This window comes from Hemiscyllium ocellatum, chromosome 1, assembly GCF_020745735.1.
Source record: "Hemiscyllium ocellatum isolate sHemOce1 chromosome 1, sHemOce1.pat.X.cur, whole genome shotgun sequence".
Taxonomy (NCBI): domain Eukaryota; kingdom Metazoa; phylum Chordata; class Chondrichthyes; order Orectolobiformes; family Hemiscylliidae; genus Hemiscyllium; species Hemiscyllium ocellatum.
Genome location: NC_083401.1, coordinates 63,006,644 through 63,150,822, shown reverse-complemented (window position 1 = coordinate 63,150,822; position 144,179 = coordinate 63,006,644). Strand labels below are relative to the sequence as shown.

Sequence of the window (144,179 nt, the reverse complement as noted above, 5' to 3'; positions counted from 1 at the left end):
CAAGGATCGATGCTGGGTCCACTGCTTTTCATCATTTATGTAAATGATTTTGACGTAAATATAGGAGGAAAGGTTAGTAAGTTTGCAGGTGGCCACAAAATTGGTGTAGTGGACAGTAACAAAGATAATCACAAAGTACAATGGGACCTTTATCAGATGGGCCAATGGGCTGAGGTGTGGCAGATGGAGTTTTATGCAGATAGATGTGAGGTGCTGTATTTTGGAAAGGCAAATTAGGCAGGACTTAAACACATAATGGTAAGGTCCTGAGGAGTGTTGCCGAACAAAGAGATCTAGCAACTGAAACTGGGCATGCATGAGCCATCAACAGCAGAGATTTATATTAATGTTCAATCTGTAATCATAGTGACCTGCAACATACTCCCTAATATCATTAACATTAAGCTATGGGATCAATCCTGGTTCAATGAACAGTAAAGGAGATCTTTCATGGAACAGCATCAGAAATATTCAAAAATTTAGGTGATAGCCTAGTGTAACTACAACATGCCAAGCAGCAGAAGCACCATGATAGATCAGAGTGATCGAAGAACCAACAGTTCAGATCTATGCTCAGCAGTTCTGACATAATTATTCATGAGTGGTTGTGAATAACTAAACAATACGCCAGCACAAAACAAAGCTCTACGAACATCCCCATCCTCAATTATGGAGGATCCCAGCACATCAGCATAATAAAAACAGGCTGAAGCAATTGAAAATATTTTCAGCCAGAAACATCAAATGGATTATGAATCTTGAACCACCAGCATCACAGGTGCCAGTCTTCAATCAATTTAATGCAGTCAGTGCAATCTCATGAAATGATCAAAACCACAAGTTGCTGTAAAGCCTACAGACCCAGAAAACGTTGAAGAAACTTTACCGGAGACTTCTGCTCCAGAACTAGCTACACACCCAGCCAAGCGGTTACATTCCAACACTAGCATCTAACTAATGATGTGGAAAGTTGCACAGGTATGTCATGCCCACAAACATCGGAACAAACCTGACCCTGTCAATTACTGTCCCATCATCCTACACTCTATCATCCGAAAGTAATGAAAGGCATCATTGACAGCGATAAAAAGTGGCAGTAATAACCTGCTCACTGATGCTCAGTTCAGATTCCATCAGGACCATTCAGCTCCTGACCTCACAACAGCATGGATCCAAATATGAACTCCCAGAGATGAAGTGAAAGTAACTGCCCTTAAAGCCAAGGCAGCATTTGACCATTGAAAAGCCTTAGTAAAATCTCCACTGATTGGAGTCATTGTTTACACATAGGAAATGATTGTGACTGTTGAAACCAATCAACTCAGTTCCAAACCATTGTTGGAGAAAGTGAGGACTGCGGATGCTGAAGATCAGAGCTGAAAATGTGTTGCTGGAAAAGCGCAGCAGGTCAGGCAGCATCCAAGGAGCAGGAGAATTGACGTTTCGGGCATGAGCCCTTCTTCAGGAATGAGGAAAGTGTGCCAAACAGGCTAAGATAAAAGGTAGGGAGGAGGGGCTTGGGGGAGGGGTGTTGGAAATGCGATAGGTGGAAGGAGGTTAAGGTGAGGGTGATAGGCCGGAGTGGGGGTGGGGGCGGAGAGGTCAGGAAGAAGATTGCAGGTTAGGAAGGTGGTGCTGAGTTCGAGGGTTGGGACTGAGACAAGGTGGAGGGAGGGGAAATGAGGAAACTGGAGAAATCTGAGTTCATCCCTTGTGGTTGGAGGGTTCCTAAGCGGAAGATGAGGTGCTCTTCCTCCAGTCGTCGTGTTGCTATGGTCTGGCGATGGAAGATACAACATCTCTCTTTCCTTCTCCCTTTTGTTGGTGGTGATATAAAAGAGCATTCTAAGCAGCTAACCACACTGCCCCTTATGAAAGAGAAATAACACCGTCAGAGAGACTGAAAGACAAATCCTCAACAAGTGAAGGAAAGATCATGAATTGTTGTGTCCACAACCTCACATCCTCCTCGAAGAGCTAAAAAGAACCAGAAAGGAACTGAAGAAAAACATCAAAGTATAACCAGACTGACAGACCATCACCTGTAATACTGATTAGATTAGATTAGACTTACAGTGTGGAAACAGGCCCTTCGGCCCAACAAGTCCACACCGACCTGCCGAAGCGCAACCCACCCATACCCCTACATTTATCCCTTACCTAACACTACGGGCAATTTAGCTTGGCCAATTCACCTGACCCGCACATCTTTGTGACTGTGGGAGGAAACCGGAGCACCCGGAGGAAACCCACGCAGACACGGGGAGAACGTGCAAACTCCACACAGTCAGTCGCCTGAGTCAGGAATTGAACCCGGGTCTACAGGCGCTGTGAGGCAGCAGTGCTAACCACTGTGCCACCGTGCCGCCCACCGTGATGTTTTGTCCTGTCTCTTTATGGGACTGTATATGTACAGGAATTGTTTTAAAAAGGATCAAATTTAAATTATAGAAAGTTAAATTGGGAATTCACATTTCTTTTCTGCCAAATGTTAAAGCAATCTGTTTTCAAGAAATAGCTGTTTTCTTGTTAAATGTAGAAACCTGATTTCTTTTAATTTGGATTCATCAACGGGACAAAATGGACTTTGGAACAAACACAGCATGTCTGATACCTCCTCTTGTTGTCTTTCTGCTGACGTTGAAAGAGGGATATGTGAAACATGTGAGGAGATATTCTGAAACACTTTATTAAGACCTTGCCAGCACTCTTAACAATGTTTATTTTATGTTAATTTTTCAAGTCTTCAGAGTTTTGAAAAAGAGTCAGATTGGACTCAAAACATAAATTCTGTTTCTCTCTCCACAGATATTGACAAATCTGTTTGAGTTTCTCCAGCATTTTTATGTTTATTTCAGACTTCCAACATCTATAGTATTATGATTTTATTTTTCAGACTTTAGATAATTTGATCCAATCATTTCACATCTGTGATGACTCCAGGAATGGTAGGACTTGATCTTAGGCGCACACTACTCCAGTGAGTGAACATGGTTTTCTGAAAGGTATTCATGTTTAACTAACTTATTGTACATCTTTTACAAGGTAATATGTTCTGTGGAGAAAGGGGAACCAGTAGATGTACTTTATTGGATTTCTAGAATGTACTATGGAAAATAAGGGCTCATGGTGCGGAGAGTAACATTTTGGCATGGATAACTAACAGGAAGCAGAAAATTGGTATAAATAATCATTTTTTTGTTGACAAAATTTACATGTAGCGTGTCGCAGGGGTCAGTGTGAGACCTCAACTATTTTACAATTTATATAAATGGCTTGCATGACGGGATTGAATGTATGGTTGTCAAATTTACTGGTGACACGAAGATAGATAGGAAAGTAAGATGTGAACAGGATAAAGGTTAGAAAGGAATATAAGTAGGCAAAAAATCTGGCAAATGGAGTATAATGTGGGAATATGTGAAATCCATCTTGGAAGGATTTATAAGAAAAAGATGCAGAGGGATCTAGGTGTCCCTATAATATTAATCACAAGGCACTAGTATGCTGGTACAGTAAATAATTAGGAATGCTCTTAGAATGTTCTCATTTATCACAAGGGGAATTGAGTATAAAAGTAGAGAGGTTAGGCTTCACTGATGTAAGGAATTTGTGAGACCACGTCTATGTGCATTAATGGTCACCTTATGCAAGGGACAATTTAGTACACTGGAAGAAGTTCAGAGAATCTTTGCTAGACAATCACCTGAAATTAATAAGTTGACATTTACGAAAAGGTCAGGCTTGTCTCCACTGGATTTTAGAAGAATATGAGGCAACTTGATCGAAATATGTACATCCTAATGGGTTTCAAATGAAGGATGTGGAAAGGATGTTTTCTCATGTGAAAGATTCTAAAACTAAGGATCAGTGTTCATAAGTAAGGGCTTACACATTAAATTCTGAGATAAGAATATTTTTTTCTCATGAAGGCTTTGTAAATTATGTGAAATAAGGATAAAAATAAAAATCTGCTGTAGAACCATAGAGGTCTGGAAGCATAATGGATAGAGAACACAGTTAATGTCTTGAGTCTAATTTAATTTTTTTGTCAGAGTGTTCATTTTGTGAGCTGTTTTGAGTTTGAGCTTGATTTATTGTTGTCACATGTACCAAAATACAATGAAAAGTGTTGTTTTGCATGCTATACAGGCAGATTGTAACATACAAAGTGCATCAGGGTAGCAGAACAGAGTGTAGAATACAGGGTTACAGCCAGAAAGAGCTGCAGAGACAGATCAGAATTAACATTTGAGAGGTCCATATTGATGGAATTACACTTATCCTGTCAAGTGGGAAACAATCCATCACATTCCAGATATTTTGACTTGTAGATGATATGCAGACGTTGGAGAATCCAGAGCTGAATTACATACTGTAGCATTAGAAGCCTCTGGCCTGTGCTTATAGCCACCGTATTTATGTGGTTACCCCAGTGAAATTTCTAGTCAACGGTAACTGCTGAATGTTTAGAATAGAGGATTTGCCAATAAGAACACAAAAATAGGAATTCTGCCATTCAACGTTATTTGTGCCATTGCAAATGTTGGTGTTTGCAGTAGTTAATGGGTTGTCTTGTTGAACAAAGAACAAGCCATATTAAATCTGTTTTGGATGGAAATAGTAATGAAAACTAAGCTTTCATACAGATTGCCTGGAGAATTTCCAAATGAGTAAGGAAACATCCTTCTTTGTTGTTGTTTAAGTATATATCTTAACAATTTCTCATTTTCTTCGTGCTTTCTTGGTGGTGACTAGGAAATGTTCTATGTTCTACATATGTGTATATTTGGTCAATGTGGGCCTTGTGTTTTATGTGCTGTTATATAGGAAGTGCACACAGTTAGGTCTGATGCAATTCCAGTTCACCAAAGAACCAAAAGCAATGGAACAGACGTTGCTTGTGGCAAATTTAAATGAATTATAAAATGTTTTCTTATAAGTGGCAGGTACAATTTATGCAACCCATATTCCAACACAGGAACCATTTTTAGCAGAAATATGAAAATGCATCAATCATATGTAGTACATGTCCAAATTTTGAAAGTTTATTTTATTAAACAAATTACAAAAACAGTTTACAACAAACAGTTACATTTACAGCTGCATACAAGAGACAGCAATTTTACAGGGAGAGGAGCAGCAAAGCCAGGCCAAAACCCTACCATTCAAACAGTTTACAGGGACATGAAGACAAACCTCAAATCCCAGTTTCATATATAAAAATATTAAGAGACATCAACAATGACATTTGTACATTAGACTGTTACATACAAAAGTGCAGACAATACAGACCCAGCAAGCCATTTTGAAAGTTTATAATGCTTACCAACAATTAAAGGTATTTACTACATTGAAAGAACATTGAATTGGAAAAGGAAAGCAAAAACAATCTACTTGACCTATGCGCCAAGTTCTTTCAAAAGTCCGTAAGTACTTTTTTTCAGCGATTTTACTGCTGTTGAGTACATGCCAACTTCAAATTGCTTTTTTTAAAAAATGTATTTTGCATGTGTTGTAGGCAAATTAGTAAATCTACATTAAAAATCCCGATGAGCAAGAGCTTTTGTCTATCCCTGCAATGGTGTGCTGTAGCCCCATACAGTTCCACATGTATCCATCTACAAAGAGACTCTGTGAGCCCCAAATGCATTCCAACCTCTAAGGAAAAGCTCACCTCATCCTGAGGTTATCCTTTCCAAGGCCTGTTTGGGAAACTAACAATCGTTACGTGATGTTCAATGGCGTTACCATGCTTGATAACCCCACTGTCAACATCCTGGGAATTAACATTGACCATAAACTGAATTAACCATATTAATACTGTGGCTGCAAGAGAATGTTAAAGGCTAAGAATCCAGCAGCGAGTAACTCACTTCCTGACTCCCCAGATGCTGTCCATTATTGATAAGACATGGTAGCACAGTGGTTAGCACTGATGTCTCACAGCGCCAGAGACCCAGGTTCAATTCCCGCCTCAGGCGACTGTCTGTGTGGAGTTTGCACATTCTCCCCGTGTCTGCGTGGGTTTCTCCCGGGTGCTCTGGTTTCCTCCCACAATCCAAAAATGTGCAGGTTAGGTGAATTGCCCATGCTAAATTGCCCTTAGTGTCAGGTTAAGGGGCAAATGTAGGGGGAATTGGTCTGGGTGGGTTGCGGGTTGCTGTGGACTTGTTGGGCTGAAGGGTCTGTTCCCACACTGTATCTAATCTAATAAAAAAGACACAAGTCAGGAATCTGATGGAATACTCCCCAATGTCTGAATGAGAGTATCTTCAATGAATTCTCAAAAAGCTTGACAACATCGAGGACAGTGTAACCCACTTTCTTGGAACCACATCCACAAGCTCTCCCCACCACTGATGCACAATAGCAGCAGTCTGTACCAGCTACAAGGTACACAGCAGAAACCCACCAAGACTCCTTACACAGCACTTTCCAAACACAGGACTTCTACCTTTTTGGAAAACAGGTCAGTAAATACATGTGAACACTGCAATCGCAAGTTTCCCTTCAAGCCATTCACCATCCTGACTTGGTGAAGTGATGGCCTAGTGGCATTATCTCTGGACTATCAATCCTGAGACACAGGTTGCAAATCCTGCCATGGCAGAAGGTAGAATTTGAATTCTATTCTTAAAAATCTGGAATTAAGAGTTGGATGAAGACTATGAATCCATTGCTGATTGTCAGGGAAAAAAACCCATCTGTTTCACTAATGTCCTTTAGTGAAGGAAACTGCCTGGTCTGGACTACATGTGATTTCAGACCCACTACAAATTTTGTTGACTCTTAACTGCCCTCTGGGCAATTAATGATAGGCGATAAATGCTGACCTAACCAGCAACACTTCATCCTGTGAATGAATAAAAGAAAAAAAATTATATCACACTTTCTTCAGTGTCACCGGAGCAATCTGTAACAGCATTGTGACTGTATCTGCATGAAATGTAACTCAGGAGCTCAAGACAGCAGCTTAGCACCACCTTCACCAGGGGAATTAGGATGGCCACCAATACCAGCCCAGCCAATGAAGCCCTCATCAATAAATAAAGAAAAGAGTCTCAGTGAAATTAGATAGCGAAAATGTGTTACATAAAAACAAGAACATAAGATCTAGGAGCAGGAGTAGGCCATCTGGGCCTTTAAGCCTGCTCTGCCATTCAATAAGATCGTGGCTAATCTTTTCATGGCCTCAGCTCTACTTACCCACCCTCTCAACATAACAATTAATTCCATTACTGTTCAAAAAAATGATCTGTCTTACTTCACTGGGCAGGGAATTCCATAGATTCACAATCCTCATGGTGAAGAAGTTCCTTCTCAATTTAGTCCTAAATCTGCTCCCCCTAATTTTGAGGCTATGCCCGCTCGTCCTAGTTTCATCTGGCTGTGGAAATATGCTGTCTACTTCTTATCTCATCTACTCCCTTCATAATTTTATATGTCTCTATAAGATCTCTCCCCATTCACCTAAATTCTAATGAATATAATCCCAGTCTACTCAGTCTCTCCTCATAAAGGCAACCCCCTCAACTCCAGAATCAACCTAGCAACTCTCCTCTGCACCTCTCCGATGTCAGTTCATCCTTTCTCAAGTAAGGAAACCAAAACTCTAGATGTGGCCTCACTAGCACCCTATACAGCTGCAATATAACCTCCCTGCTTTAAACCCAATCCCTTTAGCAATGAAGGACAAAATTCCATTTGCCTTCCTAATTACCTGTTGCACCTATAGACCCACCTTCAGTGATTCATACATGAGGGCATCCAGGTCCCTCTACACAGCAGCATGCTGTCATTTCTTACCATTCAAGTAATAGTTGTTTTTACTGGTATTCATACCAAAATGGATGAGCTCACATTTATTAACATTGTAACCCATTTACCAGATCTTTGCCTGCTCATTTGAACTATCAATGCCCCTTTGCAAAGTTTGCTTGACCACTCATCTTAGTGTCATCTGCAAACTTTGACACACTACATGTGGCCCCCAACTCCAAATCATCTATATAAATTGTGAACAATTGTGATCCCAACACTGATCCCTGAGGCGCACCACTAGTCACTGATTGCCAACCAGAAAAGCACCCATTTATCTCCACTCATTGCTTCCTGTGAATTAACCAATCCTCTATCCATGCTAATACATTGCCTGTTATGCCTTGCATCTTTATCTTTTGTGCGGCACCTTGTTGAATGTTTTTTTTGGAAATCCAGATGCACCACATCTTCAGGGTCCCCCTTGTCCACCGTGCTCATAAGGTCTTCATAGAATTCCAATCGATTACTTTAAGCATGACCTACGCTTCATGAACCCACATGGTGCCGCTCAACAGGACAATTTCTTTCTGACCAGGGAGAGAGGAATGCAGCCAAAACTAGTATCTTAAAACTTAAACAAACCAATTATGAAGGCATTAAAACAGAGGTTGCCAACATGAACTAGGATAGGTCTGGACTTAGGGATAGATCAGTAAAGGTACAGCGAAAGAACAGTGGCAATTGAGATATTTCAAAATGCTCATTTTCCATTGAGAAAGATTCAAAAGAGTTAAAAGATTGAAAAGAACGGAACACATTCCTTGGCCAACTAATCTTACAAACAGATCCCAGGCAAGTTTTCCCAAGTTATTACAATTCCAGATGGGATACTCCAAATTCCCAACCCAGGTGAGGAGGGATGAATTGGCTTCCCATTCACATTCAAGAAGGTGGTTCTAAGCTGTTTTCTTGAACTCCTATCATCCATGTGCTTGAAAAGGGAGCAGCTGATTTTGAGAGGCAACATTTAAGAGGCCTCTGGATGGGTATATGAATAGGAAGGGTTTGGAGGGATATAGGCTGGGTGCTGGCAGGTGACACTAGATTGGGTTGGGATATCTGATCGGCATGGATGAGTTGGACCAAAGGGTCTGTTTCTATGCTGTACATCTCTATGACTCTATGCTTGGTCTAACAGCTCAGCAGAAAGGCCTTTGTCCTGCAGTTCATTTCAACTGCAGTTTCTCCTATTTCTTGGCTTAAAGAAAAGAGAGAAAGTCTGTTATTTTTATCAGGAATGCAAGGTTGCCTGGAGTGTATTTAACCGTGACACTCAAAGAACACACCTTTGCCCACTAGCACATGCTAGCACCAGGTGAAAGCTGTTTTTGTGCATTCTTCACACGGGAGAAATACAAACATGTACCCAATAAACACCGAAAATGCTGGAAAAATTCAGCAGGTATGGCAGCTTCTGTGGAGATGAAAAACTAGATTAATGCTTTCAGTCTGGTCTGACTGTACTTTTTATGTGTTATGAAGAAGAGTCATACTGGACTTGAAATATTAACTGTTTCTCTCTCCACAGCCTGCTGAGTTTCTCCAGCACTTTCTGTGTTTTTTCACATATCCAGTATCTGCATTTTTTTGCTTTTGTATGTCTCTCACCCAGCCTGCTCTATTTTTCTCCCATCATGTTCTCAGTCTAAGATAAATCTCATAAGATTACAGTTCAGCATGCAATGGATTTCTCCCTTTGAAGTCCTTCTTCGGCTGTCATCAGATGTGACATTCTATTGTCTCCCCCAAGGCTGGGATTAATCCACATGGGACTTCCACACAGTCACTGAAGTATGTTGCTAAGATTACAAATCACACAACACCAGTTTATAGTCCGACAGGTTTATTTGGAGGCACTAGCTTTCGAAGCGCTGCTTCTTCATCAGGTGGTCATCACAACCACCTAATGAAGGAGCGTTGCTCCGAAAACTAGTACCTCCAACTAAACCTGTTCGACTATAACCTGGTGTTGTGTGATTTTTAACTTTATACATCCCAATCCAACATTGGCACCTCCAAATCGTTGCAAAGATTCTCAGTCCGTTTTGCTTGTATGTCCACTCTTTAAAGAAAAATCACATGCTGCAACTAGAATTACAATATGTTTGCAGGTGATCCAGGTTAGACTCCATCCCCATGACACAATCTTGTTTGCTTCTATAGAGTAATATACACTTTGATAGATAATTTATATTAGAATTTGCACAATATAGTGCTAAATAAGTTTTAAAAAATTGACTAGACATACTTGTCAATTGCATTAACTGAAAATTGACATTGTAGCTGACAGTGAAATTCAACATTATTCTCTGAAATGAAACCTGTTTTAAAATGAAATCATGTTATAAGAAAGTGCTTGAAAGAGGGACACATGTATTTACTTCTTATTTCTAGCATCTTCACCTTGCACTTGAGTATAGGAAATACCATACACCCTTCATCAGTCCAACCTGTCCATCTTCACAGATCACTTTAGTTTTGTTTCATCTTTCTGTTGCTTGTGTCCCTTTTAAAGTACTGTGCAGAAACAGTCGCAATGTGTGGGTGGGAACTATTTTGAAGAGCCATACAATGATATTGTGAACAACTGAACAATGGAGCTGATTTTCAATCTGGACAGTCATTTGGCAGAGTGGATTAGCCACCCATCATGGATGCCCACTTGAGTTTTTATTTCTAATGTAATTAAATGGGAGGAATGCAAATAGATTCTTCAATCTTCAAAATATGCCAGTTTATTGCCCAGACAGGAAAGTTGAAAATCACCCCCAAATTTGGAGAGGCAACGAAAGCTGAATATTTTGTGTATTTTATTTGACATGGGGTGATGCTCCTTTAAGCAGTGACGCTTCTGTTTTTTATATTAGAGCTCTCTGAACAAATTTCCATATCAGGTTTCTTCATTACTCTTCACCTTTTTCTCCAATCCCAGCTACTCTCTCCCACCAACATCCCCTCCCCAACCTATCCAACAGATAAATAGTTCAGTTAAAGAGCTAAAAGCTGCTGCATTAGTTACATTAATGTACTGATTCACTTTCCATCTGCCAGGGAAGCATTAACTTTATCTCTTGCTGCAGGAAATCTGCCCAGCACGACAGATACTAACAGACCACAGTAATTATTCACAAACGCTATTATCTTACCAGATGGTCTGTCTGACCTCTGTGTCCTTTCAGGATCACAACTCAAAGTGGGTTGACTTTAATTATTTAATACAAATCACCATTTACCAGCATTGGCCAGCACAACGTTTCTGTTTATTGGCCTAAAAAAGACTGTAAAGAGGTGGCTGTGACAACTGCCACTGCATTTCTCAATTATAACTATTCACTAAATGCTTCAAGAACAAATTACTTTTGAAGCAGTTTGTCCAGCTGCGATTTCCCAAATCACTTGCAAAAAGAATAAATGTTACATGAAAAATTTTTTGCATATGTATTGATTTTATTTTATCCAACTTTGTTTCCCCTCTCCTCGGGAGGCAATCAGAAATAATAGGCTGAGTTTTTTTTTGAATAGGAAATGGTATTGAAAGAAATGCTGTTCCAAATTACATTGCCCTTTATGGAATGCAAGTAAACATGCTGCTGAATGCTTCATGCTAGTGTGATGCACTATCTTTCAGAAGATGGAACTGACAGACACTACCGTGCTTGTTAGGAGGATGAAGCAGAAACAAAGAATAAGTGCACCACTGGATTTCAGTCCTGTCAAAGCCTGTGCTGCCATTTCAACTTACCAGAGTTACATAAAACAGGGTTCAATTCTGCAATTTCTAATTTACAGGCATGAATGCTGCATTCCATCATTTTCGTGATAATGGTTAGTTGATAAATATTGATCAAGATGGATGATACAAAGATTGGTGGAGTCTGAGGATGATACAGATTGGTGGAGTAGCGAATAGCAAGGAGGATTGTCAGTGGATGCAACAGGATGTAGTTCAGTTGGAGGCATGGGCAGAAAAATGGCAGATGGAGTTTAATCTGGACATATATGAGGTGATATCTTTTAGAAGGTCAAGCACAGGTGGAAATTACACGGTGAATAGCAGAACCCTTAAAAGTATTGATATGCAGAGGGATATAGGAGTGCAGGGCAATTGATTACTGAAGATGGCAGCTCGGTAGGTCAGGTAGTAAAAAATGCCTGTGACATGCTTGCCATAATTGGAAAGGGCATTGAGTATAAGGACAGGCAAGTTATGCTGCAGATTTATTGAACTTTAGTTAGGCCACACTTGGAATATTACATATAGTTTTAGTCACCATATTACCAGAAGGATGTGAATGCTTTGGAGAGGGTGCAGAAAAGCTTTGCCAGGATGTTGCTTGGTATGGGGGATTTTAGCTATGAAGGGAGGTTGGATAGACTTGGGTTTGCTTTCACTAGAACGCAGGAAGTTGAGGGATGACCTGACAGAAGTTGATAAGATTGTGAAGGGCATGGATAGAGTGGATAGTATGAGGCTTTTCCCCAGGGTGAAGGGATCAATTACTAGGGGACAAAGGTTCAAGGTGCCGGGGGAAATTTAAAAGAGATACGCAAGGCATGTTTTTCACAAGAAGGGTGACGAATGCCTGGAATGTGCTGCCAGAAGAGGTGGGGGATGCAGGCAGAATTGCAGCATTCAAGAAACACCCGGATAAACACATGAATAGGAAGGGAATAGAGGGATATGGAACCTATAAGTAAAGATGTTTTAGTATGGAAGACCAAATGTGTCGGCACAGGCTTGGAGGGCTGAAGGGCCTGTTCCTGTGTTGTATGGTTCTTTGTTAAGACATTACGGGAAACAATAATCCTTTTTTAAACTACTACAGGCAACAACCTTCTGTCCGTTAATGGATGGGTTCTCAACAACAGCGGCTAGAATTCACTCAAGCTATGTAAGGAAGCCATGATGTGGAGGTGCTGGTGTTGGACTGGGGTGGACAATGTTAAAAATCACACAGCACCTGGTTGGACTATAACCTGGTGTTGTGTGATTTTAACTATGTAAGGAAGGTTGGCCTTGAAATGGACGTGGAGCTGGTGTGCTAATTGCACTCCAATAGGCCAGACATGAGAATAATGTTTACATTTTGCAGCGTTCTGAAGACAAAATGGATGATGGCAAAGCAAAATCTCTTTGGAAGAGAATTCAAGAGAATAGGGGCATAATTATTGAAAGCTCAATTGTTTACGCAACCAAAATTTAAGGCTCGGTAGTACCAGTTAATCAGTAAAATCCTGAAGTCTTCTCAGAGACTGTGATTTTCCTCTTTGAAATTAAAATGGTGGTGAGAATGTTTCATGAACCCAGGATGAGTTACAACATGCTGACATGCACCTCTCACCTCTTTATTAATGTAAGTAAGATTTTGAATGCCTTACTTGGTAAATTGCATGGTGACTAAATGGGAGTTCTCACCATGTCAGCATCTCCAGTTTCCAAGGTTTGTCATCATATTTAAAGCTGAGTTGGACTCTTCTTCTTATGCTACAAGCTATGAACTAGTCCACCTCACTGCTTGACTCACAAAGAATGACGCAGAGGAAAATAAGCTGGCTGCCCACTATACAGAGAAAGGCATTGAGGCATTAATGGATAGGGTAATGGAGAAAAGACTCGTGGCAACAAGAGTCTAGATTAGAGTGGTGCTGGAAAAGCACAGCAGGTCAGGCAGCATCTGAGGAGCAGGAAAATCGACATTTTGGGCAAAAGCCCTTCGTCAGGAATGGAGCCCACAAGCCTGATGAAGGGCTTTTGCCTGAAACGTCGATTTTCCTGCTCCTCGGATGCTGCCTGACCTGCTGTGCTTTTCCAGCACCACTCTAATCTAGACTCTGGTTTCCAGCATCTGCAGTACTCACTTTTGCCTCACGGCAACAAGAGACCACCCTACCAGAGTCAGCTAGCACCGTCAGAAATGGCAGCATGGCTGACTGTCTCCATGTGTAAAAGGATGCCCACCAAGTGCTACCCACAGGCTCTGCAAGGGTAAGTGGCACCATTTCTCTCTGCCATCTCACGCTCATATATCTTATTCATTCTAACTCAGCCGCTGCACACAAATCTCACTCAGACAACAGACTACAACTCCCAGCGGTTCATGCATCATGTCCACTCAAGTGCTCACCCTCGACAACATGTAACCCTTCCTGTACTCTATGCTTCCTAATCACTGGAGACACCTCACCACTCACCTCTCCTACTTACTCATTGTTAACTGCACTGGCACCCACTTCCATCATACACAATCCTTCTGTTTCTCTCATTAAAGAAGAGACTGACCCACAACCAGGCTGACAGGGCTAAAACACACAGGAGTTGGCAGACAGAAGGCTCCTTATCCTCTGTGAGGAGGAGAAAATGGAGGTAGCCAGGGAAGACATGTGCTAATGCAGTGACAGCAACAGGCAATCAACCGAGTAAGCTCCATTGCACTATGCTCCTCTCCCATTACCACCAATGCCAACTTGTTTATTCTACACAAGCTTTTATACGTCTTCTCCAACCTTTGTCCTCTCTTCACATACACAGAAAAATGTGGTGCGCTGGGAAGATCAACAAGGAAGACACCCAGTCTGACTACATAACAGCTTCACCTCTGAGGAGGAAGCCAGTGAACACTCAGCGGATACCTTGACAAAATAATTACCTTGGCCTTATGACTTTTGTTTTGGTTGAGTCTGCTGAGATGGTTTACAAATTGCCTTAAAATGCTTGAACATTCTCTGCAGCCTTTAATCTGCGAGAGGCAGTTTTATCCATGTTATGCACCTTCTCTATGTAGCCTGCACTATGTAGGACTTCCTACCTATGTACCCTCCACCTGCATAGAGACAAGCACCTTGGTGGTTCCTCTACTAGGTTAGTCTTAGGCATCCCCAATCTGGTCAGCACATCACATCAGGGGAGGAAGGCACACCTGAGGACTCTAACACTCAGGGGATGACCACAAACCAGGTATTGCTTAGGCCAGGCAGAAGACGTGCCTCTGTACTCCACTGTAAGTCACATGTGCAAGCTGCAGCGATGGACGCAAGAACATCAATTAAGTGATGAGGCATTGAGTAAGACACTGGACCAAAGTGCCAAACTTATCAGAACCATGCTAGCTTTGGTGTGCATGTGCCTGGCTATCTCCATTGACAAACTAGTTGCCACTAGTGGCTACTGGATATGTGTTCGGGCATAGACTCTATCTCTTTGGCCCAATGTGCTCAGTACAATGGTAATGCAATAGAAGTACAAGGTATATTGGCCTCATTTCATATGACCCTTCCTTTCAGTGAGTCAGAGTGGTAACTGCTGACACTCACAAGATGTTGGAGTGAGACCCAAGCACTGCAGATGCTACTTTGCAAGACACTCCAGAGGTGTCCTGTCCCTCCGCCTTTCCCTGCTCCCACCCATTGCCCTCGGTCACAAATCCTGCTTGGGTGTTACATCACTATAAGTGATAAGCCATCACTTTTGCAAAAATTGTTACAATGTGACAAATCCTGTTGTGGTATTACTCTTGTTGTAAATCCTAGTTAAATCACACAAATCTCAGAGATAAAGAACTTCTTCCCATATCCCAAAGACATAAGAATAGACCACATTGTTGAGCATTGTTCAGCTCTCACAAGCAACCTCTTACATGAGGAATCTTTGAACCTTAACTTTAATGTGCAATGCCTAGGCTGCATTCAACAATGTGAAGGTCGCTTAGGCTAAAACCTAGGGATTGTTCTGCACACATGTTCTACAATACTTCAACCTACATTATTGGTGACAGTGTTGAATTAGTAATGATTCTAAATATTGCAGTGCAGTATCATTCTATCTATGATCAATTTAAGGGGGTACAATGACATTCAAGGTTGGGAGATGTTCAATGTCCACTGTTCTTCCTAGTGCAGCCTACATGGAGAAGATGCATAACATGGATAAAATCGCCTCTCGCAGATTAAAGGCTGCAGAGAATGTTCAAGGCAATTTTTAAATTGTCTCCGCACACTCAACCAAAAAAAAGACACAAGGCCAAGGACAAACTTCTTCAATGTGTACAAGTACATTTTCTGGATCAGCAATGAAAAAGAAAATATTGGCATTACCTAATAGGTCAGACAGTATCTGGGGAGATGGAATCAAAAGTTAACATTTCATAGACCTTTGATCAGATCTTTGAAATTTAGAAGCATGAAATAGGTTTTGAGCAAGTTAAATTGAGCAAGGTTGGAAAAGAAAACAAAAGACAAGTCTGTGATCAGATGGAAAGAGACAAAATGTGTCCAAAGAAGGTGTGAATGGTATATCCTGAACAGTTTCCATCCAAACACAGGGAAAAGGAAATAAGAAAGGTGAAAAAAATGAAACAGGGAAGGAAACTTAAAACAAAGTAATGGTATGACTGTTGAACTCAATGTTGAGTCCAGTAGGTTGTAATAAATGGAGTCAAAAATGTGGTGCTATTCTTGATGTTTCTGCATCACTCCCTTTAGGCGAACAGGCTTGACATTGCCAGATTCACATCTCCACTTCTTTGAACATTGGGTTTAATATTTGCATAGGAGAGTTCTACTGGGCTGAATTGGAATTCTACTTGTTAGAGTAGGGAAATTTAAGAGGAAATTTGAGGATGCATTCAGATCCTGGAACACTGTTTGCTCTGGTGAAGAGTTTCAATGCCAAGGAACATACTTTAAGAATAACAAGTAAGGAGTAAGATGGACATTCAGAGCTAACGTTTTTCCAAGAATGTTTTTCTTTTAGGCCAAGAGGAATGGAAGTATCTATAAATTTTTTCAAAGATACCCTAAAGGCCCCTTGGCAGCGGATGAAGAGAAATTGAAAATGTTGCAATGAATGAGATAACTTCAAAGGTGTAACAGGCACTGGCTCCGCTCCAACACCGGTTGGGATGAGTGATATCTACAAAATAGGTCATGTTTTAAACCATTGGCTACAAGATTCAATTTTCTAGCAAACATTTTGACACAATCTGGATGCAGCTTCTTGTTCAAATGATGCTGTTGCAGATATACCAGATTCCCAGCCATCTCAAAGGCCAATTTGGATCAGTCAGCAGGGCCAGACATGGTTGGTGCACCAGACGTGCACAGAGTAGGCAGAAAGATGCCAATTAGTTATTTTTATCCCAACACGCAATGAGTTATTTATAGCAGAAAAGGAGGCCATTTTATCCATCATGTCCAAGCTGATCTCCTTGACTGCAATCCGGTCAGTCTCCCTCCCCATCCATTACCCTGAAAGTTTATTTCCTTCATGTGCCCATTCAATTTCTTTCAAAATCATTGAATGTTTCCACATCTAGCACCCTCCTGAGCAGCGAGTTCCATCGCCAGAACATAACAACACGACGGTTGGAGGAAGATCGCCTCATCTTCTGCCTGGGAACCCTCCAACCACAAGGGATGAACTCAGATTTCTCCAGTTTCCTCAGTTACAGCTCTGATCTCCAGCATCTGCAGACCTCACTTTTTACTCGAAGATTTTAACCTACTGCGAATCCTCTTGCAAGGATGCCTTCCTTGAAGAAGCTCTCTTCCACCCTCTACAAGGATTTCAGTGAGTCTCTCTCTCACTGAACCCCCCAGGTCATCTCCTCTGCACAGAAGCTCTTCAGCCACGTTCTCAAACAGACTCGTTACCACAGCCACATCTCCTTCCTCAGCACCTGCCCACAGAACCGACTGATCCCACACGGACTCCGGCTCAGATTTCTCCAGTTTCCTCATTTCCCCTCCCCCCACCTTGTCTCAGTCGATTCCCTCGAACTCAGCACCGTCCTCCTAACCTGCAATCCTCTTCCTGACCTCTCCACCCCCACCCTACTCCGGCCTATCACCCTCACCTTGACCTCCTTCCACCTATCACATCTCCATCACCCCTCCCCCAAGTTCCTCCTCTCTACCTTTTATCTTAGCCTGCCTGGCACCCTCTCCTCACTCCTGATGAAGGGCTCTGGCCCGAAACGTCGAATTTCCTGTTCCTTGGATGCTGCCTAACCTGCTGTGCTTTAACCAGCAACACATTTTCAGCTGCTAAAAATAGATCTTTGTCACAGTCCCCATGTACCTCCTGCCTAAACTCTTTCATCTGTGTCTCCAAGCTCATGCACTTTCAGTTATTGGGAAGAGTTATTCTTTGTCTACCTTCTCTTGTAATCTTGTACACCTTTATCATATCTTTGCTTAATCTCCTTGGAAGTTGTTCTGTACCCTCGCAAGGATCCTCACATCTTTCCTAAAGTGCGGTGACCAGAATTTAATGCAATATTCCAGTCAGTACCTAACTAGAGCTTTGCATAAGTTTAGCATAACTCCTTTTTTTTGTGCTTAAAGCCCTTTATTTGAGTTCAAGATCCCACAACCACCTTAATAGCCTAGATTAATGATGTATCCAACAGCAGAATCTTTCCCTGCTTCCCAACAAACCTGCATGGCCCATTGAAAGGGATCATCACTCACTCACAAGTTAGATGCTGATTGATTTCAACTGTAGAGTTAACATGGAGAAAGTGAGGACTGCAGATGCTGGAGACCAGAGTTGAAAAATGTGGTGCTGGAAAAACATAGCAGGCCAGGCAGCTGTTATTTTTTTTAGAGGGAGGAGGAGAGCTTCTTCAAGGTAGGCATCATTGCAAGAGGGTTCGCAGTAAGTTAAGATCAACTAGGAGGAAGTGAGGATTGCAGATGCTGGAGACCAGAGTTGAAAAATGTGGTGCTGGAAAAACACAGCCTGGCCTGCTGTGTTTTTCCAGCACCACATTTTTCAACTATGGAGTTAACATGCAAACATACAAACTGAGATTGACTGACCCCTTGAACCTGCTCCCCCATTTAAGAAGATCATGGCTATATTTTAAATTCCACATTCCAATTGCCCTGACTAACAAGAATCCATCTGCCTCTGCCTTAAAGATATTCAGTGAGCCCACCTCCACTGCCTTCTGATACAAAGAGTTCCAAAGTTGCACAAATCTCAGAGAGAAACAAAACATCTCTTTGTCTCTGTCCCAAAAGGGTGACCACAGCTTTTAAAAAAAGTGCCTGTTCATTCTGGACTGACTCGCAGGAGGAAACCTCTTTTTGTTGTCAAACTTTCAATACCATTCAAGATCTTCTACACTTAGAATAAATCATCCATCACTTTTCCAAACTCCAGTGTAAACAAAACCAGCCTGTCCAACCTAGCCTCATAATACGGCCTGCTCATTTCAAGCATCAATCTAGTAAACCTCTAATAGAGCATATTCAATGGATTTACATCCTTTCTTAATTACAGAGAAAAAACTGCACACAGTAGACATAATGCTGTATAAACAATGCCCTACATAACTGAATAATAACATGCTTAAGTTTGATTTGGAGATGCTGGTGTTGGTCTGGGGTTTACAAAGTTAAAAATCAGAAACACCAGGGTGTAGTCCAACAGGTTTAATTGGAAGCACTAGCTTTTGGAGTGCTGCTCCTTCATCAGGTGATTAATGAAGGGGCATCAGGTAGATAAAGGAGCAGTACTCCGAAAGTTAATGCTTCTAATTAAACCGTTTGGACTATAACCTGGTGCTGTGTGATTTTTAACTTTATCTTTAAGTTTATATTCATGTCCTATCATTAACAAAGCTAGCACCATATAAGCCTTTTGATTATACATTGTACCACCTATAAACATTTCATGAGTAATGTACTGGAATACCTCAATCCCTCTTGGTGTTCTGCAGTTCTCCTTTTAAGTAATGCCCTTTTTTTCTCATTCTTCCTGTCAAAATGAACATTGTCACATTTTCCCACATCTGCCAAATGTTTGCATACTGACTTGACCTATCTACCAACTTAGCTACTCTGTCTTCACATCCTTCATCTAAGTCTTTGATATAATTTGTAAAAGGTGGATACAGCACAGAGGGGTCTACTCAACACATCCTCTCCATCTGACAAAGACTGATTTATTCATATTCTTTCTTTAGTGCCAGCTAGCCAATCTTCTATTCATATTAGTAAGTCAACCACCTACATAATATGCTTTTATTTTCCTCAGTAACCTTTGATGTGGCACCTCATTGAATGCCTTCTGAAAATCCAAGTACAGTGTATCTACATGCTCTCCTTTATCCACAGTGCATGTTATTCTTTCAAAGAATTCCAATCAATCAGTTAGACATGATTTCCTTCTGATGAAACCATGATGAGCTTTCTCAATGCCTTTAGTTTTCTAGCAGCATAGTTGCACTCACTTTAATGATTGATTCTAGCACATTCCCACCAATAGATGTCAAGCTAACTAATGATTTGAGGGCTGGGAAAATTCCACATGTCTTTTCTGCTGTATGCCTTGTGCAGCAACTATCTTATGCCATGCCATAAATTCACAGACTATGTCACGCTTGATGTGCCTTTCTTTTAGATCAGATACTCATTCCCAGCTAAAATCCAGTGTCTACCATAGCTAGAATGCACATCTCCTGTAGAATTCATGAACTGGTTTTAGGTTAGATTAAGTGCTCACAAAACAATGTTACTGGTGTGCAGCCACTGAACAGTAGGTTTAGCAATGGGATGCATGATGCTTTCACTTAAATTAGTAGGAAGACAAAGTTTATGCACTTGCCTCCTGTATCAGAAAGAACAAATAATCCTGCATCACAAACTGTGCTCATTTTCCAGGACAATCCAATTGTAAACCTGTTCCTTCAATATCTTAATCAGTTTTACAGATGTAAGATCAGATTAAAATTTCTGTTTATAATTATAGCATCGTGAGAAATTAGTTTCTATAAACTGAAGTATATCTATTAGAATTGCATTATACAAATAACATAGCCTGCAAAGCATGATCCATTGAACTTTAGTTCAAAGTTCTGGATAAGTGATGAAATGTCAGAAACTGATGGCTGATTGTTAATTCAGCCAGCAAATGATCAATGCTAAATCTTGTCTGGAAAATCTCCCTACATATAATAACATGGTTAGGCAAGCTGGACTGCAGACAAAAAAGCAAAAAGATCAAGACAAACTCAGTCAATTATGCTAGTTTTATGAGTGTAAAGCTAACTCAATAAGGTCAGCCATGGAACTATCACATATCATGTGGGCAGACAATGGTGTAACCAAATCTAATTGCATTCATATGGTAAGAAACCAGCACCCTGTGAGGTAGAAAACTAAAACACTTGTGGAAACAGCATACACTGTAAGAATAGTGAAGATAGAAGAAAATCCTCAATTAACAGAAAAAATCAAGAAACACATTGTCAGTCAGCCAAAAACCAGGTGTCCTGAAGTGGGTCAATTCGAAATCGCTGCCTTTATTATTATTCTTTTATACTTGTTTCAATAAACTTGATAAATGTTGTGAAATTTATGATAGCATACTGGGACATGGAATGGTTCCTCTAACTAATCAAGATGAGTAGATCTTTTAGATTGGCTCTCTCAACTCAGTCTTTAAATGGAACTGACTTAGGTATTACAACTGAAGTTATAATTAACCCCAAAACCTTACACAGCTAATGCCATTGCTAAGATAGGAATTCAAGGATGAGATTTATTTAAAAGACAGGAAACACAAAAGCAATACCACTTTAACAGTTTGGGCCAGTTATACTATGGAGGTTTGAGAGTTTGTATGCATATTCTTAGAAGTGATATTGATAACTATGCCCATCAGAAAGTTTGTTATTTGAATATCTTTTAAAATCTCAGTCTCTGAATTATCAGCAGATATCATTTTCAGAAACATGAGGCATTTCAGGAAGCTGCTAATCAGCTCTTTGAATAAAACTAACATGTTAAAACCTGCTATAAATCCCTTGTGACCTTAACAGCTTTATGATTAAACATTAAGTTGAAAAAGTCACTTAATTTAAATACAAAAATAGACACATGATAAAAAAAATCAAGGTATCTATGTTTGAACAACCTTCAAATCAGTTTGCAGATTTGTGTTAAAGGAAGAAATAGAAAAATGCATTGTAATTTGCTACAAAACAAACAAGGAATAGCGGCCAAGGTTAGCCGGTCAGACGGGCAAAAGATGGAAAATGATATGCCACAAAGGCATATGGGGAGGCAATAACCAAGTGGTATTATCACTAGACTATTAGTCCAGAAAGTCAGCTATTGTTCTGGGGAACCAAGTTTAAATGCTGTCATGATAGATGACGGAATTTGAATTAAATAAAGATAAATCTGGAACTGATGATTATGTTGGTTGTCAAAAAAACCTTAGCTCAGTAATGTATTTCAGAGAAAGAAACCTGCCATCCTCACCTGGTCTGGCCGACATACAACTCCACATCCACAGCAGTTAACTCACAGCAGTTGCCCTCTGGGCAGTTAGGACTGGACAATGAATGCTGGCCTAGCAATGCTCATATCGAATGAATAAAAAAAATGCTGGGTGCATTCTCACTCCCAACTGCCTTAAATGAGTTGGGCTTGTGATGAAATCCATTTCCTGTTGTATCTAATTGTATGCAGAACCCAGCAATCTGAACTGTAGCATTCAGAGCACTCTCAGTTCCAAGAGTTTCCAGTTGGCTATATTCAATTCGGTCTAGCAGTAAGGGTGGGGTTAATTGTAAAGCTTTCATTTGGAGGAGTCAAGATAGTTTGTGGGTAACTGAAGGGAAATTCAAAGGATACAGTCAGTGTGAAAGTCAATGAATATGTGAGGAACTGAGAAAGATTCCTTAATGCGACCTGTAGCTGTAAAACTGGGAAGGCAACAAAACTACGCAGTTTGTGTGGGAAAATCAGTGAAAAGTCAAGAACAGTTAAAACTCAGTAGAATGTCCCAGACAAACTTTTAGGAATTATTAGGTAACTATGCTTTGGAGTCAGAGCTGAGGCAAAGACCTAACAGGTATGGGAGTTATAGAATCATTGATTCATAGAGATGTACGGTATGGAAACAGACCTTCGGTCCAACTCGTCCATGCCAACCAGATATCCTAACCTAATCTCGTCCCATTTGCCAGCACTTAGCAAATATCCCTCCAAATCCTTCCTATTCATATACACATCCAGATGCCTTTTACATGTTGTAATTGTACCAGCCTCCACCACTTCCTCGAGCAGCTCATTCCATACACGTAGCAACCTCTGCCTGAAAAAGTTGCCCCATAGGTCCCTTTTATATCTTTCCCTTATAACCCTAAATCAGTGTTTCTAGTTCTGGATTCCCCTACCCCAGGGAAAAGCCTTTGTCTATTTATCCTATCCATGTCCCTCATGGCTTTACAAATCTCTATAAGGTCACCCCTCAGCCTCCGACGCTTCAGGGAAAACAGCCCCAGCCTATTCTCATTGTAGCTGAAATCCTCCAACCCTGCAATATCCTTGTAAATCTTTTCTGAAGCCTTTCAAGTTTCACAACATCCTTCCAATAGGAAGACCAGAATTTCACACAATATTCCTACAGTGGCCTAACCAATGTCCTGTACAGCCGCAACATGACCTCCCAACTCCTGCACTCAATACTCTGACCAATAAAAGAAAGCATGCTTTCTTCACTATCCTATCCACCTGTGACTCCACTTTCAAGGAGCTATGAACCTGCACTCCAAGGTCACTTTGTTCAACAACGCTCCCCAGGACCTCACCATTAAGTGTATAAGTCCTGCTAAGATTTGCTTTCCCAAAACACAGCACCTCGCATTTATCTAAATTAAACACCAGCTGCCACTCCTCAGCCCATTGGCCAATATGATCAAGGTCCCATTGTAATCTGGGGTAACCTTCGCTGTCTACTCGACTCCAATTTTGGTGTCATCTGTAAACTTATTAACAATACCTCTTTTGCTCACATCCAAATCACTTCTAGAAATGATGAAAAATGGTAGACCCACAGCACCGATCCTTGTGGCACTCCACTAGTCACAGGTCTCCTGTCTGAAAAAACCTCCACCACCACCCTCTGTCTTCTACCTTTGAGCCAGCTTTGGATAATTCTCCTTGTATTCCATGAGTTCTAATCTTGCTAACCAGTCTCCCATGGGGAACCTTGTTGAACACCTTACTGAAGACCACATAGATCATGTCTACCGCTCTGCCCTCATCAATCCTCTCTGTTACTTCTTCAGAAAACTCAATTACGTTCATGAGACATGATTTCCCACGCACAAAGCCATGTTGACTATCCCTCATCAGTTCTTGCCCTTCCAAATACGTATAAATCCTATCCCTCAGGATTCCCTCCAACAATTTTCCCACACCGACATCAGGCTAACTGGTGCATAGTTTAATGGAAATTGATTATCCAGTACATCACACTCATTTGGGGGAGGAATTGCTCAGAAACAATTGGGATCTGTCTTGCTACCGGATATGTGTTATTGCGGGATATTTCCCATATTTACCATAAGATAATTTTGGTTGTTAAAATATAAGCGTACATATATTGTAGATTATATCAGAGCACTGATGTTGTACAGTATAGTTATTGTGCAAAACTGTGGAATCTTGTGACTTTAGTCTCTTAAAGAAATCTCCTGAATTTCACAACTTAGTCTGTATTTTAAAAAAATACTGATCCCTAGTCAACTTGTAACATGAACATGATGATCTGGTCTAGGGTTGTAACAGGTTCGAGAATCAGAAGGACAATAAAGAGAAAAATAGTAACACTAAATGGAAGGTTTAGTCATCTCTGGGATGATTGCGACAAATTACAAGACAATAATAAACTATCAGGATGAGTGATTAATTAATAAATGAATTTATATATATGTTCTGAAGAAGGGTCACTGGACCCAAACATCTGCTGTCTCTCCACAGGTGCTGCCCGACATTTTTTCTATACAAATATAAGTGAGTGTTTAATCAGAAGAGTAAGGAGATAACTTAGACCTTGGAAAATATGGGACTAAATTATGTTGACGAGCAAAGGAAGCTCAGATTACAGATGCAAAAAATTACCAAAATAGCAACAAGACTTAATAAAAAGATAAAAAGCAGAAAAAGTACTGGAGTTCAATATGAGTGGGATAAATTGAAAAGCAGGGAAATTATGTAAAACTCACATGGAAACCTGATCACACCATGTCCTGTACCATTCCAGATCCCGCCCCCATAGTTTGAAATGTGCACAGAGATACTGGAGAATGTACAAAAATGACTCACAAAGATGATACTAAAACAGACAGGATTGTGTCTATCATAAAACACTGAAATATTATATGTAGGTTCCTTCAAGCCCAAAGAGGTCCAGGTGGATTAGGGTACAATCGTTACAGTCCTATTAGAAACGTCTTGTTGAGTGAACAATATTAGGCTTTTTGCAATATTGCAACTATTTGCAGGTTACTTGAGTATGACCTATGTTACTAGAAAGAATGTTTGGAGTACATTAGCCCAAGGTCAGTTTCTATGAGTTCCTTCTTTTTCGAACATAGGTCCTGTAACATCATCATTATGGGTGATGCTTACTGTATTTAATCAGGTATTAAGTATTAAGTATTACAGATGATTTCAGAGCCAGATACACAGTCTCTCTATGTCATTTGTCCCTCAAAATGGTTATATCTTATTATATTGTTATGCAGTTGTTTATATGATTACATTTGCCACTACTTTATCTTCCCCAAGTCTTGACTTTACAAAATGAGACTCCATGAGTTTTACTAGAGATACCACTAACCTCCTTGAATACCTTCCTTTTGGAGATAGAAGGGCAGTAGTTTGTTAGGTCAAAGATAATTGACTTGGGTTGCCTTCCTACAGAAGTCTGGGGTCTCCTCTTAAATGGAAGAATATTTAACCTCTTATATTTCTTTTGCAAATGGCTTTATTATTTATCATTGTTGGTGTGGTGCTTGTTACAGCAAGTGACTATTTTTCTTCGCTATATCTTGGGTCCTTACACAATTTATTGGGGTTTTCCATGGAGTGGTACGCACCAATCTTTTGTCTCATTCATTGTCAAGCCTCACTGGTCTGTTGAGCTGGAAATCAAACCTTGCTATTCTCAGAATTGTTACAGTTCAAAGATTTGAAAATGTACACAGAGTTCCCCAAATGTACCTGTCTTTTAGACTCAGGTTGACAGAAAATACAGACCAGGTTTCTATATTTAACAACAATTGCAATTTATTACAAGTCATTACACTTTAGTTACAAGGAAACAATTATGAACTATTGGCATGTAACTACTAATTAAAAATCTAATGCATTTAGAAACACAGCATATACACATACATACACACACAGACATACAACCACTATAGATAGAGGAAGGATTGGGATGGCAGTTCAGTGCTTCCTGAAATGACTCATGATTCTTGTGTTGTCTCTTGGTCATTCCTCTCTTGATGCTTTCTTTATTTTGCAAGAAGTAGAGGGAGATTTGTTTAGCAATTAAAATTTACATCAACTGCTGAATTAAATATGAATTTATTTCTTCAGGTTTAAAGTGGATTTCACTGCATAGAAAAGGGAAAGCTTCTGAGCTGATGGAGAATTAAGGGCTTCTCTGTCTCTTGTTCACAGCCCCAGGCTGTCAGCTACCTGAGAACCAAGCAGAAGGCTTTTGTCAAAAATGTCTGGATAGCACAAATGAATCAGCCAATTTTAACAATCAAACCTTTGACTGTACACAACTCATTAGTTCCAGTTTGGCTGCAACCATGCTTTTACCACTGCTTGAACATGTAACTGTGTAAACTGTGCTTACAATGAGTGTCAGGTTAATTGCTTTAAAAATATGTAGCATCCTTCAGCCATCCTTGGGCTTTAAACCAGTTGGTTTATCATTACATCCACAATTAAAAATACAGAAAAAGTAGAAGAGTTGGTCTTAACAACCACACATAGATTTGTATTGAAGTAGGTAAAATACTTATCCCAATTTCTTTAATATTTTAGATGGTCTCTGTCCCTCTCAGTGATTGAATTCTTATTGAAATCACTTTGCTCACCCTGTTAATCTGAAGATAATTTGAGGTTGTAATCTTTATTGCTGTTTCAGATTACCATTGAAAGTGGTAAGATCAGATATTTTGGTTGAACCTGTCCCAGATTAATAAGGCTGGCACCTGATATTAGACTTGAATTTGTCATTACCACTTGTACACTGGGCTATGATTTGACTCAGATCAGTAGTTGGTTCTCCGTTAGCAGTGTTTTGTCAACCAGGACTCTCTGTATGATCATGTTAAATTACATGCTCCCATGACTGATTTGGAGTTTGTGCGCTGCCTATTGATATAAATGCTTACATGCCAAAATATTTGGTCTGGGACATTGATTTTACCAAGGAAAATTTTGGATTTCTCTTTTACTGGAGATTGTCCTACCTCATTTTTTTTTGCATGATCAATTTTTTTAGTCATTTGCTTATCGGTGGTTGGGTCCTGCTTCAGCATATTTTCTGAAAGTAATCTGATTTCTTACAGTAAAGGTATGCAGTTTTAAAAGTTTGACATTATTTGTACCTTTGAGGTTTCTTTGCTCCACTGAGTTAGCAAAGTTTCTGTCCTGCCTGCTGCATTGGCTTACTTAGTATGTCATTTATGTCTTTGCACAAAAAGAAATGAATAGATTCTGCAGATATCCTATGCCAAGATTTATCTTCTCTTTTAAGATGAATCTTGTTTCCTTCTGGAACTCTGCTTCACTTAACATCTGAATGGTTTTCTCTAAAGTCATGTATTTGTTAATAAATCTGAAAAAGGATCATGAGTAATGCCTACAACAATCTGGATTCTTATGAATCGTGAATTTAGGTTACCATAGTTGAATCTCTCCAGTAGCCTATAAAGATCAGTGATTAAATCATCTAAGGTTTCACTTTGATGCTGTACTTTTCTATTGAATCTTGCCCTTGAAGAATTTCATAGGTTCTAAAGTCTAAAGGCTTTCAAAATTTCATTTACCCTGGTTATATACAGAAGTATATTTGTTTTTCAGTTTCTGTCTAACAAGGCAACTGAGAAACAATTCTATACCTCAAGAATTGTATTCTTCAAGATGTCTAATTTTGTGATCTATTTGGCCAATTTTTGAAATGAAATGCTTCTGGCAATATTATTTCTTGTACCAAAGCTCCCTACTGTAATTAAGTATTTTAACTTACATAAATATTTTTATTCAACAGTAATAGTCATTTTCCCACACTTCGCTGCTGTACTCGAGGATTTTCCCATGATTTGCGGTTATAGTGGAGGTTAAGCAGCCAAAATGGAGGGCTTTCCCATTCTTCAGGGCCTTGCTACATTCTCCTTTCCCAAAAGAATATTGGTGTTAGAATTGCAAACATCTTTAAATTGTACAAACCACTTACCTGCTTTAAATAGCTGGGTCAACAATTTTTCAAACTTTCCACTCCTAGAAAATATAAGCTTTTTACACGACCCTCTTAGTTATATTCTATCAAATTTATTTTGTGATATCGGTGCGCTATCATGGTGGCACCTAATCAGAACTATAACTTTCTCAAAAATTCCAGCCCTTACCCTGAATTAATGCACTGCTTGTGTTTTCTCTTTCTGTACAAGGAATTTCTGGTTTTGACTCATGCACTCCTCGATGCCTGAGCACCCACCAGCTAAATTCTGACTTAAGATTGCATCCATAGACCATTACCTTGAGGTGTAACTTCTTCCTTCGTTTTGGAGCAGCGGATGTTTTATGTTTCCGTGGATCTTCTGACAGATGTGAACTTCATTGTGTTGTCCTCTGAATATTCCTCTGAGTTGAGTGCATGGGGTTAGCTGACATCAGCAATGTCTGTTTCTCCAGAGGTTTTTTTAGGCCAGCACCTTGTGTTGTCCCTGTTTTTTCTTGAAAGCTCAAATTTTAATTTATTTTATTTAGCACCATTTTAAATTAATGTAGGCTACTGCTATTCTGTGTGTGTAATTTGTTTCAAGTGTGAATATGAACCTGACTACCTAATAGGCTTGCTTGAGTCTCTCCCCATGACTACTGGCATATGGGGCAGACAAAACACTCGCACATACATTTTCTATTGCTAGTTTTACCTGGCACAGGTTGCCAGTTGTAAAGCTTGAAGAGTATTGCTGACCGAGAGGTTCACCCACTCTGCCATGGAATTTTATGGGTGGGTAATTGACCAGCTCGGTCATATTATAATTACATCTTCTATGACCATGAGGTTTCTGAAGTGAGATTTGAACCTTCTGGCTCAGAGGCAAGGACACTGCATAGTGTGCCCTAAGGCCTTGCTTAATTGACAAGTTGGGAGGAGTAGCATAGATGCATTTAAAGGGAAGCTAAGCAAACACATATGGAAGAAAGTAATAGAAGAATATACAGTTAACGTAAAATGAAGGAAGAGGCTTGTGTGGCTCATAAAATCCAGCATAAAACAATTGGGCTGAATGGCCTGTTTCAGACTTTATGAAGCTATTTGCTGCCTTTAGATTCAAACAATTTTGAATTTATGATATTGTATGGTTATAAAATGGGTCAGGTATAATGAAAACCAACAAAGAAATAAGCAGCGAGTGTGTAACATGTAAATGCTTTAAACAATATCTACAGAATTTGTCAAAATATAAAGGAAGGAGGATTTTTATTACACAGTCAGAATATTTTTTTTAAAAATTGCATGTTTAATCTTCAAATACTAGCAATACTAGGGAAATCTATATACTCTGGTCTATAAATGGGAGAGTGTAGGGCTGAAGGTAAGCTCTAAATGTGATTTGTTGAGAATCCTTAATACAGAATTAAGCATTTGTCTGCAGGTAAGTGAAAATCTGTAAAGGGTTACCAATCTAGTTGTCAACTGTAAGAAAATAATTCATGAATTTGATTTTGAGAAGTTGTCCACTGGCTAGTAAAGGGTTCAAATGCAATATTTTAAAGCAAATCAATAAAATTAGGATGAACAGATAAGGATGAACAAGTGTAGCAGGGATTTTATGAAAGCAGAAAAGGAGAAACAATGCACTTATTTTAAAAGATGAAGACATTATAAGTTAATGTGAATTTATTGAATAACCTTTTCACATTTCAACTTAACAACTTATGGAATGTACTGCCATCTAGTGCAATAAATATTGACAGTGTCATGGCATTTAAAATACCATTTGATAAATCTGAGATACAGCAATGAGTAGAATGACATAAGATGTTGGAGGAGAGATGTATTTTTTCTATATGCATTTTTTCTATACCACTTGATTTTGAAATGAATGACATGTTGCAATTCTTGATTCTTGCTTGTACAAAGTTGCAAAAACCTCACTGCAAGTTATTCACCTTTAACACAATTATTTGTCATTATTTATTCTCACTGCAACAAGTGTTGTTTCTAATTAAAGTATTAAAAATGTTTCCCCAGTTGGTATTACATTTAATAACGTCTTGTGGTCATGCCAGCATCAAAATATAACAATTTATATTAATTATGAGTTTCTGTTAGTACTAATCAGATGTAACAATACTCAAATACTAAACACAACACAAAGAATTCTGGTGTGTGAATAAGTAAAAATGTGTTAATGAGAATTACTGTAATTTTATTTAATACAATAACTATTAGGAGCAAAGTACAAGGTATGAACTTAATATGATAAACAAGATCTATCAAGGTATTTTGAATTCAATTTTAATAGTGTTAAAACCCTCATTGCAGTCTAAGTAGATAATCAATTATTATCATGATACATTCAAGAATATAAGAATGTTATTCATGAGTTCATCTTCATATGAAACCTTTCCTCCAGGCTAACCTATTAGAGACTCATTTAAACTAATTATTGCAATGTTCATGGGCTTTAAGTTAGTCACTGTACAATTACTTTGTGGAATGCTATTTAGGCAACTTGCATGCATCTGGAAGCATTACATTTTAAATTGCTGAAGAAAATGACTGTTATTTACAGCAAGGCTACTGGAGCTTGTCGGCCGTTGCATACTCAGAATCTTTTCCGAACACTAGAGTAATGCTGCTGGAAACGTAAGGTTTCATTAAAGTGGAAACATTTTAACTAAAATAACCATAAGGTACAGAAAGACTCATTCCTAGCTGTGGTTGCAAAAACAAGGTTTCACAAACCATCAGAGAGTGACACGAAAACAAGATTAGCACAGGGAATATTTATTTACCTTAAAATTTTAAAGTGATATCAGTAAGAAATGTATAATTTTTTTGGCTCAAACAAGACATCCTTAGTAATTTATTCTGCTTTAAACTAGGTCTCAAAATATACTATCTTTTAGATAATTGTGGTGTGTCCTCAAACAGCCCCATGTCCTGGAACCAGCCCCATGTCCTTGGCACATACTGCAGCAGTGACTGGTTTATTTAATGAGGCCTACACAAGGATGAAAAACGAACACATAGAACCGAGAGTTGTGTGAATTTTTTGGCAATTGAGTCCTTGGCTAAATATTTAGAAATGGCCAGCCACATATCATTTCAAAGATAAAATTAACAAATTCTATGATTATTTTTTGGCTTGCTGGGGGTGGGGGAAGAAAAACACTGTATAATTTTTATAAAATTTGACATTATGACTGGAAACATTTCACCATTTTATGAATAGAATAACATTGAAACATTTCAGGAAAATGGGCCAACAAATCTCTCTAATTTTAGACATTAATCTGAAATTGTAGCAAAGTTTAGGAGAAAATTGTGAGAAAGCACATTTCTATAAGAGAATGTACATTCAATAAAAAAAATTGGTTTCCTGGTTGGTTTCTAATGCAAAGAAATACTTGTTTGAAATATTTGCTCTTGTATCTCTACACCTCTTTGAATTTTAATCAGAAAGAACCCAAAAAAGGGTTCAATTCAATTCAATTGGATTAGTGAGGTAGTATAGCAATGTAAAGTCTGCAGTGTTTGTTTACATTTAAGATGTTAATTGGCCATGTGGGTGTAACCCAGGACCATGGACTTTAGTCTAAAAACAGCCTGTGGCTACAGTCACATTCTTGCTTTTGACTGACAGCTCTAAAGTCAAACATCTTGGGTCAAACTTTAAATGACTTTATCTCTATATATAAAATAAGGAGACTAGACATTATTTGTCTAAAGTTTTGGTTATTTTGGAAGCATCTTTCAATAAGAAATCTGTTCATTTGACAATCTCATTTGCAGTAGAAAGCAAATCGGCTACAATCTTCTTAAGAACACTGTTATGAATAATAAAAGCAGAGTCATTTTCATAATATGAGGACTCCATTGTTACAATTCTTTCAAAAACAAAATATTATATTACACGGGCAGCACGTTCCTATCACGAGTACTCATTTTTGGCATGTCATTGATTCATGTCAGATGATCCATAAGGTGTTACATAATAATAAATGATCACATCCCTGTAATTAATCAAAATAATAATCAATAAATAGATTTTGGATTAGTGGTGCTGAAATCAACATTTGGGGCAAAAGCCCTTCATCAGGAATATAGGATTATATTGTTGTACTTCATGGTTTAGTGTGTTTTATGTAACTTCGATTAAGTTGAGATAAGACACAATATACAGTGGTAGAGTGTAAACCTGGAACTATGCATACAATAAGATATAGGAATACAATGAGGCCACTCAGCCCATCGAATATGGTCTGCCATTCAATCATGAGCGACATGTTTCTCATCCACATTCTCCAGTCTTCTTGCCTTTGATCCCATTACTATGAACCTATCTACTTCTGTCTTCGATAGACTCAATGACTTGGCCTCCACAGTCTTTTATGGCAATAGTTTTCACAGAGTCACCACCCTCTGGCTGAAGTAATTCCTCCTCATCGCACTTCTGAAAGGTCATCCCTTCACTCTGAGGAAGTACCCTTGAATCCTAGCCTCTCTAACTAATTAATACATCTTCTCTATCTTCACTCTTATCAAGGTCTCTCAATATTTTGTAAGTTTCAGTCAGATCCCTTCCACTCCTTCAACTCATTGAGTACAGATCCAAGTTCTTACCTCTCCTCATATGACAAGCCCTTTATGCCCAGAACCATTCTTGTAAACCTCCTCTGGACCCCCTCCAAGGCCAACACATCCTTCCTTGAATATGTGGCCCAAAACTGCTCATAATATTCCAAGTATAATACACCAGAGCCTTCTATAGCCTCAGCAGTACATCTTGTATTCTAGTCATCTTGAAGTGAATGTGTTCACTGCATTTACCTTGCTAACCACCAGCTAAACCTGCATATTAACCTTCAGAGAATCCTGAACTAGGACTTCCAAGTCTTTTTGTGCTTCAAATTTCTGAAGCCTTTCTCCATTTTGAAAATAGTCTGTGCCTCTATTCCTCCTTCCAAAGTGTATAACCTCACACTTCCTCACAGTGTATTCCATCTGTTGCTTGTTTGCTCAGTCTCCCAGCTTGTCCAAGTCCTTCTGCAGCCTCCCCACTTCTGTCTCTCCACCCATCTTTGTGCCATCTGTAAGCTGAGCAACAATGTCTTCAGTTCCTTCATCCAGATCATTAATGTAGAATGTGAATCCCTACTGAACTCTACTATTCACTGGCTGCCCATCCTGAAAAAGACTCCTTTATCCCTACTCTCTGCCTTCTGCTTGTCAGCCAGTCCTCCATCCATGTATATAAGATACTGGTTGGACCTCAGCTGGAGTGCAGTGTTGTTCTAGGTGCCACACAATACAAGGACCTAAATATATTGGGGTGAGTAAAGAAGAAGTTTATGAGAATGGTTCCATGGATGAGAAACTTCAATTATGAGCAAAGATTAGAGTGTTTGGGACAGTTTTCTTTGGAGAAGAGAAGGCTAATAGGTGATTTGATAGAAGATTTAAAAATTGTGAGGTATCTGGTCAGAGTGGATAGCGGTAACACTATTGGCACTTGTAACTGAATTGAAAAGCAAAGGGAAAACCAAAGTTTTAAAATCTGTTGCAAAAGATGTCAGGAGTACGGTCACTTTTGGGCCTGACTTTGAATGAGGCAATACTACAGTCAAGAGCTGTTCATGTTTAAATAAAGGGTGGCTTGGTGGCAGGATACCCAGTCTCTGTGGAGTTATTTCAGACAGGGGTGGTCACCTAGATTGACAGGTTGAGCCTGCTAGCCACTCTTTGAAGCATTGCCTGTGTCCTCCTTCATCCTCATGTGAATCCCAAGTGCACAATGCAAATTTAAAATAGCTGCCACCATATTCGGAGTGGGTGGATTAAGTGCTTTATCTTTTGTCTGAGGTTGTGAGTTCTACTTGTAAACATAGGAAGTCTCTTTAAGGGGTAATTGGATTAATCTGGCACTTGCACAGGATAGGTTAAAGACATCCAAGATCATATAATCCCGACAGTGTGGGAGCAGGCCATTCAGCCTATTGATTCCATGTAGACCCTCTGAAGAGCATCCTATTCAGACCAACCCCTTTGCCCTATCTCTGTAATCCTGCATTTCCATGGCTAATCCAGCTAGCCTACACATCCTTGGATGTTACAGGCAATTTAGTATGTCCAAGCCACCTAACCTGCACATCATTGGACTGTATTCTCTGTGAACTGCATCTGTATTATCCATGTGAACTGTGTGCAGTGACCATTTATGTTGAGTACAAATCCTGCCCACAAGTTACCTTGACCATGTCACTAGTCTTTACAAATTGATCGTAGTCATCTTTGTGAAGTAGAAGGGATTACAAGGAACCTTCAAAGTAACTGCTGCAGGTCACAATTCACAAGGATGATCCTCCATGGCTGCGCAAGGACACAGAGCTGCTTTCCTCTCACTATTTGTCAATGTGCTACACTCAAAGGCAATGTGAGGTTTGGGAGTGATGGGGTCAACATTTTAGTAATCCTTCCACATTTACAAATTCCTCCTGTATTTGTGTGTCATGTATTGTACTGCATACATTGTAATAAAATCACTGTGTCAAAGATCCATGACAGTCCTTATCAGAGTGCTCCATGAGGCACTCTTTTGAAGACTATTGTTTATGTTTTGTAAAGGAGAAGTTCGGTAGATATATCTTGACTAACCTTGATCGATTGCAACAGAGTAAGACACTCCAGCAGAACTCCTCTGCTTGCCTGTGCCTTTTCCTTTTACTTTCTTTTTTCCCAGATGATAAAATGTAGCGCTGGAAAAAGCACAGCAGGTCAGGCAGCATCAGAGAAGCAGGAGAGTCAACATTTTGGGCAAGAGACTGCGGTTGTCCTTCCCCAACCCTCACCAACATTTTGTATTATTTCAATTCTGTAACAACATTTAAAGTAGCCGTACTTAGGTACCCTGTACCTAAAATGGCGCCGAAAGGCGACATTACAAACTTCTCACTACACTCGTTTAAGTGCACGTGACTGTAAAGGCTGTTCATATCCATATTCAGTTTACAGTAACCCTTTATATCTCAGGCACATTATGCAGTGAGATTCACAAAACGGACAAGAGTCGGGGAAGATCCGACACAACTTTATTGAACATCTTATCAAGGAAATCAATATTTTCCAGTCTCTACTAGTGCACTTTAAATAAACTCTATGAAACTCTGTCAACACTTCATGGGACTCTTCAGCAAACACTCTGTAATCTTGAAGTAACCAGTCTCAAATCTACACTAGCTATTTATTTCTGACAAGCGCCTCCAAGCATTCTCTACACGTACCTAACATTGTAATTGTATTTTTGTCTAAAAAGACTGGTAATACCTGGTCAATAAGGCCAGCACAGATTGTTCCTCAGCCTTTGAGTGTTGGCTAATGTCTTAGGATCTGCGGTCCTTGATTTAGGTCTGGATCTGGTGTTCAGTTCATCTCATGAAGGTGGTCTTCTGGGTCTGGTCAGTCTGATAATGCTCACCATGAGGTACAAGGTGCTTGAGATGCTGTGCAGTTCGGCCATTATCCAAAGGTATTTTAGATTAGATTACTTAGATTACTTACAGTTTGGAAACAGGCCATTCAGCCCAACAAGTCCAAACCGACCCGCCAGAGCGCAACCCACCCAGACCCATTCCCCTACATTTATCCTTCACCTAACATGATGGGAACACTACGGGAAATTTAGCATGGCCAATCCACCTAGCCTGCACATTTTTGGACTGTGGGAGGAAACCGGAGCACCCGAAGAAAACCCATGCAGACACGGGGAGAATGTGCAAACTCCACAGTCAGTCGCCTGAGGCGGGAATTGAACCCGGGTCTCTGGCGCTGTGAGGCAGCAGTGCTAACCACTGTGCCACCGTGCCACCCAGAAGAGACATTGTCAAAGAAGGTGCAAAAATAGAATGAGTTTGGGCTCCAGGTTGTCCCTTTCACCCTTTGCTCTTGTCCCTTCTCGGAAGATTTCGTGGCCTATGCCTAAACTAGGACCAGTCGTTGGCAAGAAGATCCAAAGTGGTGACTACTTTCCATATTTGGAGGTCACAAACCTTCAACTGTAGAGTGCTATCTGTGGCACACTATGCCTCTGGCCTTCTACTGAGCTGAGTGCCACCAAGTCTGTGTAACATTCCTTTAGCGAGGGGGGTTTGGGGTGGTTTATTTACAGAATAATAAAAAATGGGAGGGAGTCACAGACTGGAATCTAATCGAGGGGTTCAGGGTGGTTAATATTGATCCTGGGAAGTAGCAACAACAGTTCTTTCTGAAACAATGTGGACATTAGCAATTGCAGGCCTGCCTGCTTTTAGCGAGCAAGGTGGGGAGGGTGGGGGGGGAGGGGATGTTGTGGTGGTGGTGGTGGTTGATTCCCTGAGGCCTATCTGCAGGAACACTGTTTGTTCCACTCTGCAGTTTGCAAATGGTAGAGTCCGGCTAAGTTTAAACTACTTCGCTTCCACATTTTGAGTTTTTAATCCATGCTCATTAAAAAAACTGCCAACATTTCTGGAACAACCCTGGAGGTCTTGGGTCACCTGGGTGAATGTCTGTGTTAAAACAATCCAAGACTAAGCTCACTGTCTTGGTTGTTCTCTACAGGATGGTTACTTTTTCAACTTTCAACATTCCCTTAAAAGGACCAATGACATCTATCTCAACTCCTTTCGTTCTGAATGATCTAGTTTGAAGAGAAACATCACATTTTAGGGCTGCGGAGCAGCTTTTGTGGTCACGTTGCAAAACAGCAAAATTAGTGCATTCCTTATAGACATATTTATGATGTGGCCACACAGCAACTCAAGCAATTTTCTTCAGCCCATTATCAGTTGCAGTATTCAGTCTGGATGCACTAACGTTATGAAAGAAAAAACATGAACTGCTATTTCTCCGATATTGAATAATAAACCACATTCATGAATTGATATCTTTTAGTGTGCAGACATGTATTCTATTGATCAGAAGATGGGAAGTGAAAGAAAATGAGAAAAGAGGGTGTAAATATAAGTAGGTCTGCTGCTCATGCAAACAGACAGCAATAACATGGACAGAAATAATATGACTGATTTATTTATATTTTTCATAAGCCCATTTCAAATTGCTCGCATCTGTACAGCTGTTTGCTAACCCACAGAATACCTGAAAGCATTTTACAGCCAATTACATATTTTTAAATTAGAAAAGGCTAGGAATACTCAGCAGATCTATTCTTTCTGTAGAGAACAAAAAATGGTGCCTAACCGTCTATATTTCACAGAGTCATAAAGAATCCAAAATCTCTAAAATTGGTGAACGTGACCCCAATCCAAAACTCCCATTTCTAACAGCTCCAATGTTTGCTGGATGTTTCAGTAAACATATCTGCTTAGAGTCATAAAGTCATAGAGATGGTTAGCATGGAAACAGACCCTTCGGTCCAATTCGTCCATGCTGACCAGATAACCTAAACTAATCTAGTCTCATTTTCCAGCATGTAGCCCATATCCCTCTAAACCCTTGCTATTGATATACTCATCCAGATGCATTTTAAATGGTGTAACTGTACCAGCCTCCACCACTTCCTCTGGCATCTCATTCCATACACGCAACACCCTCTGCATTAAAAATTGGCCCCTTAGGTCCTTTTTGAAGTTTCCCCCTCTCACCCTAAACCTATGCCCTCTAGTTCTGGATTCTCCCATCCCAGGGAAAATAGCTTGCCTATAAGGTCACCCCTCAGTCCTCTTAGGCCTGCTGACCTGGAGGCATTGAATCTGGAATTATCCTCGGACTGCCTGTTCCAAATCTGAGAAGGTCATTGAAGCATTTCCATAACTGCACCTCCTCAGTATTCCCCTTGTACTTGCCCACATTAGCCATTTCCAGCATGCACTCTTAGTAAGTCTTGTAAGTTTTCTGATGTTTCTTGCCCAGAACAGAATGGTTTGTCTCTCTGTCAGTGCTTCTAGCAATGCCTCAAAAAATAGAGGAGTGGGGTGAGGGGTGGATGGTGTTAGTGGTGTGGGGTTGGGTGGAGGGGTGGAGGTTGCTGCTATGGGGTGAGCCTTCTCTTTCACTGCTCTTTGCTCCACATTTTCCTCCATCTCATCAGCAATGACCACTGCTTGCACTTTACATTGGACATGGTGTGTCTAATGGGCATCTCGTTCCCAAGTGCACTACCAATCATTGAACAGTGAATACAACACAAGGCCAATCAGCTGATTTACATGATGCATGTGCAAGCTGACATGGTGTGACATGGACATAAAATAGTGACAACACTGGGGTTCTGACCCCAGAATGGGATTCCCACCTTATATCCCTAAGTACTATCGGCTGATATCTGTGGCTACTTTCTCTGTTCTATTCCTCATGGTCATTGTATCCATTTGAACCCCTCTAATTATAACTTTCTTTTCAAATTAAATGCAAAAGCTAATCAACTATTTTTTTTAAAAAGCAACCGTTAACCTTAATATTCCACACAATATTATGATGAAAGTCATAAATACATGGAATACACTTGATGTGCTGGTTAGTCTTTGTCTGTCTATCACTTCCGAACATTCCTATGCTCAAAATATTCTGACTTGAACTCCAGGTCTATCTCAGAGAAGTGGCTTACGTCAAATTCTATGCAGTTTGATGTTACCTCATTTTTATATCGAATTTTACCTCTAAATCATTCAACAATCATGCATGAATCTTATTAATGTTATAATTTCCACAGAATTGATTGCGTGTTCTGTACATCTCAATTGTTTAGAACAAGAATTAATTACAACATTTTTACTTCAACATAACCACTCACTTCTTTTTACAGACAACTTGTTTTTATTTTAAATGCCATTCTCTAGTCCCACTATTGTAGCTCTTTTATCTACATCCTGCATTTCGTTCGTCTGATGAAATTGTTGACACACTGATGGGAAATTACATGCCAAACCTTATCAATAGCTAGCAGCAAAGTTTAGTCAGATGGTGAACCAAAATAATCTTCATAGACGAAAATGAATACTTCACTTTGGCTGAATTTTCACATTCTTTTTGCATAGTGTTTTCTCAAGTGAGATTCATAGTGCCTGATCTGTGGGAGCTGTAGCCACTTTGCTCATGCAATCTTCCAGTCTGTATATCATTAATTATTGTCACTGGCATCCACAGTGCGCTTGTCATGGAATCTTGTGGCAGCAGTGGTCGAAGTGCTCACCACTGCCAGGGATATTTGCAGTCCACATCACTGACATTATATTTAAACCCAGCTCCACATTTCAGGCACTGCTAGCCAGGAACTGCCTGTCATGGTGTGTGGCCCCACCATAATCATTGAGGACATGGCCCCAAGAGACAAATTAGCTCCTCATTTCACAGAGGTAAGGTTCTCATGCATGGAGTGGTGGAGAATAGGGCACAGCTTTATTGAGTTGATCAGCAAAGGAGGCTATGCCACCAGAGCATCTACCTCATTGCTGCCCTCTGCACAGCCTATTCACTCACTGAGGTACATCACTATCTCTCCTGCTCCTTCATCGTCATTAACCTCTCTACCACCAAATTTCAGCATAGTCAATCCCACCCTTTGTACCATTGCAGGAAAAATTGGTCACCCTGTCCCCCTCCTCCTGGTCTGATTCCTCCAAGCACCCTGATTGACAGATGGACAGATTGAACCTGGTTGCCAAAGTAAAAATCATCTGTAATTGGTGCAAGAGCTGCTCACTTCACGCCTTGGACCATGTAACAGCATTCAGTGTTAAAGATGGCCACACTCTATGCTCTCAATGTTGTAGTTGGGCTGGACAGACATTAGCTTGCGCAGCTGATAAAGAAAAATCAACATATATTAACAAATGTGAAAATGTGTTTCTCAGTGCACCCCAGGGTTCCACAGGTGAGGTCCAGTGGATCCCATGGTCTTGAAGGTTTGATCAGGGAGCCCCAAGGCATATTTTCTGTAGAGGGCCCAAACACATTGACTACATGCTGGCCAGAGGCAGGGTCTGCCTCCCACAGGGCTGAGGATGGCAAGTGGGGTAGAGGTGGAAGGTTTGACTACCACTGCACTGTCCTGAGAGGAGATCTCTGAGGGGTGGGCCTAATGTGGGTTTTCCTCTGGTTTGGTGCTGACAGGTGCTGCCCATCTCCTTGTAGGAGACAACATCTGGAGTGAGGTAAAAGTTCCTTACCTCCCTGCAGCCCCCCTCCCACCCCACCCCATTGCTTGTATCAATGGTTAAAGCGATGGAGTGCAGGCTCATGTGTGTATCAAGCAGACTCTGAGACAGAGAGATATTAATGTGCCTGAGGCAGCAGAGTCCCAACTGTACCACAGCAGCTCTGCAACCTTTGTATCAGGTTTCCCAGTGCTCTTGCTGCTCCTGTACAGGTCAATAAAGTCACCAAGTGCCCATACCTTAGGGTCCCCTCCTGTCTGGTGCTCAGAAGGTGCCTGGTCTCTGGTAATCCTCTGAGTGCAAACCAAGTTGTCCATTTCTTCCTGAACCAGCTGTGGAGACATCGCAGTGAAGTGCTTGCCATCAGGTGCGCCCGATTCTAACCTCATGACAATACTCACTGAGGTGTCAGTGTCAGAGCAGCTGGGTGGAGTTGGGGGAGGGTACAGAAAGCAACCCTGCTGGTACTTCCACAGAGATATCTTCCTCAAAGGGTGAGGAGGGGATGTGTTGCAATGAGAGAGCATGGAGATCCCACTGGTATCTGCAGGAAACAAAGAGACCATGTGTCATGGCCAAGGTGTGGCATAATAATAACAATATTACATTGATAGCGATGGTAATGAGACAGCATCACAACTGGAGACATTGTTTCATGCTTAGTTGCTGGGACTTGGATGGGACTGGTTCCAATCCACACCAATGAGAAACAAAATCCTCTTTCTTTCGAGGGCGAGGAACCAAATGCTGGGCACCCATCACCTGTCCTGGCTCTCTCAGCCCTTTTTTAGATTAGATTACTAACTGGAAAAAGTACCCTGCTACCCTGCAAGTCCACACCGACCCGCCGAAGCGCACCCACCCAGACCCATTCCCCTACATTTACCCTTTCACCTAACACTACGGACAATTTAGCACGGGCAATTCACCTAACCTGCACATTTTTGGACTGTGGAAGGAAACCGGAACACCTGGAGAAAACCCACACAGACACAGGGAGAATGTACAAACTCCATACAGACAATCATCTGAGGCAGGAATTGAACCCGGGTCTCTGGCACTGTGAGGCAGCAGTGCTAACCACTGGGCAGTAGGTGGAAAAATGGGTGACACAGTTGTTGTGCTAGCGCAGGTGGGAGTGACGTGGTGCTGTACCTAAACAGAGTGAGTAGGCAACACAGAGGGCATGCAGGGTTAATGCTGCAGGGTAGCAAAGAGTGAGAGAGTATGAGATAGCAGAGAGAAGATAGTGGCAGCCACTCTACACAGCAGAGAGGTTATTGATCTGCTTTCTCTGCTGCCAAACATTTCTCTAGATGGTGGGAACCCACACTGACTTAAAGGGCAACCTGGTAGGGTTTGGTAGCATGACTTCCTCTACCAGTCCTGGAGAAAAAGGCAGCCCTACTCTGTACTGCCCCAACCAGCAGGACCTTACCTTCAAAATGCAGCACCAATTTTGCCTTGTCTGCCATGCCCAGCCGTGCAGGACAGCTACAAAGTGCCAGCAATGGACTTGCAGCACAACAGTCTTTTAAATGTGGTGCTGGCATCAAGAATCCCAGGATGGCCTGGCAGTGGTTAGTACATCAGCCTATAACCTGTTGTGATTGGGTGAATCAGGCTAGCAATCTGACAAATGGGGCACACCGGGACATGACACCTTGATATTGAGCACATTCGGGAAGGTTGCAATGGAAGAAAACTCACTGAACCTCATGGAGATTAGATGATTTCTTGATATGACAGTTTATACAATACTTACAAGAAGCTTTTAATCATCGTTAACTAATGAAAAGGTGTGATTGTTTTGCATGACGTTAAGAATCAAAATAGCTGTTATTTCCTCAGAAGTTGAAAATCTGACAGCAACATCCATTGAAAGACTTCAAAATACCGCAGTCTGGGAAATGCACTTGTTCACGTGAGATGAAGTGCACACAACTGATCTATTTCTGAAATTTGCGACTTTATTTTCTTATTTTGTCTGTGCTACTCTGAAAAGGTTAGATGGACAATTTTCATAACTTCATACGATATAGCAACAGAATAGGTAATTCAGCCCATTGAGTCTGCTCCGCCAATCAATCATGGCTGATATGCTCCTCACCCCTATTTTCCTGCCTTTGCCCCATAACCCTTTAACCCATCGCCAATTAAAAATCTGTCTAACTCCTCCTTAATTTACTCAGTGTCACAGCATCCTCCACACTTTGGGGAAGCAAATTCCACAGATTCACAACCCTTTGGGAGAAGTACTTTCTCCTCAACTCTGTTTTAATTTGCTACCCCTTTTCCTAAAACTATGACCTCTCATCCTAGAATGCCTCACAAGAGGAAGCATCCACTCCACCTCTACTTTATCCATACCTTTTATCATCTTGAACACCTCAGTTTGAACTCCCCTCATTCTTCTAAATTCCAGAGAGTATAGGCCTAAACTGTTTAATCTCTCTTCAGATGACAAACCTCTCATCTCTGGGATCAAGGTAGTGAACATCCTCTGAACTGCCTCCAATGCCTTATTTATTCCTCAAATAAGGGGGCCAAAACTGTGCACAATATTCCAGGCAAGGTCTCACCAATACCTTGTATAGTTGCAACAATACTCCCTTACCTTTACATTCTATTTCTTTAGTTATAAAAGCCAACATTCCATTCACTTTCTTTATTATTGGCTATAGCTGCATGCTAGTTTTCTGTGACTCATGAATAAGGACACCCAGATCCCACTGCATCAGAGCACTCTGAAGTCTCTCTCCATTTAGATAATAGGGCGCCTTCCCATTTTTCCCAAATTGAATGACCTCACACTTATCCACAGTAAACTCCATCTGCCACATTTTGGACCACTCTCCTCACCTATCTACATCCATTTGTAAGGTACTTATTTCCACATTACAATTTACCATCCCACCTATTTTTGTCTCATCCACAAATGATTCCTGATGAAGGGCTTATGCTCGAAACTTCGAATTCTCTATTCCTGAGATGCTGCCTGGCCTGCTGTGCTTTGACCAGCAACACATTTGCAGCTCATCCACAAATTTGGCAAGAGACCCTTTTATTCCTGTATCCAAGTCATTAATGTATCTTTACAGTCTTCGTCTATGATTATATTTGTGCAAGAGTACACATTCCACTAAGATTGTTCAGCCATTTCATGCCGGCACTGGCAGTCTGCCACCTGCTGTGACTTATTTGAGGAAAAGACACAACAGAAACAAGCTAGAACATTAAAAGAAGGGTGTCAGGGTTCCATATTCTTGGTTGCTCAGAAATTCGAGATTTATGTACAAAGACATTGTTTGATGAACAGAGGAACAAATACTATTCTGAGGCATAAATTTAATTGGAATAAATGTGGGCAAAAAGCACTTTTACAGAGAGTAGAATAATTGGGTTTTGGAATTTATTAGTGCAGTGTTGAAGCAAAGAATCTGTTGTCATTTAAGACTGAATTATTGTAGCGATTGAAGGAAAGCACAATAAACAGTGTAGAAGCATGGAATTCATACTAATGTTCACATGATGGATAAATACCTACCAGGGCCTTCTTGGGTTAAATAGCATGTTTCCAAGTTGTAAATACCACATGATTAATACCAAATGTATTGGGGAAATATTTTCTGGTGGCACTGCAAACTTCAATCATCATAGAATCCAGTTTGTAAGTTTGCTCGCTGAGCTGGCAAGTTTGTTTTCAGACATTTTGTCACCATACTAGCTAACATCATTTGTGAACATCCAGTGAAGTGCTGGTGTTCTGTCCTGCTTTCTGTTTATCTGTCTTGGTCAGTTAGGTTGGTTATATCATTTCCAGTTCTTCTTCTTAAAGGTTGATGAATGGGGTCCAAATCAATGTGTTTATTGATGGAGTTCTGGTTTGAATGCCAGGCCTTTAGGTATCCCATGCATCTCTCTGTTTAGCCTGTCTCAGGGTAGATGTGTTGTTTCAGTTGAAGTGGTGTCCTTCTTCCCCTGTGTGAAAGGATACTGGTGATAGCTGGTCATGTCTTTTGGTGGCTAGTTGGTGTTTGCGTATCCTGATGGCTAGTTTTCTGCCTGTCTGTCCGATGTAGTGTTACAGTCCTTGCAGGGTATTTTGTAAATGACATTTGTTTTGCTGGTTGTTGGTACAGGGCCTTGTAGGTTCGTCAGTAGCTGTTTCATGTGTTGGTAGGTTTGTGGGCTACCATGATGCTAAGGGTTTGGAGTAGTCTGATAGTCACCTCTGAGACATCTTTGATGTATGGTAGTGTGGCTAGCGCCTCTGGGCATGTTGTGTCTACTTGTTTGGGTTTGTTGTTTAAGAATCGGCGGATGTGTTTATTGGGTACCTATTCTTCTTGAATACGCTGCATCGGTATTTTTCTTCTGCTGTTCATAGTTCCTGAGTGCTGCAGTATGTTGTGGTCTGTTTAACTAATGTCCTGATACAGCTCCATTTGTGGATGTTGGAATGATTGCTTCTGTAGTTAAGTATCTGGTCTGTGTGTTGCTTTCCTGTGGACATTGATCTGCAGTTCTCCATTAACTGTTTGTTCCACTATGACATCTAGGAAGGGGAGCCTGCTGTTGTTCTCCTCCTCTTTTGTGAAATTTATGCCAATAAGGATCTGGTTGATGATGTTGTAGGTTTCCTCTAATTTATTCTGTTTTGTGATGATAAAGATGTCATCCTTGTAGGAGACCCTAAGTTTGGGTTGGATAATGGTGAGGGCTGTTTGTTCGTGTCTCTGCATTACTGTTTCTGCTAAGAACCCTGATATTGATCCCATGGGTGTTCCAATGATTTATTTGTAGGTCTTGTCATTGATGGTGAAGTGGATGGTGAGGCACAGGTCTACTAACTTGAGGATGCTGTCGTTGCTGATGATGTTTGTGCTGTCTGGTGTTTGTGTCCTTGGTTTGTCTAATAATGAGGTCAGTGTTTCTTTGGCCAGGCTAATGTTAATGGATGTGAATAGGCCTGTTATGTCAAAGGAGGCCATTATTCCATCCTCTTCTATTTTGGTGTCTTTGATGATGTTCAGGAATTCTTGTGTGGAGTGGATGGAGTGGCATGAGTCTTTTACTAGGTATTTCAGTTTTCGATGGAGTTCCTTTGCTAGTCTATATGTCAGTGTGCCAGGGAGTGAGACAAAGGGTCTGAGGGGAGCATTTAGTTTATGTATCTTAGGTAATCTGTAGAAGTGGGGTGTGTTGGATCCATCACGTTTCATTTTCTGGAGATGTCTTGTTATTTTGGTCTGATTTATGAAGCTTCTTCAAATTAGCTGTGATATAGTTTTCTAGCTGTGGAGTCAGGTTTATTGTCACCTGTCGATAAGTGTCAGTATCTGTGAGCAGTGAGTTCACCTTTTCAATGCATTGTGTTCTGTTTAGGATGATGGTCATTCGCCCTTTGTCTGCAGTTAGGATTACAATGTTTCTGCCTTTTCTGAGTCCTTCTAGTACTTTCTTTCCCTGTGTGTTGAGGGTGTTCCCTTCCTCCTTCCTCTTAGTGTTGGTGCAACTGTCTGTCTGATGGTCTGCTGGGTTTCTTCTGACCCATCCAGACACACCCAGACCCACCATCCTGCCCTATCCCTGTAACAATGCATTCCCATGGTTAATCCACCTAGCCTGCACATCTTTGGACTGTTGGAGGAAACCCATGCAGGCACGGGTAGTACGTGTAAACTCTACACAAACAGTCATCCAAGGCTGGAATCAAACCAGGGTCCCTGGTGCTGTGAGGTAGCAGTGCTAACTACTAAGACACTGTGCTGTGTTAATTTATAACTGATCATATAATTTACAAGAGCAGTCAATGGCAAGAAAAGAACAGTGGGCAGAAGCTTAAAGGGGACTGAACAATGTCAGATATAGTGAGATTTATGTCAGATTCAGATGAGAAATCCAGAGAGACCCATTTTGACATCAGGAGTATCTCAAAATGGGAGCAGGCAGGCAAATGAGAGAATAGTCAGCTCCATCAGTCGATATGTTATGTCTTATGAACAAAAGGTAGCAGCCATTTGGTGCCAATGTTTTTAAGCCTTTATTTTTATATTGGAGGTGGGAATAGCAGACAAGACCTGCATTTATTGCTCAGTCCTAATTGTCCCTTGAATTGAGTAGCCTGCTAGGCCATAACTACCAGGACTACACCTCCCGCCCAGTACCCTGCAAGAACTCCATCCCATTCTCCCAATTCCACTGCCACCCCAGCATCTGCTCAGACAAGGAGACATTCCACTCACAAGCATCCCAGATATCCAGCCATTTTGAACAACGTGCTTTTCCTCCCTCCACCACACCGCCTCCATTCTCTGCTCCACTGCTCTAAACTCCCCCCAATGCAATAAAGACATAGTCCCCCTTGTCCTCACCTACCACCCCACCAGTCTCCACATCCAATGCATCATCCTTAAACACTTCGGCCAACTCCAAATTTACTCCACTACCAAGAACATCTTCCCCTCCCCAACCCTCTCTGCCTTCCACAAGGATAGCTCTCTTTGACAGTCATTAGTTTGCACCACTCTCCCAATCCTCCCCCCTTCCCCCAAGACTCCAGGTATCTTCACTTGCAACCAGAAAAAATGCAAAACCTGCCAGTATACCACCCACCTCACCTCCATCCAGGGCCCCACACAGTCCTTCCAGGTGAGACAAAGGCATATCTGCATCTCTTCCAACCTACGGTGGCACAGTGGTTAGCACTGCTGCCTCACAGTGCCAGGGACCTGGGTTCAATTCCCGCCTCAGGCGACTGACTGTGTGGAGTTTGCACGTTCTCCCCGTGTCTGTGTGGGTTTCCTCCGGGTGCTCCGGTTTCCTCACACAGTCCAAAGATGTGCGGGTCAGGTGAATTGGCCATGCTAAATTGCCCGTAGTGTTAGGTAAGGGGTATATGTAGGGGTATGGGTGGGTTGCGCTTCGGCGAGTCGGTGTGGACTTGTGGGGCCGAAGGGCCTGTTTCCACACTGTAAGTAATCTAATCTAATCTAGTTTACTGCATCAGGTGCTTCCAATGTGGTCTTCTCTACATTAGGGAGACCAAATGTAAACTTAGGGAATGGCTCACCGAGCATCACAACTGGGTCAGGAGGGGCTGATCGGACCTCCCAGTCACCACCCATTTCAATTCCCTTAACCATCTTCTTTCCGACATGACCATCCTTGGCCTCCTCCATTGCCATAACAAACCACAGCGCAAATTAAAGGAACAACATCTCATCTTCCACCTGGGCAGCCTACAGCTTGGAGGACTCAAAATTGAGTTCTGCAATTTCAAATAACTTCCCTCCCCATTCCCCCGACTCCCTTCCTAGCCCCTGCCCCTTCCTCCACTCCTCCCTGCCACCAATCAGATTCATTCCTCCCATTGACCAACCAGGTCATAGCCTCTACCTGTCTTCACCTATCCTCTCTTCACCACTGAGCCCCTGCCAGCCCCGTTACCTGCAGCTCCTCCCAGTCCTGAAGAAGGGTTACACTCAAAACGTCAACTTCTCCACCTCCTGGCTTGCCATGTTCTTCAGCCTCCTGCGTGTCTATATTGGATTCCAGCATCTGCAGCTTTTTTTCTCTAGGCTATTTCTGAGAGCAGTTAAGTGTCAACAACATTGATATGGGCCTGGAGTCACATATGGCCAGATTAGGTAACCATGGGCAGAATTCCTTCTTTGATAGTCATTAATGAATCAGAGGGCTTTTGTAATAATTTTTGATAACTGCCTGGTCATCTTCACTGAGGCTTATCATGTATTCCAGGTTTATTTGTTAAATTTTAATTCCATCATCTGCAGTGGTGGGATTTGAAGCCTCATGCCTAGACCATTAGCTTGAGTCTCTGGATTACAAATTCAGTGATATCACCGCAATGCCATCATCACCCATTTCTGCACAAGTGCCATGAGAGAGGAAATATGAATGGGCTGAGAGGACATTCAGTAGATAAAGGGGACATTTGTCCATTCATCAAAACATGTTCTTTCCTTTGGTCTATAGAAGAAAGAACCCAAAACAACAGAGCAAAGGCAAAGTTAGATCAAGGAATGTGCCAATATATGAGTTTTTTTTTAACCTGGTTAGTATCCTTTGTAAGTAAGTGTTGTATCTTCCCTTACCCTTGGAGTGTTTATCTCAAATGCAATAATTCCAGCAGCAATGTTCTATCAGTTTAAACAAAAAATATTATACATTTTTGCACAATTCCTCAGAATTTAAGGTGTAATGTCAAACTTACTTGTTCACAATTGCACACTTTCAAACACAAAAATTAGCTACAGGTAAAAGTATAGCCTGTTCCAAATTTCAGTTAAGTCAGGCTTTGGTTCATGATCCCGTGTCTTTTATTGCGGGCTTGATTTCTTGAATGAAGCTGATGCTTTAAAATTCAAATGAAAGTCTTGCAAAGTGAAAGGTTTCCTGCAAGTAGCTGGGGTACCTGGGATCGAATTTCTAGAAGGTTGATTCATTAGTGAACTTTAACTAGGACAAGTTGGATGAATCCGACTCTGTGTTGAGATTTCAAAGTATTGATGTCAATTACCGAAGATGTTTGAAATACTTACAGCTGGCTTCAGTGGAATTGAATGAAAGCAACTTTGAGCTGATTTGAAAAACAGAATATAACATATTCTCTTATCATGTGACTTTGTACATATTCAAAGTTCTTTTCAAGTAAACAGTGATGTGTGTGTGTGTGTTCATTCCAATATCTTGTGTTGTTTACCTTGAGAATCTGAGATATGTTTGTTTTGAATGACCCATCAATTTGTGATTGTCTTTTTGTTCTCTCTTGAGACAGGGGAGTGATTTTATTCCACATACAGCATGGCTCTTAAACATCTGTGCCTGACATTTGATTGCACACAGCAGCAAGAGGAGGCTGTGAAATTGAGTACAGAGCAGCCCAATTGCAGAAGGTGAAGTTGAACTGCAAACAGAACAGAGTGAGAAGGCTGTGAGTCTGGTGTTGATCACTGCGCAGAAAGGGTTAACGTAGGAAGAGGGATGCCAAGACTAGAGGGCATTACAGAAAATGCAGCATCACAGAGAAATTACAATGGAGACTTTAATTACTCAGAGAGAGAGGGTGATATTGGTGGTGTAATGTGCAGAGAGTGGCAAGTGTTCCTGGATTGTGTTCAGGCGTATTTCCTCCAGCAATATGTATTAAGTCCAACTTAAGGGTTACTCTGTTAGACTTGGTTCTTGGAAATGTGTGGACCAAGTGGATCAAGTGTCTGTTGGAGAACACTTAAGAAACAGTAATCATTATATTGTATGGTTTAATGTAATAGTGGAAAATGCAAAAGAAAAATCAATTGGCAGAGGACTAACATCAAAGGGGCAAGAAAGAAGTTGGGTAGGCTGGACTGGAATGGAAGATTGGAGGGAAAATCTGTAACTGAGCAATGGGCTAACTTCAAAGCAGAAATAATTCACATAAGGTCAAGATATATTCCATCAAAAGGGAAAGACCATATGACATAGGAACAGAAATTAGGCTATTCAGCCCATGGAGTCTGCTCTCCCATTCAATCATGGCAGATAAGATTCTAAACCCCATTCTCCTGCTTTCTCCCCGTAACCCTTGTATCTCAGTCTTAAATACACTCAATTATCTGACCTCCACAGCCTTCTGTGGCAGTGAATTCCATAGATTCACCATTCTCTAGCTGAAGAAATTTCTCCCTATCTTCATTCTAAAAGGTCTTCCTTTTACTCTAAGGCTATGCCTTCAGGTCCTAGTTTCTCTTACCAATGGAAAACTAGGACAAACAAATCCAAGTTCCGTGGATAAACAGAAGATAATATATGGATAATCAAAGGAATGGTGTATTACGGACTAGACCAAACCCCTCAAAATATACTAAGATAGTCCAGGCCCTAACTTTTTTCTGATTTTAGAGGGAAGTGTATGGCAATGCCTTCCAGATGCAATTTGATTGGTCAAGCTGTCAACTTTAAGCAAAGCACACTTTAGTTTTACACTAAAGTTAAAATACAGGCCAAATAAAAGTGAAAAAGAACTGTCTTAACTGTAACTCTATCAAAATGCTTAACAAAATAATATATATATATTAGCTACTATTAATTAACTGCTCCAATACAGCAAAGGCAAGTTCAGTCAAATGGATTGTCTCACATGTAATTCGAACAGCGGGAAGAGAATCCAAGCCTTTAGATTTAACAAAGAGATGAATAAAAACTTCCACATTCAAAATAAAAATCCTGGTTCTGGGGGAGCTTGACTCCACCCAATCAGGCTGCTTCAATTGTTCCAACTTAAAAAAAACCCAAAGCCTCACAAGCTTATTCTATTGGCTTTGATCAGACTGCTCTCCACTTCTGTCACAACCTTTCTTCACAAAGAAAAGGACAAAATACACCTCTTGTTGTCAGAAAGCAGATTAAAGAAGGCAAGGGGAATTATGAGAAAAGACTGGGAACAAATAAAAAGGAGAATCATCTAGTCTTCTATTGATGTATAAATAGTATAGGGGTAGTAAAATGAGGAGCAGGGTCAATTAGGGACCAAAAGCAAGACTTACATATGGGGAAGATCATAAAAAGATGAGATGCCCATTCAGACAGCGACTCTAGGCATGGTCTCCTCTGAATGGTCCCCTCTTATAACTAAGAATTCTATGATTTTGTAACTTTACTGTTCTTCCCTAAGGACTTCACACTGGAGTGAAAGAATGTAAGACAGGAAAAAATTATTGCACTGTGACAGCATTTGAAGTTGGAGGTTTAGGAGAGAGGTTGTTAGACATAAGAGACGCTCCTGCTCTGAATTAGCAACAGGGAGCTGTGCTGTGTGTATACACACACAAACACACACACCCACATACATGTCTACAGACAACACATACATACATGTATTTACATTCAGACACACTGCCACATTGTTTTCCCTGAATGGAATCCCTGGATCACACACTTTGGCTGCACAGCTGTTCAAGATACTGTTGTCAATGCCCAATCTGCTGCATTTTATGTACATTCAGAACCATGATAGTATTCCTACAATGGCAAAAGTTGCTGCAATATGTTTCAAAGGCGTAATAGGCAAATTTTATAATTACAGATCATTAAAGTAAAAGGCTTTATTTCTCCACTAGAGACTTGAAGAATCAGAAAATATATTTGAGATCCTTACTATTGCACATGTTGACCCAGCAAAAAAATGTATGAACAACTTATTTCATATCCAATAAAAATATACCATATGAAGAAATTATTTCATGATGTACTAAGCAAGAAGCAAACTAGACTGAACCAATGGGGCTCTGTTTAAAATTAGAGACTGCCATTTTAGGTAGAGGTGAAGAGAGTTCTTTTTTCTCTCAGGCATTGTGTGTCTTTTGTGTTCTGAGCTCCACATTTCCATCGACTTCGATAATATCTTTGGCATGAGGTGATTGAGCATTGTGGCTCAGTGGTTAGTGCTACTGCCTCACAGTGCTAGGGACCTGGGTTTGATTCCAGCCTCAGGTGAATATCTATATGGAATTTGTGCTTTCTCTCTATGTCTACAGGGGTTTCCTCTGGGTGCTCCAGCTTTCTTCCATAGTCCAAAGATGTGCAGGTTAGATGAATTTCCCAAACTAAAGTGATCATAATGTTCAGGAAGGCGTAGGTTAGGTGCATTAGTTGGAGAAAATGTAGAGTAGGCGAAAGTGAGGACAGCAGATGCTGGAGACCAGAGTTGAAAAGTATGGTGCTAGAAAAACACAGCAGGCCAGGCAGCATCAGAGGAACAGGAGAATCGACGTTTCAGGCATAAGCCCTTCTTCAGGAAATTGTAGAGTAATAAGGTAAGGGAATGGGTCTGGGTTGGATACTCTTCAAAGGATTGATGGGGACTTGTTGGGCCTAATGGTCTATTCTATAATAATTCTTATTCACACATTTAATGCAACATGTGGACTGAGGAATCAAAATATAAATTTCCAGAAAGTTGTCTCATCTAGTTAACTAAGCTGAACATTAAGGAAGACATAAAGCTTTGATATGCTTGAGTTAGCAGGGTCACAATTGCTTTCTGTGCCCAGCATGAGGTTGAACCTGTCAGCATTAACTACTTCACTCTGAATTCAACTCAAAACAATTACAGGAGACCCACAAACAGGATTGCGACTGCAGTCATAGAGTCATAGAAACGTTTAGCATGGAAACAGAACCTTTAGTCCAACTTATCCATGCCAACCAGATATCATAACCTAATCTAGTCCCATTTGCCATATCTCTCTAAACCCTTCCTATTCATATACCCATCCAGATTATTTTAAATGTTGTAACTGTACCAGCCTCCACCACTTCCTTGGGCAGCTCACTCCGCACGCGCATGAAAAAGTTGCCCCTTAGGTCCTTTCAAATCTTTCTCCTCTCACATTATGCCTCCTACTTCTAGATGCCCCACCACCCCCATCCCAGGGAAAAGACCTTGTCTATTTACCCTATCCATGACCCTCATGATTTTATAAGCTTGGATAAGGTCACACCTCAACCTCTGATACTCCAAAGAAAACAGCCCTAACCTATTCAGCCTCTTCCTAAAGCTCAAACCCTCCAACCCTGGCAACATCCTTGTAAATCATTTCTGAACCCTTTCAAGTTTCACAACGTCCTTCCTATAGCAAGAATGTATTGTGCAGGTTCAACATGGTCTCCCAACTCCTATATTCAATGCACTGACTTTTAAAGGCGAGTATACCAAATGCCTTCTTCACTATCCTATCTATCTGCAATGCGACTTTCAAGGAGCTATGAACCTGCACTCCAAGGTTTATTTGTTTAGCAACACTCCCTAGGACCTTACCATTAAGTGTATAAGTCCTGCTAAAGTTTGCTTTCCCAAAATTCAGCACCTCACATTTATTTAAATTCAACTCCATCTGCCACTTCTCAGCCCATTAGCCCATCTGGTCAAGATCCTGTTGTAATCTGAGGTAACCCTCTTTGCTGTCCACTACACCTCCAATTTTGGTGTAGTCTGCAAACGTACTAATCATACCTCTTATTTTCAAATCCAAATCATTTATATAAATGATGAAAAGCAGTGAACCCAGCACCAATCCTTCTGGCACACCCTTGGTCACAGGCCTCCAATCTGAAAAGCAACCCCCACTACCATCCTCTGTTTTCTCTCGTCAAGCCAGTTTTGTACTCAAATAGCCAGTTCTGCTTCTATTCCATATGATCTAACCTTGCTAACTAGGCTACAATGATAAGTCTTGTTGAACACATTACTGAAATCCATGTAGATCATGTCCACCACTCTGCCCTCATCAATCCTCTTCATTACTTCTTCAAAATACTCAATCAACAGTTTAGTCCAATAAATGTTTCCATTTGGCAATGCTTACCCACAGCGAAAAGAATGCCATACTACCAGCAAACAGTGAAAAGTTTATAGAAAATTCAACCATTTGTTCTTGTTTGTCTCTTTAGCAAAATCAACTGCTTTACTCATACCACCAGAATGGTGCAAGGTATGCACTAAATTGCAAAAGGGAGGAAACAACCTAGACAATGTAGAAGTACAGCAGCATGCATTTATTTTTGGACTCCCTCTTGGACATAACAACAGGTCTCATGCAACAATCACTAATAACAGCTCAGAAGTAAATGTATTCATGGTTATTGGAGTCCATGAAAGTTTGCCATTGCAGGCAAGGTAAACTACTGAAAGCTCTCAGGATATTTGAAATGTCAGTCTCATTCAAGTTCACTGGAATCAATGTACCCCATGTCTGGAGAATATTGACACACTTCACTTTCAACGCAAAAATGGATTGGTATGTGATTGCAGTCTTATGTGTGATTGCTATGCCAACAACATCCCTGAATTGCATACTAACTGCTTCATTGGCATCAGCAAAGTGAAAGATATTGAATGCCAGCATCCCTATTTGAGAATTAACTCAACAAATATTTCATGCAAGGAGAGAAACATCAGTGCCTTTCTGAACTACCAATCCTTGCGGGTAATTACAAATGATCTGAAATTTCTCTGTAATGAAAGTAGCAATCACAGGTAAACAATATTTAAATATGAACCCAGAAGTGATTACTGTTTGAAATCTTAGCTGCATTTTGTGTGTTTTTAAGCTGAACATGTGGGTTAAGCACATCGCCATAGTTCGATTCTCCGATTTCATCTGATCTGCTCCGTAATTTTCCCATAATTATTTCATTTGTTTTCACAGTAAATACTTTAAGAATATTAAGAAGCTTCTTTCTTGAGCTGCCATTTTGAACTGCTGCAGTTTATTTCATGTAGATGGAGCCACAATGCTATTAGGGAGAGAGCTCCAGGTTTCTAATCCAGTGATGCATAATACAGTTTTTTTTAGATTAGACTTACAGTGTGGAAACAGGCCCTTCGGCCCAACAAGTCCACACCGACCCGCCGAAGCGCAACCCACCCATACCCCTACATTTACCCCTTACCTAACACTACGGGCAATTTAGCTTGGCCAATTCACCTGACCCGCACATCTTTGGACTGTGGGAGGAAACCGGAGCACCCGGAGGAAACCCACGCAGACACGGGGAGAACGTGCAAACTCCACACAGTCAGTCGCCTGAGTCGGGAATTGAACCCGGGTCTACAGGCGCTGTGAGGCAGCAGTGCTAACCACTGTGCCACCGTGCCGCCAAATTTCATTCTAAAATATTGGATAATACAGTACTTCCAACAACAAATATTTTTAAATCCATTTAGGTTAAATAAACTTCTTAAGTTAAGCATTACTAAGAAAAGCCCTAGAAATAATTTTAAAATGCAAGTTATAATATACAAAATAAAGTAAAATCCAATATAAGCTGGGTGAGGTTGAGGGAGGGGTAACTAATCAACTGGTTGAGGTGGTTGATCTGGGGAGGCAGTCAGGCTAGGCTAGACGGTGTTGGGAGAGACAATCGGGTCAGGCCAGTGAGATACCTGAGGTGGAGTCTGATCAGATCAGGAACAGAGATTGGTGGGTGAGCGTCAAAGTCAGGGGCTTAGCCATGTCAGATTGTGAAGATGGTCTGGTGTGGGTTGGGGGTTACTTGCGGTGTTCAGTTCAGTCAAGCTGGTTAATTACTGAGCAATACCAGACAACAACCAGAATAATCTTTGGAAGGAAATGTGTGTCTGGCTTGAATTCATGGTGTACAGCTTAGTGCAAATAAACGATTTAAGACTTCACAGATAGCTAAACTGCATGAACATGTGCCAGGAGATGCAACACAAACCAAACTCCACATTCCACTATATTGCATTTTCAGAGGATTTGGACCATGTTTTTTCCATCAAGAAGGAGAAATAGCTCAGTGCCAGAAAGAAAGAATGATTTCAGTGCTTCATATTAGGAAGGAAGGATCTCCTTCAGATTCAGATTCTTATTTTTTCCCTGAGGTCAATGAATTCTGTCATGAAAAGTATCGTTTATTGGAATACTCTTGCTCTTGATTGAAGAACAATGTTTAATAAATGCTTTGAGGTAATTATGTTTGGTAGATAGAGGAAATTTTAATATTTGAAAATTGCACAAGGGTCACCTATTGTCTTCATATTGCCAATAGAGAGTTTTATCTGACCAAATGCAGTGCATATTGGAAATTAGGGTATGTATTCCTCATGATTGTTCAGTTGCTAAAAGACATGGCAATACACTCAGCTTACCACCAATTGAAAAGATTCAGAATTCGCCATTTGGTAATCACTAAAAAAGTCTATTTGAAGAGTGCCGCTTCATCTTACATTTCCAAGTACACTCACAATGGCTCCCAACATTTGAATTATTTGGAGAATCTAATTTATATCATTGATTAAAAGTTGGGAAAACAGCATGGAATCTATTTTCAATTAAGCTGGAATGTCAAAATGTCAAATTTAAGTCGTTAGAAGTCACAAAACTTAGATAATAATTAATTTATTACAAAATTCTCTTATCATTTCAGGTCTGAATACCAATGTTATTATCTTCTGCTGCTATGCAGCATAAACATAGCTTAATTCTAACATGTAACACACTATTGTATCCAGTAGTAAAACTATTTGCTAGCATTGGGAAGAGATTTTCACTCACTTAGTGCAATGCCATTTCAGTGGTTTTGGAGATGAGCCCCAGCAGGTAATAGGATGCCTATTTTAAGCTTCTTGGGTGGCTGACTGAAACAATTGTAGCCTGTGTCAATATTAGGAGTGATTTGGAGATAAACAAATTAATTCACACAAGTTATTAATCCTTCCTAATTGTGAATATAGTTTAACTTTCAGCCAGACACTGATCCAGGCAGTGGCATGTATGCATGACCCTCTGTTTGCTGTTGCTAAAAAAAAGCCTCAAACTACTTTGCAAAATAAATGTGATGATTCATCGGCAGAAATCCCATTTTTAAAATGCACTGTGGAGGTGTCAGATAGCCTACTCCTCCTTGGGCCTATTGAGGACCTTAAGTACCTCAGTCCACCCTTGCTACTAATTTACAAATAAAAGGAGTAAACACAAGCTAAGCAAGTAACCTGACAATTGTATGTAAACACGGTGAAGTCAGGGAAGGGGTTATTCCTTTTCGAGGTCTCCTGTGCCCACCAGTGGTGTCCCTAGATAATGCCACTCCTTAATCTTCCCACTCACCATCTCAAACCTGGGTCCCAAATACCCTCACTCCGCACTGGGATCTGCCAGCCAGGCAGCTTTTTGTGGTGGGTTCTCATTGCTGGATGGGTACAGAAAACTTGCCCTTCATTAATTAATGTTCTCTGACATATGTGAACAGCTGTAGTATCTGCAGAAATCCATTCCCAATCTGCTCTTCAGGTGATGCCAAGGGGATTTCAGAGATCAAGGGGAACCAAAACTGAAACTTTTCTTTCGAAGTTAAAGCAGGTGAAAGCAACAAAGTCATCTGGGATCACACCATCCAAAGCTGCATCACAAGCAGGCTGAAGAAAGGAAGACCGAATCTAGCCAAATACAAGGATATTTTACAGACTGGATCCTTTGACTCAGAAACCAATAAATTAAAGAACAAAATTGAAATTATTTCCACACATTGTTCAAGCAATATCTGTCACCGTGGGTTTCATGAGTTATTTATCCATTGTCATTTAATTCCTTCACTTCTCAATGTGTTCATTCCACACAGCTTTTCTCTATTTTCCTGAGGAATATTGTGTGACCTCCCCAATGTTTCAATACGTTTTCTATTCCACAGATCTCCCCTTGGTACTATGTTATGCAGTTCATCAAGTTACTTGTCATGGCTTATTCAGTTCAGCTGTGTAATGCTTCATTTACGCCAACAAGTTTCCAGGTGTAATGGCATGTATTGTTCACAAAATGTCCCACACAATATTTTCAACAATCCATTAATCCCCAATGAGCAGTTCAATGGATATTTGTACTGCTGCATACCTGAACAGTAAATTTAGGGAAAGAGTTGTTCCTTGAGGCAGTACAAGGTAATTTGAAAGAAAACTACACAGATTAGACTCAATAGGAGCAGGAACAGAGTTGAGCTGATCTGCAAGCACAAGCACTAATCGATATGTGACATTTTCAGATTAGACCATTGCTCAGCTGCACTTATATATTTATATGAATCGCAGCCAATTTAAGCACAGTGTCTACTAATTTCTACCAATTAATTATTTTATTAATATAAATATTATTTTACTCTAAATGTATTATTAATTATACTTCAAAGAAGTAATGATAAATTGGAGGAGAAATTCGACTTTGGCAGAAATTTTGGACAGGTGACTGTGAATCCAAAGCCTGCAGAAGAAAATTGTGCAGGCTGTAAATGGGTCTGTTTATTCACGTCTGCCTATTTCATGTCCCTGGAATAGTCAAATTGCAGCCTAATGGCTTCAAACCACATTAATGCATGTACTCAGGTAAGGCCTGAAATAAAAAGAAACTGCCAATAAATGAAATAAAAACCAAAGAGTGAGGATTCTTGGATGAATTTTAAAATGTGCAATAAACATTTTGAGATTCAGTGTCTAGTTTCAAATTTTAATGTGACTGCTTAACTTTGTTCTGTCTGAAATGATATATTACTGCTCCATATTTTACAAACAATCGTAAAAGAGGATATTTTTTATTGAACTATAGTAAAAGGTGCTTAAAATTTTTGACGAAGGTTTGTGACATGTTGTTAAAGTCAAAACGTATCTTTTAAATATTTAAACTCAGGTGGGACCCCTGTCAAAACATATTAAGGAGGTACTTGTTACTATCATAATTATGTATAAGCAGTGGATAAGCTGTGGAGTCAAAGGTGCTATTCATTGTAAATTTTTATGAACCTATCTAGCTGCTTTTTCTTACTTTCATTTCTGACATGATTCTGCACTACGTCCTTTATGATGCACTCCTATAGCTTATCTATTATTGGCAATAAAATAATGGATCTATAATTTCCAAGGTTGCTTCCTTGTCCTTTCTCAAGTTTTCATTCATTTCTTATTATTACTTTGAAAGACCTGTGTTCAATTACAATTAATAACATTCCTGATAGCTTTCTTTGAAATGCTATCATTGTATCCAGTCCTTTTCTCTGATAATATATCATAATAACTTAATTCTGTTAGACTCTTTTTTGATATTTATCCTCTTGCATTCTTTAACATTTAGCTACAAAGCTACAGATGCCCAGCTCTATATTTTACCTTTTGCAAAATTTATGAAAAGTCAAGGACAATCAGTGTATCTTACTTCACAAAAAAACCCAAAGAAATGTGAAAGCTAGAAGTTGGAAACAAAATCAGAATTACTGGAAAAACTCTGCTTTCTCCCCACAGATGCTTCCAGACCTGTTGAGTTTTTACAGCAATTTCTGTTTTTGCATCTTACTACATGTCTGTGGGGATTCTTCAGTGCCAATGGCTGCTTACTCTGCTCGATGACGTTATGCTTGCGACGCATTAATGTCACTTCGGTTTGCAACACATTTGAAGGTGAAATAAACACCACAGAGCTTATTAGATCTTTGTGGGTTGCTTTCTTTAAGGTCTGTGGTGAGTTTTTGCTGTTGACCACAGAAATCATGGCCAAAGTTTCTTTACTTAGGTCCATATTAAGTTCAGTTTGATACGATCACGATAAATTGTTACTGCATTAAAAATGCTACATGCATGCAAGTTACTGTTCTGCTCAGAATTAAAATAGTTATGGAAATGAAGATGATTAATTTGACATAATTGAAACAAGAACTGTTAGAACTTTCTCTCAGAACATAGGAGAAATGGGTGCACAGGGAACTGAATGCATATACTGTACGAGGGGAAAACAGATGTTTTGCTGCTTTAAGGAGTGGCAGAGAGAATTAAGTGGAATTATCTATAAAGTTAGAAAGGCAGTTGTCAAGGAGAAAATAAGAAAAAACTAATGTGAAATAGCATTAGGCATCAAGAAAAGTAATGAAATGATTAATGATAAATAGAATGTTATGGGGTGGGAATCCAAATGACAACAGAGAAGCACATTAGAGATTTTAAAATGCTGTTTGTCAGTACTCATAACATAACTGCAGTATCATCTTCATATTATAGGAAAAAGCTTTTTGGCCCATTAAGTCTGCATCGACCCGGATACAGAGCTGTCTCAAAGGTAGGAAACAGAGGGTAGCAGTGGAAGGTTACATTTTAGACTAGGATTTTGTGACCAGTGAATGTGCCATAAGGATTGGTGCTGGGTCTAATACTTTTTGCCAATTAAGTAAATGATTTGGATGTAAACATACAAGATATGGTTAGTAAGTTTGCAGATGACTTCAAAATTGGTGCAGTGGACAGCAAAGAAGATTACCTAAGAGTAAAATGGGATCTTGATCAGATGGGCCAATAGGCCAAGGAGCAGCAGATGGAGTTTAATTTTGATATTAGATTTAAAAATGTGAGGTACTGCACTCTGGAAAGGCAAATCAGGGTAGTAATAATACACTTAATAGTAAGGCTCTGGGGCATGTTGCAGAACAAAGAGACCTTGGAATGCAGGGCCATAGTTCCTTGAAAGTGGAGTTGCAGCTAGACAGGATAGTGAAGAAGGCATTTGGTATGCTTACCTTTATTGGTCATGCATTGAATGTAGGAGTTGGGAGGTCATGTTGCAGCTATACAAGACATTGGTTAGACTACATTTGGAATACTGTGTTCAATTCTTGTCTCCCTGCTTTAGGATGGATGTTGTGAAACTAGAAAGGGTTCAGAAAAGATTTACAAGGTTGTTGCCAGGATTGGAGGATTTGAGCTGTAGGGAGAGGCTGAATAGGCTGGAACTGTTTTCCCTGGAGCATCACAGACTGAGGGATGACCTTACAGAGGTTTATAAAATCATGAAGGGCATGGGCAGGGTGAATAGCCAAGGCTGTTTCCCCTGGATAAAGGAATCCAAAACTAGAAGCGATTGTTGAAAGTGAGAGGTGAAAGACTTAAAAAGATCAATTTTTTCATGCAAAGGGTGGTGCATATATGGAATGAGCTGCCAGAGAAAGTGGTGAAGACTGATACAATGACAACATTAAAAAGCATCTGAATGGGTATATGAATAGGAAAGGTTTAGAAGGATATTGGCCAAATGCTGGCAATTGGGACTAGATTAATTTAGGATATCTGGTCGGGTTGGACCAAAGATACTGTTGGGGGAGATGGCTCACCAAGGGAAGGCAGCAGTAGCCAGGTTCATAGTATCATGGTTGGCTCTGCTATGCAGAAGCACAGGGAAACGAGTGGAAGAGATATAGTCATAGGAGATTCAATTGTAAGGGGAGTAGATAGGTGGTTCTGTGGTCAAAAACGAGATTCCTGAATGGTATGTTGCCTCCCAAGTGCATCGGTCAGGTGTGTCTCAGATTGGGTGCAGAACATTCTGAAGGAAGGGTGAACAGTCAGTTGTCGTGGTGCATAGAGGCACTAATAGAGGCATAGGGATGCACAAAAACAAGATGAGGTCCTGAAAGCAGAATTCAGGGAGCTAGGAGAGAAGTTAAAGAGGAGGACTTCAAAGGTAGCGATCTCAGGATTGCTACTAGTGCCATGTGCTAGCCAGGATAGAAATGAAAAAAAGGGCAGGATGAACACGTGGCTTGAAGGATGGTGTAGGAGAGAGAGGTTCAGATTTGTGGGACATTGGGACCGATTCTGGGGAAGGTGGGACTATTACAAATTGGATGGTCTAGATCTGAACCAGACTGGAACGAATGTCATTGGGGAAGTTTTTGCTACTGCTGTTGGGGAGGATTTAAGCTAATGTGGCAGGGGGATGGAAACCAAATGAGGAGGTTAGTGGACAGGAAAAATGTAGTAACTAAAACCTGTAAGGAACAAGATAATGAACTCAGTGTGACTAAGCAGAAGTGTAGGCAGGGAGCAGATGATGAATGCAAAGAGACAGGTGGTCTTAAGTGCAAGAAGTGTAGTAGGTAAGGCAGATGAACTTAGGGCTTGGATTAATACCTGAGTGTATGATCTTCTTACTATTTCTGAGACTTAGTTGAGGGAAGGGTTTGATTGACAACTAAATATTCCAGGATATAGATGCTTCAGTCGGGATAGAGAGGGAGATAAAAGGGGTGGAGGAGTAGCATTACTGGTCAGAGGGGATATCACAGCTATGCTGAAGAAGGCACTATGGAGGACTCGAGCAGTGAGGCAATATAGGGAGAACTCAGAAATAAGAAGGGTGTCTTAACAATGTTGGGGGTGTACTACAGGTCCTCCTGAGAATGAGATAGAGGTACTATTACGTAAATAGTTTATGGAAAGATGTAGGAGCAACAGGGTGGTAGTGATAGGAGATTTTAATTTTCTGAACATTGACTGGAAATCACTTCGTGTTAGAGGTCTAGATGGAGCAGAATTTGTAAGGAGCACCCAGGAGCTGTTTAACTCCAGGACACTATGGCTGTAATTTGCGTTCTCTTCAATACTTATCTTCTGAACACTACTGATCCAATGATTCCAATCATTCTCATCTGGGATGCAGATTATTGAATTAACATTTATAAATCGTTGTCCCCTCCCAAAGATCATTTTCAACTTTTTTCTTGTAGCTGCAATGGAGAAACAGGCATGATTGCAATTGGCAGTTGCCTGTTTCTTAACTGGAGAACAGGAGACTCACAGTGTTTTTGTTCGATTATCTGATCCAAAGCAGATTGGCTTCAGACTATCTACTGCTGAACTGGCATTCTTTACATCTGTGTAATGTCCAAATGATAGGTAAGTCATAATACCAATTTCTAACCCTTTAATTTGTTAATGCATATGTTGTCAGTGAAGACTTTTAGTTATGCAGGTGTAAATTATCCGACACCTTCAGAACTGCAGAGAGTTAGTGGGACAATTCTGACATTTGGAGAAGACAGGGTGGGGTGAGGAAGGGGCTGCTGTTTGACCTGTTTGGTCTGCATCCCCCTCATCCAGCCTCTCTCGAAGTTACACCTACCTTCAGTCCCCTTGCCTATGGCACCCTCTGCTGCTTCGTAAAGAGGCAGGACCCCAGCTCAGAAAATGGCACCCACTTCTTCTTATGTTTATCGCTGTGAGATCATGTAAATATGACTTTGCTTGCCCACCCATCTCCCTGCTCATCAGAATTCCAAATAGTATGATTTAGATTGAGAACATTTTGGCATTCTTATTCCTTGACAGACTGGCATATCATTCATAAATTTAAAGAAAAGCCTACTGACAAGGTGAATAATGTCCAACAACAACTTAAAAAATAACATCTCCATTGTAATCAGTATCTAGATGGCTTTAAATCAGAAACCACATATTAATTACAGTAATGCTGTAAGTGGGACTTTATAATGTTTTTGATACATTCAACTATTAGGCTGCAAGTGCTAGTTCTATTTTTTTAACTATTCCCCTGGGTAAGACCTTGGTTCACTTGTACATCATGGAATCATGAACACTAATGGAGGTCAGATGTCAACAAAGCTTTAAATTATTCAGACGCTTTGCCACTATGCAAGTCCCTTAAGCAACTACAGTTGCTCTCCAAAAGCACTTCAAATCAATACAAGGCTTTTTTTCCCCAGAAAGCTCAATATAAGTACTTCCTGTTCAATAAAGATTCAGTGCATCATGTCTATTCATTTCATTTTTTATTCATTGTATCACAGGAATTCCAGAAAGACATTGAATAATAATGAATAGTTAAATATTTTCACTTTCTTTTTTCCTTCCCCCGACTCCTGAAAGTGTTGCTCATGGAAAGAAAGGCTAAGATGGAAACATCCGAGTAATTATTTGTTGCTGTAATAGGAAATGTCAGCAATCTACTTGAGCCGATAATTCAGTCCAGTTGTCACCCAAAGTCTATGCGTAGCAATGAGAAATGATTTTCCCTTCCCAGAGGCACAGAGGACAATTACAATAACTTACAAAAATATTTGCTGGAAGAAATTTTGTTCAATGTTCAAAATTCCTAATTAGCACACCTCAGCTATTCATTATCAGCTATGCCAGCACAGATACTTGGATCAAAGCTATTTAAAGCTGTAATGAACCAAAAAATAAGTAGCTCCCCCTATCATCCTCTCTGTCAAAATATGAATCTACATGCGAAGAGAAACATATAAGTTAGGAACACAAGGCCATAAGGCATAGAAGTGGAAGTTGGCTTTTATACGTGAGTCTTGTGTGCCATTCAACAAGATCATAGATGATCTGATAATCATTCATTTGACTTTCTTCCCTTTCCACCAGAGCTCTTGATTCCTTTACTGATTAAATATCTGTCCACCTCAGCCTTGGGTAACCTAATAGCATAGAATCTACAACCCTCTGCAGTAAAGAATTTCACAGATTCATTGCCTCTGAGAAAATAAATTCCTCCTTATTCCTCCCCCTCATTTGATCAACCATACTGATCTAAAAGGTCAGAGACCTAGGACTCGGTTCCACTCTCTGGAACTAGATCCTCAGCTTCCTGACCCACACACTGCAATCAATGAAGAGAGACAACAGCACTGCCTCCATGATAACCCTCAATTCCAGCACCCCACAAGAATGTGGACTCAGCCCTCTACTGTATTCCCTATACACTCACAACTGTTTATTTAAACGCGGGCTCCGAGTTTTAGGCCTCAGTCTCTCGGAAGACTTCGCGACGGCTGGTGGGTAAGTTTGGTCGTTTATTTAATAGTTAAAAATTTAAAGTTTTCTTTCAAAAAAAGCGATAGCAGACCCGGAAGGCGCGCTAGGTTACTTGGGTAAGGTTTTTTTTTCTCCCCTTATTTAAACGCGCAGGCGAGTCACCCGAGGCACTACACGAGTAGTGCCTCCCACCCTTCCACCTCCTCTAACCTAATAATAAGACCAATTGTGATTAGCGGGTAAGTGCTGCATTTTCCTTGTTTGTTTCTTTAGATTTAGTTGGTTTTGTTGTTTTTTTTTTAAGGAAAGCTTACTTTTAGAGGGATGGCAGTGCAGAGAGGGCAATGTTCCTCTTGCAACATGTATGAGGTGAGGGAAGCCATTAGCGTCCCTGCTGAGTACACTTGCAAGAAGTGCACCCATCACCAGCTCCTCCAAACCCGTGTTAGGGAACTGGAGCTGGAGTTGGATGAACTGCGGATCATTCGGGAGGCAGAGGAGGTCATAGATCGGAGCTTTAGGCAAGTAGTTACTCCGAAAGTTCAAGATAGATGGGTGACAGTGAGGGGGAGTGGGAGGAGGAAGCCAGTGCAGGGACCCCCTGCGGTCATTCCCCTCAAGAACAAGTATACCGTTTTGGATACTTGTGGGGGGGATGACTTACCAGGGGCAAGCAACGAGGTTCAGGCCTCTGGCACGGAGCCTGGCCCCGTTGCTCAGAAGGGTAGGGTGGAGAATGGTAGAGCAATAGTTCTTGGGGACTCGATAGTGAGGGGTACAGACAGACGGTTTTGTGGGGGCGACAGGGACTCACGTTTGGTATGTTGCCTCCCAGGTGCAAGGGTACGTGATGTCGCTGATCGTGTTTTCCGGGTCCTTAAGGGGGAGGGGGAGCAGCCCCAGATCGTGGTCCACGTTGGCACCAACGATATAGGTAGGAAGAAGGGTGAGGATGTCAGACAGGCTTTCAGGGAGCTAGGTTGGAAGCTCAGAGTTAGAACAAACAGAGTTGTAGTCTCTGGTTTGTTACCCGTGCCACGTGATAGAGAGTCGAGGAATAGGGAGAGAGAGCAGTTAAATGCGTGGCTACAGGGATGGTGCAGGAGGGAGGGATTCCGGTTTCTGGACAACTGGGGTCCTTTCTGGGGAAGGTGGGACCTCTATAAAAAGGATGGGCTACACCTGAACCTGAGGGGCACCAGTATCCTTGGGGGGAGGTTTGCTAGTGCTCTTTGGGAGGGTTTAAACTAACTCCGCGGGGGCATGGGAACCAGGACTGTAGCTTTATGGTACAGGACCTTGAGTGTAGGGAGGTTAGGAATAATGCAGTGATCTCTAAGGAGGGTGCCTGTAACCAGAAGGGTGGATTGAAGTGTGTATACTTCAATGCCAGAAGTATAAGGAATAAGGTAGGTGAACTTGCAGCGTGGGTTGGTACCTGGGACTTCGATGTTGTGGCCATTACAGAGACGTGGGTAGAACAGGGACAAGAATGGCTGTTGCACGTTCCAGGGTTCAAATGTTTTAGTAGGATCAGACATGGGGGTAAAAAAGGGGGAGGCGTGGCATTACTTGTCAAAGATAGTATCACAGCAGTGGAATGGACGATGGAAGAGGACTTGCCATCTGAGGTAGTTTGGGCTGAGGTTAGAAATAGGAAAGGTGAGGTCACCCTGTTAGGTGTTTTCTACAGGCCTCCTAATAGTCCTAGAGAAGTAGAGGATAATATTGCGAGGATGATTCAGGAAAAGAGTGAAGGTAGCAGGGTGGTTGTTATGGGGGACTTTAACTTCCCAGATATTGACTGGGAGAGCTATAGCTCGAGTTCATTAGATGGGTCGGTGTTTGTACAATGTGTGCAGGAGGGTTTCCTGACACAATATGTCGACAGGCCAACAAGAGGGGAGGCTATATTGGATTTGGTTCTAGGTAATGAACCAGGCCAGGTGTTAGACTTGGAGGTAGGTGAGCACTTCGGGGACAGTGTCCACAACTCGGTGACTTTTACTTTAGTGATGGAGAGGGATAATCGTGCGCCGCGGGGCAAGAGTTATAGCTGGGGGCAGGGAAATTATGATGCAGTGAGGCATGACTTAGGATGTGTGGATTGGAAAAACAGGCTTCAAGAGAAGAACACTAATGAGATGTGGGGATTGTTCAAGGAGCAGCTACTGCGTGTCCTCGATAGGTATGTACCAGTCAGGCATGGTGTAAAGGGCCTTGTGAGGCAGCCGTGGTTTAGTAAGGAATTGGAGTCCCTTGTGAAAGGGAAGAAGGCGGCATATGTAAAGATGAGGCGTGAAGGTTCAGTAGGGGCGATTGAGAGTTATAAGGTAGCCAGGAAGGAGCTAAAGAGGGAGCTAAGAGAAGCGAGAAGGGGACATGAAAAGTCTTTAGCTGGTAGGATTAGGGAAAACCCAAAGGCTTTCTATAGGTATGTCAAGAATAAAAGGATGACTAGGGTAGGTATCGGTCCAGTCAAGGATAGTAGTGGGAAGTTGTGTGTGGAGGCGGAGGAGATTGGAGAGACATTAAATCAGTACTTTTCATCAGTATTCACTCAGGAACAGGACACTGTTGCTGATGTGAATATGGAATCACAAATAATTAGAATGGATGCCCTGGAAATATGCAGGGAAGAGGTTTTGGGAATATTGGAAAGGATGAATATAGATAAGTCTCCTGGGCCTGATGGCATTTACCCCAGGATCCTATGGGAAGCTAGGGAGGAGATAGCAGAGCCATTGGCCTGGATTTTTATGTCGTCATTGTCAACGGGAATAGTACCAGAGGACTGGAGGATAGCGAATGTGGTCCCATTGTTCAAGAAAGGGAGTAGGGATAGCCCTAGTAACTATAGGCCAGTGAGTCTGACTTCAGTGGTGGGCAAAGTCTTAGAGAGAATGGTAAGGGATAAGATTTATGAACATCTGGGTAGGAATAACGTGATCAGGGATAGCCAGCATGGTTTTGTGAAGGGCAGGTCGTGCCTCACAAACCTTATTGAGTTCTTTGAGAAGGTGACTAAGGAAGTGGACGAGGGTAAAGCAGTAGATGTTGTGTATATGGATTTTAGTAAGGCGTTCGATAAGGTTCCCCATGGTAGGCTAATGCTAAAACTACGGAGGTATGGCATTGAGGATACATTAGAGGTTTGGATTAGGAATTGGCTGGCTGGAAGGAGACAGAGGGTAGTAGTTGATGGATTATGTTCATCTTGGAGCGCAGTTACTAGCGGTGTACCACAAGGATCTGTTTTGGGACCATTGCTTTTTGTTATCTTTATAAATGATCTAGAGGAAGGACTTGAAAGCTGGGTAAGCAAGTTTGCGGATGACACGAAAGTCGGTGGAGTTGTGGATAGTGAGGAAGGAAGTGGTAGGTTACAGCGGGATATAGATAAGTTGCAGAGCTGGGCGGAAATGTGGCAAATGGAATTCAATGTAGCTAAGTGCGAAGTCGTTCACTTTGGTAGGAATAACAAGATGATGGATTACTGGGCTAATGGTAGGCTACTTGGTAGTGTGGATGAGCAGAGGGATCTTGGTGTCCATGTACACAGATCTCTGAAAGTTGCCACCCAGGTAAATAGTGCTGTGAGGAAGGCATATGGTGTACTGGGCTTTATTGGCAGAGGAATTGAGTTCCGGAGTCCTGAGGTCATGTTGCAGTTGTATAAGACTCTGGTGCGGCCTCATCTGGAGTATTGTGTGCAGTTTTGGTCGCCATACTATAGGAAGGATGTGGAAGCTTTAGAACGAGTGCAGAGGAGGTTTACCAGGATGTTGCCTGGAATGGTAGGAAAATCTTATGAGGAAAGGCTGAGGCACTTGGGGCTGTTCTCATTGGAGAAGAGAAGGTTTAGGGGAGATCTGATAGAAGTGTATAAGATGATTAGGGGTTTAGATAGGGTAGATACTAAGAACCTTTTACCGCTAATGGAGTCAGGTGTTACTAGGGGACATAGCTTTAAATTAAGGGGTGGTAGGTATAGGACAGATGTTAGGGGTAGATTCTTCACACAGCGGGTTGTGAGTTCATGGAATGCCCTGCCCGTATCAGTGGTGAACTCTCCTTCTTTATGGTCATTTAAGCGGGCATTGGATAGGCATTTGGAAGTTATTGGGCTAGTATAGGTTAGGTAGGATTCGGTCGGCGCAACATCGAGGGCCGAAGGGCCTGTACTGCGCTGTATCCTTCTATGTTCTATGTTCTATGACTGTGTCGCCAAAGTTCGAATGAATGCCATCTACAAGTTCACTGATGACAGTCAGTCAGATATCAAACAATGATTGGTAAGAATCAAAGAGACAAAGTGCTTGGTGGTATGGTGCATTGATAACAGTCTCTCTCTCAATGTCAGCAAAACAAAAGAACTAATAGACTTCAAGAAGAAAAATAAAGGACATACTCCTCTCTTTATCAATGGAGTTGAGGTGGAGAGAGTCGAAAGCTTCAGGTTTCTAGGAAGGATGATAATCACCAATCTGTCCTGGTGTCCCACAGAAATGCTGTGTCAAGAAGGCACAACAATGATTTTTCTCCCGCAGGAGGCTTAGGAAATTTGCCATGCCTATAAGGACCCTCACCATTTTTTACAGATGCACCATAGAAAGTATTCTATCTGGATGTATAACCGCTTAGTAGGTTAACTGGCCTGCCCAAGACCATCCAGAAAGTTGTGTGCACAGCCCAGACCATCATGAAAGCCAACCTCCCATCCATCAACTCCATCTACACTTCTCGTTGCCATGGAAAGAATGGCAACATCATCAAAGACCTCTCCCACCTCGGTAATGCACTCTTCCAACCTCTTCTGTCAGGCTGAAAATATAGAAACTTAAAAACACACACCAACGGGTTCAAGAACAGCTTCTTCCACACTGTTATTAGAATGATAAATGGAACTCTCTAAATTCAAATCTAATATTGATCCTGCTTTTGTGCTCCTCCCATGCAGCTGTCATCTTGTGTGCATCACTCTGTCCAAACACTCTATGATCTGTATGGCCTTGTGTGCTCTGATCTGTCTGTACTGCTCACAAAACAAAACCTTTCACTGTACTTAGGTACAAGAGATAACCATAAATCACATCAAAATCTTGCTGGTAGGAAACCAAAGGAGCTGTAAACATTCAACCGATGAATCCATATCCGTGACTACAGGATTGTGTTCCCTTTCATGTCCACTTGCTTCCAAACCATGATGTCTTTTCAGAGCTGTATTGCCTTGTCTGTGTATGGATGTGTGAGTGTATGTGTTTAGACCAAGGGAAATTGGCTTATTTCCATATGGTAGCATAGTTGATAATCAATTTTGCTTTTTGTCTAAAGAATGTTTGTTGAAGTATATTGAAGAAATTGAAGATACCTGGTGAAAGTCTCTTTCATTCTAGATAACAGGAATGAAAAGAAATACATTGATCACTTTGCTGATTAAATAAGACATTTACACTTTTGGTCCATCTTATGGAATACTGGGACATGTTTGTTCATGACCACCTGCCATCAGCATTGTAAAAAGAACAAAAAAATGCTCTTTTCCGAATACGACAAAATACAAAACTAAGTTTAAATTAATGAAGTTACATTTTCATCACTAATGTGTCTGAGGACTGTGCTGAACCCTTCACAGTGCATTGTTACAAACAAGAATAATGGAGTCCATCCACTGCAGGAGTTGTAGTCTTGGTTACGATTAAGTATTGATTGAAAAGTAAGGGGACCATGCTTGTAAATTGTGATAGACTGTTAGCCCTTACTTAGGATGAGGAAATGTTAGTTTGTTAGTTATTGATTTTCAATCTAAAAGAGCTCTAGTTACTTTCTTGTGAAATATTGAATGACACATAGATTAGAGTATTTGTTGGCTGGTAGATTAAACCTCACTGAAGATACTTGAAATTAAGAAACCAAAGGGCATGTTGAGATAGAAGTGGGAGTGAGAAAGAGGAATAATATACTTTTATAACTGTGTTATATTATGTCCATTGTATAGATCTCCTAAATTACCTTAAACAGCCTTCAAAATGCAAAAGACCAATCAAATTTCAAGCATAAATCATTCACAGCTGGAACATAAATCACCTATAATTTGTAATTTATCTGAACCTTTTCCAAAGGAAGTACTTTTCCAGTTGAAAGCTTACAACTTACAAGGTATTAATATGTCAAAAATTTTTGCTATGCTGCATAAATAGTGCAGTTTATGTGATCATTGTCAAAGAAACAGGTCTCCATCACCATTACAAACTCTTGTGTTGGGACAAGTGAATATGATGGCTCAGAATTTCCTGTTTTTGTGCCAGCAAGACAATTATCAGAACTCCCGGTAAACAGTAAGGCACTGGGACAACCATGACATAAACTTAGGGCTTATTTCTTTCTGTCATGCAAAATCTCTTCCAGATTTTTTTTTTCCCTGGCATCTAACTACTAAAACTAACAAGACTGGATTGTAGCAGTAATGAAATTGAAGGTTCAAATCCCATCACAGGTTATGATCAGAATAAAACCCTATCAAATTGATACAGAAACCTAACTGGTTTGTGTTTTCCAAGAAATGACTTGCATCCTCACCTGGTTTGACATCTATTTGACTCCAGTATCCAAAGATATAGATCACACTCCAATGTCCTTGGAAATTGCCTTAAAAGTTGTACAAGCAATGTAGACCATCAGAGCTATCTTGATTTTTATAGCCTTTTCAAGGATTAGTAATAATGACAGAGACATGTTTCTTGGAAAATGGTAACATATATCAACCTGCCTTTGTAGGGTAATAATTCAAGTAAAGGTATTCTTGCAAGCATCACCCATATCTCTCGATCAAATCAAAGCAATTCCAAACTGACTTTGAGTTGTTAAATTTGACTTGTATCATTCCTAATTTCTTGATATTAAAGTCAGGATTGTGACAACATCAGGATTGAGAAAGCAAGGGCTGAATATTAAAAAGCCACATATTGCAGGGAGACAGATGGGTGGACCCACAGAATCGGGTGCTGTACCATCAGTGATATGCCTGCCATTGGTCTATCCATCCACCATGATTTTATGTGTGCCAGGTGAGACATCACATATGTAGTGATTGTGACAAGGTCAGCCAGATGGACCTCATAAAATAAGAGTTCCCAGATTGGTCCAATCAGGAAGCTCTGGCTAACAGATAAGCACAGGAATGACAGACATTTTATTCACTCTGAAAGCTGCCTCTGAGGGAGCTGAATCAGTGTCAAAGACTTCTCACGTTTAAATAAAGGGGGATTTGGTGACAAGATACCAGCCTGTGAGGAGTTATTTCAGCATGGGCAGCCTGCCATGGCCCAGTTGAGGACTTTACGTTTGGCAAGTTTAACCTTTTGGGCTACAGTTTAAAAAAAGTGAGACCTCCTTCAGAGGAACGGTGTGCCAATTGTTTTGTCTCCCCACATCCATCCTCGAAGCCACATCGATCAAGCCAGCAGGTTATGAGGCAGAAGATTCTCCCAGAGGGTGAGAAGATTCATTGTATTCTAATAAAGGGTTTTTACCCTGAGAAAGGCAAAAGTGAGGACTGCAGATGCTAGAGATTACAGTCGAGATTAGAGTGGTGCTGGAAAAGCACAGCAGGTCAGGCATCATCCAAGGAGTAGGAGAATCGACATTTCGGACAAAAGCCCTCCATCAGGAATGAGAGGGCTTTTGCCCGAAACATCGATTTTCTGGTCCCTCGGATGCTGCCTGACGTGCTGTGCTTTCCCAGCACAACTCTAATCTTTACCCTGAGAAAGCAGGGTGAACCAGTTTACAGGAAGCCCGGCCAGGAATTTAAGCTGTGCTGCAGGCAGACCACCCGAGGAGGAGGTCGAAACATCTGCTTCCTAACCAGTCCAGCTCCACACATAACAAATCTAGCAAGGATAACATCGCACATCTTTGAATTCCATTATTTCAGTCTTAGCATCTGTCAATGGAATGAACATCTGTGTATAATTGACAGTTGATGATGCAGTTGGAAGTTATTTCTTAAATAGGAGCCACCGAGGCTAAAGCCACACAGATTTTGTTGGTGTTTGACACCATTCTGCCCTGGAATTTTTCTGGACTATTTTTCATCACTACAGATGGGCCAATTGTCTGAGGAGTAGCAATGGAGTTTAATTTGAATAAATGTGAGGAGTTGTATTTAAGTAAGGCAAATCAGGGCAGCACTTGTATACTTAATGGGAGGGTCCTGGGAGGTGTTGCTAAACAAAGAGACCTAGTGTTGAAGGTGCATAGCTCCTTGAAAGTGGATTCACAGGTAGACAGGGTGGTGAAGAAGGTGTTTAGCTTGCTTGCCTTTATAGGTCAGTGCATTGAGTATAGAAGTTAGGGTATCATGTTGCAGCTCTACAGGACACTGGTTGGCTCAGTTTTAGAATACTGCATTCAATTCTAAAGTTAAAAATCACACAACACCAGGTTATAGTCCAACAGGTTTAATTGGAAGGGTAAAAACTATGAACTGCAGATGCTGGAAACCAGATTCTGGATTAGTGGTGCTGGGAGAGCACAGCAGTTCAGGCAGCATCCGAGGAGCAGTAAAATTGACGTTTCGGGCAAAAGTCCTTCATCAGGAATACAGCACACTAGCTTTCAGAGCATCGCTCCTTCATCAGGTGGTAGTGATGAAAGAGCGACGCTCCGAAAGCTAGTGTGCTTCCAATTAAACCTGTTGGACTATAACCTGGTGTTGTGTGATTTTTAACTTTGTACACCCCAGTCCAACACCAGCATCTCCAAATCATGACTGCATTCAATTCTGGTCTCTTTGTAATAGGAAAGATGTTGTTAAACCTGAAAAGGTTCAGAAACGATTTACAAGAATGTTACCGGGATCAGAGAGTTTAAGCTATGGGGGAGCTGAATATGCTGATGCTTTCTTTCCTTGGAGCATCAGATGCTGAGGGGTGACTTAATAGAGGTTTATAAAACCATGACGGGCATGGATAGGATGAATAGCCAAGGTATTTTTCCGAACATATGGGAGTCCAAAACTAGACAGCTTCGTTGAAGGTGAGGGGGGATAGATTTAGAGTCATAGAGTCAGAGATGTTCAGCACAGAAACAGACCCTTTGGTCCAACCCGTCCATGCTGACCAGATATCCCAACCCAATCTAGTCCTACTGCCAGCACCCGGCCCATATCCCTCCAAACCCTTCCTATTCATATACCCATCCAAATGCCTTTTAAATGTTGCAATTGTACCAGCCTCCACCACTTCCTCTGGCAGCTCATTCCATACATATACCACCCTCTGCACGAAAAAGTTGCTCCTTAGATCTCTTTTATATCTTTTCTCTCTCACCCTAAACCTATGCCCTCTAGTTCTGGACTCCCCGACTCTAGGGAAAAGACTTTGTCTATTTATCCTATCCATGCCCCTCATAATTTTGTCTAAATCTCTATAAGGCCACCCCTCAGCCTCCAACACTCCAGAGAAAACAACCCCAGACTGTTCAGCCTCTCCTTATAGCTCAAATCCTCCAACTCTGGCAACATCCTTGTAAATCTTTTCTGAACACTTTCATGTTTCACAACATCTTTCCAATAGGAAGGAGACCAGAATTGCATGCAATATTCCAACAGTGGCCTAACCAATGTCCTGTATAACTGCAACATGACCTCCCAACTCCTGTATTCAATACTCTGACCAATAAAGGAAAGCATATCAAACGCCTTCTTCACTATCCTATCTACCTGCAACTCCACTTTCAAGGAGCTATGAACCTGCACTCCAAGGTCTCTTTGTTCAGCAACACTCCCTGGGACCTTACCATTAAGTGTATAAGTCCTGTTAAGATTTGCTTTTCCAAAATGCAGCACCTCACATTTATCTGAATTAAACTCCATCTGCCACGTCTTAGCCCATTGACCCATCTGATCAAGATCCCATTGTAATCTGAGGTAACCTTCTTTGCTGTCCACTACACCTCCAATTTTTTTTTAGATTAGATTACTTACAGTGTGGAAACAGGCCCTTCGGCCCAACAAGTCCACACCGACCCGCCGAAGCGCAACCCACCCATACCCCTACATATACCCCTTACCTAACACTACGGACAATTTAGCATGGCCAATTCACCTGACCCGCACATCTTTGGACTGTGGGAGGAAACCGGAGCACCCGGAGGAAACCCACGCAGACACGGGGAGAACGTGCAAACTCCACACAGTCAGTCGCCTGAGTTGGGAATTGAACCCGGGTCTCCAGGCGCTGTGAGGCAGCAGTGCTAACCAGTGCTAACCACTGTGCCACCGTTGTCATCTGCAAACTTACTAACTTCACCTCTTATGCTCACATCCAAATCATTTATATAAATGACAAAAAGTAGAGAACCCAGCACCGATCCTTGTGGCACTCCACTGGTCACAGGCTTCCAGTCTGAAAAACAACCCTCCACCACCACCCTCTGTCTTCTACCTTTGAGCCAGTTCTGTATCCAAATGGCTAGTTGTCCCTGTATTCCGTGAGATCTAACCTTGTTAACCAGTCTCCCATGGGGAACCTTGTCGAACGCCTTACTGAAGTCCATATAGATCACATCTACTGCTCTGCCCTCATCAATCCTCTTTGTTACTTCTTCAAAAAACTCAATCAAGTTTCTTTAAAAGAGTCTTGAAGGACAACTTTTTCTTGCAGAGCGTGGTACATGTATGCAATGAGCTGTCAGAGGAAGTGGTGGACGCTGGTACAATTACAACATTTAAAAGGCATCTAAATGGGTACACTATATCGGAAGGGTTAGGGAGACATGGACTCCTGGCAATGAGACTAGATCAGTTTAGAATATCTGGTCAGCATGGACAAGTTGGACTGAAGTGTTTGTTTCTATGCTGTCTAACTCTGACTCTATGACTCCAATATAACTGTGAAATACTTTAGACTACTTCATGTCTATGAGGCAATTTAATTTACATTCAATTAAAAGCTGGGATGCAAAGAAGTTGAAATGTAGTGAACCACATGGAGCAGCAAGTCAGCAGCAACTGAAAGCAGGAGTTAACCGGACAAGTCGAAAAACAAGCTGAAACTTAATTTCTCCACGCCCTCTGGAAAAACAAAACACGCAGTAAATTACCTGCTGCACGGGTGCTAAGCAGACCCTCTGCAAAAATACACCAAACTGCAACCTATCTGCTCCACAGGGTCCGAGGAAGGATCACGTAACTGGAAGCAGTCACAATCCACTCCACCAGACCACCAAACCACTCAAATGCGAGGAAGCGGAGTTAGCTTGCCGGCCTGAGACAATTGCGGTTTCAAGACCCCCCCCTTTCCTAGCTTACTCCGAGCAAATGTACAATCTCTGGGGAACAAGATGGACAAACTCAGATCACAGCTCAGCTTCCAGTGTGAACTGCAGGACTGCTGCGCGCACTGCTTCACAGAAACTCGGCTCAACATTCCCGACTGCGCACTTCAAGCTCTTGGCTTTTCTATCCATCTTATGGACTGTACAGCATTCTCGGGTAAGACAAAGGGTGGAGAGGTTTGCTTTTTAATCGACAACTTGTGGTGCACGGACATTGCAACCCTGGGCAGCCATTGCTTCCCAACCCTTGAATTCCTCACCATAAAATGCTGCCCCCTTCTATCTCCCTCTGCTATACTAACTGCTGTGTACATACCACCACAAGCAAAGGTTGAGGAAGCTTTGGATATGCTGTACTCCACCACTAACAGCCTGGAGATGGAACACCCTAAGGCCCTGTTTATTGTAACTGGAGACTTCAATCAAGCCAAACTAAGGAAGGTGTTGCCCAAGTATCACCAGAGCAGGACTTGCCCCACCAGGGGCCCAAACATTTTCAGCAACTGCTACACCACTGTGAAGGATGCCTACTGCTCCATCCACCACCTTCATTTTGTGAACTCCGATCACAATGCCATGTTTCTTCTCCCAGCTTACAAGCAAGAAGTCAAATAGGAGATCTTGCAGATACAGGTCCAGTGCTGCTCAGAGAAGACAGAGGATCAGCTCCGGTGCTGTCTGGAATCAGCTGATTGGACCATGTTCAAACAGTCCACAGGTACCTTGGACAAGAACACCAACACCATCACAGACTTTATCAGCAAGTGTGTGGAGGACTGCATACGGAGGATGTCAATCCGGGTGTTCCCCAACAGGAAACTCTGGATGGATCAGGACATACAGTACCTGCTAAAACCAGGTGAGAGGCCTTCAGATCAGGTGGCCCACTCAAATATAAGGAATCCAAGTAGGACCTTCGCCAAGCCAGTAAGACAGCCAAGGACCAATACCAATCCAAACGAGAGACCCAGACAGACACCCAGCAACTATGGTAAGGACTGAATGACATCACAGGTTCTAAAAAGAGACAGTGCAAGGTTGCAGATGATGACATATCCCTCTCAGATCGCCTCAACTCCTTCTATGCTCACTTTGAACAAAATTTCGACAGAGGGGTAACACCTATTCTGACAAGTCCTGATGAACCTATCCCAACAGTCACTGCATCAGAAGTCAGATCAGTTTTCCTTCATGTGAATCCAAAGAAAGTGATGGGATCACATGAAGTACCAGGTCGTGCACTCAGAGCATGTGTAGATCAACTGGCAGAGGTCTTCTCGGGCATCTTCAAACTCTCCCTGCAGCAGGCCACTGTCCCTGCCTGTTTCAAGAGGGCCAACATCATCCCTGTGCCTAAGAAAGCTTATGCTGCATGTCTCAATGACTACCGCCCAGTTGCCCTAACATTGGTGGTCATGAAGTGCTTTGAAAGGCTGATCATGGCATTAATCAAGTTCAGCCTCCCCACTGCTCTTGACCCACTCCAATTTGCCTATTGGACCAACAGATCCGCGTCAGATGACATATCACTTGCCCTTCACTCCTCCCTAGAACATCTTGACACCAAGAACAGCTATGTAAGAATCCTACTCATTGACTACAGTTCAGCTTTCAACACTATTATCCCCTCGAGACTGATTACTAAACTTAGTGATCTCGGACTTAGCCCCACTCTCTGCAACTGGATCCTTAGTTTCCTGACCCACAGGCCACAATCAGTGAAGATTGGGGACAATACTTCCTCGTCACCAACATTCAACACTGGACCCCCACAGGTGTGCATACTCAGCCCCCTACTGTACTCACCATATACCCATGACTGCGTCACCAAATACCAGACTAATGCCATTTTACAATTTCGCTGATGACACCACTATAGTCAGTAGAATCTCAGATGGCGACAAAACAGACTACAGACTGTTTTGGAAAGCCTGGAAAAATGGTGCGCTGAGAACAACCTAGCTCTCAATGCTAGCAAAACCAAGGAACTCATTTTGACTTTCGGCAGGATGTTACTCATACCCACCTATATTAACAGCACAGAGGTGGAATGAGTGGAGAGTGTCAAGCTCGTGGGAGTAGTCATCCACAACAAGCTTTCTTGGACTCTTCATGTGGTTGCACTGGATATAAAGACTCATAACATCTCTTCTTTTTCAGCCAGCTGAGGAAATTTGGCATGACTTCGAATACCCTTGCCAACTTTTGTAGGTGCATCATCGAGAGCATTTATCACTACCTGATATGGCAACTGTACCATTCAAGATCGGAGACAGTTACAGAGAGTGGTGAACTTGGCCTGGACAATCACAAAGGTCAACCTCCCATCTATAGAATCGATCTACCAGGCCCACTATCAAGGAAAGGCTGCCAGCTTTCTCAAAGATCCATCCCATCCTGGCAATGTTTTTCTACAACCTCTATCATCAGGGAGAAGGTACAGAAGCCTGAACACACGCACCAGCCAGTTTCGAAACAGTTTCTACCCTACTGTTGTTAGAATACTGAATGGACCCTCAAACTCTTAACATTCGCCTACACCTGTGTTTTTGCTGCTGTTTACCTATTATTTATTAACTATGCTACTTAACTGTGTGACCAGCCTGTATTGATCGCAAGACAAAGCTTTTCACTGCGCCTCGGTAAACGTGACAATAAATTCAATTCAATTCAATTTAACGATCCAAGAAGCCAGGAAAATCAGAGTGCAGAACCATACCCTCCTGGAGATAACCAGTTTGCAGAAACCTTCTCTAATATAGATCTGCACTCTTGTGTTACCTCTGAACCTTCAAACATTATGACAAATAAGGTCAATACATTCAAAGTTTGGGAGAAGATTTGTAGCTCGGGTGCTCGTTGTTGTGGTTCTGTTCGCTGAGCTGGGAATTTGTGTTGCAAACGTTTCATTCCCTGTCTAGGTGACATCCTCAATGCTTGGGAGCATCCTGTGAAGCGCTTCTGTGATCTTTCCTCTGGCTTTGTAGTGGTTGAATCTGCCGCTTCCGGTTGTCAGTTCCAGCTGTCCGTTGCTGTGGTCAGTATATTGGGTCCAGGTCGATGTGTTTATTGATTGAATCTGTGGACAGTGCCATGCCATACAGAGAACAGCCAGGGAATTCCTAGAGGCATGGCACTCATCCACAGATTCAATCAATAAGCACATCGAATTTCCTGTTCCTTGGATGCTGCCTGACCTGCTGCGCTTTAACCAGCAACACATTTTCAGCTCTGACTACATATATTGAGCTTATGTGCAAGAAAAAGAAGGAAGCATATGTGAGGTATAGACAGCAGGAATGAGTGAATCTCTAGAAGAGTATAAAGGCAGAGTATACTTAAGAGGGAAATCAGGAGGGCAGAAAGGGGACATGATATAGCTTTGGTAAATAGGACTAAGGAAAACCCAAAAGGATTCTACAAGTAGATTAAGAATAAAAGGTTAACTAAGGAGAGAATAGGTCCCCATGAATATCAGCAAGGCCATATCTGTGGAGGAGATGGGCCAGATGAATATTTTGCATTTGGGTTTACCGTGAAGAAAGATCTGAAAAATGTGTTGCTGGAAAAGCGCAGCAGGTGAGGCAACGTCCAATGACGTCCAGGAACGTCAATTCTCCTGCTCCTTGGATGCTGCCTGACCTGCTGTGCTTTTCCAGCTACACATTTTTCAGCTCTGATCTCCAGCATCTGCAGTCGTCACTTTCTCCTCAGTGGAGAAAGATACCAGGAAATAAATTGCAACATCTTGAAAAATTACAGGGGAGGAGGTGTTAAATGTCTTAAAATGTATAAAGATGGATAAATCCCCAAGACCTGATTAGGTGTACCCTAGAATTCTGTGGGAAACTAGGGAAGTGATTACTAGGCCCCTTGCTGAGATATTTGTGTCATTGATAGCCACAGGTAAAGTACCAGAAGACTAGAACTTGGCTAATGTGGTGTCACTACTTAAGAAAGGTGGTAAGGAAAAGCCGGGGAACTATACATCGGTGAGCTTGAGATCCATGGTGGACAAGTTGATAGATGGGAACCTGAGGAACAGTATTTACATACATTTAGAAACGTAAGGACTGTTTAGGGATAGTCAGCATGGCTTTGTGCATGGGAAATCATGTTTCACACACTTCACGGTGGCACAGTGGTTAGCACTGCTGCCTCACAGCGCCTGAGACCCGGGTTCAATTCCCGCCACAGGCGACTGACTGTGTGGAGTTTGCACGTTCTCCCCGTGTCTGCGTGGGTTTCCTTCGGGTGCTCCGGTTTCCTCCCACAGTCCAAAGATGTGCAGGTCAGGTGAATTGGCCATGCTAAATTGCCCGTAGTGTTAGGTAAGGGGTAAATGTAGGGGTTTGGGTGGGTTGCGCTTCGGCGGGTCGGTGTGGACTTGTTGGGCCGAAGGGCCTGTTTCCACACTGTAAGTAATCTAATCTAATCTAAATAACAAAGAAGATTTGATGAGGGAAGAGTGGTAGACATGATCTACATTGACCTCAGTAAGGCATTCAACAAGGTTCCCCAATGGAGATTGGTTAGCAAGGTTAGATCACATTGAATACAGGGAGAACTAGCCATTTCGATGCAGAACTGGCTCGAAGGCAGAAGACAGAGGGTGGTGGAGTATGGTTGTTTTTCAGGCTGGAGACCTGTGACCAGTGTGCCACAAGGATTGGTGCTGGATCCACTGTTTTTTGTCATTTATATAAATGATTTGTATGTAAACATAGGAGGTATGGTAGTAGGTTTGGTGATGACACCAAAATTGATGGTATAGTGGACAGTCAAGAAACTTACATCAGCACACACAGGATCTTGATCAGATGGGTAAATGGGTCAAGGAGCAGCAGATGGAGATTAATTTAGGTAAATGTGAGTCGCTGCATTTTGGAAAAGCAAATCATGGCAGGACTTACACACTTAATAATAAGGTCCTGAAGAGTGTTGCTGAACAAAGAGGCCTTGGAATGCAGGTTCATAGTTTCTTGAAAGTAGAGTTGCGGGTAAATAGGATAGTGAAGAATGATTTGGTATATTTGCTTTTATTGGTCAGAGAACTGAGTACAGTTGTTAGCAGGTCATGTTGCGGCTGTACAGGACTTTGGTTAGGCCAATTTGGAATATTGCGTGCAGTTCTGGTCTCTCTGCTATAGGAAGGATTTTGTGAAACTTGAAAGGGTTCAGAAAAGATTTACAAGGATGTTTCCATTGCAGGAGTTTATGAGCTAAAGGAGAGGCTGAATAGGGTGGTTTCCCTGGAGCGTCGGAGGCCAAGGGGTGACCTTATAGAGGTTTATAAAATCGCGAAGGACATAGATAGAGTGAATAGTTAAAGTCTTTCCCCCAGGGTAGCGAAGTCTAAAACTAGAGACCATAGGTCTAAGATGAGAGGGGAACGATTTAAAAGGGACCTAAGGGGTAGCATTTTCACATCGAGGGTGGTACGTGATTGGAATGAGCTGCCAGAGGAAGTGGAGAAGGGTGGTATAATTACAACATTTAAAACACATCTGGATGGGTATATGAATAGGAAGCGTTTAGAGGGATATTGGCGAAATACTGGCAATTGGGACTGGATTAATTTAGGATATTTGGTCAGCCTGGACAAGTTGGACTGAAGGGTCTGTTTCCGTGTCATATATTTTTATGACTATATGACAATCCTGCACTGTTTTGAAATACAAATGAATAAAAAGAAAGTACTTAAAGAGAGTTCATCTTCATCGATTGGGGTCCCAAACACAGCTCCAAAACGTCTGCAAGGTCTCCATTCCAGGCCTATTGCAACCAGGAGTCCCTGCTCCATTACTTATTGAAACATGCTCCTGTTAACTGTAACAGTCTTGTATGACCTAAAGATGGAAATGTTCAAAGGAAGGGAAAGATGGAAGCTGAAGTGATCAAAATAGATAATCATTGGGGATAAGTGAAAGCAGCAAAATTACTGTGGGCCCAAGGTAGAGAAACATTAAAAGTCCTTTATAAGACATATGGGCAGGAAAAGGTCAGTTGTCCATCAAGCATGCCCCACACTCATGATCCCTGTAATTTAAGTAAATACTGTGGTACATTGAGAATAGATAAGATAGTTAATTGCTAATGTTCAGCATTGTTTGGATTCAAATGTAACCAAATATAAACATCCTCCCTCGGCTTCTGTAATCATGTGACCTCTACCATGAGACACACACACTTGAGGCAGCTATCTTATAAGTACTTCAATACAGACACAGTACAGACTGAGCTATATCCTTGTGAGCACAGGGCTTGGTGTCAGAAGTGGACCAGATCTTGAATGTTGAAAAGAAAACCCAATGAGCTGCAGATGCCGGAAATCAGAAACAAAATTAAAAATTGCTGCAAAAACTCAGCAGGCCTGGCAGCATCTTTAGAGAAGTTTTCAGATCCAGTGAACCTTCCTCAGAACTGGAAGGTTGAAGAGCTGTACAAATACGAAGCTACTGACAGAGAAGCACAGGCATGCTCAGAGCTGCGAAACCTGTTGTAATCAGCTGAAAGATAAAGAACAAATAATCAAGCTACAGCAGAAACACTGGTTATGACACAATGGCTGCATCCTCAAAAAATTCCAGAAGAAATGCATCAGCTTTGTCTTTTGTACTCATGTGCTGAGTTGTAAACCATTGAGTGTGGGGATACTTGTGGACCCTCCTTCTCCTGTTACTTGTTTAATTGTCCACTAATATTCACAGCTGGATGTGGCATGACTGAACAGCTTTGATCTGATCCATTGGCTGTGGGATCACTTACCTTTGTCAGACCCTTGCTGCTTCTGCTGATTGACACGCAAATTGTCCTTTTTTACATCTTCATCAGGTTGAGAATTTCATTTTTTAGGTAAACCTGGTGCTGGTCTTGGCATGTCCTCCTACACTTTTCATTAAACCAGGGTTTCTCCTCTATCTTGAGAGTAATGGTGGAGTGGGAATATGCCAAACTATAAGGATGCAGACCGTGTCTGAGTACTATTCTGTTGTTGCTGATGTCCCTCTGAACCTCATGGATGTCCAGTCTTGAGTTGCTAGATCTGTTCAAAAGCTCACTCATTTAGTATTCTGGTAATGCCATACAACACAATGAAGGGCATTCTCCATGTGAAGGTGGGATTTTGATTCTAGAAGGACTGTACAGTGGCCACTTCTGTTGATACTGTCATCGATGGATGCATCTGTGGCAAGTAGATTGATCAGGACAAAGTCGAGTAGGAATTCCTTTGTTGCTATCTTCCTTATCCCTGCTTGCTACAGTCTTTGTAGTTGTCATGTCCTTTGGGATTCAGGCAGTTCAGTCTATCTGGTGATGCTATGGAGTCACACTTGATTGTTAATTGTGGGCATTGAACTTCACCAAGTAGAATGTATTCTGTGCCCTTGCCACTCTCAGTACTTCTTCCAATCTGTGTTCAACATTGAGGAGTGCTGATTGATCAGCCGATGATGTGACAATATGTGCTAGTCAGCAGCTTTCCTTGTTCATGTTTGATGCCATGAGACTTCAAGGGGCTTGCTGTCAATGCTGAGAAATTCCAGGGTAATTCCCTCCCTATTGTATACCACTGTGCTGCCATGTCTTGTGAATCATGGGACATAAGCATGGTGATGATGATATAAATACAGTAATAGAATGAACAAGTCAGAAGCTGAGCATTCTGCAGCAAAAAATCTAATCTCCTGATTGCTAAAACATTCAAGAATGTCAACCACATTCAGGGCAAAGCAGGTACTTAATTGTAACTTCATTTAACATCCTAAATATACAGTTCCTACCATTTAGGTGCACACTGACAACAGTGTGTACCATCTAGAAGCTGTACTACAGCAATTCATCAATTACTCCTTCGACAGCACCTTCCAAACTAGCGGCATTTACTGCATCAAAGAACAAGGACAGTAAGTGCATAGGAACACCTGCAAGTTCTCGCCTAAGTCACACACCATTCTGATTTGGAAGTAGATAGCCATTTCTTCACTGCTGCTGGGACCACCTGAATGAGCCTCAGTTTACTGTTTCAACTGAAAGCTATTGTAAAGAAGATCATATATATTACTCATAATTAGATGCTTACATCATACTGCTCATGTTTGCTTGTATCCATTACTGATAAGTACAAATTTTACAAAATGATGCATCATTCACTTATGCCAGCAACTAAAGTAGATGGTCAAGTTAGATTTAGATTAACCTGACAATGCAACAGTTTAGGCAACTTCGCATATTTTTGTGAATAGATCAGACAATTGCTGCATCAGTCAGGCTTCAGTCCACAAGCGCATCAAACAGGTAACAGACATCTTCTTCCCCAAGGTAAGCACTTTCATCCTATTCTTTATGGAATGGTGGTAACTTTATAAGAGTGTACATAGCGCTCTTAACAGCTGGCGGGCTTTGAAGAAATGCAAGCAATTTTTGCTGACATACAAAATGCCATTAAAATCCCTAACATAAACCCCATGGCATCTTTCATTTAAAGGGATTTTATTCTTTTCATTTGAAAATGGTGTGAGACTACAAAACTAGATAATATATCCAACATGTGATATATCTCTGGTGGCAGCTAGAGATGTTTTAATGTTTTGGCAATCACTATGACAAGATTATTTAAGAGGAAGGACTGACTGAATCCTGGAGAGCTGGTGGACCTCCTGCAAACTGCCTGTTAGGAGTGTCCAAATGTCACCTATTTACACAATGACTCCAACACAACAAAGAAAGGAACACAGTCCCAAATTCTTCAAGATTTTACCAGCTTCCCCTTGTAATTCCTCAGATAGCATAGTGTTTCAAAATAAAAATAATAACTGAAGGATAGAATTAAACTCTTTATAAAGGGACTCAACATAAGAAGTGAAGGCTGGTATAGCAAACATGTTGAGGTTTATTGACCCTCTCAAGGTTGGGGAGCAAAGGTAGACACATAGTGTAGACTTATGAAAATCAATTGTTTAAAAAATATTTGTCAATTGTTCCCTACTTAGTGAGTTATGGTGACCCTGGCCAATCAATGAGAGGAGTGAATAGTTGAGATAAACTCAGACATATTTCTACCAACCATCTCCTATAAAAGTTTTCCACTGACTCCACGGATTCTGAGAGTCATTGTTGCAGGGCACCATCAAGCATGATTCCGTGACCTGAGGCATTTTGGCACTTATATATATATTAGCATCATATCTCCCTGAAATACACATGTGCAAGTATCAATTGCCCATGCACTGAGGGTTATGAATGCACGGACTGATATGCCTACTTTTTGAATGAAGAGTTTGAATGATGCATGAGAATCTAATTGAACAACACATTATCTACTGGGGAAGCTTTCCGTTGTGTAGACTGTCCATTGCCTACATATTAACAAGTGGTCTTTCTCAAACTCAATACTCAGACGTTGGAAATTTAGTTCCCAGACCAAACTGCCTGTCTGCTGTTGGCTCTAAAACCAAATAAAATATAAAAGATAAATATAAAAGAGAATACTTTGGCTTTTGAAGTGGGCGGTACAGTGGCACAGTGGTTAGTACTGTTGCCTCACAGCGCCAGAGAAACGGGTTCAATTCCCGCCTCAGGCAACTGACTGTGGAGTTTGCATATTCTCCCCGTGCCTGGGTGGGCTTCCTCCGGGTGCTCCGGTTTCCTCCCACAGTCCAAAGATGTGCAGGTCAAGTGAATTGGTCATGCTAAATTGCCCGTAGTGTTAGGTGAAGGGGTAAATGTAAGGGTATGGGTGGGTTGCACTTTGGCGGGTCAGTGTGGATTTGTTGGGCCGAAGGGCTTGTTTCCACACTGTAAGTAATCTAATCTAAACTGAGATACAGGCTACTGGACTATGTGGGATTGAGGTCCACAAGGAAGAGGTATTAGAAATCCTGCAGAGTGTGAAAATAGATAAGCCCCCTGGGCCAGATGGGATTTATCCTAGGATCTTCTGGGAAGCCAGGGATGAGATTGCCAAGCCTTTGGCGTTGATATTTAAATTGTCATTGTCTACAGGAATAGTCCCAGAAGACTGGAGGACAGCAAATGTGGTTCTCCTGTTCAAGAAGGGGAGTAGAGACAACCCTGGTAATTATTGACCAGTGAGCCTTACTTCAGTTGTTGGTAAAGTGTTGGAAAGGTTATAAGAGATAGGATTTATAATCATCTAGAAAAGAATAACTTGATTAGGGGTAGTCAGCACCGTTTTGTGAAGGGTAGGTCGTGCCTCACAAACCTTACTGAGTTCTTTGACAAGGGGACCAAACAGATAGATGAGGATAAATCAGTTGATGTGGTGTATATGGATTTCAGCAAGGCATTCGATAAGGTTCCCCACAGTAGGCTATTGTACAAAATGCGGAGGAATGGGATTGTGGGAGATGTAGCAGTTTGGATCAGTAATTGGCTTGCTGAAAGAAGACAGAGGGTGGTGGTTGATGGGAAATGTTCATCCTGGAGTCCAGTTACCAGTGGTGTACCGCGAGGGTCGGTGTTGGGTCCACTGCTGTTCATCATTTTTATAACGACCTGGATGAGGGCGTAGAAGGGTGGGTTAGTAAATTTGCATACAACACTAAGGTCAGTGGAGTTGTGGATAGTGACAAAGGATGTTGTAGGTTACAAAGAGACATAGATAAGCTGCAGAGCTGGGCTGAGAGCTGGCAAATAGAGTTTAATGTGGACAAGTGTGAGGTGATTCATTTTGGTCAGAGTAACCAGAATGCAAAGTACTGGGCTAATGGTAAGATTCTTGGTAGTGTAGATGAGCAGAGAGATCTCGGTGTCCAGGTATACAGATCCTTGAAAGTTGCCACCCAGGTTGACAGGGTTGTTAAGAAGGCATACAGTGTTTTAGCTTTTATTAATAGAGGGATCGAGTTCCGGAACCATGAGTTTATGCTACAGCTGTACAAAACTCTGGTGCAGCCACACTTGGAGTATTGTGTACAGTTCTGGTCACCGCATTATAAGAAGGATGTGGAAGCTTTGGAAAGGGTGCAGAGGAGATTTACTAGGATGTTGCCTGGTATGGAGGGGAGGTCTTACAAGGAAAGGCTGAGGGACTTGAGGCAGTTTTCGTTAGAGAGAAGAAGGTTGAGAGGTGACTTAATAGAGACATACAAGATAGTCAGAGGGTTACATAGGGTGGACAGGGAGAGCCTTTTTCAAGTACGGTGACAGCGAGCATGAGGGGGCATAGCTTTAAGTTGAGGGGTGATAGATATAGGACAGATGTCAGAGGTAGTTTCTTTACTCAGAGTAGTAATGCTTTGCCTGCAACGGTAGTAGATTTGCCAACTTTAAGTGCATTTAAGTCGTCATTGGACAAGCATATGGTCGTACATAGAATAGTGTAGGTTAGATGGGCTTCAGATTGGTACGGCGCAACATTGAGGGCCGCAGGGCCTATACTGCGCTGTAATGATCTATGTTCTATGCTATAACATTATGTAAAGTTCGAATGTTGTGATTATCTGAATTATTTCCCATCTGAAGACCTTCAATTAGTATTAGACTGGGGAGAGAAGACACTATTAGCCCTCATCCTACAAGAAAAGTTTACAGCCATTACCTCAGCCTCCTAGGGCTTATTGTTACCTTTCCCATACCAACCTTGTCACATCAATTGATGAAAAATCAACACTTCCAGGACCTGGAAACTATCTAACATTTACCTCTGAGGATAAAGAAGAAGAAATCAGCCGTGGTCTGTGTTGGAGAAGGGAATTATACACCAGGTAGTGAGACACAGCAGTCAGCCAGATTGCCTGTACTTTCCTTTGTTTGTATTCTTTCTTTTCCTGTCAAAGATCTAACTAGACTTCAACTGCGCAAGACACCACTGAACTTTATAAGAGCTGAAGAGAGAGAGGTGAGTAATGAAGTAATGTTTAGTGGCTGATCGGCCATTAAATGATAGCTGTTCTGTCATTGGGCAGGATCCTCACCAACTATTTAACTGAAGAGGCAGGAACCCCAGCCCCTGATAAAATTCAGCCCCATGATTTGCCTGCTCTGAATGCTTCTGGTAAATTTAAATATTCATGTGTCAATTTAACCATCTTTGCCAGTACTACATCAGATGAAGGGCTACAAGACACCAGATAATAGTCCAACTGGTTTATTTGAAAGCTTGTGATTTTGAATACACCTGTTGAACTATGACCTGGTGTTGTGTGAATTTTGACTTTGTCCACCCCAGTCCATCACCGAAAGCCCATAGCACGGGCGATGGGCAATGTGGGATCATGCAGGTGATGTTGTTTCTCTGCATCTGCTGACCCTATCCTTCTAGACAGTAGAATTTGGGGATTTTGAAAAAAACTGTCGAAGAAGCCTGGGTGAGTTGCTGCAGTACATCATGTAGATTATATATACTGCTGCCAATGTGGGTGATTTGTGAAGGGAGTCAATGTTGAATGTGATGAGTGGTGTGCCAGTCAAATCTGATGCATTTTCCTAGATGGTATCAGCTTTTTGAGTGGTTTTACAGTTTCACCCATTCAAGGAAGGAAAAAGTTTTCCATTATACACCTGACGTATCATGTAGATAATGGTGTCAGGTAAATTACTTCCCACAGAATTCCTGAAAAAGGGTTATACCCAAAATGTAGGACTTCTCCACCTCCTAATGCTGCCAGGCTTGCTGTGTTCTTCCAGCCTTCTGCTTGTCTACAGAATTTCTAGCCTCTTTCCTGCTCTTGAAGGCACAGTATTTATATGGCTAGTTCAGCTCAGTTTCTGTTCCATTCAGTTTCTGGTAAATAGTAAATCCCTGGATTTTGACAATAAGAGACTCAGTCAAAGTAATGCCTTAGAATAAAAAACTGAAAGAATTGCAGATGCTTGAAATCTGAAACAAAAACAGAAATTGCTTGCAATTTCTCATCAGATTGACAGCATTTGTAGAGCGAGAGGTCGGTGTCAATACTTTAGGTCTTATGACCCTTCTTCAGCATTGATGGTAGCTCAGAAAAAGACGGTTTTTGTAAAAAAAAATAGGTTGTGGGGAGGAGGGATGAAATTAAACAATAGGTGGAAATAGAGCCCAAAGAAACAGAAAAACAGTTGGACAGACAAATGAATGGTTAAACATTTTTCTGAAGCAATGGAGAGCTGTTAATGGGGACGATTAGTGGTTGACAATGGGTTGTATGAGGAAGAAGCCCGTGTGATGACAAGACCTCATGTGTGGAGGTGGGGGAAAGCATGGGGAAAGGTATTAAGTCCTAAAGGTTGTAGAGTTCCCAAGTGGAAAATGAGGTGCTGTTCTATCAGCTTGAGCTAAGCTTCACTGGAGTACTGCGCCAAGCCTGAGACAGAGACGTTGGCCAGGGAACACAGTGATGTGTCACAGTGGTAGGAAGCTCAGGGGCTTTTTTATGGACAAAATGGAGGTATTCTATGAAGTCATCACCCGATCTATGCTTCCTTTCCCCAATGTAGAGGACAGCACATTGCAAGCAGCAAATACAGTCGACTAGATTGAGTGAAGTGCAGAAAAAACACTGCTTCACTTGGAAGGTATGTTTGGGCCCTTGGATACTGAGGAGGGAGGAAGCAATCAGACAGGTGTTACACCTTCAGCAATTTCATGGGAGAGGTGCCATGGGGCTGTGGATGGTTGCTGAGAGTGAAGGAGGAGTGGACCAGGATGTCCCAGCGGGAATGGTCCTTATGGAAAGTTGGCAAGGGATGGGAGGGGAATATGTGTGTACCCTAGAACTCGGTGGGAAACTAGGGCCTCTTACAGAGATATTTGCATCATTAATAGTCACAGGTGAGATGCCGGAAGACTGGAGGTTGGCAAACATGGTGCCACTGTTGAAGAAAGGTGGTAAGGACAAGCCAGGGAACTATAGACCAGTCAGCCTGACGTTAGTGGTGGGTAAATCGTTGGAGGGAATCCTGAGGAACAGGATGTATATGTATTTGGAAAGGCAAGGACCGACTAGGAATAGTCAACATGGCTTGATGTATGGGAAATCATGTCTCACAAACTTGAGTGAGTTTTTTTGAAGATGTAACAAAGAGGATTGATGAGGGCAGAGCAGTAATTGAGATCTATATGGACTTCAGTAAGTCATTCGACAAGGTTCCCTCATGGAATACAGGGACAATTTTCCATTTGGATACAGAACTGGCTCAAAGGTAGAAGACAGAGAGTGTTGGTGGAGGGTTGTCTTTCAGACTGGAAGCCTGTGACCAGTGGTGCGTCACAAGGATCGATGCTGGGTCCATTACCTTTCATAATTTATACAAATGATTTGGATGTGAGCATAAGAGGTAAGTTTGCAGATGACACTAAAATTGGAGGTGTAATGGACAGCGAAGAGTTGGGAGGTCATGTTGCAGCTGTACAGAACATTGGTTAGGCCACTGTTGGAATATTGTATGCAATTCTGATCTCCTTCCTATTAGAAAGATGTTGTGAAACTTCAAAGGGTTCAGAAAAGATTTACGAGGTTGTTGCCAGGGTTGGAGGATTTGAGCTTGAATAGGCTAGGGCTGTTTTCCCTGGAGCATCGGATGCTGATGGGTGACCTTACAGAGAGTTTAAACAATTATGAAGGGCCTGGATAGGATAAATAGACAAAGTCTTTTCCCTGGGATGGGGGAGTCCAGAGGGAATAGGTTTAGGGTGAGAGGGGAAAGATATAAAAGAGACCTAACGGGCAAAGTTTTCACTCAGAGGGTGATACGTGTATAGAATGAGCTGCCAGAGAAAGCGGAGGAGGCTGGTACAATTGCAACATTTAAAGGCATCTGGATGGGTATATGAATAAGAAGGGTTTGGAGGTGGGACTAGATTGGGTGGGATACCTGGTCAGCACGGACGAGTTGGATCAAAGGGTCTGTTTCTGTGCTGTATATCTCTATGACTCTATGACTCTGTATCTGGTGGTGGCATCCTACTGCGTATCGTGGAAATCGCAGCTAATGATTCTCTGGATGTGTATGTTGGTATAATGGTTGGTGAGGGCAAGAGATACCCTGTTGCTGTTTTGTGGCGGGGGGGTGGGGGAGGGGAATGAAACAGTGCGGGAGATGGGACAGACCCCCTGAGGGCCCTGTCAACCATGGTGCTAAGGAATCATTGGTTTAGGTAGAAAGTGGTCATTTCGGAGACTCTCTTGTCAAAGTTACCATCATCAGAACAGATGCCACGGTCAATCATTTCACCACAGTTAGGGAGAGTTCCTGGTTCTCCATTGTATTTCACAAGAACATTCAAAGAATAGAATTCAGTTGGGAATTCACAAGAACCTTCATTTTTCTTTCATTACAGAACGGTTTTATTTTGAAATTTGGCCAAACATATTTTAGGGCTTTTGTGCCTCAGCTAATCCCTGAAAGGTAATAATCCCTCAAGTTAATGCCACCAATGTAAGAGCTAATCTCGTGAAAAAGCACAATGTCAAAGGGCACATTTGTTGCTAATTACTGAAATAGAAATTACCCTTGATAAAACATACAGAGCCAGAGGTTCATTCCAGAGTTTTAAGGGGCTAAACTGTAAACAGACATGGGGATTGCGATGCTCAATTATCCATATCTCTTGATTGAAATGTGGTGGCATGCCAACTCCATGCTTCCTGCTCATTATTATGATTTCTGCTTCCAGCCAGCACCAACTCTAGTGTTTATCGACTATATACATTGGTAGGGGGCCCAAAATTATAGCTTTCCAATGCCACTTCAAGCTAGCATGCACTTCTTAAAGAATAGGTGCAGCATAGTTGTCACAGGCATTGAGGGTCACACAAGAGGTTACTCTGTCAAGAATTCAGCTGAAGACTGATGCCTTTGAAAGAAAATGAGCTCCAAGGTTTTCATACATTACACTGGAGATCTTGCTGGAGGAAGTGAAAGGAGAAGCTGCTTTCAGATTGCACCGGAATCAAATGGGGGCAGCATCCTTGCAGGGAGCTTTGCCAGTGCTGTTAGGAATGGTTTAAACTAACTTGGCAAGGAGGTCAGATGCAGACAGAAGGTTCAGCAGGGGAAATGAACGGCCCCAATTAGAAGAGACAGCAAATGAGTCAAGCAGACATAAAAATTATAGGCTAGTTAAGGCACAAGGGAGTTTGGCAAGGTTGGATGGTATTTATGTTAATGAAAGCAGTCTGACCAAGAGTTCAAAACAGCAGAAGTAAAGGAAGGAAATAGGGATGTTGGCAATCTTTTTCATTCCTCCCTGGCCACAGGGGAGGTGCCAGAGGACAGACAATGTGATATCATTTCTCAAGCAGAGACCAAGGGATCAGGATGACGACAGGCCTGTCAGTCTAATCTCAGAGGTAGGGAAACTACTGGAAACAATTCTGAGGGACAGAATTGATCTGCACTTGGAGAGGTGGAATTAATGATGAATAATCAGCATGTTTTCGTTAAGGGAAGTTATATCTAACCAACTTGATGGAATTTTTCAAAGAGGTGACCAAGTGTGTAGATAACAGCAATGTATTTGATGTAATCTTACTTGGACTTAAGCAAGGCTTTTGATAAGGTCTAGCATAGGATACCAATAGCGAAGGGAAGAGCCCAGGGACTCAAAGGAAATTTGGCAAATTGGATCCAAAACTCATTCAATGGGGATCTGCAGGAATCAGTGTTAGGGCCCTTTCTGTTTATGATTTTTATAAATAACTTAGACTTAAATGTAGGAGGTTCAATGATGATACAAAAATTGGTAGAGTGGTAAATAGTGAGGAGGATAGTGGGAGGGAGGGTGACGGTGATAGGTTGGAGCGGAGGGTGAAGCACATAAGTAGGAAGGAAAGTGAACAAGTGGGACAGTTCAAGAGGGCTGTGATGAGTTGGAGAGTTAGAGAGTTAGATCTGGGATGAGGTGGGGGAGGGGAATGTGGAAACTGGTGCCATCGATGTGGATGCCATGTGATTGGAGGGTCCCAGGGAAGACCATGAGGTGTTCTTCATCCAGGCGTTGGGTGACTAGGATATGGCGGTGGAGCAGGCCCAGGACTTGTATGTCCTTGGCGGAATGGGAGGGGGAATTGAAGTGGTTGGCCTTTGGGCAGTGGGGTTGATTGGTGTGTCTCGGAGATGTTCTCTGAAGTGTTCTGCAAGTTGGTGTCCTGTCGCCCCAACTTAGAGGAGATGACATCCAGAGCAACGGACACAGGAGATGAAGTGTTTGGATGTGCAGAAAAACCTGTGTCAGATGTGGAAGGATCCTCTGGGGCCTTGGATGGAGGTGAGGGGAGAGGTGTGGGCACAGGTTTTACACCTCTTGTGGGGCAAGGAAAGGTGCCGGGAATGGAAGATGTGTTGCTGGGGGGCATGGACCTAACAAGGGAATTGCAGAGGGAATGGTCTCTGATATGGGAGGGGGAGAGAAACATATCTCTGATGGTAGGGTCTGATTGTAGGTGGTGGAAATGGCAGAGGATGATGCGCCAACTTGTGGAATGGTTCAGAGATCATCTCTGGGATACACACACCAAACAACCCCACTGCCCTGTGGCCCTGTCCCCTCCCCCCATGCCACCAAGGACATGCAAGTCTTGGGCATCCTTCACCCCAAATCCTAGCCACCCGACACCTGGAGGAAGAATGCCTCACCTTCTGCCTAGGGACCCTCCAACCATACAGCATCAACATCAATTTCACCATTTTCCTCATCTCCCCTCCCTCCACCTCATCCCAGATCCAACCCTCCAACTCAGCACCGCCCTCTTGAACTGTCCTACCTGTCCATCTTCCTTCCCACCTATCTGCTCTACCTTTCATTCCAACCTATGACCATCACCCCCCACTTGCATCAACTATCACCTTCCCAGCTACCTTCCCCCAAACCCCACCCTTATCGGAAGCTGCCTGACCTGTTGTGCTTTTCCAGTGCCACACCTTTCAATCATCTCCAGCATCTGCAGTCCTCACTCTCTCCTAATCAGTGGCAAAGGGCATTCAATCTGGATAAGTATGAGGTGATGCACTTGAGCAGGAGAAACAATACAAGAGAATGCATAATGCGCATTAGGACCCTGGGGAGCAGTGAGGATCAGTATGCATAGATACTGTTTGCTTAAAGTACCTGCAAATACAGACTCCCATAACTACCTGGACTACACCTTTTCCCACCCAGTATCCTGCAAGAACTCCATCCCATTCTCCCAATTCTTCTGCCTCCGCCATAAGTGCTTGAACAAGATGTTCCACACACGAGCGTCCCAGATGTCCACCTATTTTGAACATGTTTTTCCTCTCTGTGTCATCCAGACAGCCCTCTGCCACACCACCACCATTCCCTGCTCCACTGATCTAAACCACCGCTCCAAATGCAATAAAGACAGTCTCCCTTGTCCTCACCTACCACCATACCAGTTTCTGTTTCCAACACTTCATCCACCAACTCCAGCTAAACCCCACCACCAAGAACATCTCCTCCTCCCCACTCCTCTCTGCCTTCCACAAGGACAGTTCCCTTTGACAGTCCTTAGTTTGCGACACTGTCCCCACTGAGCCCCACCCAGTCCGAGCCCCCAGGTACCTTCTGGAAAAGATGCAAACGTGCTGGTACAACACATCCCTCACCTCCATCCAGGGCCCAAAACAGTTCTTCCAGGTGAGACAGAGGTTCACCTGCCTCTCTTTCAACCTAGTTTACTGCATCAGGTGCTCCCGATGTGGTCTTCTGGAGACCGAATATAAACTTAGGGAATGGTTCACCGAGCATTGCAGCTGGCCCCGCAGGAGCTGACTAGACCTCCCAGTCACTACCCATTTCAATTCCCCCAACCACTCCCTTTCTGACATGACCATCCTTGGCCACACTGAACCAAACCGCAAATTGGAGGAACAACAGCTCACCTTCCGCCTGGGCAGCCTACAGCCCGGAGAACTCAACATTAAGTTCTCCAATTTCAAGTAACCTCCCTCCCCATCGCCCAATTCCATTCCCAGCCCCTTCCCCTCCCTTCCATTCCTCCCTGCCACCAACCCAATTCATTCTTCCCATTGACCAACCAGGTCGTACCCTCTACCTGTCTTCACCTACCCCCATCTCACCACCCAGCCCCTGCCATCCCCTTTATCTGCAGCTCCCCCCACACCCACCCACAGATCTGAAGAAGGGTTACACCCAAAATGTCAACTTCTCCACCTCCTGATGCTGCCTGGCTTGCTGTGTTCTTCCAGCCTCCTGCCTATTGCTTAAAGTAGTGGGACAGATGAATAAAGTGGTCAAGAAGGCATATTAGATACTTACCTCTATTTGCCGAGGGGTAGAGTTTAGGAACAGAGAGCTGATGTTAGAACTGTATGAAGCATTGGATAGGTGACAGCTAGAGTATTGTGAGTCATTCTGGAATCCCCATTATAGGAGAGTCATAATTGCACTGGAGAGGGTGCAGACAAGATTTCCCAGGATATTCCTTGGACTGGAGAGTTTTAGTTATGAAGAAAGATTGGACAGGCTGGGGATGTTTTCCCTGGAGCAGAGGAGACTGAGGGTCAACATGATTAAGATGTTTTAATTATAAGGGGCAGAGGCAGGATGGACAGGAAAGACGTTTTCTCCTTGGGAAAAGGTGTAGGGATTAATAACCAGGGCACAGACTGAAGTCAAGAGGATTAGCGGGCATGTGAAGAAACATCAGAGGGTGATGAGAATTTGGAACTCAATGCCTGTAAGGGTGGTGGAGGCAGAAATCTTTATAATGTTTTAATAAGTACTTAAATGTACACTTACAAAGTAAAGGCATATGAGGCTGAGGGTCAAGTGTAGAAAATGGGACTAGAATAATTAGGTGAATGTTTTTGATCAGACCTTGGGCTGAAGGGACTTTCTCTATGACTGTATGACTATAGTTTCCCATCCGAACGGTAATCCAAACATTGGCCTCACTTCTTGTTCTAGGATTCGGAAGTGGCCAAGACAGGACAATAAGTACAATAATCCCAGAAGTAGCCAAATATGAATGGCCTCTATCCAATGAAGGTGGGCAGGAAAGTAAGAAGTCAGAGCCAAGGAGCTCCAGCAATGTCAAGCCAGCTGGTGTGCTACTGAAGCAGTGACTGTGCATCAACATGCTAGATTGTAGACCCAAAGTAGGTAGGACTATCAGTTTGATGGTTACAAAATTTGGTAGCAGCAGTCTTCTGGCTTAGTAATGCCTTTACTGGGACTTAAGCTTCAGCCTTCAATGACTCCCTGACTTGCCCCCAGGAGCTGGCAGCTGGTGGGATGGGTAGGGGTGAAAGGAATCACTCACTGGCAAGAAGATCTGACCTCTGTCAGAAATGGCCCTTTAAGGAGGCAGCATTATTAACTGCCTCCTTAGGGAAAGATCCCTCAAAGGCAGGAATGCATTGAGTAGCATGACATTGCCCTCCCGTTTTTCCAACCTTCCAACCTCGAATCCTGTCTCCAAGAGGTTCAGAAGGTTTAGCTTGAGCAGAGCTGTTCTGCATGTGCAGGTGAGTCAGTGTCACTCCAGACACACAAAGGTCAAAGGGCTGTAGAAGCAGATTTCCATCGAGGTTAATGTCTCAGCCCCGAGGACATGGATATAGTAACACAAGAATTTCATGACCTCAAAAAGGTGACTAAGGTCAATGATGTGTCTTTAAATATCACATAACACCAAGCGAAGCACCCCTTCCCCAGCTGGCATCTTCATCAAGGTGGTGAGCTGTCTTTTTGAATCACTCCACTCTTTGGGGCATATATATAACTTTAGTGCTATCAAGGCGGGATATCCAAGATGTTATCAACAACAGTGAAGGAATAGCGATATATTTCTAAGTCTACATGGTGTATGGATTGGAGGGGTACTTACAGGTTGCGGTGTTCCCATGTATCTACTGTCTTGTCCTTCTACCTGCTCAAGGGTTTGGAAGGCGTTGTTGAAGGGACTTTGGTGAGTTGCTGCAGATGGGTTAAAGAGTAATGGAGAAGGAATTTCTTTTCACATAGCAGATGGCAGTAAATAAGTGTAGCAGTGGCAGAAACTCTCATCACTTAAAAAGTACACTTAGACCTGCATGAGTTGATTGATCAAACCAACCCACATTCCTTCATTCATCAAGTGCTAGACAAATTCATGTTGGAAACTACTTTAACCTTTATTGAAGGAAGCTTCCCAAATATTTAAATTTTTACACACTAGTTCTGTGAAAGGTATATTCCACCCTGCAGATCAAGGTGCTTCAGTAATGCTTCCAGCTCAGCTGTTTTTGCCATTCTCAAACTTCTCAATGTTTTCAGCAACTATAAATAAGACTCCCAAACACACCCTCTCAGACTTAAAGTCCTTTATGCTCACACTCACATATATACGCACACCCTCCCACAGACACTCATAACCCCCCCTTCCCCCACCCCACCCCACACACACACAGACACACAAACACCCACTCCCATGCACACATAGACATCTAAATTCGTGGGGTGAATTTGTACTTACATAATTACATTTTATTTTGCTCAAAAACTGCATGAATCCATGTAAGATACTGAAAATCCAGTTTTTTTAGATAAGTATCAATCTGACCATTGTAGAACAGACAGCCTCACAGTGAGTTAACACCTTCAATACCTTATCTGGGCTGACATGCCATCAATTGTTAGTGTACCTGACAGTGTAACTTTTAAAAAAGGTTTTGCAATTTACATATGAAAGAACTGAAATCAACATGGACATTCTAAAAGATGAGAGACTTAACAAACAATCCGGGTCTTTTTCAATATATAATTTCGTTACATCACACTGTAAACTTTTACTATAAATTCTGTGTCTTACAACCTTATTAGATTAGATTACTTACAGTGTGGAAACAGGCCCTTCGGCCCAACAAGTCCACACCAACCTGCCGAAGTGCAACCCAACCATACCCCTACATTTACCTCTTACCTAACACTGCGGGCAATTTAACATGCCCAATTCACCTGACCCACACATCTTTGGACTGTGGGAAGAAACCGGAGCACCCGGAGGAAACTCACGCAGACACGGGGAGAACGTGCAAACTCCACACAGTCAGTCACCTGAGTCGGGAATTGAACCCAGGTCTCAGGCACTGTGAGGCAGCAGTGCTAACCACTGTGCCACCGTGCTGCCCACTAACCTCCACAATCACCTGATCTAGTGCTTCCAACTAAACCTGTGTTGGTCTATAACCTGCCATTGTGTAATATAAATAAGATGGTATCCTCAAACTCTTTGTGTCCATGTTATTCCTTCAAATAATGCAAACACAACAACTGTGGCAAAAATGTTTCCTGAATAATTGCCTTTGATACTCACAATGATGTTTCAGATACTAGTTGAGTGCAAACACTTTCTTTCATGTAATGATCATTGTTAGACTGTTACCAATTGTTTTGCAAATAAATAAATGAAAATGACCCCGTTTGGCATTATTCCATGGTCCTACTTAACTGTGACATGGAAAAGGCAAGTTTACTCCATAGATGAATAACACTTATAAAAGGCAGTTAGATTGTAGTTGCCAAATATCTGGGTTCCTTGTGGGCTATTTTGCTACAGGTGTTGGGGAAGCTTTAAACTAACCCAGCAGAGGAAACCAATATTAGAGAGTAAAACCATGCTATACTCAAGACTGGGAGAGAAGCAGTAGGATAGAGAATAGTAAGTTAATAGATGGAATCAGAGTAAGGAAGAAATTATAACATTCGAATTCAGGGTTACACTGCATGTGTCAGAGTGTATGGAGTACAGTAAATAAGACTGGGAAGCCACTGGCATAGATTGCCATGTGGTGTTACGATGTTGTAGCAAGAACGGAGACCTGTTCAAGGATTGGGTGTTAAATAATCCTGGATACAGGCTGTTCAGGAGCAATAGGAAAGGAAGAGGAGCAGTGATGTTTGATAAGAAGGCTATTGCAATAGTGGATAAAGAGGATGTTTCAGAGGGTTCAAGCATCGAATTAATTTGGCTTGAGGAAAGATAAAAAGAAAGGTGCATGTATATTATTTGGTAATCTGCACCCCGTCACCTACTGGGAAGGATGTAGAGGAACAAATTTGCAAAGAAATTACAGAAAAACATTATCAAATAGTTATAACTTTATAATTAGTCAAACATAAACTGTGATAATGTTAAGGGCACGTGTTCCTATATTGTTCTCAGGAGAATTTTCTACAGGAGGACGTATCAAGTCCAACAAGAAAGGAGGCACTGCTGGAACTGATTCTTGGAGAGAAAATGGTCCGAGTATCAGTGGAAGAATAAAGACAGTGATCATTTAGGATGTTTGTGGATAAAACAATTGAGACTAAAATATTTAATTTGGGTGGTCAATCGGGCAAGAAACAGAACAAATGAACAGAAATGAACAATTCATTGGAAAACTTGCAGCTGGACAATGGGCTATCTTCAAAAATGAGATTGTTCAGACACAATCAAGGTACATTCCCTCAAAGTTGAAAGGTAGGGTGAACAAATCCAGAACTGCCATGATGATAGACGTGATAAAAATTAAAGTAAGTAAAGTAAAAGTGTACTTATGACAGGTAGAAAATACATTTCTGGACTAAGTTAATTAGAAAATATTCAGAAGGGAGATCAAAGTATATATAACAGAAGCAAAGAGGGTATATTATAAAGGCAAACTCCTCATACTAGATAATTCAAGTTTGGTCTGTGGTCAGAGATAGGAGTGTGTGACTCCTGGTACAGTACTTATCGAGCCCAGGGGTGAATGGGAGCAGTGATTTGCATTTGAGGAGGCTCATATCCTGCTATTGCCCAACAGTTACAAAATTCTGGCAAGCTACATAAACAGGGGTGGGGACTACAAGAAGGATGAGTGAACTGACCGTGGCACCATGGCACTGAAAGCCATTTAAATGTGAGAAGGGAATAGGAATATAGTTTCAGTAATATACAAAATAATTTTTGTGGAATACTTTTTGAAGGAGTTTCAGGAATTCTTGACTATCAACTCAGGCGTGGCTAGTAGTCCGTCCATGCTATGGGGGACTGCTAAGGCCTTTGCTAGGAGATTAGCTATTTCCTATTTGGCTAGCTGGAAACGACAATAGGAGGATCAGCAGCATCTACTTGAGACGCAGTTGAAAGCCGCGGAGGCGGCACATTTTGCACGGCCTTCGGTGACTAAGCTACAGCAGATCACAGCCCTTTGGGCTGCCTTGAATTCAATACTGACACAAAACGCAAAGAAAGAATTTGCTTTCACTCCACATGCATTCTTTCGGTTAGTGCCCTCTATCACTTGCTGGGTGGCAGGGCCTGGCAGGATATTAATCGGTTATGTGAGGTCTGGGAGCAAGAGTTGGGAGTGGAGATCTCTTCTGAAAAGTGGGAGAACATATGGGAGAATACTGAAAGATCTTAATCTGTAATAGGACATGCGCTATGCAGTTAAAAGTTCTGCACAGGGCTCATCTGGCACCAGACCGTCTGGCGAAGTTTAAAAAAGGGGCATCTTCAGTGTGCCCCAAATACAAAATAAGTGTAGGTACTCTTACCCATTGTTTCTGGACATGCCACAGGCTCCGTGTTTATTGGAGCGCTGTGGCGGGAGAGAAAGGAAGGGTTTTGAGGACTGATGTCAAAGTAGACCCGATATCTGTCCTCTTAGGTCTACAGAATTTACCATCTTTAGAAGGGCATGGGAAGACACAATTTAATATTCTTGCATACTGTGCACGGGAGAATATTCTGATGAATTGGGTGTCTGAGAACCCGCCGGGCTTGCTGGGATGGCAGAAATTAATTATAGAGCACATTCCCTTGGACTTTTTCACAAACATGGTGCACCACACAACAAACAATTTTTATAAGACATGGCAGCCCTACTTGAGTTATTTGGATATAGGTTTATCAGTTACCTTAACTCAGGCATTTGTTTAACCAGGATGATTAGATTTGTCAAGCCCTGGGCCCTGGAGGGAGTCTCCCGAGTTAATACGGGTATATATGCAATGCTCCCATTCCTTTGTTTGGGAGCCTTGCGCCGAGCATAGCTGTTCTGTATTTTGTGGGGGTTTTTGGGTTTTTTTTTGCTTTTCTTTCATGTTTTGGTGTTGCATTGCACAATGTTAGGGTTTGCTTTGTATTATAGAGCAGATTAGTAGCTAGTAGTGAGTAGTTGTATTGTAATTTGTGGGTTTTTTCTTTTTATTATACTGATATTTGTGATTGATTGTTTTTTTCAATAATTTTATATGTTTGTAAAGTTAATAAAAAATGTGAATAGATATATTTACAAAAAAAAATACAAATAATTAGGGAGATAGATACTTCACTGCAGCCATGAGCAGGAGTCCCGAAGGCTTTGTTGCCTGCACCATGGCAGAGTTAAGGGCATCTCCTTGGTGATGGAGAGCAACTTGGTTTGGGAGAGGAGGGTTCCAATTGTCATCATCCATATTAGTATTAATGATATTTCTAGAACTGGAAAAGAGGTTCTGCTGAAAGATTTTGAACAATTAGGAGCTCCAAGATGCCAATCTCAGGATTACTACCAAAGCGACGGGCAAACTGGGTTGGATAAGTAAAATCAAGGAGGTAAATGCATGTGTGAGTGGAATGGGTTTAGTTCATGGAGCACTGGTATCAGTCCTGAGTTAGAAAGGAACTATTCCAGTGGGACAGGCTGTGCTAGGATCAGTGTCAGGGTGAATTAACCAAGATTATACGGAGATTTGAAACTGCAAAGGGATCAAGGGTTATGGGAAAAAGGCAGGAATGTGGAGCTGAGGATAATCAGCTCAGCATGACTTCATTGAATGGTGGACCAGATTTGATGGGCCAAATAGCTCACTTGTACTCTTACATTTTATGATTGTTTAGAGAACCAGTGCAGACATAATGAGATGAATAGTCACTTTCTGCTTCGTAAGCTTTCTGTTACAGGGCAGAAGGGTCATAGAATCATAGACTCCCTAAAGCCTGAAAGCAGCTCCATCGAGACCACACTGACCCTCCAAAAGGCATCTGACTCAGACCCTTCTCCCAATCCCATCCCTGTAATCCTGTATTTCCCATAGCCAATCCATCTCTTGTCCACAACTTTGGACATTGGGAAGAAACAAGAGCAGCCAGAGAAAACCCATGCAGACACATCAAGAATGTACAAACCCCACACAACCAGTCACCCAGGGTTGGAATCAAACCCACGTCCTTGAGGCTGTGGGATAGCAGTGCTAAATTCAACACAGACTTAAAACATTAACTCTGCTTCTCTCTTCACTTATGCTGCTAGACCTTTGAGTTTCTCCAGCATTCTCTATTTTCATTTCAGATCTTCAGCATCTGCAGTACCTTGCTTTTAAATGAAATTATACCTTATTAAACAGAGCAAGGAAATTGAGATCAACATGGCATTTTCCCCAATAGCTAGTTGCTATTAGGAGAAAGCATGATTTGTTGCATTAGCTTTCAAACACAATGCAACCTCTTTAATTAAGTGGAATTCACAATAATTTTTAATCAGCCTCAAGCAACTGGTTTAACAAGGAATATCTTAAATGTGAGTTAAACCATAGTTGCAGCTCATGACGATCTCTTTAGCACCTAATATTAAAATTACTTATTAACATTTAGTGGTCAACTGTCAGAAAAATTAGTGAATATTTTAAAAATAATTTTCAACGTATCATGCATCCCAATGGGAGATTTGATCCCAGCTACTCGGTCTTCGAGGGAGGGATAACACCACTGTGCCACAAAAGCCTTTACTGAATGTACACATTGTCCAAAAAAGATGTAGCAAATACATTTTTCATGATCTTCCTGGAATTTAACTTTTTACAGTAAAGGAGCTACGAATTTGTGATATAACGTCACAAGTATAGTAAAAGCTAGCAGAGGAACACAATGACATGCTAAACATTATCCCTCTTATCCAAATACAATCTTCATAAGCCTCTTTCCATAGTCAAGACTGGCAATGTCTTAAAATACCTGGACTTAAAATTAGTGCAACTGCCTGTAAAAGAAACTCAGAGTTTATTCATTTATCTTGGCCAGTCTGCCAAGATTGTATCAGTCTCAAGTTGCACAACATCCCTGAGAGTTTTCACCCACTTATTCTCTAAAGAGGACTAAGAGATTTTCCACATTCAGTCTATATTTGTATACAGCTGTAAACGTTTACCAGTCTGAGGACACATGAAAGCAGTAACTGTTAGCTTATGCAGTGAATCAGATCTGAAGTTCCTTCTGTCCACGCTTGTTTTAATGGGTTTTATTTTTGCATTATCCCCCAAAAAATCATAAAAACATTTTTCAGCTTTCCTAACCAAAATAAGCATGAGAATGTTGCTTTACCAAATCTTCATCAAGGTAAGTGGGAGCTTCTGAATAAATGCGACAGTCTTCATACAACAGGTTACAGAGGATCTAAGTTGATTACATATTGATAGGGTGTGAAATGAGAATCAAAACAAGGCAATGTTTTCCCTGGGTGTTAGGGAACAAGAAAATGGATGCCTTGTTTTGTATCCAATTTTAATTGTAACTTGAACAGTACTTTGTAGAGTGTGCTGTCAAACTGCTGTTACCTGGCTTGTGTTCCCTAAAATGAACTTTACCTTCATGTCTTTGATGCCACCCAGCATCCAAGCAATATATTTCTAGCCAGCATGGATTATAAAACTCTCACGTTGATGTTTTTAAATAAGTTGAACAGAAATGAGTTGGTGTGCAATTTTCTTTGGAAGCAGTTTGATATTCATGGCGTGGGTCAGTTGGTTGGAGGATTCCTTTGTGTTTGTGGAAATTGAGCAGGATGAGGTTATGGAGATTGTCCATTTTTTTGTCACAAGGGTCTCGTGGTGGAGCCAAAGTGAATTTTAGTGAGGGCATCCCTGGCAGCATTGCCAGCACGTGGGGATGAATTGCTGTCACTCTCCTGCCCTCTTCTTTGCCCTGCTGCCTCCAGATTGTTTGAGGAGCTTTTAATTTCCTTCTTTTCCTGTAGTTTTAGGCTTCATTGTTCTCCAATATTGTATTGAATGACGCAACGAGGACCATGTTTTGAGACCTTCACTTGCACACATGGGAGGGTCATTGTTGATCTGTCCAGACACTTAGACAGCATCTTCAGCATATCAATAGCCTCTTCAATCACACATTCACTGGTCTAATGGTAGTACTGTTGGGTTTCAGTAGTCATTTTAAATGGGTACTTCTTGTTGCCAACATCCCATCCTTGGTCTGTTTATAGGTGTGAAGAGATCAGGGAGCATGGACAAAATCGTTATGGCAGCTATTGGGAATCTTATGCATAACCACATAAATATCTAATTGTGATTCCACATTGAGGCAATGCAAATTCTGTAGGTAATGAAGACCTCCAGTTGTTGGGCCCAAGATGTCATGAATGCACCTACTGAGAGGCCAAGCAGAGCCACAAACCCAAATGCGTCCACTCACTCTGACTGGCTTCAGGCAAAGTTTATATCATTGACAGCACTAATGAACAACCCACCATGTATGTGTTTTATCCATTTGTGGGCCACTAACTTGGAGATCCTGTGGTACGGTCCTGAACATTGGTAACAGACACTGCAAAACATACGGCCACCAGATTCAGCAGGGAGTAGATCTGCCTCTTGGAGGCTGAAGAAATCCATTATCCCTATGTGATATGCTGACACAGTGGTGTTCTGATATATCAAGGTAACATTCTCTAATATAGATCTCATTTTGTGCATTGCCACGTCAGTGTAAGTTTTAGGAAAAGGACAAAGAACAGCACAGTACAGGAACAGGCACTTGGTGTTTGAGGCATATGATTCAGCATGATTTAATAACCGTCACAGGAACATGGAAAACAGAGACCATTTAAAGCAGAGATCATCTAAAAGGGATCAGGTTGATTGAATGTTATCACCAGTTTTTAAAAGATGTGTTCCAGATACATGGGTTTTGTCTTTATCAAGAAGAGTGCTGTAGAATATGTAACACTCTAAAAGCAATTTATCTGATAATGGCTGAATTTATGATGCCTGTACTTTAGAGTTGGTAACAAAAATGACATTTAGAGTGCTGCTTTTCTGTTTCCATGTTCAACATGACTTGTAGCAGGATAAAATTATGCAAAATGGACTGTTTTATTTCAGGATACAATATGGGTGCTAGGAATTGCTGCAATTAGCAAATTGCTCAATAAAAGATCAGCACAGTGTACCTTTCGTTTCCAGGAAGAATGGAAAATGACCCATACTATTGCATTTTCAGCACCAAATGTACTCATCACCTCCAATAAATTACTTTTTATAGTATTATATGTTTAAAAACTTGTGAAACAGGTCCCCTACAACAACAGAACATTATTCTCCCTGGTAACAATCTCTGCCTTAAAGTACCTACAGTTAAGCACTTGCTTATTTTCTCAAGTACTAGGGTAAATAAAGTCTTAAAAGTGAATTAAATAATGAATCAGCATTGACTTTAGGTATCTTCATTAAAACTGAAGATGCTTTAAGGAGTTAGCTAAATGATCATTAGCAAACCCATTAAATATAACATTAGTGTGATTATAATTCTGTACAAAATACAGTACAAGCCATGTTGCAGTACCTATGATTGCAACAAAAGAAAAATCCACAATCTGGTTTCTTTTTCACATCTTACAACATTGTACCAGATTGTTTTCCAACCTTTAGGAGCACTATATCAGTTAAAGAATTTTTTTTAGGGGCGTGTCTTGAGGTCTAATTTGGGCTGGGGGTGCAAATCACCTGCAGATATACAGGAATCAGATATCCAAAGCCAAAACAAGAAAGATTGCTGACTACAAGTGATATTTCTGTCTCATTCGTGAATTTGATTACATTTGATAGCCTCAGATTATTTATTTATTGTCCTTTCCCAGTTGCTCTTCAGAACGTGGTGGTAAGCTGCTTTCTTGAACCACTGCAGTCCATGTCCTGTGGGATGGTTCACAATGCCTTTAGGGAGAGAATTCCATGATTTTGAGCCAGCAACAGTGGAGGAACAGCAATATTTTTCCAAGCAAGGATGGTGAGTAATTTTGAGGGGAACTTGCCAGTGATAGGTGCTCCCATGTATCTGTTATCCTTGTCCTTCTAGATGGACATACACGTGGGTTTGGAAGGTGCTGTTTTAGGATCTTTGGTGAATTTCTTCAGTGCATCTTGTTGATGGAACACACTCCTGGTCCTGAGCATTGATGGCGGAGGGAGTAGATGCTTGGGGATGCAGTGCCAATCAAGTGGGCTGCTTGCCCTGGATGGTACCAAGTTTCTTGAGTGTTGTTGGAGCTGCACCCATCTAGGCAAATAGGGAACATTCCATCATACTCCTGAATTGTGCCTTGTAGATGGTGGGGAGGCTTTGGGGAGTCAGGAGGTGAGTTACTTGCCGCAGTATTCCTAGCCTTGAAGCTATTTTTGCAGCCAGAGTGTTTATGGGAAGAATCAATTGAGCTTCTGGCCAATGGTAACCCCAGGATATTGATAGTGGGGGATTCAGTGATGGTAACACCATTGAATGTCAAGCAGACATGGTTAGATTGTCTCTCATTGAAGATGGTTATTACCTGACATTTATTTGGTCTAAATGTTACTCAGAAATACTAATAGCATGCACAATAAATGAAATAATTCCGCAGAGGCCAGTATCCCGTCACCGAGTCACCCTTTATTGATATGTGGAGAGTCCTTAACACGGATTCCAGCTTCCTCATAGCCAGCCAGGATGTTGAACACTCCAGACATGTGTCAACCAAGGCTCCCTCGATGGGGCTGTTAATCAGGTTCAATCAGAGAACTCAGTTTCTATGACGTCCACCCGGCTGACTTAATATAATTACCACAGTAAAAGAGTGGGACATTTGAAACATGTTACAAATGGCAGTATACAAACTGTTACTTTTCTAAGCATATCTATTGTAGAACAGTACTTTTCAAAGCATTACTATGGAGATTGACACAGAAATAGGTCCTTTTGTCCAATTATTACAGCACCACTCAAGCCTCCTCCCATCTTCCTCCATCAAAAAAGTCTATGGAGACAGGAATGGCCCATAATTGGCCTCCCAGCAGGTGATCAAGCTGCCATCCTTCCCATTGTTAGCAACGTGTCATGGCGGCAGGAAGACATCTCTACCCCTTCCTGATGCCTTCATCCATGATTTTGCCAGACATCCTGATTTCCAGCTTATCCTCAAAATGTCCAGAAAATCGATCTTTTAGCTCAATTTCTCTCTCCATATACACTGTCTGATTGACCGAGTACTGCCAGCATTTTCTGTTTTTATTCTATTACGAACAGTGCTCTGTTCTGATGAGAGTTCACAGGTGGAACATTTTAACTTGGTTTCTTTCTCTACAATTGCTGCCTGACCTGTTGAGTATTTCTAGCATTTTCTCTGTTTGCTTTTACTGCTTACTGAGGAATAATAATCACCAGGGACTTTCCTCTGCTGCGCTTCACCTGATATTTCCATCAGCCTGAAAGGTCAAACAAAGCTTCACTAAACATGTCCAAAATGTGGCACCTCTGATAGTTTAGAGTATTGTCTCAGTACTGCACCACAGCATTAGCCTAGATTACATAATCATTTAAGTAGGTCCTGAGTCCACAGTTGTTGTGTTCACATATAGAAACATTGCCAATTAACCACAGAATTTATCTCATCTGGTAGTGTTATGTATATTTGTGTCTTAAATATTTCATACTTTTTTTTACATCAATGTTGTCATTTAATTCATGAACAAATATTTCCTCACAAGATAGACTGCTTTTTGTCAAATTTTCAGCATGTTTGAAATGTAATTTATTCCCATGTTAAGTTTTTTGGTACATCTGGTGCAGTTAGATTTTCTTTCGTCCATTTGCAGGATATTCTCACGTTATTTGTGGTTGCATAGGCATTCCCAACAACAAATTGAAATGCTTGTTCTTTTATGACAAGATGTAGAGCAGAGGTTAACCATCATTTTGCACAATAGGTAAAATTATAACTAATATTTCTTTCTTTAAAGTAAAGCAAAAGAACGGTGAATGCTGGATGTCAGAAACAAAAACAGAAATTGCTAGAATTGCAGATCTGATAGCATCTGTGGAAAGAAATCAAAGTTAAGGTTTCGGGTCCAGTTAATCTTCCTCAGAAGAGTCGTCTTCTTCTTTGACAGTTTGAGTTATATATGATGAAGCAGGAATGATTTTCATCTGAGTTTAAAATGGAGATTGTCTTTCCTTGAGGAAACTCCAGCTGAAAACAATGTTAGGTTTTCTGTGAGAAAGGAGCTCAGATTGTTTGATCTGGTAATTAAACACATAAGAACTGAAGCAACGCTGTCTCCAGTCTGCAACTTTTCTCTGCAATGGATGAAATTTGAATCATTGAGCTTCAGGATCCAAAATCCTCCATATGTTTTCCAAACAGACTTGTGTGACAGCTCTCTGTTAGGGAGTCCTGTGCCTGTAATAAATGCACAAACAATATCCCACTGACTGCAGCCATACTTACTGGTAATTGTGATGAGCCAGATGCCTGAGGGGGATGTGTTTAATAGTATTGAACTCAGTGGAACAACCACCTGAAATCGTTGTCAGGAGACCTGCACCATTTCTGGATTCAAGCCCCGAATGAGTATAGGTGGCACGTTCAGCTGCAGCATCTCTGGTTGGAGAGAGCAGGAAATTGGTCAGCTTCCAAATGGAAAGGGCTGATATGTGGAGCTTGGTTGATACTAGTCAGGATGTCAATCTCATAAGTTAAGAGGGAGGGTGGATGGGGGATAACGGCTGAAGCACTGATTGACTAATTTCTTCTTTGCTCCAGGAAATGTCTCTTATGCAGCAGTCAGCATTGGTTTTTCCAAGCTCAGCAAGCTCCAGAAAAATCTTCTTTACCCACAGAGAAACCAAAGTGTGGGATTACAGCGAAAGGTTGAGACAAAAACACAGATGACACAGAAATGAACAAAAGGATATGGTGGTCGGCTTGCATGAAGTAGACTGGGAGCAGGTTCTTATGGAGCGTGCACATTGACAGTGGCCTGACAAAAGGCATCAAAAGGCATATATCTATACTGTAATTTCACTGTAATACACACACAGAAGTTAACATATCTTACAGTATATCTATCAATATTTATGCACTATTAGGCACCAAACATTGATAAGGGCCTTTGGAAAATTTAAATTAAAATAAAAAGCTTGGAGGTGGCTGTTTAAAATAGTCAGTTCCGTGGGATTTGATCCCACTTAGAATAAAAACAAAAAGGCCCTACTGCCTTCATATCCAAAACAATCCCCATGGCCACTCATGCCCCCATGTCAAGGGATGTCCCTCCAGCCAAACCTATGGGTCCCCATTACTGCCCCCACATGCCAATGTAGCCCCCACCCTCATGTCTCCTCATGCCCCCATGCCAGGTATTGGCACTTGGATGCCCATCTATCCACTGTACGCCATGTAGAAGCAATTAGCCCTATACTGGCAATAGGATATATCAAAAAAGGCTTTAAAAAATAACAATCACTGAAAATATTGCAGAATGTTTACAAAAAAAGCCCTTTTCAACGAAAGTGCAAATAAAACTTTTTCATGTTTCAATAGTTGACATTACAGGGATTTGAAACCTCTTAACCTTATGCTAAAACAATGCTAAAGTGATAGAAGGGACTAGACAGTGAGATACAGTAAAGCAATAAAGCGGGATGTCAGGTATTTCAACAAAGTCATGGTTGAGCACTCAACCAAGAAACCATAATGAGGCTTGGAATGGCAGCAGTCATCTCTTTCTCCAGGACAGCTAGGCATGAGTAATAAATACTCACTTTGTCAGTACTTTTTTTACCTTCTTTCTTATCACACATTTCGGATATATATTCCAGAGAAAGTGAGGACTGCAGATGCTGGAGATCAGAGCTGAAAATGTGTTGCTGGAAAAGCACAGCAGGTCAGGCAGCATCCAAGGAGCAGGAGAATCGACGTTTCGGGCATGAGCCCTTCTTCAGCAATGAGGAAAGTCATTCCTGAGTGGTCTTTCCTCATTCCTGAAAAAGAGGCTTGTGCCCGAAACGTTGATTCTCCTGCTCCTTGGATGCTGCCTGACCTGCTGCACTTTTCCAGCAACACATTTTCAGCTATATATTCCAGAGGTCAAACATTGTAAGTGAAAAGAAGATATTCTGACCTCTGTGTCAAAACATTATAAATTGAAGCCCCACCTCTAAAACCATAACCCAGATTCAAGTTTCAGTGCAGTACTAAGATCATCTTTCCCAGTCTTTAGGATAAGTGCTGTGTATATATACATTTGTTGTGTATATATACATTTGTTCTGTATATATAAATTTGATAACTCATGTTTTAGAAATATAATATTAACTTTTAGAAAGTACCTTGTAAATGTAGAATAAATAGAAACATCTGATGCAGAAACTGATAAACAAACCTGAAGTGACTCCAATTAAAACAGATCTGGGGTAATTACAGTTTAAAAGGGTAATCTGTATTTATTCCATAAGGTTAGATTTGCAGGAAAAAAGGTGGAAACAATAGTGGACTCATCTTGAAATCCAGCAGTTCTACAGGAATACTTAGGAGGATCATTCTTTGGATGAGTGCCAATCTGGTCAGCCTATCATGATGTGGGATACCTGCTGCTGGTTGTGTTGTATCTCACCACCTCACTGCATCAGGTATCGTAACCTCTTCTTAGAATCATAGAATCCCTACAGTGTGGAAGCAGGCCATTTGGCCCATTGGGTCCATACCAACCCTCAGACTGAACCCCCTATCCCTTCCATGTAACCCTGCATTTCCCATGGCTAATCCGCTTAATCTGCAAAGCTTTGGACTGTGGGAGGAAACTGAAGCACTTGGAGGAAACCCACACTGACACAGGGAGAATATGTAAACTCCACACAGACAGTCACCTGAAGGTTGAATCAAACCTGGCTCCCTGACAGTCCTAACCACTGAGCCACCGTACCACCCCACATTGTGAAGGCTTATCACCTGTTCCATACTGGTCCTGGTCAAAAGTACCTTTGCTCTGCAGGAATTTATCAAAGTGTCCTGAGCCAGGTTTTAACGGGCTTGCCAACAACCATCTTTGTATGGACTAAGCATTTTGGAATCCTTTTGAATTTGAATGACTTATTGTTATTGCATTTTGCAGTGAGTAATACAGCAAAATACAGTGAAAAAGCTTCAACTGTTGCCACAAACTAGTGCCATTTTGCAAAGTTTAAGAATAAAAAGAGTAAAATGATATAACTGAAAGAGAATCTTTCTTCATTTTCTATACACATGTCCTGTAGGTTGGTAATAGGGCCCTGTCAGAGCTATCCAGGTACATATGATAACATCCTGCACCTGGATGCATTAGGCAATAGTCTCGCAGCTTGACTGGCCACATAGAGGGAGAATGGCATGAAGAGGTGGGCTCCAGACACTATTACATCAGTCAAATCCAGAATTCATGAATGTGTGGAGGACTGCAAACTACCTTAGAGGTCCCAAGTTAGTCTTCAATATGACCTGCTCATAAAAACAACTAAGGGCAGCTGCAACATTGAGGGTGACCAGGAATGGACTGCCACCTGCTCCTTTTGAGTGCAACTCCTCAACCAGCAGCTGGTGTAGGTTTAACATGATGGTTCAGGATTCTTCGGCATTGAGCTTCTGTCATTTACAGAAAGCTGCAGTCTATAGTTATAAACATGGTTCCATACCAGAGCTATCCGCCTCCTGAGTTGATCATGAGGTTCTCCTTCTGGATGCTGGGTGGCAACTGGTGGTGGTGACTATGTTTTTGTTGGTCCTGCTGTTTTCTGTGCCTATTTCTTCAGATTAGCAATTCAGCCAGAAGAAACACTGCAGACTCCCAGCGCCAGGGGCCCGATTCCAGCCTCGGGCAACTGAGGTCTGTGTGCAGTTTGCACATTCTCCCCGTGTCTGCATGGGTTTCCTCCGGGTGCTCCGGTTTCCTCCCACAGTCCAAAGATGTGCGGGTCAGGTGAATTGGCCATGCTAAATTGACCATAGTGTTAGGTGCATTAGTCAGGGGTAAATGTGGGGAATGGATCTGGGTGGGTTACTCTTCGGAGGGTTGGTGTGGACTTGTTGGGCCAAAGGATCTGTTTTCACACTGTAAGGAATCTTTAAAAATAACTTTAAAAAAACAGCTGGATTTCCCTCCCCCTTTCTTTCCTAATTTGAACCAGATCCAGGAGAAAAGTAGAATATCTTAATGACACATATGACTTCTGATATCCTTCACACTGAAGCTGAATGTTATTCTCTCACAAACAGTAGTATGTATTCAGCACAACAAATCAATGTAACAGTTTATAAAGAATTCAGAGTGATACGTCCTTCCCTCATTGTGGCCCAACAAAATTCCCATATTTCCTTATCATTAGTTAGCCATCAGGAGTAATTCAATTCCAAACCACCCCTCCAATATCCTTACTAGGTTCCAGCAGGTTTCATGTTGTCTTTGAAGATGTGGCAGCATTGCAGTTCTTGTTGCCAAGAGGGCCTCTTGTACTGAGTCTTGTTAATGTCAGAGATCACAAGGTGGTAAACAGTGGGCATAATATAATGGTAATAATTAGATCATGAGGCCCTTCCAGAATGAGATGCTCTAAGGAATGTTGTCTTAGATAATGATTGCCCCATAGAGATTTCCACATTCCAACAACATCCCCTTGGCAGTTACTCCTCTAGTTTGGAGACATAGTTTTTCCACGTTGAAGTCTTACTGTGCAGCAGATTTGCAGATCAGCATGGTGAGCTTCCAACTTTGAGCTTGTGTCAATAATGTGCAGGTTCATGAATTATCCCAATTCATCATGCATCTTATTGTCTTACAATCCCAGTGGCACCAATGATGACTCACTCTCCTCCTGTTTTGGTCGAATCCATTTATGTCACTATATTGTGACAGTTTTACCTCAGGATCCCATGGCTCTCCTGGTTCCTGTGTCATGGGTCATGGCTGGCCCTGAATTCCTGCTACATCAAAGTCAGAGAAACCATGAAATGACTAAACAATCTCTTCTCACTTTACAGTCAGGTATTACTCTCTGATACAATGCCAGGTCCTACCCACCTATTTACATTTGTTCCCTGTTATTATGACCATTCTATCAGCAATCAAACACAATGAGAACAATCAAATAAAATTTGGCTATGCACACATTCAATGATGCCATAGACTAACCTTCGAAAAGCCCCTGGATTGTGGATGTTCCACTTCTCAGACTAACTTTACTGGAGACACTAGCTGACTGCAACCTGGCTCCCCAGATTGAGTTTGTATTCGCATCTTGATTGCCCCACTTGCCAAGCCTGGATTGCTTTTAGCTTTTCGAATTTCCAATCCATGAATTGTAATGGGGGAGAAGCCCATACTTGCTTTGGACAAACCACCTGATAGATTATGGCCAAATTCCTACCCACTGGCAATCTGGAGCCCACCCTCTTCCCAATATACATTCCTCCTCTAGGAGTTCCACACATTGCTATGCACATTGAGCATGAGCAGTGTGTTTGCTACATGAGCTGCTGCCACATGCTGCACCTCTGACACTGCCTCAGACGTGTATCATAGAGTGATAAGTTCCCCTACTCTCTGGCTGTTACATTTGTGCTTCACTGTTGCAAGTTCCCTGCCTTTCCCACTCCAAAGTGTTTACCTTCAAGCCAGAGAATGCGCCTGTGTGCAAACATTATCTCTGAGAGAACCATTGCTGCCTGACCCTGCCTAATGGCAAGCTAGTGAGCTTCTGAGGCTATTGCATTACTGTTGCCCAGTTGCACAGACAGAGAGAGACACCACTGACCTGCTACAATTGCATCTAAAGTAAAAATTAGGTCAGCTCAGCTGTAAACTCACCTGAACTCAATGCAGAGCATTCAACTCAATGGATACCTACTTGGTTTTCTCAGTAGGCTTTGGAAGTATCAAATTTCTCAACTGAGAAGTTGGTTGTGAAGGGAAAGCTAATACAGCATGTTGTATAAATGAGGAGATGTACATAAATGCAAGTAGGATTTTCATCACCTGATGATGAGAACCTGAACGTGCCATCTGAGGAGAGAGGACTTCATTGTGACAGTTTTAGTCAAAAGATCTTGAGTATTAGACTTTCACCTGATGAAATCATCATGCTCATCATTATTCTCACCACCTCAGGGTGGGGAAAGTTGAGCCCATAAATGTGAGCCAGACATATCCCTTCAGCAACAAATCTAAAAATGGATCACTCAATGCACAAAATTGCAGATGGGAGCTTGTGCTCAGTTTGGAGTCAGAACTCATGAAGATAAAGGAACCTGAATGATTTGCCATGCTTGGAGTGGGATGAAGAACATTAACTCTTACAGTGATAATAAACAGTTATCCTGGTGGAGGCAGAAAGAAAGGGGGACTGAAAAGCAGTATGTGAGACTACAAGCAGTACAGGAGCAGAGAGACAGGAAGCACTGAGATTGTTCCTGGTTTCGTTGGTAAGTCACTGCATGAATGCAGTGAAGTCCAACCTTGAGCTGAAATGTCCACGGTCATTTGGTTTTGAAAAATAGTTTCAGGAGTATTTATTGGAAAGATTCCCTTGAAATTTCACATCTGAGAAGGTAACTGGAACACTGAGGAGAAGTTAAGTGAATTCTAAAGATTTGGAGCATACTTTGTTTGAATTCCAAACAGGAAGGTGAATAAATATTTAAGATCCCTCTACCCTTCTTAATTGTTTTCATTTTTATCTTTTTTATACAGCGAAGGTTGTTTTGTTAAAAAGGTGAAATCCTGTGGCATAATTTCTTCCAGTATTTAAATTTCTCTTTAAAAGTTAATGGTCTCCATCAGGGTTATAAAAAGAGCATTAATGTGATACCCTGAGGATCCACTAAGATGGGTATAAAATATTGCACAGTATGACCTGATGAAATACAAACAAGCTTTTTGTCGTGTTTCAGCTATCATCTCTCAATCAACATTAAATCAATTGCTCATTTCCTTCATTGCTATTTCATTGTGGAACCTTGCAGCCATACATCTTTAGGTTAGTGCAGATTCAACACTTCAAAGAGTTAATTAATTGGCTGTGGAGCACTGATGGATGACGTGAAGTCATGAAAGGTTACAGGACGTCAAGTTTTTAAAGTTAAATATTATGTTTCTGGTTTTATATTGAATTGTTCTATGTATAAACTCTCACGTCTTCGTTACTTTACCTAAAGTTTCATAACGTACGTTTGGTCCTTCAATGTATAGTCAACTACGGCCCTCATGAACAGGTAACCGTGAATATTGTAATGATTTGGAGATGCCGGTGCTGGACTGGGGTTGTACAAAGTTAAAAATCACACAACACCAGGTTATAGTCCAACAGGTTTAATTGGAAGCACACTAACTTTCGGAGTGACACTCCTTCATCAGGTGATTGTGGAGGGCTCGATCGTAACATAGAATTTATAGCAAAAATTTACAGTGTGATGGAACTGAAATTATACATTGAAAAATTGATTGTCTGTTAAGCCTTTCATCTGTTAGAATACAGTGATAGTTTCACTTCTTTCATGTGTAAATCACAAAACCCTTTTTTTTAAAAGTAGCTGTTAGCAATGGTGATAGCCCCCTGTGTTCTCTGTCTCTGACCTGATGTTTAGATTGATTCTAATCTAAAAAGTGAGATAACAGAGTTTTACATAAATTCATACAGTTTTTGAGCTCAGAGTTCGACATGAATGTATGCAGTTTTTGAGCAAAGTGCAATGTAACTCTCCAAGTACAAATTCACCCCACAAAATATATGTGTGCATGTGGGTCTTTGTCTGTCTGTGTGTGTGTGTGTGTGTCTGTCTGGGTTGGGGGTTGTGAGTGTGAGAAAGTGTGTGTGTGTGTAGTGAATGCAGAGTGTCTTAAGTCTGTGAGGGGGTGCATGTGTGAGTCTGGGAGTGTGTGTGTCTATAAGGGTGTGTGTGGGTGTCTGTGTGCGTGTCTGTGTGTACCTGTGTCTGTGTGTATGTGAGAGTGTGTGTGTGTAGTGCAATGGTGATCACCTGTAATGTGACATGAACCCAAGGTCCCGGTTGAGGCCCTCCCTATGGGTACGGAACTTAGCTATCAGCCTCTGCTCGGCCACTTTCCTCTGCTGCCTGTCCCTAAGTCCACCTTGGAGGATGGTCACCCCAAGGTCCGAGGCTGAATGTCCTGAACCACTGAAGTGTTCCCCAACTGGGAGGGAACCCTCCTGTCTGTTGATTGTTATGCAATGCCCATTCATCCGTAGTCGTAGCCTTTGCTCGGTTTCAACTAGCCTGTACCAAATGCCTCACCTATATTTATTTACACTGAGGGGCATCTATCACACAAATGCCATTTTTCAAATGAATTTCAAAGAGACATTCACATACCTAATTCTGACAAGCAATCTAGTGTGACAATTAATTTTGAGAATTCATCGCTTGATGCTTCACCTAAATCATAGTTAAAGATGATGTTGAGTTAAGCCCAACAAGGATGCCTGCAGGACTCCAAGGATTATTGGATCCCATGCAGAGCTCCTTCCATTAATTAATTGCCTCAGCTTTCAAACATACAACCAGTTCACTATTCACTAAAATTATAGGTTGACAGCTTACTTAATAGCTTTCTGCATGGTCAGTTATCAAAGGCTTCTGGAAATTGAAATACAAAATTCTGGGCAATTTTCCAGTTTTGTCACCTCTTCAAAAATGCAAGTAATTTAGTGAGACAGGAACTCCCTTTCTGAATGAAAACTTGTTTAAATTCTCTAACTGTTTCTCCTTCCAATTGGTTAAACTGTGCTTCCTTTCCAACAGCAAATCTACAAATTGACATCAAACTAACCAGTTTACAATCCAAGTGAATGATATATTTCTATTCTTAAATATTGGTATAATCTGGATCTCCCCACAGCCCAAGGGTACAAATCCAGCACCTGGAGTAATTTTGAAATATGCAAGGTATTGTTTTGAGTAAAACATCCCTAATTTCTTCTAATACTCTGCATCCAATCTGTTTTAAGAACCCTATTTCTAGCTAGAACATTCATTCATATTAAATTCTAATGCATCAGCTTTAGTAGCTCATTTGCCTGTTAACATTGGCAATTTTGCATCACCTTTAGTTATGAAAATTGGTATGTGATTCATTTAATGATTTCATCAAGTCTTGGTGCAGAACCTCTCAGTGCCATAAGAGTCAACAGGATGACTTTGTTACATGGCACAGATCAGGCAGATAATGCCATCAGTGACAAGCACAATCAAATTATTCTTCATCATTCTCTATACCAATATATGATCTCTCTCCCTCATCTTGATGAAGGTTCTCATGAATATAATTATGTTTTCAGCAATTTTTATTTGTCTTCTTGTGCAGTCTATCCCACAGCTCCTGTACAGGGTCCAAGAGTAGAAGGACGGTCAAGGAGAAAAACGTAAATGTTTAACAGCAGTCGCTATATAAGTGGATTAGCATGAGACAGAACTTGTGACAACACACCATTTATACTTTAACCAAATGGGAACCATTATGTTACAATTCAAGAAAACAATGGACTCTTTAGAAGGAGCCAGTAAGTTAAAATGGGTAGTGTTAATAAGCTATTGGATTGGAGGAAACTCAGCCTTTTGAGAACTTGATTACTTGGTTCTGCTGCTGTTCATGGAGAAATAATGCAAGTGTTAGCAAACAAGGCATTAGTCATATATTTAATACAAGCATGGTCTGGAGACTGGAGTAAATAATATTCCTTGCTGCAGCTGGAGAGAAATCCTAAATGAAGAACTGCAGCAGCAGACCATCCCTCCTTTGCCAATCCCATGGTCTCTTCCATTTAAAAGTACAAGAGTAGGAGACACATGGGAACACCACTGCAATCCTGACTTGGAATAGCATCGCCTTTCCTTCACTGTCATTGAGTCAAATTTCACCACCACCTTTTCCACAGATGTTAGGGAGTGGCAGTGAAGGATGGCCTAGCTAAAGCTCTCACAGCACACAAACAAGTATAAAAAAGTTGTGAGCCACACTATGGCAGCAGGACTCAGGTCTTGTTACATGCCTATGTGAGCCACCCTAGAGAAGCACAAGGCACTAGGCTCTGTTTACAGAACGGTGGGCATGTTATTCTGGTTGTACAGGAACATATCCCCTTCTATTTGAATTTTTGTTGCAGCTGCAGTTCCTTGGTGGTTTCCTCTTTTTACTCCAGTTTTTCTCCCTGTAGCTGGAATGAAATTAACATGTGGAGCAGACAAACTAACAGCAGATTTGAACATTGTGAATAGACACAATAGTGATAGTAAATGCCAGTTTTCATAAATAGAGCAATTACAAGAATAGGTCTGCCTGTTGTGATTTTCATTACCAGAATTCCCATTAGATTTTAGAAGATTGTCCAACCACTACAAGTGCTTTAAAATTGTCTAAAAAGCCAAAACAAATACTGTAAAATATAAAGAGCATGTTCCAGTCAAACATTTCAGGCTTTGAAATGAGAGCAGGTGATTATCCTTTTCAATAACATTCTAGTTGTCTCCTGACTTACACCGAGTGTCGGAGTGACTGAGGCTATGCTGATTAGTATGAAAAGGATTTTGAGAAACTTCATAACATCAGCTGATGTTTGTGGTAATAAATTAATCTGTCGCTTGGCATGTTTCTAGAAGAAGTGCTCTTTTCCTGACTCACCATCTTTTCAAAAATCTTCTGTAATTACATCTATAAAAATAAATTCTACCTGAATATTCCAGCCACATCTATTAAACAGAGTCATAATGATAACGTTTATTACCTGGTCCAGAAATTGTTGGCTTTGGTTGTGATGGCTAATGTCAGACAAGTACAATAAGCCAATTTGTGAAGCTGACTTCCATCTGTTCTTAGCTAGGGTGATAAATATGACACTTACATACAGGCCTGACATCCCATATCCTGTCCTACAAATGTGTTTCCTGTTGGCTGATCAATTTAGTGTGCTCTATCTCTAGCTGGATTGTGAGCACATCTGGAATAAATCATGAGTCTGTCTCCATGGTTATTCTGAGCACTATTGCAATTGATCTTGATTACACAAAGAAACCAAAACAAGGTCTGTCCCCATTCAAAACACAAACATAGGAAAGCAAAAAGGACTAGCTTTTGGAAAATCAAAGAAATTTTGAATTTTCGATGAGTCAGTGTCACTGAATTAAGTCAATCCCAAAATATAAATGTCTCTGACTTATAACTATTTGGCATGAGAATGAAGATGGGCTGGAAGTGGATACCATAACTATTTCATCAGTAATGTCAGAAGACCATAACAGCATAAGCTATGGGATCAAAATTCAACCATTTGGCCCATTGTTTCTGCTCTGCCAATTGATCCCTGCTGACATGTTTCAGCGAGAATATCAATCTTAAGTTTCCAAAATTTAAACATAATTCTATACATCCTATTTCTACAATCCAGTGTGAGTAAGGATTTTAAGGCTTGATTTTAATCAGCACCCAGCAGAAACACAGACTTATGGACTTTGGTGGTGGGGGTGTTGTGTAAGAAAATTAAGGGAAGTTGCCATTTATTCGTGCAGGGTCACCCCAATCAGGTGACTTGACAGAAGGCTCCCTACATTTCGCACAATGTTACAATGTGCCATCTTTCAATGAAGCTCCAATCTCAGTGCTAGAAGCTGCTCTATGTTTTGTGCATTGTCCCTAGTCAGGCCCTCAAGATGATCTCAATTTGAGTAAAACCGCTTGAGAATCAAATTTTCACAGAGGATCCACTATAACTTTGGTAAAAATGGGTTGGAAACCTTGCAGAAAAGATGTAAATCCCATCGACGTTCCGCCAGTTATAGTGGACAATTGGGAGAAAGGCCTGCAGGAATTCTAAGCCCCAGTGATGTTTATAGAGCTTTTCACAAGTCTGTCAAACCCATGGAGTAGTCATTTAAAATCATACTGGTCTGATCATTTAGATAAATGTATTCTTAATGATGGGCATGTTAAGTATCTAGAAAGAATGGTAGTACTGAAGAACAGAAACATCCCTTTTCTGGTCGCATGAACATCACTCGGCTTCATGCCAACTTCTGTTTTGCAATATTTTGGACCATCTTTTTCATGCCTCACTCATTAATTGGAAGCTGCTGTGATATAATTCAGCAAGTTATAATAACTCTGTATATGCTCATTGTATTGGAAGATGAAGAGGTAAGTTGTGCATATTTTCATCTTTGCCCGTCATTCCCACTTCCTTCATGTCTTCAGAAAATATTGCCTAACATGTCAAAGTAAATGCCTGCTTGCACTGCATCAGCAAGGCAATCATAGAATTGGGTAATCTCCAGGGGGTAAAGCCGAAGTCATATTTTATAGCAAGGTCACCACTGCTTTGAATGATTCCAGAGTCCCTGAAGCAATCATAAGAATTTAAACCAAATTAGTTCAAAAGAAAGAATCATTGTAGTTTCTGATTATCTGTTGGGAAACTTACAGCCTTTTTCATCAAAAATACAATTTTGTAAATTACCTTTATGCATGAATTAATTACAAAAAAAAACTTCTGTTCTTCCTAAAGCTACTATTCATGATGGTAATCACCTCCAAGTATTGTAATGTCACCATGTCTCTGCCTCAAAGTCTGAGTTCCTTCCTGACACCATTGTGAGTGCCCCTACAGCCCATGGACTGCAAACTACATTTTCCAGGACAATAGCTGCTGATCTACACTGCAATGCCAACATCGTAAGAATGACTTTTAAAAAATGGAAAATTCCCAATATGTGCTTTCAATCACTTAACTTTGCTTTCTCAACTTCAAATGGACTGGAAAATCAGTCAGCTTAGGAACAGATAGTAACCAGCAAGATTATCAGAATAAAACATACATATAAGTGCATCTGATATATGATTGACTCAATTACAAATATGATTCCCTGATTGTAGCTACAAAACAAGACTACTTAAATACCAAACAGGAGAAGAAGCATGCAGCAAAGAGAGATAAGTACTGCAGACCTGGCACATGGCATCATCGAAGCAGAAGAGGCTCCACAAATATATTAAGTGAGTGCAATGAGATTCAACAGTACACAGTTTCACAGAACCAAAAACAGAGCAATTGAACAGCACACTCCCCATCTATAATCATTGCAAAATAGAAGGCTGAAGCATTTGCAACCATCTTTGTCCAGAAGCTCCAAGTTGGTGATCCATCACAGGATCTTCCTGAGTTTTACAGCTCCACAGGTGCCACTCTTCAGCCAGTTTTATTCACTCCACGTGATATCAAGAAATGGCTGAGAGCACTTGATTCGGCAAAAGGCTACGGCTATCACAAAATACTGAAGATGTGTGCAACAAAATTAGTGCTGTTCCCAGTCACAACTACAAAATGGAGGCTCAAAGAGAATGTGTTAGAGTTTTAATGAAGGGCGACTATACTCAAAACAGTAACTCTGCATCTCCCTCTAAGATGTTGCCAGACCAACTGAGTTCTCCATCTCTTTCTGTTTGTGGTTCAGATTTCCAGCACTCTCAGTTGCTTGTTTTTAAAAAACTTGGACTTATTTGACAATGTGGAAAATTGTCCACATATGTTCCACTGACAAAAAAACAAGATAAATCTAAACTGGGTGACCACTGCTCCATCAGGCTATTCTAAATTATTAGCACATTTATGCAAGGTATCATTGCAGTGCTAATAACCAGTGCTTGCACAGCAATTTTTTAGGGCCACTCAGTGCTTATGTCATTGCAGCCTTGGTCTAATGGAAAAAGAGCTAAACTCAAGAAGTAAGATTGGAGTGACTGCCTATGACACCAAGGCAGTATTTACTGCATAGGATAGCAAGAAACCCTAGCAGTGTTAAAATCATTGAGAATCAAAGGAAAACTCTCCACTGGCTGGAGTCAGAATCATGTCGTGCATATAAGTTGATTGTGGTTGTTTGAGGCTGATCATCCTAATTCCAGGACTTCACTATCCCAGGAGTTCCTCAGGATAATGTTCTAGACCCAATAATCTTCATCAACGACCATCCCTCCATCATAAGGTCAGAATTGGAGGTATTCACTGATGTTTGCACAATGCTCATCACTACTCCTGACTCTTTGTGTGTCCAAGTGACACAGGACTCGGACAACATTCAGACTTGGCCCAGTAAATAGCAAGTAATATTTGCACCAAATAAATGCCAGGCCATGACCAGTTCCAGCAATAGGCAATCTAACTTTCTCCTCAAACATTTATTAACATAACCATTGCTGAATTTTGTCACTATCCTTGAGCAGAAACTGAACTGGATATTCCCTATATGTAGATTAGATTAGATTAGATTACTTACAGTGTGGAAACAGGCCCTTCGGCCCAACAAGTCCACACCGACCCGACAAAGCGCAACCCACCCATACCCCTACATTTACCCCTTACCTAACACTACGGGCAATTTAGCTAAAGGTCACAGCCTAAGAATTCTGTGATAAGTAATGCACCAAATATTGCCCACCATCACAAGGCACAATTCAGGAATATGATGAAATTCTCTCCATGTAGCCAGATGGGTGCAGTTCCAACAATATTGAAGAAGGTGAGGTGAGAGGTGGAAAGTTTAAGGGGGATACACTCGGTAAGTACTTCACCCAGAGGGTGGTGGGCATTTGGAACACGTTGCCAGCAGAGGTGGTAGAGGCAGGCACGGTAGATTCATTTAAGATGCATCTGGACAAATGCATGAGTAGGTGGGGAGTAGAGGGATACAGGTGTTTAGGAATTGACCGTCAGGTTTAAACAGTACATTTGAATCCGCTCAGGCTGAGGGGGCCAAATGGCCTGTTCCTGGGCTGTAAATTTTCTTTGTTCTTTGTTCTTTAAGACCATCAGCATTCAGGACAAGTATTGTACTCCAACATTCACTCCCTCTAGCACCAGCAGCACTCAGCAGCAGCAGCAGTGTGTATGATTACATGGTGCACTGCAGTAATTAACCATGGCTCCTTCAACAGCACTTTTCAAACCTGAGACATTGATCATCTCACATGATAAGGGCAGCAGCTACATGGGAACACCACCATCGGTAAGTTTCCCTCCAAGTCAAATACCATCCCAACTTGAAAATATCACAAGTAATATTTTCAACACACTATCATTGTTACTGAAAAACCTGAAACGCTTTTTTTCTAATATCTCTACACCCCAGTGTGTGCAGCTGTTAAAGAAGGCAGGAGAAAGTCAGGACTGCAGATGCTGGAGATCAGAATCAAAAAGTGCAGCGTTGGAAAAGCACAGCCAGTCAGACAGCCTCCAAGGAGCAGGAGAATCAACATTTCAGCCATAAGCCCTTCATCAGGATTGCTGCGGGGCTCCCCAAGGGGGCTGAGAGAAAAATGGGAGTGGGGGTAGAGCTGAGAGGAATGTAGCTTGGAAGGCAATAGGTAGATGAAAGTGGGGGGATGATGGTGATAGGTCTGAGTGGAGGCTGGAGCGGATAGGTGGAAAGGAAGATGGACAAGGAGAACACTTCAAGAGGGCAGTGCCGAGTTGGAAGGTTGGATCTGGGATAAGATGGGAGGTGGGGAGTTGAGGAAACTGGTGAAATTGACATTGATGCCATGTGGTTGGAGGGTACCAAGGCGGAAGGTGAAGTGTTCCTCCTCCAGGCGTTGGATGGCTAGAATTTGGCAGAGGAGGAGGCCCAGGATTTGCATGTGCTTGGCGATTTGGGAGGGGGAGTTGAAGTGGTCGGCCACAGGGCTATGGGGTTGATTAGTGCATGCGTTCCAGAGATGTTCCTTGAACAGCTCCACAAGTTGGTGTCCTGCCTCTCCAGTGTAGAGAAGACCACATCAAGAGCAACAGACACAGTAGATGAGATGTTTGGAGGTGCAGGAAAACCTCTGCCAGATATGGAAGGATCCTTTGGGCCCTTGGATGGAGGTGAGGAGGGAAATGTGGCCACAGGTTTTGCAGCTCTTGTGGTGGCAAGGGAAGGTACTGGGAGAGGAGAGTGAGTTGGTGGAGACATGTGACCTAACAAGGGAGTCACAGAGGGAATGGTCTCTGTGGAATGCTGTTAGGGTTGGGGAGGGAAAAATATCTCTGATGATGGGGTCTGACTGTAGGTGGCAGAAATGGCAGAGGATGATGCATTGTATCCAAAGATTGGTGGGTTGGAAGGTGAGGACCAGGGGTTCTCTCCTTGTTGTGGTTGGAGGGGTGGGGTTCAAGAGTAGAAGGGAGGGAAGTAGAGGAGATGCACTGAAGGGCATTGTTGACTATGTGGGAGGGGAAATTGCGGTCCTTGTAATAGGAAGCCAAGTAGGATGTTCTGGAGTGGAATTGGCCTTCCTGGGAGCAGATGTGGCAGGAGCAGAGGAATTGAGAGTAAGGGATAGTATTTTTACAGGACAGGGTGTGAGTGGAGGTGTAGTCTGGGTAGCTATGGGAGTTGGTGGATTTGAAGTAAGTGTCCATGTTGAGTCGGTCATCGAAATGGAGAATGAGAGGTGCAGGAAGGGGAGGGATATGTCCAAGATGGTCCAGGTGAACTTGAGATTGAGTTGGAAGGTGTTTGTGAAGTTGATGAACTGTTCAACCTCCCCATGGGAGCACAATGTGCTGCCAATACAGTCATCAATGTAGCCGAGAAAAAGGTGGGGAATGGTGCCCAGTGTAGCAGCAAAAGATGGACCCGATGAAGAGGCAGGCATAGCTGGGACCCATGAAGGTGCCCATGGCTACCCCTTTGGTCTGGAGGAAGCGGGGGGATTTGAAGGAGATGTTGTTGAGGATAACAATCAGTTCAGCCAATCCAGTGAGTGTGTTGGTGGAGGGGTATAACCTTACTGTGAAGCCTCTTTCAAGGATACGTACCTTGAAGAAGTTCTCCTCCTCCCTCCACAAGGATCTTAGTGAGTCTTTCGCCCACTGCATCCCCCAGGCCGTCTTCACTGCCCTGAAGCTCTTCAGCCATGTTCTGAAGCAGACTCGCTACCACATCTCCTTCCTCAGCGCTGTCTACAGAACCAACCGATCCCGCATGGACTCCAGACGACATTCATAGTTTGGATCTAACCAGGACAACCAATACCTACTGCAAATCTATCGCCTCCAGAAACAGTCCTCCCTCTGGATCCTCCGCTAAACGATCGCAGCCATGCACCGCTACCTACTCTCTCTGCAGTCAGCCCTGCCCCAGCTCAGGGCCACACTCTCCCAGACCTGCAAAGGATGCCTACTATTCTTCATCCTTAGAAGAATCCCCTTATTGAACAAACACTTTTCCTCCAGTTTATCGGACATTGAGGAATGTAAGTAGACCAAACTTACACGTACTTACCTCCAAGCTTAGGATTCCTCAATCGTTCCAGAACCTTGTCCCTGCCTCTGCAACTTCTCTGACACCAGTAGCCATGAGGCCACTACAACCACAATCACTACGGCAAATGATGATGCCACTTCTGCCCCCGCTGCCCCACGCCAACGCTGATGACATTGCCTTCACGATCACCACCAGGACCATGCCTCTATGAATGCCACCAAAACAACTGCTTCCGCAATTGCCGCCAGAACCACCACCACTGAAACCATCACGAAGACGACCTGTTACATCACTTCCTCCCTCATAGTTGCTGCTGCCTTAGCAACTTCAGCCCCCACCAACGCCACTCACTGGAATATTGCTAACGAACACACTACTGCCAAAGACATTGTGTATGTCGTAAGGAATGTCACTTCCGCTTCCACGGATGCCACCAAAAGCACAACTTCAGCATAGTCCCTGCCACCACCCCGCACCCCCCCCCAGAACCCCCACAGTATGCGTCTCTTCCTTTGATGATGTCACCCATGATACCATGACTGCACCTACTCCAGTGAGAGTCTCCACCCCCACTCCCACCTCCAGCTCTACGTCAGGTCCTACCATGGACAATAGGATGAACAATCAGTCCTCGGTAAAGGCCTCACCTTCATCCCACTATGCTCTCATATCAACGAATTCAACACATGTCGCAATGTTGAATTTTTCTTATGCCGCTTCTACCACTGTGCTTACGTTTTCTTTCAGGGCTCCTGCCCACCCATTAAGGACCCCTTCACCTGCCTCCAACATACTCCATCCACTTGGCGACTCCGTGCAGGGCTGTTACCTCCATCGCTTCATCTCCAACTGTCGCCATGACATTGACTGCTTCAACCTGCCCACACCTCTCACCCACTCCAATCTCACACCCTCGCAATGTGCAGCCCTCCACTAGTTCCGTTCCAACCCCAACCTCACCATCAAACCATTGGACAAGGGTGGGGGAGGGGGGTGCATTTGTAGTTTGGTACATGGATCTCTACACTGCTGAAGCCAGGTGCCAACTCATGGACACCTCCTTCTACTGCCCCCTTGACCATGACTTCATCTTCCATCACCAAACTACCATCTCGTAGATCATGCACAATCTCATCACCTATGGGAATCTTCCATCCACGGCCTCTAACTTCATAGTTCCACAGCCCTGCATCTTCCTCTTACCCAAAATTCACAAACCTGACTGCCCTCTGGGCCGCCCGAACTCTATATTGGTGAGACAGGCTGCTTACTTGCGGAACGCTTCAGAGAACACCTCTGGGCCGCCCGAATATTGCATCCGCTGCACCCGATGTGGCCTCCTCTATATTGGTGAGACAGGCCGCTTACTTGCGGAACGCTTCAGAGAACACCTCTGGGCCGCCCGAACCAACCAACTCAATCACCCCGTGGCTCAACACTTTAACTCCCCCTCCCACTCCACCGAGGACATGCAGGTCCTCCACCGGCAGAACACAACTACACGACGGCTGGAGGAGGAGCGCCTCATCTTCCGCCTGGGAACCCTCCAACCACAAGGTATGAATTCAGATTTCTCCAGCTTCCTCATTTCCCCTCCCCCCACCTTGTCTCAGTCGGTTCCCTCAACTCAGCACCGCCCTCCTAACCTGCAATCCTCTTCCTGACCTCTCCGCCCCCACCCCACTCCGGCCTATCACCCTCACCTTGACCTCCTTCCACCTATCCCACCTCCATCGCCCCTCCCCCTAGTCCCTCCTCCCTACCTTTTATCTCAGCCTGCTTGGCTCTCTCTCTTATTCCTGATGAAGGGCTTATGCTCGAAACGTCGAACTCTCTATTCCTGAGATGCTGCCTAACCTGCTGTGCTTTGACCAGCAACACATTTGCTGCCCTGATTAACCCTGCTTCTACCCCACTGAACTTATCTCCTCATATCTCAACAGCATCCTCTTACCTTTGGTCCAGGAACTCTCCACATACTGTCGGGACACCACCTACCCCACCAAATCCTCCTCCATGACTGTCGTTTCCCTGGCCCCCAATGCCTCATCTTCACCATGCACATCTAGTCCCTATACATGTCCATCAGCCATGACAAAGGCATCCAAGCTCTCCACTTCTTCTCTCCCTCTGATCCAACCAGTACCCCTTCACCAACACACTCACTTGATTGGCTGAACTATTCCTCATCCTCAACAACTTCTTATTCAAGTCCTCCCACTTCTTCCAGACTAAAGGGGTAGTCATCCTCTGCAGTTATACCGACACCATTCTCCACCTTTTCCTCCATTACATTGATGACTGAATTGATGCCATCTCGTGCGAAAGGTGATGCATTGTATCCAGACACTGGTGTGGTGGAAGGTAAGGATCAGGGGATTCTATCCCTCTTGTGGTTGGAGGGATGGGGCTCAAGGACAGAGGTGTGGGAAGTGGAGGAGATGTGCTGGAGGGCATTGTTGATCACACAGGAGGGGAAATTATGATCCTTGGGACCCCTCTCTCGGGCTGTCCCATCTGTCCATCTTCCTTTCCACCTATTTGGCCACCCTCCGCTCCAACCTATCAGCATTGCTCCCCACCTTCATCCACCTATCGCCTCCCAAGCTAACTTCCCCACAGCCCCACCCCCTCCTATTTGTCTCTCAGCCCCCTTGCTCCCTCACCCCACCCCCACATTCCTAATGAAGGTCTTATGCCCAAAATATCTAGTCTCCTGCTCCTCGGATGCTACCTAACTGGCTGTGCTTTTCTAGCATCATATTTTTTGACTGTTGAAGAAGGCAGCTCACCACTTCCTTCTCCAGGGTAATTAGGCATGGGCAATAAACGTTGACCTAGCTAGTGAAATCTCCATCTCTTTTGCAAAAAATAAAATTAAAGATCAACTAATGCTGGTCTTTCAGTGATGTTTACAAATATTAAAAATTTAAAATATAATACAATGATTTAATATTTATTCATTCATAAAAGGTTATTCGCATCAGTGGCTGGGCCAGTATTTATCACACATCCCTAAATACCTTTGATTTGAGTTACATAGTCAGCTATTTTAGAGGACAGGTAATAAAAAAAACCATACTGCTGTGGATCTCAAGTCACATGTAGCGTAGTTGTATGAGGGGCTGGCAATAAAGCTGGAATTGCCAGCAAAGCGCGCGTCTATAAGAATAAAAAAAAGGGCAGTTGATGGAAAGTAAGGATGGCAGATTTCCTTCCCTAAAGAACATTAGTGAACCAGATGGGTTTTATGACAATCAATAATAGTTAGATTATTGCCATTAGCCTTGTTTTTTGTATTTCAATTTTTATTAAGTTAAACATTTAACGTCTGCTTTTGGGATTCAAGCCAATGTATCCTTAGTCTGAGGATCTGAATTACCAGTCCGGTGATATTGCCACAACACAACACTGTGCTGAATGATTTGGTATTCCTGCATTGCCCACTGATACCAATGCATGCTGCTGGTACATGTGTTCTGTTCAGAGACCAAAACATCACTAGTGCTTTTCAGAAAACTTAAGAGCATAAGATATAACAGCAGAAGGCCACTCAGTCCATCAAGTCTGCTCCACCATTCGATCATGAATGATATGTTTCTCAACCCTATTTCCCTGCTTTTGATCCCCTTGCTCATCAAGAATTTATCTTCTATCTCTGTCTTAAATACATTAAATGACTTCAGCAGCATTGAGTTCCACAAATGCACCACTGTCTGGCTTAAGATATTCCTCTTCATTTCAGTTCTAAAGAGTCATTCCTTCACTCTGAGGTGGTATCCTCAATTCCTAGTTTCTCCACCTAGTGAAAACATCATCCTCAAGTCTACCTTGTCCAAGCCTCTCAGTATTCTGTAAGTTTCAATCAGATCCCCCTTCATCCTTTTAAACTCCATCAAGTACAGACCCAGAGTTCCCAACTGCTCCTCATATGACAAGCCCTTCATTTTGGGATCATTCTTGTAAACCTCCTCTGGTCAGCAAACGCATGTCAGGATAAGGAGCATCTGTGGGACTTGGAGGAAGGAAGTGAGTGTACTTCAATCAAACTTATAGATGGCACAAAAGTAAGTGGAAAAGCAAGTTGTGAGAGGGTTACAAACAATTTACAGATAGTTAGATTTTAAAAAGAGGCCAAACATTTGACAAATGGATTTAGTGTGGGAGAATGTGATGTTCATTTTGGAAGGGAGAACAAAAGAACAGATTATTAATTGAATGGAAAAAAATCTGGAGGAAAGTCTTAACACAAAAGAACTTGGGGGTAGCTGTGCACAAAGCAGAAAGCTATCAGGCAAGTGTAGTGGGTAATCAGGAAGACTAATGGAACATTGGTCCTTGTTTCAAGGAAGTTGGATTATAAGAGTAGGTTCTGGTGAGATCACCTCTATACTAATATGAGCAATTTTGGTGCCATTATTAAAGAAAGATACAGTTTTATTGGGGGCAGTTCAGAGAAGGTGCACTAGGATAATAGATTACTTACTGTGTGGAAACAGGCCCTTCAGCTCAACAAGTCCACACCGACCCGCAACCCAACCAGACCCATTCCCCTACATTTATCCCTTCATCTAACACTATGGGCAATTTAGCATGGCCAATTCACCTGACCCGCACATCTTTGGACTGTGAGAGGAAACTGGAGCACCCGGAGGAAACCCACGCAGGACACGGGGAGAACGTGCAAACTCCACACAGTCAGTTGCCTAAGGTAGGAATTGAACCCGGGTCTCTAGTGCTGTGAGGCAGCAGTGCTAACCACTGTGCCACCGTGCTGCCCCACTTCCACCGTGCTGCCCACATCTCTAGTACTGAAGGATTGTCTTATGAGCAAAGACTAAATAGATTTGGATTCTACTCACTGGAGTTTAGAAGAATAAAGTGATACCATTGAAACATTTAGGATTCTCAAGGGGCTTGACAGGGTAAATGCTGAGAGGATGTTTTCCCTCATGAGAGAGTCTAAGACCAGAATAAAGGTGCACCATTTTGTTACTGAGATGAGAAGGAATTTCTCCTCTCGGAGGGTTGGGGGTCTGAAACTCCTTGCCACAGAGAGTTGTGGAGGGCTGACTCCTTGTGTTTATTTAAGGTTGCAATAGACAGATTCTTGATTAGTAGGGCAAATCAAGAGTTACAGGAAAAAGACAGGAAAATGGATGTGAGGAATGTCAAATCAGCCACGATGCTGTTGAATGGTGGAGCAGGCTCGAGAGGCCAAACCGCCTACGCCTGTTTCTATTTCGTATGGTCTTATTGTCTAAGATGACCTCATAATCTTGTCCTTCGGGGAATATTCCTATTTAAAGCTCACTGTTCTCCTATAACTCACAACACGTTAGAACACATTTACTATTTTACATTAACCTTTTCCATGCTCTTACTAACTGAAACAGTCATTTCATTCAGCCTCTGTACCTTGGTTGCATTTTTTAAAATTAATGTTCCACAAAACCACAAATTCACCATCAAACATTAACTACTATAAAAGATTGTTTCTTGATATTTCCTTTGTTTTATTGTATGTACTCATATCAAACTTAACAGTTCACTGTAAAAATTTGGTGGTAAATAGTGTGTCAATGTTAACTTATAAAGCTATGAATGCTTGGAGGAGCTGTGATAACTGCACATGATAGCAATACTTTATGCGTGGGTACTGATAGAAGTTAGAACTTAATCCTTGCGAATATATATTGTTACCAACTGCATGTTTCAGCAGTTCTGTGCAAGGTTACAAATGTGGAGCACACAGAGGTCTACGCTGAGACTATCCATTCTCAGTCTAACTATTGTACAGACCCCAAGATAACAAAATCACTCTGATCATCAAGGGAAACAAATCATAAGCACATTACATTTACTACATATCCCAAAACTTGTCCAGTGGTGCTGCAGGAAGACAGATAAAGGCCCTGCATTAGAGTGGCCTAGCATGGGTTCTCCATGCCAGTAAGTTCATTTTCATTTCACCAGGAGAAGGGAGAAAAATAAAAATTACATCAACAATGAGAAACATTTTGAAGATAAAGCAGATCTTCTTACCCTGTGAAGTTATCATTTTTGTGGTGAAGAAAAGCTGCAGCTTGGCAATGCACCAACATTTACGTCTTGTTTTTAAATAAAAGCAGGTCATGGCTTATTTCAAATTTAGTTCCCCTGAGAAACAATAATAATTCTGTGGCATGTTATCACAACAATTTAACTTTCCTCTCTCTACCCCCATGTAGTTTCTTGTGGCTATTCATCTGCTTTCAGTTTGAAATCGCATTGCCATTTGTTGAACTTGGGCAAATTTAAGCAGTTCAAGACAATAAATGCTTACAATTAAATGAAAGCACTGAATATAAAAAGCCAGTTATTCCTGTCACGGAATAGCTTCAATTTATTTCATCTACTCAGGAAATGAGACGATTCACCGATGGCAAAACAGAGATCAGCTTGGAATCTAAAATCATTATACTGCAATTTATGTTTCCTTCCACCATAATATGTTGGGTCACAGATGGAGAGGAAGCACATGACCATTAGCCAGAAGAATGAATAGATATATATAAGTGTAACTTTTCCTATTCACCATATCTGGGGATCTGGCAATCCGCAGAGGGAAAAAAATGATGGCATCCATTACATTAGGTAAATCTACAGCACTCTATTCAAGGACATTCTGGTACTTACCCAGCTGATGTAACAGCTTGGAGCAAACTTCAGGACCCCAAATCAATGATGTGGGAAGTGGTGTTCCATTGCTCTATTTTCAGTATAATCTTTTAGCATTCCATTGTAGGAGTATCTTAAGAAAGGTTGATAATCCAACTCAGATTTCCTATAATACAAAAGGTCACAAACTGAAGATAACTCAAGGATGTGAGATTCTTTTTATAAAAATTGCTCTCCTCCATGGACAAGCAGGATGCCCCAATGGGACACCATATCTCCTGCTCAATAAGCATGCATACTGGCTCCTCAACCATAGTCTTACTGCATTAGTTGACTCAAGCCTGAGTGTGCTTATTGCTACACCAGCCAACAAATTTAGAAAAGTCAATCAAGCTCAGAATATGACTCATTTTACTTGCTAGAAGCAACATACAATATAAGCAGGGACCCAGACTGTGCAAACAAAAGGAATGTGTTCAAGCATTTCATCTTTTTGAATTACACAGGATTATGTGGCACTCCATTTCATTCTCCATGGTAACACCTCAGCCAAACAGAGCCAGCTTGCAAAGCAGTCTTCCTGTAATACGAACCATTACGATTGTTGTGAAGTTGAAGTGCTTGTGTTTGGCCTGATGAGGACAAGAGGAAAAGCTTCCACAATATAACTCTCTTTCCAGCAATATTCAAGTTTCATACAACCATCAGACAAATGGAATTACAGGGCTTCAGTTGTGGGGTTATCAGTTGAAGATAACCAAAGAGCTGCCACAAGTTCTAGATTGGGTTGCAGTACTGTGAAATCACTTATCATTTAGGAATAGTGGATACCTTCACTTGCGGCACATTCTTGGAAGCTGTCTCCAGTTCCTGTACATATGTTTTAATACTCAGTCAACATCCTTTTCTAGCTGTTCTATAACACCCTCTGGTGGTTCCACCTTTCTGGGGATAACAAACTGCTGATTTAGTGTTTGCAATGGCTCAGTTAAAAAGTGAGTTGGGTCGCAGTGGGCTCAAGACCCTCAACAAGGATTAATATCAAAGTCTGCACACCAGTGCAGTTTTAATATACCTCTCCTCTGCCAGAGGAGCTTTCAGATGAGACATGAATTGAAGGTTCCCATCTGGCCTCTCAGGTGGCTGAGAAAGATTCCTAGGTAATATTCAACAGAACAACAAGGGAAATATGTCACTAATAATTTAAACAGAAAATGCTGGAATATCCAGCAGATATGGCAACATTTTGGCAAGGAGACACAAAGTTAAGATTTTTGGGTCAATAACCTTTCTGTAGATCTCCTTCAGTTAGGCATACAGGAATGAAATCAGGAAGCACTTTCACACAAAGTTCAGTGGATAGGTAATATTTTATCTACACCAAAATGTTTTGGATTCTGAGTCAAATTAAATTTCCAAAACTGCAGTTAATTTTGGGTAGACCTAAAAAGGTACTCTCACAGGTGAATAAAAGAACATAAGAAACAGATCAACCATGATTTAATTGAATGATCAACCAAGTTCAAAGAGTTCAATGACATATTTGTGTTCCCATATACCATTAATGGCAGGAGTCTGTGGGTATAATTGAGGATACTGTACAGAGGTTCATCCCCAAGAAAAGAAAGATTATCCAGGGAGGGATTAGACAGCCATGGCTGACAAAGGAAGTCAGGAAATGTATTCAAGAAAAAGAGAGATCTATAAAGTGGCCAAGAGCAATGGGAAATCAGAAGATTGGGAAGGCTACAAAAACAAACAGAGGATAACAAATAGAGTAATAAAAAAGGAGAGGATCAAATATGAAGGTAGGCTAGCCAGTAATATTAGAAATGATAGTAAAAGTTTCTTTCAATACACAAGAAACAAATGACAGGCAAAAGTAGACATTGGGCCACTTCAAACTGATGCAGGAAGCCTAGTGATGGGAGATAAGGAAATAGCAGGAGAACTTAACAAGTACTTTGCATTAGTTTTCACAGTGGAAGACATGAGTAATATCCCAACAAATAAAGGGAGTCAGGGGGCTGAGTTGAGTATGGTTGCCATTACAAAAGAGAGAGAGTGCTAGAAAAGCTAAAAGGTCTTAAAATTGATAAATCTCCTGGCCCCGATGGGATACATCTTAGAGTTCTGAGAGAGGTGGCTAAGGAAATAGCGGAGGCATTGGTTGAGATCTTTCAAGAGTCACTGGAGTCAGGGAAAGTCCCGGATGATTGGAAGATCACTGTTGTAACCCCCTTGTTCAAGAAAGGATCAAGACAAAAGATGGAAAATTATAGGCCAATCAGCTTAACCTCTAGAATCCATCATTAAGGATGAGGTTTCTAAATTCTTAGAAGAGCAGAGTCTGATTAGAACAAGTCAACATGAATTTAGTAAGGGGAGGTCATGCCTGACAAACCTGTTGGAATTCTTTGAAGAGGTGACAAGTAGGTTAGACCAGGGAAACCCAGTGGATGTGGTCTATCTAGACTTCCAAAAGGCCTCTGATAAGGTGCCACAGGGAGGCTGCTGAGCAAGGTGAGGGCCCATGGTGTTCGAGGTGAGCTACTTGGATGGATTGAGGATTGGCTGTCTGACAGAAGGCAGAGAGTTGGGATAAAAGATTCTTTTTCGGAATGGCAGCCGGTGACAAGTGGTGTCCCGCAGGATTCGGTGTTGGGGCCACAGCTGTTCGCATTATATATTAATGATCTGGATGAAGGGACTGGGGGCATTCTAGTGAAGTTTGCCGATGATACGAAGTTAGGTGGACAGGCAGGTAGTACTGAGGAAGTGGGGAGGCTACAGAAGGATCTAGACAGTTTGGGAGAATGGTCCAGGAAATGACTGATGGAATTCAACGTGAGCAAATGTGAGGTCTTGCACTTTGGCAAAAAGAATAAAAGCATAGACTACTTTCTAAGTGGTGAGAAAATTCGTAAAGCCAAAGTACAAAGGGATCTGGGAGTTCTAATCGAGGATTCTCTAAAGGTAAACATGCAGGTTGAGTCCGTGATTAAGAAAGCGAATGCAATGTTGTCACTTATCTCAAGAGGGTTGGAATATAAAAGCACTGTTGTGCTCCTGAGACTTTATAAAGCTCTAGTTAGGCCCCATTTGGAGTACTGTGTCCAGTTTTGGTCCCCACACCTCAGGAAGGACATACTGGCACTGGAACGTGTCCAGCGGAGATTCACACGGATGATCCCTGGAATGGTTGGTCTAACATATGAGGAACGGCTGAGGATCCTGGGATTGTATTCATTGGAGTTTAGAAGATTAAGGGGAGACTTAATAGAAACTTACAAGATAATACATGGCTTGGAAAGGGTGGACGCTAGGAAATTGTTTCCGTTAGGCAAGGAGACTAGGACCCGTGGACACAGCCTTAAAATTAGAGGGCGTCAATTCAGAACAGAAATGCGGAGACATTTCTCCATCCAGAGAGTGGTGGGCCTGTGGAATTCATTGCCGCAAAATGCGGTGGAGGCCGGGATGCTAAATGTCTTCAAGGCAGAGATTGATAGATTCTTGTTGTCTCAAGGAATTAAGGGCTACGGGGAGAATGCGGGTAAGTGGTGTTGAAATGCCCATCAGCCATGATTGAATGGCGGAGTGGACTCGATGGGCCGAATGGCCTTACTTCCACTCCTATGTCTTATGGTCTTATGGTCTAAACCCCTCAAGTGTTCTACACATTTATTCAGTCATTGTTACATTTCCCTTAAATTCGCTTACATGTAATCATCCACTCCCAACACCCATCTCTAGGCCAGTCTGAATAGAACATAGAACATAGAACATAGAAGGATACAGCGCAGTACAGGCCCTTCGGCCCTCGATGTTGCGCCGACCGAATCCTACCTAACCTATACTAGCCCAATAACTTCCAAATGCCTATCCAATGCCCGCTTAAATGACCATAAAGAAGGAGAGTTCACCACTGATACGGGCAGGGCATTCCATGAACTCACAACCCGCTGTGTGAAGAATCTACCCCTAACATCTGTCCTATACCTACCACCCCTTAATTTAAAGCTATGTCCCCTAGTAACACCTGACTCCATTAGCGGTACAAGGTTCTTAGTATCTACCCTATCTAAACCCCTAATCATCTTATACACTTCTATCAGATCTCCCCTAAACCTTCTCTTCTCCAATGAGAACAGCCCCAAGTGCCTCAGCCTTTCCTCATAAGATTTTCCTACCATTCCAGGCAACATCCTGGTAAACCTCCTCTGCACTCGTTCTAAAGCTTCCACATCCTTCCTATAGTATGGCGACCAAAACTGCACACAATACTCCAGATGAGGCCGCACCAGAGTCTTATACAACTGCAACATGACCTCAGGACTCCGGAACTCAATTCCTCTGCCAATAAAGCCCAGTACACCATATGCCTTCCTCACAGCACTATTTACCTGGGTGGCAACTTTCAGGGATCTGTGTACATGGACACCAAGATCCCTCTGCTCATCCACACTACCAAGTAGCCTACCATTAGCCCAGTAATCCATCATCTTGTTATTCCTACCAAAGTGAACGACTTCGCACTTAGCTACATTGAATTCCATTTGCCACATTTCCGCCCAGCTCTGCAACTTATCTATATCCCGCTGTAACCTACCACTTCCTTCCTCACTATCCACAACTCCACCGACTTTTGTGTCATCCGCAAACTTGCTTACCCAGCTTTCAAGTCCTTCCTCTAGATCATTTATAAAGATAACAAAAAGCAATGGTCCCAAAACAGATCCTTGTGGTACACCGCTAGTAACTGCGCTCCAAGATGAACATAATCCATCAACTACTACCCTCTGTCTCCTTCCAGCCAGCCAATTCCTAATCCAAACCTCTAATGTATCCTCAATGCCATACCTCCGAAGTTTTAGCATTAGCCTACCATGGGGAACCTTATCGAACGCCTTACTAAAATCCATATACACAACATCTACTGCTTTACCCTCATCCACTTCCTTGGTCACCTTCTCAAAGAACTCAATAAGGTTTGTGAGGCACGACCTGCCCTTCACAAAACCATGCTGGCTATCCCTGATCACGTTATTCCTACCCAGATGTTCATAAATCTTATCCCTTACCATTCTCTCTAAGACTTTGCCCACCACTGAAGTCAGACTCACTGGCCTATAGTTGCTAGGGCTATCCCTACTCCCTTTCTTGAACAATGGGACCACATTCGCTATCCTCCAGTCCTCTGGTACTATTCCTGTTGACAACGACGACATAAAAATCCAGGCCAATGGCTCTGCTATCTCCTCCCTAGCTTCCCATAGGATCCTGGGGTAAATGCCATCAGGCCCAGGAGACTTATCTATATTCATCCTTTCCAATATTCCCAAAACCTCTTCCCTGCATATTTCCAGGGCATCCATTCTAATTATTTGTGATTCCATATTCACATCAGCAACAGTGTCCTGTTCCTGAGTGAATACTGATGAAAAGTACTGATTTAATGTCTCTCCAATCTCCTCCGCCTCCACACACAACTTCCCACTACTATCCTTGACTGGACCGATACCTACCCTAGTCATCCTTTTATTCTTGACATACCTATAGAAAGCCTTTGGGTTTTCCCTAATCCTACCAGCTAAAGACTTTTCATGTCCCCTTCTCGCTTCTCTTAGCTCCCTCTTTAGCTCCTTCCTGGCTACCTTATAACTCTCAATCGCCCCTACTGAACCTTCACGCCTCATCTTTACATATGCCGCCTTCTTCCCTTTCACAAGGGACTCCAATTCCTTACTAAACCACGGCTGCCTCACAAGGCCCTTTACACCATGCCTGACTGGTACATACCTATCGAGGACACGCAGTAGCTGCTCCTTGAACACTCCCCACATCTCATTAGTGTTCTTCTCTTGAAGCCTGTTTTTCCAATCCACACATCCTAAGTCATGCCTCACTGCATCATAATTTCCCTGCCCCCAGCAATAGCTCTTGCCCTGCGGCACACGATTATCCCTCTCCATCACTAAAGTAAAAGTCACCGAGTTGTGGTCACTGTCCCCGAAGTGCTCACCTACCTCCAAGTCTAACACCTGGCCTGGTTCATTACCTAGAACCAAATCCAATATAGCCTCCCCTCTTGTTGGCCTGTCGACATATTGTGTCAGGAAACCCTCCTGCACACATTGTACAAACACCGACCCATCTAATGAACTCGAGCTATAGCTCTCCCAGTCAATATCTGGGAAGTTAAAGTCCCCCATAACAACCACCCTGCTACCTTCACTCTTTTCCTGAATCATCCTCGCAATATTATCCTCTACTTCTCTAGGACTATTAGGAGGCCTGTAGAAAACACCTAACAGGGTGACCTCACCTTTCCTATTTCTAACCTCAGCCCAAACTACCTCAGATGGCAAGTCCTCTTCCATCGTCCATTCCACTGCTGTGATACTGTCTTTGACAAGTAATGCCACGCCTCCCCCTTTTTTACCCCCATGTCTGATCCTACTAAAACATTTGAACCCTGGAACGTGCAACAGCCATTCTTGTCCCTGTTCTACCCACGTCTCTGTAATGGCCACAACATCGAAGTCCCAGGTACCAACCCACGCTGCAAGTTCACCTACCTTATTCCTTATACTTCTGGCATTGAAGTATACACACTTCAATCCACCTTTCTGGTTACAGGCACCCTCCTTAGAGATCGCTGCATTATTCCTAACCTCCCTACACTCAAGGTCCTGTACCCTAAAGCTACAGTCCTGGTTCCCATGCCCCCGCGGAGTTAGTTTAAACCCTCCCAAAGAGCACTAGCAAACCTCCCCCAAGGATACTGGTGCCCCTCAGGTTCAAGTGTAGACCATCCTTTTTATAGAGGTCCCACCTTCCCCAGAAAGGACCCCAGTTGTCCAGAAACCGGAATCCCTCCCTCCTGCACCATCCCTGTAGCCACGCATTTAACTGCTCTCTCTCCCTGTTCCTCGACTCTCTATCACGTGGCACGGGTAACAAACCAGAGACTACAACTCTGTTTGTTCTAACTCTGAGCTTCCAACCGAGCTCCCTGAAAGCCTGCCTTACATCCTCACCCTTCTTCCTACCTATATCGTTGGAATAGATGCTTGGACTTGTAAGTATCTACATGCATGATCTTCAAATCCAGAATTAAGTGTTCCATTGTTTTTGAGACCTAGACAGGTTTTAAAAAAGAGCTTTTAAGCAAACCCTTCCAGGACTGGTTGGCATCTAAACAAAAATGCAACAGAATAAAATTTTCCCTGTTAAAGCTGTAAATGTTCAAAGTAACCATTAAAAATCTAAGAGTAATCAATGTTTTGCCTAATAAATTCTGAACAGTGGGATTATTTTATTGCTTGTGTAACACCAAATAACACCATTTGGCGGCACAGTGGCTCAGTGCTTAGCACGGCTGCCTCACAGTACTAGGGACTCGATTTCAGCCTTTGGTAACTGTCTGTGTGGAGTTTGCACATTCTCCCTGTGTCTGCGTGGGTTTCCTCCAGGCGCTCTGGTTTCCTCCCACAATCCAAAGATGTGCAGGTTAGGTGAATTGGCCATGCTAAATTGCCCATGGCATTCAGGGTAGGTTAATTGTATTAGTTAGGGTAAATATAGAGTAATAGGGTCGGGGAACAGGTCTGAACAGGTTACTTTTTGGAGTGTCAGTGTGGGTTTGTTGGGCTGAAGGGCCTGTTTCCACACTGTCGGGACTCTACTTCTAAGTTACATCACCTGAAATCACTGGTAGTGAAATTGTGGCTCCAATGACACAAAGGTGCTATTTCCTGCACATCTAACCATTATAGAAGCCATGGCATGTTCAATCTTCAATCATTTCTAGCAGAATCAATTGCATTTAAAACTAATTGAATGAAGAAAAGCTTCCAGCAGTTTGCAGACTCAATTAAATTCAAGCAAGCTCAATATCCTTTGCTTATTTCTCCTTATAATGAACATAAACTATGCTTCTGCTTGTAAAAACAACATACAATTGTTCCTGGCTGCTATCTCAACACCAGTTTCTCTAAAATAATTCATAAACATAAAGTCACCCACCAAAGTGAGGCTCTCTAAAGGGACTCAGCATTATAAACATTGCCATGCACTGACAGGACACATAGGGGCAGGATCCTTAATCCCTGACCATCCTAATGCATTGCCCATCTTCATCCTGTTTCCTGTACACCTCCCTGTCCCAAACATCACTAACTGCCTCATTCACATCAGGATGTTTAGATGCAGAGGCTGGGAAAGAACAGGGCTGTTGTACGACAAGGTGCAATGGTGTCAGAAGAAGTCATTGCTCTGTATACAACTTGGTCACCTTGCTTCCACATACTACAGCAGGCTCTCATCACAGCATTGATACAGGGCATATCCAAATATGGACATGAGGCATCATCCTGACACAGATGTCGAGGCAATACAAACATCAGAAATCATGTACAAAGCATTTCCATCAATCCCACCAAAGCACCCTCAGTTAGTTTTTGTTTTGCACCTCTCCCTCCCATTATATCGTTGTTTACTCCCTGGATTGGTATCTTTGATGAAGTTGACAATGGAGCCCTTCGGCTCTGGAGGGTGATCCTCTGGGGATATGAGTCTGGGTAGCTCAAGAACAATTCTAAAACCAGACCTTTCTGGACTGCTTCAGTATCTGAGCTGTTATGAATTGTGCTGGACTTTGTGCAACAATCATCAAACACTCCCACTTCTGACCTTATGATGGAAGAAAAATCATTGTTGAAGCAACTGAAATGTTGCCTCGGACACACTCCTGAGGAACTCCTGCAGTGATGTACTGGAGCTGAAATAATTAGAACTTTAACAACCACAACCAGCATCCATTGTGCTCAGTATGATTCCAACCAGCAGTGCGTTTTCCCCTGATTCCCATTGACTCCAGCTGTGCTGGACTCCTTGATGCCATATTGAGTGAAATGCCTTGATGTTAAGAGTAATCATTTTCACTTCACAACTTGAACTTTAGCAGGTGCAGACTATTCAGACCTTAAAGCCTACACTGACATTTAACAAATTTGTGGCTGATCTGCCCCAAGCTTCAACATTCTTTTCATGCTGCTACAGTAAAAAGTGAGGTCTGCAGATGCTGAGATCAGAGCTGAAAATGTGTTGCTGGTTAAAGCGCAGCAGGTCAGGCACCATCCAAGGAACAGGAAATCCGACGTTTCAGGCATAAGCCCTTCATCAGGAATGGGGAAAGTGTGTCCAGCAGGCTAAGACAAAAGGTAGGGAGGAGGGACTTGAGGGAGGGGCGATGGAGATGTGATAGGTGGAAGGAGGTCAAGGTGAGGGTGATAGGCCGGAGTGGGGTGGGGGCGGAGAGGTCAGGAAGAAAATTGCAGGTTAGGAGGGCGGTGCTGAGTTTGAGGGAATCGACTGAGACAAGGTGGGGGGAGGGGAAATGAGGAAACTGGAGCAATCTGAGTTCATCCCTTGTGGTTGGAGGGTTCCCAGGCGGAAGATGAGGCGCTCTTCCTCCAACCATCGTGTTGTTATGTTCTGGCGATGGAGGAGTCCAAGGACCTGCATGTCCTCGGTGGAGTGGGAGGGAGAGTTAAAGTGTTGAGTCACGGGGTGGTTGGGTTGGTTGGTCCGGGCATCCCAGAGGTGTTCTCTGAAGCGTTCCGCAAGTAGGCAAGTGCTGCTACAGTGCAACATTAACTCCCTGATATTTCAAAAATCTACCTCCTGTTTAAATATTTTCAGTGATCTAATTTCTACAACTCTCTGGGTTAAAGAATTCCAGACATTCACTATCTTCTGGAAAAATAATTTCTTCACATCTCAGTTTTGAATGAATGTCCCCTTTTTTTTAACTATGTGCCCTTGTTGTAGAATCCTCCATAAATGGAAGTATCTTCTCAAACCCAACCCGGTCTAGTCCCTTACGAATCTTGCTTTTTTCTATAAGACCTCCCCTCTTCTAATCTCGAATGCATAAAGGCTTAATCTGTTTAGCAGCCCTTGATAATTCACTAGAAATCATTCCAGTGTGGGAGAGAGATCTAGCCCAGCATGGGAGATAGATCGAGCCTAGTGTGAGAGAGAGAGACCAATACCAGTGTGGGAGAGAGATTAAGGCCAGTGCAGTGAATTACTTTTAATGCCAGTGTATCTTTCTTTAAATACGAGGACTAAAACTGTACACAGGTATAGCCTCATCAACACCTTGTACAGTAATAACAAGGATTTCCTGTTATTAAATTCTGACATCCTGTGTTCAGTTCTTTTGTTCATATTTGGACCGAGGCTGCAATCAGATCAAGAGCAGATTGGGCCAGGTGGAGTACCCATAAGCAGGTTATTTCTGAACAAATGCTATTTATTATCACTATCAGTGACACTTTCCATCATTTTATTGATGATTACATGGACTTATGGGTGCTATGTGAGCGGAGTGGATATGTCCTGGCTTTTTGTGGAAGGGATATATCTGAGAAATTTTCCTCATCACCAAGTAGATGGTAACGTTTTAGCTGTACAGGAACAGTTTGGTAGATGCATGGCTAGTTCTGGATGGCAGGTTTTCAGGACTGATGCTGTGATATTCACAGGACCTGCAATGTATGATAATATGATGAACACTGATCCAGAGAACCAGCAGAAATGGAAACAAAAATCTAAGGCATCAGCTGTTGAATATCATCAAAATCATGAGGTGAAGAGCAAGTTTCAAGCAATGCAATTAGTCATAAAGATTATTCATAAAGTTTATACCATAGCATCAGCACAGCACAACTTTTCCATTGGGATATCAGCAAAGAAGCAGGTTTCCATCTAGGAACAAACATTATGGAAATGTCAGCCAACTACGACAATAAGTGAAAGGTATGTTTATGTGACCAGAGCCAATGAAGGGCATCATGAATTGAGATAGTTCATCTTATCACAATTGCATGGTCTTAGATTCAGAAGGGAAGTGATTTTTCAACTGGACTAAAACCTTCAGTGGAACAACACAGCAGAAACCTTTAATCTTCCCCCAGATTTTTGTGTACAAGATGAAGGCTCAGGGGATTCCCATCCACAAATACTTTAGTTGCTGTTGCGAAATTGTAATTGGCAACAATACTTTGGTTGGAAAACCAACAGGGCAAAAGTTGAAATAATGCAGAGTTAAACAGAAGCTATGCTTAAAATCACAGTAAAAATTTCAATATTTCAACAAAGTACTGATAATCATAAACTTTGGGAAAAAATAGTGGACCACAATGTTATCAATTCAGCAGTTTAGGCAAAAGAATGTAATTCCCCTCAGGGATCGTGTACCAAGCGTTCACTCAATCAAAAGATTTGTTTTTCTGTGAGATTTCTTCTCACAAAGTTGACCCACATGTTATTTTCCCACATTAATACACACGGAGTTTGATTTATCCCCCATGCAGTGTGAGGCAATGGTGACTTGAGCAGGCAAGACTCCAAGCATTGGATTCAGGCCATCTAATGGCTTCATTTAACTTTATTTAACTTCTTCATCCTTCAATGGTGAGATCAATTTCAGTTAGTGAGAAGTTTTGAGATGTGCATTTGCACCTTATTAATTCACAAGTCATTGTATTAACCTAGCTTTCCAATTAACTTCTCACCAATTGAGAAACTTGATGGTTCCCAAATTGGACAATGCAAACAAGCATTGTCAAGTTGGATCCTCTGCCTCAAGACCAGCTGAGCTTGCTGCTGTGCCAGCCACCTTCCTTCTTCTTAGATTGGACTACTACAACTCAGCGGCATCTATGAACCATAGGTAGGACGTTTCCATGGACTGCCCATCCACACCATTGGGCAAAGACATTGCATTCCCCTCAGAACATCAGATTGCTTGTTACTGTGCAGGCTCAGATAACACTTTTTCTCTCACATCTAGCTTTTGTGGGCAAGGACAGCCAGCAGTCTCAGATTCAGAGACAGTGCATGAAATAACTCCACAGAGGCCAGTATCCCATCACCAATTCACCATTAATTTACACTTGGAGAGTCACTGACACTGGTCCAGTTCCTTCAAAGCCAGCTCTCGGAATGAACAGGATATCTGATACTCCTTATTTGTCTTTGGACCAGATTAACAGCCCCAGTCAGGGAACTCAAATTCTATGAACTCAAACACCTGGCTGACCTCATTACAACTGTCACATTCCCCCACAGCCCTGAGTCCAAGGACACAGGTTGATTTGTTTTTGTAGCTTCTCCTGGGACATTCTAGCACAAGCAGAAAGTGAGGTCTGCAGATGGTGGAGATCAGAGCTGAAAATGTGTCGCTGGAAAAGCGCAGCAGGTCAGGCAGCATCCAAGGAGCTGGAGAATCAACGTTTCAGGCATGAACCCATCTTCAGGAAGGGCTGAAGAAGGGCTCATGCCCGAAACATCAACTTTCCTACTCCTTGGATGCTGCCTGACCAGCTGTGCTTTTCCATTGTAGCACAAGGTCAGGTTCCTCCAACTTTGTCTCTGATGCGGATGGTGTGTAACACACAGTAACTCACCTCTTGCACCTGGAGCATCTTGAAAGAAATTAATTCTCTTA

At 42.0% G+C, this 144,179-nt stretch overlaps 1 long non-coding RNA gene across 1 annotated transcript; it reads right to left on the bottom strand.

The window, feature by feature from the left end:
* Window positions 1-26,232: 26,232 nt before the first annotated feature.
* LOC132818698 (uncharacterized) lies at window positions 26,233-131,771 on the bottom strand. The gene is made up of 3 exons (XR_009645013.1): window positions 131,675-131,771; window positions 40,497-40,801; window positions 26,233-26,331 (listed from the first exon to the last, which is right to left on the bottom strand). It is a non-coding gene; the product is annotated as an uncharacterized LOC132818698 (long non-coding RNA).
* Between the last annotated feature and the right edge of the window lie 12,408 nt (window positions 131,772-144,179).